Raw genomic sequence first — 134,345 nt, forward strand, 5'->3', positions numbered from 1 at the left:
ATTGCAACCTTTGTTCCCCCCAACAAACACAAGGTGAGGCACTTAACTGTTTTTTTTTAATACCGAAACCTCAACCACACACAGGAAAATCCATAAACATTGGAATGATGTCAAAACAACATTGTGAGGTTTGACGGTTTTAATTTTCCACTGCTCAAAGTAAAAATGGCTCCAGCAACATTTCCTGCACCCCCGGTGATTTTTATGACAAATACAACAGCAGCTTAATTATACATGCGACCACCGCCATAAAAGCAAAACCATTAACTACCATCTTGTTAACACAGAGGACCTGTCTTGAAAGTGCTAGAGTCGCGTTTTAAAATCGTTTCACTCAGCGCCTGTCTGTTGTGGCAGATTGGCACCATTTAGAGGAAATATAAAAAAAATGAGCGTGGCAGTGCATTCTAACCAGACGCCATGGGCATCTGGTTAGAATGAACACGATAGTGACCACTGAAGGGTAATTTTGATGACCTGCTCTTGATATACTGGCAGAAACGTGATGAAAGAAATACAAGTTAGTCGCATACCATCGAGACACTGACATATTCAAAGAGAAACAATTAGGACACAGATACTTTCCCCTGACTTTGAGTTCATTCACCAGCTGCATGGATGCAGGAATAAAGGTGACTGCTGGTGTCCCTGACCTACCCCAGTGTGTCCAAGGGGAAGGCTTTGGAGTTTCCAAATAATAGTGAACTTCCAACCTCTTCCTTTGGTTAAGTTTCAAAGGCTTCCTGGTTTTACGTTACTGGCCAAACACGCCCCAGCTGTACACAAAGTAGCCACTCTCAATGAGAGCCTATGGAGGCATAGGGAGATCAGACACCCCGTGACGTAACCAAACATCCCAGTTAAAAGCAAAGTGAACAGAGAGGGATTCCATTGATGTTGTTGCTTGCTTAAACAGGTCAGTGTTCACTCATGGCAAGTGTGATATTACAGAAAGTAACATCACACGTGTGAGCGATGTTTCAAGCCTCTACAAAGAGAATCCAAAGTTTGCCACTGTCATGGAGTAGAGCGGTCAGTTGAATATTTCATACTCAGTCCTTTAATCTAACTTATCCTTAAGATGTCCATATGGACTTCATAGAATGTGTCAATCTTATGAGTGACTGCATTTAAAACCCACAAAACACTGCCCTAAAGGCAATCCCATCAAGCAGCATTCACGCAGAGATGTATAGCCCTATGTTAAGCAAATGGGCAGAGAAATGGTGACCCACTGAATCCATTATTTCTCCTCCTACATCCATTGTCTTAAAGCCTGCCTTATGTTCCCGGAGTGCCTTTAAAGATATGTTAAGAGAAAAGAGCTCTCTGTCTTGGAATGAGCTAACTTAATTATCATAGCAACTGGCAGTGCTCCTTAACATGTCAATGGTACTTGGCCTGCATGCATAATTTTGCTGTGTTATTGTGGTGGCCTCTGCGTTTTTCACTGACAAAAAACCTAAACCACAGGCACGAGGGCCTATTGTCATGGGCGCATCCATCTGGATCAAGGCCATTAGAGGATATTTGCACTTCCTCTGTGGCTCCTGGCTCTTTTTGACATGCGGCAGAAGGAGCAGGCATCACCCACCAGTGCAGGGCCAATTGAGGTGCAGATTGACCAGAGGGACAGTGAAGAAGGGCAGCCAGCAGGGCAGCGCTCCTGTCAACTTCAGTGATGGACACCCACGTGGGGGCTGGTAGTTGGCCTGAGGTTTCTGAGGTCCTCTAGCAACTGATGGGACATGACGAGGCAGGCGCCCTGGTTTCATTCTTTTGTCCCTGGGGATATTGTAGGGTGTATCAGAGTGTCAGAGGCTCTTGGCTACAGCACACTTCTGGTGTCAACTGCCTGCGATATACAACTGCCCCTCGCCTGCCTACACATACACGATAGGAAAAAAGGTATTCCAGGGGCTAACACATACACGATAGGAAAAAAGGTATTCCAGGGGCTATCACGTACAGGTAAACAGTGCCTTAGACGAAAAGGAAAAAAAGGGATTTTCTCTATTTTTGTTCAACCTCAAAACATGAATTAAAGATGCTTGTATGGAGCCTACCGTATATGGTGTGAACAGAGCGCAAACATTCTGAACAGAAATGCATAAATGATGCCCTTTGAAGCAGTGGGAACATGCTGATAAGGCACACAGCTAAGCCTGATGTGGTTAACGCCACAGCGTTTACAGGGACCTTGACTGTTCCTTCATATGTGTACGTATATGCATGTGTGTGCTTGTTTGCACGGGTGAGTGAGAAGATTAATAGTAAAAGCGTCGATTTCTAAACGCATATGGGAAAACAGCTCTCACACACAAATCAAACAGAACCAATTCAGATCCAACACATAAACACCTTAGCTGTCAATCCATATCGCTCCATGTGTAACTTATATGCTTGTCGCGGCATACGCAGCCCCTCTGAGCTGTGTTGGAATGCTGACAGCACAGAGATATGAATCTTGATTTGATTAAGAGTCAGAGTTGAGGGTCTAAACGCTGGAGCCAATATCAGTTTGGGCGGGTGGGCAGGGAGACTGTTCCGAAGGAGGTGAGGTGGAGGGGAAGGGGCAGAGTGTGATGGCAAGGGTGGGGGGTGGGGGGGGGGGGGTTACCTGTGGCCCTAGCTCCAACTGGGAGTAATTTGGAACAGACTGCTCCCAACGTGTTCATTAGGTTGTGATTGGGCTGAGCGCAGGTGGGGAGGGCCTGCCCTCCCCGACGCTGAATAGTCCTGATTGTGCCCAGCATAAAACGCCATCTGTTTCAATGAGGGAATGAGGGAAAGAGAGAGAGAGACGGGCGCGAGGAAAGAGGAGGGAGTTACTGGTGAAAAGTCGTGTTTTATGATGTCTGGACAATTTTGTGTACTAACAAGGACGAGAAAGAAGAAAAAGCGTAATATACGGCAACATTTGCAACTCTCTTGCTTGTCTTGAATTTACGAGTGCAATAAAAAAACGCCATTCCTTTCGATGCAAAAAAAAAGTCTACGTCCATAAAGTAAATTAATGATTGTCGTATAAGCAAACTTTGTGTAAAAACACAAATAGTGACTTATTCTAGACAAGAGGTAAAATGGCGCACGTTTGCAGCTTAAATGGCAGGTTTCAGTCTAGCTGTGGCTTGCCACTGTGAGCAGACGGCTGAAGAGACAAGGGGATTTGAGATGGGGCAGCAGAGTTTATTTATGGGCCTTCTGCTTCAAAGCCGGGATGTTTTTGGGTAATCCTGTACTCATACCAAAAGCAGACGAACAAATGTTAATCTAGGTGTTTACATGGGCATTTACACTGACTATTTTGCTGTAGACGCAACATTGCCCAAAATCCACATTCATAAGTCTCATGTGGGTAAAAAAAATAGAAGACAAAATTATATTTTTACTCAGTCAGCCTCTCTCTTTTTTTTCCTCTGTAACTGCAAGGTCCTGGGAAGAAAAAGAAGAGAGCAGAAGAGAAGAAGGCCACTGTTTGCTGCTCGACTTTTGAAGGCGTCTTTATCGCGCTTGGCAGCGTGGTCCTGCGTGTCCAAGCCTCGTCGTGCTTTTCATCCTTTGTGCTGTCCAAGGTGTGTCCAATGCACTGGGGCTTTGTGTGTGGAGGGAGACGACACATCACATTCTGTCTTCTGTCCCGAGCTGGGGGATGGGGGGATTCAGGGGGTGGGGGGGGGGGGGGGGGGGGGGGGGACACAACAGAGGAGGGACAAAAAGCAAACTTATAGAGGGCCACGGCTCTTCAAAGCTGCGATGCACAAAGGCTTATAAAGCGTTGCTTCATGTAGAGTTGTGCCAGATGTAATTGCGGGGTTCCTAGAGATAGAGAATCACATGCAATGCTTAGCCCCGCCCCTGACACCATGAAAGGACTGTAAAGCTTCAACTGCAAAAGGGGGGTGAGCAGAAAACTTTGCTTCACTTTGATGCCCAGTAAACAAGTGAGTAAATAAGTTATCGTAAAGGTCCTGGTACAAAACCACCCTTGCCTCCTTGGAAAGGGTAATTTCATGCGCAGAGCTTGATGGATGCAGGAGGACTGGCTGTCCCCATTAGAAATCAGGGAGGGGGGAATCTGCACAGAGCGACAAGTGATCCCCCTCCCCTTTCTGTCTGCTCCGCCATCAGCTTCATGGTATATAGGCTCCCTCAAGTGTGAACACAGCTTTCTGCAGAAAATTATGTTGATTTATTGTTAATAAGCCCAGAGGTTGACAGAGTGAGCGCGGCGCATGGCAAGTATAGGTAGGATGGGGTTTTCCTGATCAACCTGACTAGTCCTCATCTGTTTCCTGTGGCCTCCTGCTGAGATGGTACGGGTGAGGAGCATGCATTGTTTAATATGTTCCAAGGCACAAACGCTGCCACTGTCAGGTACATTTGCGCAGCCTCCTCCCTGTGCAATGTGTGCGCGTGTGTGCGCAGGTGGGTATGTGCATGTGTGTGTTTGTCTTACTGACAGTGAATGGTAATGGGTGTGGAGGAAAGGGTGGTGCCATCACTTTAGGCCTGCAGATGGGGGCTCCCACAGGAGGGACACGCCCCGGTGTTTTTCCGAGACAGAGACGAAGGCAAACATGGCGGCAGATCCATCTTTGCATCTTAAAGGTTCAGCAGACACTTCTATAGCCAGAGAACAGTAAGTTCTTGTTGTCTCTTCATGTGTCGTGTCCAAAGGCCTCCTGCCGGGGCTGTGAAAACCACAGCGTCTGTATCCACAAGGTCAAGGCTTAGATGTCTTGCACAAAGATTTTCTTCAGCGGGCTTCATTTTTAATGTAACAGAGTAAACTAAATCACGTAGAGCTTCATCAAGGTGACATAGCCCGGGCACAATAATAGCATATAAATGCACTTCATCCTTGGAGGATGAGTTTACTCAGGGACCTGTGTTTGTTTTACAGACTTCTTTCTCTCTACTAAGGACTCTCTATCAGAACTCAAGTTTACTTTATGTCTTCATTGCAGTAAAAGGCCCGTGTTTGCTCTATGCTAGCAGAATTACAATGGCTGTTCATGGCAGAGTGAAACCTTGCCCGTGATTAGAGTGGAAATGAAGGATCTTGTGTATATCCAAGTGATATTAAATGGCACCTGGCAGAGCAGGGGCGCCAAAGCCTTAGCCGGTACGCCTTTGCATATCAATAAGTAGCCACTCCCATGAAATGGAATAATTCAACCACGCGTGTATTTGACTACAATAATTATTTTTGATGTCGGAGCCACAACTTGCATGCAAATCCAGCTTGGGTTATAATATGTGAAACAATCATCAAAAAAGAAAATTAATAACAAATGAAAGAGCGCACCGTAACATGTTGCCGCTCCTTTTTTGGGATGGCAGTGCAGCGAATAACAATTAATGTTACATGCAAATACAGAGAAACATATTGCAACAACGTGCACAATAGACGCAGCGATAGAGCCGCTTTAGAGTGGATAGACGCCGGGGTTAAAGTGCGCAGGACTCATTTGGTGATTCGCCACTGCAACGTGCGTCCAGATGAAACTTTTGGATCAGCTGTAAGCTGGCCAGTATTTCTCCACATGTACGCACCACTCTCAGGTCAGAGAACAAAGCACAAGGGGCAGCGAGCAAGTGTCAGGGGTCACGGTATCCCAAGGGGACCTTGAGTCTCATCCCAGAACCTCTAACATTTTTCAAAGCCCTCCTGCAGCCCAGGCCCTCATCAGTGAGTGCCCCCGATGGCCCCGTGCACATATGCACTACCCCAAACTCCTCTCTGGTGGGTGAAGGGGGAACCTGAGTGCATCACCTGGAGCCCCCCGTACGTGAGGAACAGACTCGGTCTGTCCAAAACCAGCCTGAGACCCGGTGGGGGGGGGCAGTAATGATGCTGAGGGGCCAGAAACACATACAGGGGGCAGATTTCATTTTCTCCATATTTCACAAAGGCTTTTCGCACATCTTGTAGGACTCAAAGCCCAGCTCGAGAGCTTTTCACCCCATGAGAGATAATTACTCATAACCCGCATTGGCCCTGTTAGCTTGGGTTCATATACACATTCACTCACATTTCAAATGTTCTATCACCTTAGTTTGACTCAAGCAGAGCCACAACAAACCATTTCAGTTGGTTTGGAGTTAGAGAGTGAGAGATTTAGATTTCAAACTTTTGACCATAGACAGAGACATAAAAATAAGTCAAACTTCAACCAACACTGCCCAGCGAAGGACAATCATTTCGAACAGGTGGGAATGATACTCGTACTAATCCTGCATTCATTTGATATGTCTGTGAAAGTGTGTGTTGGGCCTTGATGAAGTGGTTCAAACCGTTGATGCAGAAAATCTAAAGACCCCCCCCCATCCCATCCCCTTGTCTTCCCCATCAACCATCAATAAAATCTCTCCTCTTCACCAAGACAGTTACAACACTGGCCGAGCCCCACCTTACACGGGGAAAGAGACACCATGGCCCCACTGTGTCACATGTAAGAAGCTGAGAAGAATTTAGGTGCTCTATCTCTCAGCAGATTATACTTTATCCCAGATGAAGGGTTGAAAAAGAGCGAGCGTAGTTCAGTCAAACTAGCTAAACGGGTGAGAATTAAGATGTTGTAGCGTGGGATGAGGCAGTTATGCATACATAACATGTTGAGGCTGGGACCCCCTACTGGGGAGAGGCACGACAAAGCCTCTCAAACAGCAATACCTCTGGGACAGCTAATGATTAATTAGCTTGTGTCATTAAGTGAGGCAAATGTCACCCGAGCTTCCTGGGGAAGCTGTCACACCATGTGTAGGCTACTCACAAGTTTACCCCTCAGGTGTTGGTGAAGGATGGGGGGGGGTAGTGCACTGTTACTAGGCAAATCCTGACATCTAGTGGTCAAATATAAAACTGCATCAGTCTCCAGACGCCATAATAAAACCTAAATCTATACAGAAAACTATTTTTTCCTTTGTCTTGAGCAATTTATCTCCATATTATGGCGAAACGGTAGTTTGTCAACATATAACGTATGCCTAACATTTCTAACAATAGGCCATCAACAGAGAGGTTATCCAGATTCGGCTTTGGGATTACTCCCTGATCTCTGATCCCTGATCACTAAATTAGGTGAGGTGACCTCTGACCTTTGAGTGTCATTTACCTCATTGACCGTGGCACTGATGTCAAAATTAAAGAGCTGATGCTTCCTCACGCACAAGTTTCTGAAGAGGCGTGAGCTGGCACACAGGCGTGCTTGGCGACGCAGACATTTTTATAATTGCAAGACCTTGCATCACACAAACATTTTAGATATAGCTTGCCCGATATAACATTATAGTCTTTTTTTTTTTTTTTCTTCAAATGTAAAAGCAGACAATTCAAATTTTCTTACCCAGAATCCGAGGAGCAACTTTCCCGCACAGTTTGGAACTAATCCAGACAAGCGAGGCCGCCGAAATGGTGGTTAAGAATGAAGTTACTTACTTTAACGGCTAATTAAATTCTAGTTTCTCCATCAGTTACCACTCAATTTTCACTGAACACATTCTCAAACTTTCTCTCTCTCTCTCTCTCTCTCTCTCTCCATCTCAGGATCAGTTAGTCTAATGAAGGTCTGCATTAAAACCTGTTCTGCTACAAGACCAGACCAAGAAGAAGTGAGAAGGCCCCTCTCTTAACCAGGGAGTGGCAGCGCAACGTGGAGAGGCTCAACGCGCTCACAGACGCACACACATACACACCTCACGTCTGTGTTTATTCACGTCTGCAAGTGCACACGCACGCACGCACACACACACACACACACACACACACACACACACACACACACACAATCTGCCTCAACCTCACATAGACATACGCATACAAAAGCACACCTGTCAGGGTCTTTCCACTCTGTGAGCAAGAGCAAAGAAGTCTGGCCCTCCCTCTGTCTCTCTGTATGTGGTATCCCATGTCTGTTATATTAAAGCAAATCCATTCAGTTCCCACTTTCTCATCTGAAATAATGGCATGAGTAATTTTCACATTTAGGCAAGCGAGGACACATGCAGTCTCTCGCTCTCCCTCTCTCTCTCTCTGCTTAATGAATGGAATCGGATCTGGGCCCCTGTGGCTGCGGTTTAATCTGCCTTTGAAGATTTCTACAATTTCCCGATAAAGAAATAAACCCAAACCTTCTTACACCTTTGTATTCTTTTGCAAAATACGCCAGGAAATAAGACATCCACTCATACCTACCCCAACATTTACTCATACCTACAAGTGCATGGGATTTATGTGTTATTTACCTCGGCTAAAAGGGCCCCGAGACCTTGGCAGGAGACTCCCGATTGTGCCAGTTCACTAGTGTGTGACGTCCATTTGAACGGAATAGAATGATTGAATTAAAGTGCACTTTGGTCCGGAGTGCTCTCTCTTTGCCACTTTGCACCATAACATGTCTTGTCCTAAAATAATTAGATTGGGGCCTTGGGTGGTGGAGTGGCCGGATCCTCAATGGTCAAAAGAAGGAATGGCTTTGAATGGAAGCCTCCCATCTTAAAAAAACACTTTATTTCTTTACACTTGAGGTTTGTTGTCTTTTGTGACTATTATGCCCATTCACCATTTGCTTTCATGCAGCTGTGCCCCTCTTAAAAAAGTCTTTGTGCCGGCACCATGAATACAGGGAATGTGTCCATGGCAGGTAGCCCTTATTGCAAGTTAATCTCCTGAAAGAGCCTCATACAAGTACTTTTAAATTCTCCTCGAGCCACAGAGGGCTCATCATCAATCGAGCACTTCTCCCCTTTGTAGGACTGATGAGTGTGGTGCCCGGCCGGTGACAATGGCTGCCAAGTGTGGCAAATAATCACCTTCAGGGGAAAACACTAGTAATTACTTCTAAACTGTTTGGGCTTCGGAGACAACTGCTATTGTGCAATAAAATGAAAGGCTCCCTTTACAGAGCAGTGCTGTGATGGTTGCTCGCAATCTTTTTATCATCTGTTTACTGTCTGCATGTGTTTTGGTTTACGTTTGTCCCCATGCCTCACGCACTTCTACGCCCGTATTCCTCACCAGAGAGAGAATATACCGACATCCATTGCGCTTACAAAAAGTCACGTTGCATTGTATGAACTATAAGAGTCTCGTAATTTCAATTACACAATTAGAGTATGTTAATTGAGCACATTCCTGCATTCAAACCGTCATGTATTCATCCTCTATTGGGCTCTGAATAAGAGCGAAGGAAGAATGTGTCCACTTTAACAGCTCTAATCGCCTAAATGCTTACCTATCATAGCAAAGAATGTCATTGTACCACAGCATAACCAAATATGCTACTAATTTTGTTTCCACAACAACTATGGTAAAAGATTTGTCTTACCAGATCCCAAGCTGGTAGATCAAAATACATACTCCACTACACATTAGGAATTGTAATATTTACCTTATTTTCTAGAGTCAATTCACAGCATTAAGAAATATATATTAGTATGTGTGGGAACACAGTGATGGTAAACGCCAATATTATGTGACAATATAAGTAAAAGCTCTATGTCAATGTCAACTTTAATAAAAAGCTGTTGGCATTTTCTGTGTAACTGTGATTATTTTGTTTACCGATAATCAGAAATGTTCTGGATTTTCAATAAATACGGACAATAAACGGTATTTCAAAAACAACCCTGGTTTTAGGAATGTAGCTTTGATTTCCCTGTTGAAGGCAACACCACCTTCACTTACCTCAACTTCACCATTAGCTCATCTCGGCAGTGTGACACGGCCGTGTGGGGCCCGACTGGAAATCCACGCAGGACTTCTCATGCTGTCAGAAAAAAAAAGAATCAAACTTCAATCCAATTTTTTATCCAATTTTGTCCTACTACATTCAAGCAATCTTGTAAGGCAGGTCATTCTGTGGCCAAATTGGTAAAGTCAATTTTAAAACATGGTTTTCCAAAGGAAAAAATAAAGTGACTAGAAAAAAAATACCAAAACTTAACTGAAGCTGTGAAGGGCAGGTCGGTGTCCTGCTGTGTTTAAAAATTGAAAGAGTAACAACAAATGCATCTGAATATTGCATCTGAATCGGCCAAGAGAGAGAAGAGCTGTGTAATGATACCGTAAATTCAATGTACAGAATGCATGTGCATACGTGTATGAGGGATTTGCAGGAATATACATTTTATACAGTATATACATTCATATTTTTTTTAAATCATCAGGTCAATTAATGTTTGGGGTATCTTTGCTCTCATTTCTATTATCACATTTGTAATGTTGTGGCTTAGTCTAGCAGCAATGGCTGAACATCATGCATGCTAATAGAGAAACAGACAGAGTTAAGGCCCTTTCTCACCTGCAACAATGCTGGGTGTTGTTATCTGGGTACACGGTAGTGCTTTTCCTGACATAATGCATCATCCACTCAAGCTCAACTTGACTTTAACAAAACCCTTAAAGCTGCACGAGTCTCGTTTTGGCCACCAGAGGGCAGAAAACATAAAACCGAGCTGACAGATAGTAAACCTACAATCAACAACAGACTGTTAGTGTGGTAAGAACATTTAGCAAGTGTACTGTATTTCTAGAGGCAGTGTCCAATAGACAATTGCTTGCTAACACACCGGCCATACTCTTCTCTCTAGTGGCCAACAATTGAATAATGCAAACGATTACAATTAATAATAATAGCAATCCATAGCATCCAGGCAGCTAGCTACCATACAGCAGATAAGAAAGAAGAAGGAACATATATTGTTTCTCATGATCAGGTGATTTTTAGGGCACTGGCCAACATACAATTGTTTGCTTACCAATCAGTCACAACATTGTTTTGTGTCAACATGTGTCAGGGCTGTGTAACTATCAGCTTGTATGTGTTAGTTTCTCTGCTCCACAGTGGCCAAAAAATCATAAAATGCTTAGAATTCAAAATGGCTAACATGCTAGCAAACAATTTCCAGTACTTTCAAATGCAGCGGTCACAAACCAACGTTAGCATTAGTTTGGAGTCCCTTTCTGTCCACTTGACAAATGCAAGTTCAACATTTACTCACCTTTTAGCTCTGCTTTTGTCTCTGTCACCTCCACTGTCGAAAAATATCCGGCTCCTAAGCTTGCTAGATAGTAGCTGCTGTGTTTACCATGCACTGAGTAGTATTGTCTAGTGCTGGGCAGGAAGCTAGCTAGCTAAAAAAAAGCCTAAAAAGCCTTCTTTTTATTATACCAGCAGCAAAGGGGAGCTTTAACTGTTTTCAGTTACTACTGTAGGCTACACTGTACACTGAACCAAACAGCTGCACAGTGTTAGTGATGAAGGAAAGCGCAGGGTAAAGACCTAGATGTCTCTGCAGGAGAAGGTCATTTTTTGGCAGTGTGAGCATATAGGCCCCTTTTTCACAGCAGACATTTTGACATATCATAGCAAGGTAAACACGTTCTATTGAATGTGTCACAGCCATTCCAGTGAGCCAGCACACATAATACCAGGGGCGTGGCTCTCATAAATGAAACAGGTTCATTATGTCATAATCAAGTTAATTACACCTGTGTTTACCCAGCAACGGCATGATAAAAGGGTTTTCTATCTTTTCTGCTTCATAGTGACCAAAAATCAACAAATTCAAAATGCACACTTGCGAACGTGTGAAAAAATACAACACTATAGGCTGATCTACAATTGTGTCAATCCAATAGTCTCTTAACTTGAGACTTGATCTAACATAAAGACCTTAAATAAGTCCCAAATATGATGGCGATCACTTTTTAAAAGCTGAAGAGTATAGGACAGAATGTCCTCAAGGGAGCAGAGACGGCGATAAAGGTGTCAAATTATGGAGGATAAACAGCCAGAGATTTATTTTCAGATTATTTTTTTGAAGTTAGAAAAAGGAAACTATGTCAGCACTGCAAGGTTTGTGTTTGAATGAATATGGGTCTTAAATAAATCTATAATGTATAGTTTCTCCTTTTCTCCTCATTGCATCAATAGACTTTATTCATTTGACACAATTGTACATTTAAAGTCATGCCAGTAAAGCCCCTGTTAACTAAAAGGTAAACTAAATTGAAAATAGACACAGAGATAGAAAGAAAAAAAAAGAGAAAAAGTGGTGAGCTTGCCGTCCTTCTTGCCCATTGTGTGTTTGATTATTGGCCCATAGGTGTCAGTGAGTGACAGCGAATGAGAGAGAAGCCACATGACAGAGCTAGAGAAGGAGAGACGGGCACCTGGTGCCACATTGAACATTCATACTGTATTAACAGTCTAATAGTCCCATGAGGCAGCAGGCCTGTGGGTCTGCCTTTGAACCACAGTCCACTCAACAAAAGAACAGGGAAACATCGCCCCATCCCTTTGCAGTCACCAGCATTTCATTTGCAATCTAAATCTAAAACACAGGGTGCTCGAGACTCACATCAAAGGGCTTTTTGATAGCTCGGTTAGAGCAAAGGCTTGAAATAAAATGGCTAATTACGAGCGTTGATTAGTAGGCCACGTAAGATGCAGACTAATTGGATTGCACAATGTAGTATGTCGTACTGCTTCTGTTTTTTCTGCATCTTAATGAAGTCTTTTTACTAGAAAGGCTGAAATGTTGATGCAATTTTTTTTTTTTAATATTTCCAGCTATAAAAAGAGATGGCTTACGTACAAGCATTCACAGGAGAAAGGTGGTTATTTGATCGAGAATGAGCTATATCCACATATTCATGTACACTAAATGTGAAAGCTCATTTGTGTTAACAGAAATGTTGGAAGTTTCATGTGAATATATTTGAGCTTGGTGCAATGGGCCCCTATTTATCTATCAAGTCTTATATTTAGAACGAATCGAGGTCTAGTGTTCAGCTTCATCCTGTCAGAGGTTGTATAATGACGCCTGAAGGAGTTAACTGAATACATGCAGTAAATTCCCTTTTTAAAAATCAGTAAAGTTTTGGGCAAATATATAACTAGCTGTATGCCAAGTGTTTCTTAAAAGGTTGTGTATTTATGTACAGATCTGTTAGAGTGTAATAGCAAATATGGAGTTTAAGCTAAAACGTTGAGATTGGTACTGTAACACTGTAGGTCAGGTAAACCAGTGCATAACTAAAACAGGTATGTAATTCTATCATTTTCTGTCTGTACAAATCCTCGGGAGAAAAGACGGGAGCCCTGATCTGAGGTGGAGCAGAAAGAAAGAAGAAATCAGCGTGAAAATAGCTGATGAAGATCAAGTGATGTGACTGATAGCACCAGAGCAGCTACAACATGGACCTAGTGAGGACATTTTGGTCAAATGATGTTTCCACAGTCAAGAATGGATTCTGAAGCTCAGCATTTGAAGCCAAGGAATGGACATTTGAACATCTACAAGTCTTGGTAGTGAAGATACATCTGCCAGTGAAGATATGATATGATCAAAAGCTCCAGAGCAAGAAGTAATTGGACCTTGAGGTGAGATAGTTTTGCAACTAAATCTTAGTGCTGTGATATTACCAAAGCATCTAGTTTGTATTATAGTTTTGATTGTTCTTAGTGACATAAGTTAAGCTACAAAAAATATGTCACCACGTGACAAATGTACCAACAAGATGTTAAAATACTGATACAAACATAATATATTATAATTCCAAACCTTTCGTGCTTGGTGCTCTGCAGAGATGCATGCAATGGAGGTTGACTTTAGTCTTATTTTGTTCTCCCCTGACAGCCATCCAATTATGTGAAGATCACATAAACAGCCACTAATTGAATCACTTGTTGTTACTAAGGAGATCTGTGAGACTGGCTGAGATACTTGGCAAAATGGAAAATCAGGCTTTTTTTCTTGTGAACTGATTTCTATAATGATCCCTATAAATAGGACCGTGGTTACATGTTGCTGAAAGGAACAAATAGTAACCTGTTCAACCATCGTTTGATGGGTTTTTTTAAATTATAATTTATAAGATAATAAGAAAATGAAAGATTTAAGACAATGCAAAATGGTATAACGGTTGTATCTTGTGTATTAAAAAAAACGTGTCAGACAGCATCGTGAAACGCACTTGCACACTCACAACAAAAAAAGGGAAACAGCGGATGGGAGGGGGGGGGTCGGTGACAAACTCGAGGGGGAGCTTTCAGTGCAGGTGTTTTTTTTTTTCTCATGACACCTCGGAGACAAGACCCGACCGTAAGTAGCCTAAGACTGTTGAGGAGGAATCAAAGCTGATACAAAAAAATAATAAATACATGTTTGATCCGCACTGAAATCCGAAAGGAGCAGCGAAAGGAAAGATATGCTCGTCTGGATGAGAGACCCCCGCTGGGCGACGACACACGGAGCGTATGTCGGCTGAGCCGTGAAGGCGCGCTGCCATTGACTGGAGCCGAGGCGCAAATGGGAGCGAAACGATGAAAACCGAGCGCGGCGGAGTGAGCGTCCTCGCGCAAAGGCGTCGCATCACTGATCATTTCAAGGTATTATACACCATTTAAGGATTAGCAATCCGAGATATCTGCCGCTGTCTGGACAATCGTCGGTCGATGCCCACCGCTTGAACGGCGGCATTTATTTTGTCGCCAGACAAATTCAATTTTTTTCCCCTCTGCAGATGTGGGCTGCTAGAAGAATAGGGCCTGTTCGGTGGGTGAAGGGATTATTCACTGATCACGATGAGCAACACATCGGTGTTAATCATCCACAGCATTACAGGCTGAGCCTTATGGATGAGTCTGCTGGACTGTTTTCACGTGTAGGCTAATGGATGATATGGCATGTTTACGTGAGATGTGAGAATAAAGAGAGATGCATGTCGAATTTTGCACCTGAAAGCCACTGGAAACGGAGGAGCAGCTACATCGGCTTATTGTTGTTGCACCGTGGAAAAGCGAACAAAACCACAGCTGGTTTTTCCTCTCCTGACATTCTGCTGATCAAGATGGAACTAACCTGACTTCATGTCAACACGCTGCTGGATGTGAGGCCACACGTGCAGACAATGCCAAGCTCTCAGGCGCCCGATATGGGCACAAATTTCACTGATGCTCCCTGGGAGCCTGGTTTCACCGGCTCTAATCGACACTTGGTGTGGTCCTCCATGGTGAACAGCGTGGTTAAGATGGTGCTCATATCTATCATAGTGTGCGTGTCCTTGTTCGGGAATGTGGTGGTGCTGCTGGTGTTCCAGAGGAAGCCCCAGCTCCTTCACGTGGCCAACCGCTTTGTCCTCAACCTCCTCTTGGCAGACCTGCTCCAGACCATATTAGTCATGCCCTTTGCCATTGCAGCCACCGTGCCAGGCGTGTGGCCCCTGGATGCTCGACTGTGCCAGGCTCTGGTGGTACTCATGCACCTTTTTGCTTTCGCTGGGGTCAACACCATCATAGTTGTCTCTGTGGATCGCTACCTGGCCATCATCCACCCTCTGTCCTATCCCACCCGCATGACCCCTCACCTGGGCACTAACCTGATCATCTGCACCTGGGTGCTCAGTTTCCTGCAGAGCACACCTCCCCTCTACGGCTGGGGGGCCATTGACTTTGACCGGCGTCACAACGTGTGCTCAGTGGTGTGGTCCTCGAGCCTGTCCTACTCTGTCGTGGTGTCCACCTTCTCCTTCTGGCTGCCTGTGCTCATCATGCTCGGATGCTACTGGATGGTGTTCAGAGCGGCTCGGAGGCAAAACGCACTCGTGCACCCCATACAGACACGGTCCTACTCCCAGCCCTGGCCACAGGGACCGAGCAGTCCACAGCGCCAACCGCAGCCCCAACCGCAACCGCAGCCACAACCACAACCACAGCCCCAGCCCCAGCAGGCCAGTCCACCTGATGGCCCCTACTCAAACAGGGGATACCCTGTCCGGGTTAGGCACAGACGCTTCCACTACCACTGCAAGGCAGCTCGTGTAGTTTTCGTGATAATGGCCTCATATATCCTCAGCATGGGGCCTTACAGCATACTTAACACTATATCTATGAGTGCCAGAGCAGCTGTACCCCCATGGCTCTCCTCCCTTGCCCTGGTGCTCTTCTTTTTGCAGTGCTGCCTCCACCCGTACATTTATGGTTACATGCACCGCAGTGTGAGGAAGGAATTCCTCGCGCTGCTCTGCGGGCTGTTCTGCAAACAGGGCCGTCCCAGCCAGAGCTCTGGCGTGGAGAGCTGCTTCACAACCACAGAGGGACGTTTCGGTGCCCACTCTCACCTGCCCAGTCTGACTGCCCGAGTCTTCCCTCTGCGGACTTGGGAGGAGTGCACGACGTCCTCCTCGCCCACTTTTGAGAGGAAGTCAAGGGACAGCCGCAAAGAGACGACCTCCACCAGCGTCAGCTCTGAGAGGGAACTCACAGTCCACAGCAAACGAAGCACATAAACTGTCTCGAGGATCCATCGGATGGACCGTGTACATCACAGAGTGTGGTCACACATTAACTAATATGCCTCGTTGACAACAGGGTCATTCATTCTGAAGTTGCTGGCATTAGAAATAGTGGTATATCTAGTTGATCACCAACATTATGTTAATAACTGTTCCTGATGATTGAATAATAACTGGCTGTGTGACTATTACGTTATTTTCATTGAGTCAAATTTTGAGAAATACACTTTTTGGAGCCAGTTTAAAAGTGTCAGATAAGTCACAATGTAGGCAGCTGTTATTTTTGTATTTTATAGTTGCATTATGTTTTGTCTCTACAAATCGTTTTTAGTATTTTAAATGTGTGCAATTGTTGTGCCAGTTAATTTGACATAAACTGGGCATTTAGATTAATCTCAATTTTGTAAAAGATTCAACCTAATGTAAATGTTTTGTTTTTGTTTTTTCAACTAGACAAATGATCATGTTGGATCAAAGTGATTTGCCCTCATCATGGGCCATAGATGTCTCCGGTAAAGCATTGATCTGCAGTATCTGCACAACAACTATGTCTCCTATAAACTCTCTGTGTGATCCTGCCTGAGGGAACATGATGTACTGTCCTTGTGTTACCGCAAGTTTCGCCTGCAACTAATGAACTCAGGGTATATGCTCGTGGAACAGTGTGTAGTCTCGGTTTTTGAATCTTTGAAGAGCAAGCGAACATATGTGTGTTTACGTCCCGGTCGCGGTAACTGTTCTAGGTCTCTTTTGAGTAACTGAGTAGAATAGTGATTTGGTGCCACATTGTCTTAGCCTCTTAGTTTCCTTTAACTCTCAAGGTGGACATTCTGCATCTTACTGCAGTGTGCCACTGTCTATTTGTACTCAGTATTTGCTGTCTTTTCAGTGTCAGCCTTTCTTTGAGGAAGCTCAGTGTTTTCATTGAGAGAATACAGAGCATAGAGAGCAAGGTATGATAAAAAAAAAAAGTTAAAAAAAAAACACTACTCCAGTGGACTCCTTGCACCAGTTATTTAATGTAGGCTGCATGCAGCAAGATCTTATGTAACAGATTTCTCATATTCCACTGAACACATGTAGATTTGTAAAGTTACCTCCTGGTGCAGTATTTGTAATGGAAAAAAAAACCTGTGTGCTTAAAGAGGATGAGTACTTGTGTAAGTGGCAAACGCTTGCAATGACTCATCTCAGAGAGAAAGTTGTTGGGTAGATGATGTGTTTCCAAAGGATGTCATAGGTGCATTACAACATGTGCATTGTTTGAAAAGTGTGTCAAGTCCCAAGTTTGTCAAGTTTTTGTAGCATTTTGAGAAAGAGAAAAAAATAATTCGACGAACGAGCCAGGATGCTCATAAGGCTATGATAGTTTTCTGAGAAACCACTCACGACTTATCGGACCTGACTGGCTTTGATTTGAGCCTTAGTTGACTGAAAGGGTCACTGTAGAAATCCATACTACGGTATTATAAATGACAATCAAACTTGTATAATAAGTTTGTCTTAGTGTTGCTATGTAAAAGACGAAGGGGTACAGTACAATATGTAATTAAGTTTATTGTCAAATTAGAGAAAAGAATGTTTTTAAGTGCTTTAAAACAACATAATTTTGTGATTTCTATCGTGCTTTTGCATTATTTCTGGTTACCTTATCCGGCATCAAAAGTTGTCTGTTGTTTAATAAAGGTGAACTTATTGTAATATGTGTAAAGTGTCATGTTCAATTTGACATATCTGTTTTTCGTATGAAACACTTCCTTGAGACTAAGTTTACCACAGGTGTTCTCCCTCGCCCCCATCCTCCACTGCCTGGCTTTAGAAATCTAAATCACATGCTGGGAGCAAACCTGCAGGAAAAAGTACAGCAAACCTGTGCAGCACTTTTTAAAAACAGGCCAAAAATGAAATTAGGTTCAAACATACGCTTCTTAATTAGAGGTTTTGTGCATTTGTGGTACACGCAAAAGTTTTAAAATTCAGATCAAAAAAGAAATCTCAACATTCAGCTGGAAATGTTAAAAGGGCTGACGAGGCTCTAGTGAAGGTTCAGTTAGGAATTGACTATATTTTTGAACGCTCATAACTGTAGTTTATTATTCATACATCCTGCCATTCCCTCCTCTGGACTCCATGGGTGGATGAATCTTGCTGCTCGATTATAAACCTCCCGGTAGAGTCTAAGCACCAAAGACTTTCTGTCAAAACTTTATTATCACACATCATCTGTTATAATAAACAATTATCTTTTCTTCATTCACCTCTCTTCTGATTAAATGATATGCACTACGCTGAACCCCATAGCATTGTGTCCGTACACACAAAGTAAAGCGTGCGATTAATTGTGTGCAAAATGTTCACGCATGCATTCTAGTCGCTCAAAGAAAAACATGTGGCCTTCATTTTGGAATCGATTGCATTTATTTGTAAAAAAAAGGTTATCACCTTGAGTGATGACTCCCCACTGCTAGAAGCAAAAGGCAGCAGTGTTTTACGTAGTTACAAGTCACCAAACTGCTTATTAAAATCTAAAAGGGTACATCTGTACTTAATCAGTGAAATCATGAACTGCATTATGATAACTACGTGAGAATCTCTCCGGTGGCCAAACAAACCAGGCATGTCGTTGAGAGGTGGTCCTTCATGTGCAACATACTGTAGCTGTAGCATACGCTTCCATGATACAGATGTGCTTCTTAACCAAGTGTACCCTTTGATTCTATGCAAACTTAAATGTAGCCATCGAAACAAGAGAATGGACATGTATCATAGTAATATCAGTGTTTTATATATCATTTCTGAACTACATTACAGGCTGATATTTAAGGATGTATAGCCCCATCTTCACCTTACAAAAAAAAGAAACTCCTACAGATGACAATCTTTTAAGTTCATTCTCCCGCTCACTCTCTTTCTATACAGTATATGTACACACATTTTTATCATTACATTACAGGTAATGAAAAACAAAACATTTAGCCAAAAGGGAATAGAAAAGCAAAAATACAGAACATTTTACTTTCTTTAGAAAATTCAAATAATTTTTTTCCGCTGTTCTTGTTAAACCCCAAAAAAACAAACGCTCACTATGACAGATAGATAGATCATTGGAACCCACACTGATTTTCAAGGCGCCACTCAAAATATTACTGGTCAACAGTGAAGACAAAATTATATATATATTAAAAAAAAGAAAAGAAAACAATAGCAAACGGAAGTTTAAAGCACAAAAGAGGACGGGCTCTGCTCTTCGGGTCTTTTCTCTGATAAGTGATGGTTTCAGTTCAGGGCCATTCAGACCACTTTATCACCCAGCCAGCCCTGAGGAGGCCAGCACTGCGACAGGAAGGAGTCAGTCTTTCCCTCGGTCCTCTAGTCCACCTTGACCACACTGTAGATCTTATTTACAAACCAGAAGCAGGCGAAGAAGCCGATTGTACCTGAGAGGAAAAGAAAGGTTCGAGAAATGATTTGATGAACGCTATTACAACCGATACAAAAATAACACAGAAAACTTAAAAACACCCAAGACTAGCTGTCATTGAAATCTTTTCAAATATGACAAATATAAGAAAGCACAACATTAATAAAAGGCCACTAGGTCCTGAAATGTATGCACTTCAGGAGCACAGACACAACAACTAACCACAGTGTAAAATTGTAGACTCCATCTACGAAAAGCTTGAAAAAAAAACTTTTGACAGTTAAGACTGCAATCTCCCCAAGAACGCAACAAACACCAGCACTTCATTTTGTCAGCGAGAGAGCACATTCGCCCCCAATGTTCAGAAGCCAGATTGGTCAAAATCCTGGATCAACTCAAGTGGGTATAAAAGTCCTCTGTGACAGCTCAACAGAGGCCAAGCAGCCCAAACCCAAAATAAGTTGGGATCAAAGTTGGGATGAGTCGAAAAAGACAGACAAAAAAATACAAACGGGGAATGAGAGAGATTAGGATTATTTAGATCCAAACTGAAAGCAAGGAGGGAAAAGTGATAATCTTTTCCTTGAATCCTTGGATTATTTCTTAGTGGTAATCTTTTGACATCTCGTCCCCTTGCTACTTACAGCTCTGTCTTGAGATAGTGTCAAGCAGCACCGCAGTGACAAGCAGGGCTACAGGCTAACCGTTATCTGGCCTAGTGACAGTATAACACCAGAAGAATATGTCGTCATCATCTGACATCACGGAGAGCAGAATGTTTCTGGGCGTTGTAAAGTCTAGGCTGTTATCTCGGCCCGTTATCCTTTTTCTGCACCCGCCCCTACTCTCACTACTTGCGTGGTACATCCATCTGCACGACCTCGAGTCACACGGCTGGATTTTGAGTGCAAGCACAGAGAAATTCAGCAATGGTCAGGAATCCTGAAGTCTATAGAGCTCATTATCATCCATGGCAACGAGGAAAAGTGGTGCCTCTATCTTTTGATCTACAGAAAAAGGGAAGAAGCTCCCTGATACAACTAGGCTCTGGCCTGTCAAACAGCAAATCACAGACGGTAAGATTGACCCAAATAAGTCTGCAACACTGGATCTGACCAAGAGGGACTTCCAACACTCTGGTCTAATTTCCCACAGTCGCTCCGATTTTCATTAAACTAAAATGTTCAAATAGGATCCTTGCAAACGAATGCTCTTTAACTTCGTTTGACACGGAACGCTTGGCTTTAACTAAGTGACAAGAGAAGAAGTATTGCACAATAGTGTTTTACGTCATAGGAACAGGATGGAAGTCCTGAATCTTCACATTCCAGTTAAACTGTCACTGAGCAAACATTGACTATCACGCCTACAAACAATACACACCTTTGTGATGGCATACAAGTAAGGATTAGAGCTTACTCCCTGGTAAGGTTAACTAATATTTGCATACACGCTGCGCACACCAGTAAATTAAATTACTATACGATATCTAGGTATCATTGCAACGTGTCAAAAGAAGCAGGAAGTGGTTGTGGCTGCTTAAAGAGCTCACGACACGCATCTCAAAGCCCCACCTGTGAAGAGGAAGAAGATGAGGACCATAATCATGGTGTATCCAAAGTAGAGGATGGTGCTGGCAGCTCCAACTATTTGCAGCTTGGAGAAGAAGTAGTGCACAGCGTAGACGAACAGATAGACTGCTGTGAAGCCGCTGGTCAGGAAGGAACGCCACCACCAGTGGTAGTCCTGGACACACATGACAAAAGATGAGATGTCAGCTGAAATGACCCTGTTCAGACATGTTATTTACATAAAATGTAGTCTGGGCTGTGCGATGTAATAACTAACGACTAATATATTCAAAAGCAAGATCAAGAGGAAGATACTTTAGTTATTTTAGTTGCGTTACTTACAAGTAGGACGATAATATGACAAACGTGCGCTATTAACAGTGAATTTATTGTACTGCTAGAGTGTCATGAGGTCAGATATATCAAGTACCTCAGCACATAGGTGGAAGTAGCAGAGCAGAATTGTGGCCTCAGAGCATGTGATGAGTAGAATAATGAAAACCAGGAACAGGAACCCGAACATGTAGTACATCTGATGAGACCTAAAAGACAAAAGACCACGTGCGTCAACGAGCCAAACTTGCTGAAAGAGTGCGAGCTGTTGAAAACAGAAAATACCGGGCAATCAGGAAAGACATCATTCCTGTTTTCTTACCAAATGCTGTTGAGAATGAAGAACAGTTGGATGAAGATGCAGCCAAAGGGCAGGATGCCCCCCATTACTATACCAGGAATAGGCTTAGTAAAGAAGGACTGCTCAGGAATTTGGCGGGGGATTTGGTTTGTTCGCACCGGTTGCTCAATTGCCTGTACAGGAACACAAAAAAGATTACAAACTCTAAAGCGCACACACACACGCGCAGATTTCATCCGTAATCAATAAGTTCAAGCTACACAATTTGATCAACTAGGAGGCCTAACTCACAGATTTCTTGAATCCAAAGTAGGCACCAATGAAGGTCAGGGGCACAGAGATTCCAAACCACAGAGCCAAAATGGCCACCAGAGTGCCAAAGGGGATTGCAGCTGAGGAACCCTCCACCCACAGGATCAGGTTCATCAGAAAGAAGTCTGCAAACACGATACTAGGGAAGAGAGATGGCCGACCGACAATAACACAGAGAAACAGAACACATGTCAGAATGACAAAATAAGAGCATATACAACAGAAACAGAAACGAAGTACAAAAGATGAGACAACTTCACTGACCCTGGGCACAAGAGTGCTGTCAGCAAGACGTTTGTCTTCCACTTTTCACCTCCAAAAGCTGAGAGCAGAAACAGAGACGGATGAGGATATCGCCATGACAAATATCACACCGACGGCAGCAACTCGTGAAATTTTGCGACAGCGTTTTCCCTGGACTCTTACTTTTGTAAAGGCGAGCAGACACATAGCCAGCGGGCGTGCCCAGCAGAACCCAGAGGACCACCGCACATGTCATGAGCGCCCCTCTGTTCGCCGGGGACAGGAAACCCAGACAGGCCAGGACTACAGTGGGGAAACGGTCATCAGTGCACTCATTCAGACAGAACCATTGTAAATGAAGTACTGGAACTTCTTGGTTGATGATGTAGTTCAATATATTTCAGAGGCTCCAACAGATGGACCTTCAACCTTTGTTTTGAACTTCTTTGTTTGAAACATTTGGACTTGTTCTAAAACTCGCATACATACACGGGGTATGTTTTGGGAGATGGTGCAAAGTTAAAACTCAGCTGGTTGTCTTGAAAGTTCCACTTAATGTATTTAAATTCAGTTTCCACATGCACTCTGTATTAACAATGCATTCATTTTAACTAACCCGACTGAATATAACAACAATGCATCGTATTAGTGTAATATTGACTGTAACAATCAATAAATTGCTGTAACAGGTGTGTGTGTGTGTGAAAAGAATGCAACACTGGTGCCACTCCTTAATGTCCTTTATGTCGGTGAACACAAAAGGAAAAATGCAACGGACGACGAGCCATCAGGGTTCCCACGCTTGCCTTGAAAAAAAATTCCATGTTTTCCATGGTTTCCAGGTACCGTGGGAACCCTGGCCATTCATCAGAAGGAAACTCTAATCCTGTATGTGCAATTATTACCGGCGTTACATAACACAGCCTGATGTAAAACAGTCCTTACAGAGAGTGATGAAGGTCATGATGAAGATCTGGGTGCCCTGTCCGAGGAACACAGACAACAACATGCCTTTCCTGGGGGGGCGGAACACATCGCCGTGCACCTGCTTCCACCCGGACTCCTCCTGCGCGTCCTCCTGGGAAGGGAGGCAGAGAGCAATACAGCGGCGGTCACAACCAAGGGAGGACTCAACATTTACAAATGATACAAGTTTAAAGGCTAACCCACCACCAAGCAGTGATTACTACCTCACCTGTTAGCAAGAAAAAACAAGATGAAGACCGAAAACTTAGTTTACCAAAAGCTGTAAAATGTGGTGTGAAAAACTGCTCCGTCAATTCATGAGTATAAGACCCTTTCTCTTTACAGTTTCACATTAAAAAGTCTTCGCACCATATTTTACATTGTGTTCTAATGTGCCGGTTTACTTCAATCACACACCCAAACACCTCATTTAATAAAACACAAAAGGTTCTGTTGAAAACAGCTTTCGATAAGCTTACGTAGAGAATAGAGGATTTCTCCTTGGTCGTTGGAAGCTTTATCAAGTCTGCCTGTGAAATGTAACAAAATAATTTATAATTCTGGGTACCGTGCACCCAGTGTGATGGGCGGTATTTCACACTGCAGAATTACAGCCATGTAACTGTGATCAAGATGAGCAGTAAACACACACACACTTACTGCCAGGTGAAAACCTGAAAGCTCTGATATTTGTGAGTTAAGTGAGTCAGCTAACATCTAATAATGTCATTATCCACTGTGGAATAAGATGTACAATACAGGCATTAAGTGTCCCATTAAAGCCCACTAGCGTAGCCTCAATGATGTCTGCTCATTAGCTAGAAACAAGGCTGCACTGTTTTCACAGAACGTGTACCATCTACTTTGAATACTTCATTTGCATGGTGGCAACATATTGACAGAACAGGACAAGAACTAATGAAATTCAAATTGTACCCTTAAAAAAAACTAACCGCTGCATCTTCAAGAAATCGTCACTTGTATGCTAGTGCTTCATGTACACATCTGGAAGAGAGATTTCTGTTCTACAATGCCGTTACCTGGTCCACCTGGTTGTATCTGGCAATGTCCTTGTGCAGGGTTCTCAGCATGATCATGGCCACCATGCCAGACAGGAAGAGGACAATGACCAAGGAGTTCATGATGCTGGAAAAACACACAAAGACATACCATAGCATGAAGTAACAAGCAGCAGGAACCAGGATATTTTCTGTGGTGCACAATGTGAAGAATGTCTTCATACCTAAACCATTGGATGTTGGTGTGAGGCATGGAGACAAGGATGTAGTCCCACCTAGAGGCCCACTTGATGGAATTGTTTTCCTGTAAAAGGAAGTAAAATAGTTGCAAAAAACACATCACAGACAAAAATAGGCACATAGAAATAGTTATATATATATATACATATAACACCATATATAGTACAATTGGGCATGTAGTTTGGAGGCCTACCTCAAATGTGACAGAGTAGGTGTAAATTATCGACACATCACCATCAAACGCCCCAGGGACCTCCATTGGGCTGCCTCCTTCACAATTTGGATTTTTTCCATCTGCTTGTTTGATGCTGTTGTGCACAAAACACACAAAATCCCTCATGTTAAATTATTAACAAATCTAGTGCTGCTTTTGAACAGTGGGAGTTGGAATTTGGATGCAACATGTTGAGGTGGATTAGACATGAATCAAAATATCTTCACGTCATATTAAACCAATCGCAATTACCTCTTTGGCTCCAGAGTGGCAGCGACCAGCCGGGCCCCTCTCCACCCTTCTTCTGCTCCGCTGTGGTAAGTGATCTTGATGTCCACATGGTTGAAGACGTAAAATGTGTTCTTCTTGTTGAACTCGGACTGAGAATAAAAATATGTTATTCAATATCAAGTGCTCAAATTCCTCGAGGATAGATTTGTAAACAAACACCTGTATGTTGTTCAGTATCTTCTACACTGTAATTGTACTGTTCAAAACATTAAATACAGTTTGAGACAAAATGACAGTTAATTGTGAATAAAGGATTTATTTTTGTATTGTTTTAACACAATGAGCTAATATGCTCTATAAATACTCACTAAACTCAGCAAAATGATGTATATTATTTTGAAAACTAGAATTTTTAAATGATTACATTAAGTGATTAGTTGTGAAAGAGCAAAATCATATCATTATCTATATCTTTCAGGGACAACCCTTTACAAAATAAAGGATCCCGTCAGAAAGCAGAACAATTATCTCAAACTTACTAAATATGTTGAGTAGAGTACACACGTTCAAAGACAGAAATCACAACTCACATTGATAACACAAGCATCTTTAGCTCGGCCATCTACTGTAACGAGGCAGCCAATGGGGAAGCCTGGGTTGCAGTACTTCTGACCATCTTCCACATCATAGCACCATGTCACCGGCATGTTGTCAATGATCCTGGAAAAAAAGAATTGGTTTACCTAAACAATCTTCTTGATAAATAAAGCCTGTGCTTGCATGGGTTAGCTTTACCTGTTCCCCATCTTTAGAATAAACCCCCCCCTAATTTACGTAACTCATGTCAAGTAACAATGGAATGACGTTTACAAACCAGTGGTGCTGGTAGTTCAGCTGCATTCCCATCTTAAGAAAATCCAGTTTGGTTGCATCTTCCTTATTGTCTTTCTTGTAGGTTTTGGAGCAAACCGCCTGGCATTTCACATCTTGTTTGAAGTTCACCTGTAAAAAAGGCAAATGAGAGTCATGTTGCATTAATATAATACATGAAACAAAACTTATATGAAGACACCACGCAGGCTTAGATTTTCTGGTTATCACCCACCTTGTATGGTGAAGACTCAATTCGTTCACCAAACAGCACCTGTCCAAGGTTCTCAGAAGGCCTCTTCTCCTGGGCATCTTTGCAAAAGTCAAACCTTTAAGAATGTAATAGATGGTCACACACACACACACACACACACACACACACACACACACACACACACACACACACACACACACACACACACACACACACACACACACACAGAGAGAGAGAAGATGTCATTGAGCTGGAAAACATACATCGAAAAATGTCTCAAATGGCATCAAGGAGAAACGAACTGTTACTTACACATCGTACTCATAAGGCAGGACGGACTCCACAGAGTCCAAGCGATTTACAAACAGCTGAATCACTGTCTGTAAGGAAGGAAAAGCAGTTTGTCGCTCAGTGTATTTTTGGTAGTTGACAAACTGGTTTACACAGGCCCAAAGCTGACAGGTTGAGGTTGGCCATCGTCACTCCAAATTAGCCTTGGCAGGTAACGTAAGCAGAGCAGTGGCCAGTCATGACTATTATCTATCATAATTCGTTATTTCAATCAGTGCTAATATGCCAATAATCTCATGGTGGGCTGGTGCACAACCAACACCTCGCTAGTTTATGTAGTCCAGTGGCCACAACATCAATAAGTAACTAGTATTGTTAGATAACGTTATAACGTTTTTAGCTGTATATATTAGCCTATTTGCAAGGGCTCCCGGTGTCAGGTAATAGACTGGGCCTAAAGAGAGGTTTGGCTAGCTAGCAAGCTTAAGGAAGATAACACATTTCAATGAATATGCAAATTCCAGCTACAGAATAAAAATGCAATTACGGTACATTACAGACAAACGGTCGGTCTCGTGACTTCAACATACCTGGCAATCTTCGCCGCCTTTGCCGTCTTCACAAAAACTCACTGGGGCTAAACCCGGAAGATAAAACGCAGAGCACAAACAGAAATACGAGACTAGCGAGTAAACCAGCACAACACCAACGTGTATCCGCCTCTTCATTGTTATCACAGACGGGATTCTCCTTAGATTGTATATACTTATGTCCAAGGACGGTGCTTCCTTCTTCTAAGAAGAGGGGAGGTTTGCTAGCTGTACACTGTTAGCTAGCTCCGTCGTTCTCGGGACGCAGTAGCTCATATGTGCTCAAGCAGCATCGGTGACGTTCAACTCCATCAAGTTACGTGGAAGCCACAACAACAGCACCGGAAGTTCAACTATTTCACCTTCAAAATAAAAGTGTATAATAAGTAATCTGTTTAGTTTGTAGGATTTATACATTTTTAACAGATGTGGATACAACAAAAACATGTTTTTTATAGGATACGTTTTGTATGAATACGATTATAATCAAGTACATTCTCAGTTTAATTCAGGTACACCCGCAATAGTTTTATGTTGAAAGGAGAAAATCTAACTTCTTGTTTTGTTCTGAGCGACTTGCTTGACACCGTGGAAGTAGCACTGACGTTGCTTATTGATTCCTCCATAAAACATCCTTGTCTTCTTTATACGAACAGTAACGTCACTGTGCTATAAACTGAACATGAGCTAGAAAAAAGATTATCTACGGTTTTTTTTGTGTGAAAGATATATAGATAGTACTAGAGATAAGATGAAAGAAACATAACTACATTCCGATTACTGACTAATTTTAGAAACATTGTAACTGACTTGAAAAACCGGATGGGGTAAAGCTGCAAGCACCACTCAGCAGTTACATGACAATGTTGCTTAAATGTCAAGGCATCAATAATGATAATACAAAATAGATATAATAATGCAATATTCTATTAGAGGTAATTGAGAAAATGTTGTATTTTTGGTGCGTTATATATATTTAGTTGTTACTTTTTTAAACAAGTACAATTTTGAATTTTATGAATGCAGGACTTTTACGTATATTGTCTTGCAGTATTTCTACAACTTGTTTAAGTCCATTCAATATTGTACAATTCAATTAACTTAATATTTTCCGAGGAAGAAAGTCACAACTTTTTTCAAGTTTATACTGGTAAATACAGATGGATGACAAATTAAAGGGAAAGCGTGAGGGATGAAACATAACAGATGTCCCCAGTGCTGGATCATGGTCCTGTGAGGGCCCTGGGCACATGTCCTTTGATGCCCTTTTAGAACAAAATAAAGTATATCTATGGAGAATTGTGTACTCTTGTAGACAATTCAACACATTGGTTGTATAGATATGAATGCTGATGACGAAGCAACAAAGTCACACCCACAATGCATGGTTATCAAGACAGGGTCAGTGTTTCAAGACAGGTTGACATGGACATTTTAAAAACTTAGAAGTCTAGGGGCCTTCTCATTGTAAGCGGTGAGGGATCTTGGGGTCCTAGTGGTTTGATTACGCTAAAAGCACCCAGGGACCTAGTGGTCAACTTACACTGTGCCCACTGAGGGCCCTGGCGTTCAACTTTCTTTGGAAGCCTGATGATTGGAAGCCCCCCTTCATGGCTGAGGTTCTGGGGCACTGGCCCCACTGGCCCTTACAGTTCATAATCCAACCATGGATGACGATGCTTCCATACAGTGTCAGATACGTTGCCAAATTATCACCATGTCACACTAAATGTGTTTAATCCATTTGGAGGATCACATCCTGATGCCCAATTGCTAAAAAACTTCACGTTTACTAAACTGATTACAAAAACTCACAAAGTCCTCACAGTCGCCAGGTCCCCTCCATATAAGAAGGAAAATGCGGGTATGCTAGAATCTTATTTTCTTGGATAGGCTTATGTGGCTAAAGGGGGCTTAAGAATCTGCCGCAAGAAGGAATGTATAGCCTACATCCAGGTCAAGCTGAGAGAAGATTAAGGAATTGTTCTCTGAATAAGAGATATGATAGATCTAATAAAACCCTCTGATGATTTGTGTGAATGTGTCTCTTTAAAATAGTAACCCATACTGGCTACTTGTGGTCTGCAACAAACCAATGAGCATTGGTGCACACAGAGTTATAACTGGGTATATTCACATGGCATGTCCAAAAACTTAACGTTTCTTTCCATTATTTTGTGACATCACAACCAAAGTCAGTTTGGAATTTTGTTTAATATGTAATTCAGTAGAAGATCGTGTGGATTGGTCCATTCTACTATACTATAAATATGACTTAAACCACGAACTGTAAACACTTTAAACAGGATTCGCAGTTTTCAACTGTAGGTGGCAGCGTAACGTGTTGGGGCCTCTGGTCTACCGGAAATAGAAGAGAAGAAGAGGAAGGAAGGGCGAGGAACAAACGTTACGCACCGTAGCTTACACAAAGCCGCGAACAGTACAGTCTGGTAACAGCTGACTGCATACTTAATAGAAATCACATAGCACTGTTGCTTTTTATTTTAATTATTTTTTATAGTAGCGTGTTGGCATTGGAAAGCTCGAGTACCCCGTTAGCTAGAATACTTGCTAGCTAGCGTTAGCAAAGTAACTAGCCAAAACAGCTGGCACGTTTATCGCCATTTTGCGCAATCAACAGTCCAGGAGCAAGGTAATCCCCACATACATGTCTGGATACTTGAGGGGAAGTACAGCGTAGCAGGCTTGTGCTTGCAAATGCAACAAGTTCCAATGACAATATACTGTTTGTTCGGCAGGTGGTGTATCGCTCAGCATGGCAGAGGCAGACCGACCAGGGAAGCTCTTCATCGGTGGACTGAACACCGAGACCACAGAGAAGGCCCTGGAGCAGTATTTCAGCAAATATGGCAGGATTGTCGAAGGTGCGACCGAAGCTGCTGTTGACCAATTTATCTTCAATTTCGTACATTGGTTAACTCTTGATAAAATAGTCAATATCTGCAATTATCTATCAGTTTACATAATTCTTAAAATTGCGTAATGTTTGCTGATTCGCGCTTTTGATGCCAATCAAACGCGTGCAGCCTGGCTGTACTTGTAAAGGCATCAAGTGCCCGCCATTTCACATTTAAGGAGGGTTAACGTAAGACTTTATTTGTATTCATTTTGAATAAACAATCAATCACAAGTTCACTTTTTCCAGTCCCCACTTTCTCTTCACTTAACATGAAGCCTATTATATACTATAATAAGACAGTCTTTAAACCATGCACAAGCTCTCCTCTCACTCTGTATTTCCTCATTTCAGTTATCTTGATGAAAGACCGTGAAACAAACAAATCAAGAGGCTTTGCCTTCGTTACTTTTGAAAGTCCGTCTGATGCAAAGGATGCAGCGCGTGAGATGAATGGAAAGGTAAGTGCAATCTTAAAGCAGCCATAATAAAAAAAGAAAAAAGAATCCGTTTGAATTTGTGATTGTAATTTGAACTCTTCCACCAGTCTCTTGATGGCAAGCCGATCAAAGTGGAGCAAGCAACAAAGCCTCAGTTTGAGAGTGCTGGCAGACGAGGACCTCCACCAATGCACTCCCGCAGTCGTGGTCCACCCAGAGGCCCCCGTGGTTCCAGGGGAGGTCCTGGTGGGATGAGGGGCCCGCCGTCCAGAGGTAAATTCTTGAGTTTGTACAATTATAGAATGTGTTTATAGTTCAAAATTCTCACTGAATGTAGTGTTTTGTTCAACATCTTTGGAGCCTGTGTGTTAATATTTGCATTTCTTGTCTGTGAAAAGACTACTATGATAATTCAGGGAATGCAGACACCTTCTTTAAAGGGATGTCATCCAGGGGTCCCCCTCCGATGAAGAGAGGACCTCCAGTTCGTAACGGAGGTCCTCCTGCCAAGAGGTCCGCCCCATCTGGTCCCATGAGCAGAAGTAAGTGTGCTGGCTGTGTAGACTTCAACAGCTCCTCTGCAAGTACCCAAACACATTTGGTGATTAATGAGCGTGTTTTTTTTTGTGTTACTTTGTATGTTCCAGCCCCCATGTCAAGGGACAGGGACCCCTATGGTCCACCCCCTCCTCGCAGAGACTCCATGATGTCCAGGAGGGATGATTATCCATCACCAAGAGATGACCATTACAACTCCAAAGACAGGTGGGCTATTTATTCACCGTTAGTTACATTATACAGTGGGCTGACACTATCAACCAAGTTTTTGCTGAGCTGAAACAAAAGTATTTTGAATATTTGTTTCTGACATCTATAGTGTTTCGTTATACACCAACTGTTTTCAAAAAAAATATAAGTAATGAATTCAAATATGTGATCCAGATTCATATCTTAAATCACAATCTGTTACCCGTCTCTTACCTCATTTGAAAACTTAACAGTTTAGATCTTAGGCAAAAATAAAGCAGAGGATATCTACTATAATGTGGTTACAGTTTGTAATTATTTGTGCAATGTTTTACAGCTACTCGAGTTCCAGAGATTCAAGGGACTATGGAGCTCCCCAAAGAGATTATTCATACAGAGAATACTCCAATTCCAGTTCCCGAGATGACTATGGCTCAATGTCAAGAGGATACAGGTATGAGTTGATACAAAAAGTTAAAGACTGAGATTGGGTCTCACCTGGCCCTTTTAATAACGATTGTTCCCATTATGTAGTGACCGTGAGGGTTATAGCGGAGGCCGGGAACCCAGAAGCTATGTGGACCGTTCAAGTGGTGGCTCCTACAGAGATTCATATGATGGTTACGGTAAGATATGACTGCATTAGTGTAATGACGGACAGGTAACCACTGTGGCACAAAGAAAGAAGAGCTGCACGAATAACCAACCAATTCATACCATTGACTACCGCAGTCACAAGAGGCTGCAGTTTTTCTTCTCCCCAGAGGAAACAGCATTTCAAGCAGCCTCGTAAAGCTTTTCTCTTTCCCTTTGCCGCACCCCAAACCTGCAATCCAAATTGCACATTTTCATGCTATTAAGAATACATGGCCATTGGCATCTCAACTGAAAAACAAAATTCTATTCAAAAGCTGTTTCCACATATCCCAGTCCATGTTACCGCTGCATTTGGCAACCAAAAAAAAAATCAGTTTGTGGCAATATCATGCGGAATATTTAATGAGCCCCAGAGAGTTTGCAACCATAAGGAACCCCAAAAAGTCCTTGGAAACACCCGTTGACCACTGAGTATGTGTTGCCTAGCAAAGCACTCCCTCAAGGAGTAACGTTCAAAAAGTACATCAAGACAACTCTGAAAACCTCATCCTTACCTGCAATTCTAACACTTGGAGCTCTAAAAGGAAAAATGGCTTCTCAAATCAATGGCATGCTGAGATGGGTAACACCGCCCGTTTATTCCCTGTGCTTGGATATATTACTGCCCGTATCGACTAAACACCCATGTTAGACGTAAGCATCGATAACACGATGGGACATTTAAACATGTCGCCCATTTAATTTATTTGTCAGCGAATGAATTCTATTGGCCAAAGAAAAATGAGCACGTCACAGTGCAAGAAAGTGTATAAATTGAACCTTGCCAATTACCTGACCCATTGACCCTGCAGGTAACTCTCGCAGCGCCCCACCTTCACGGGGCCCCCCACCAGCCTATGGTGGGAGCAGTGGAAGCAGTCGTTACGATGACTATGGCAGCAGCTCCCGGGATGGCTATGGCAGTCGTGACAGTTACCCCAGCAGTCGGAGTGAGCCATACCCACCTAGCCGTGGTGAGCGAATGGGCAGGCAGGAAAGGGGCCCAGCTCCCCCTGTCGAGAGAGGCTACCCTCCTCGTGATTCGTTCAGCAGCTCAAGTCGTGGAGGGCCACGTGGTGGGCGCGGTGGCAATCGGCCTGATAGAGGGATGGCTCGCAGCAGATACTGAACTGGACTTGGAAATCACATTAAAGCAAACCGTAGTCTCCGTGCACAGTTACCAAAGTGTTGTGGAAGAAATCTGACAACCAGACAAACTAGCCATGTCTAAATCTGTGGAATATGAAGCTTAGCTTTGACCTGTATCCTGACTTTTCCAGTTTTTTATGTGTAAACGTTTTTTGTTTTTGTTTTTTTTTAGTATTTCTCTTGGTCGTGTAACCGTACAGTTACCAAGTGGGTGTTAGTTTTTTTGTACATTCAGTGCTATTGGAATCTGCAATGCCCCTTTCAGTCTGGCTTTCCTACTCTAATAAAGCTTTTAGTTGTACCTTGACCACTGCTCATCGATTTTCAAAGCGGGACCAAAGAACGTAACATGAATGTAAAGTTGCAACATGATCTCATTTGCAATGCTCTCTGCAAAGCATAGGTGAGTCTCTGCCCATGACAAATGTGCCGTCGACTGGACGCTACTGTTTTCAAGGGTTAGGCCAATGTTACTGTCAAAATGTTCCATGTAGTTTCCTTGGAAATGGATCCATCACCATAGAGCCATTTGATGGCATGCAACGACAAAGTCAAAGGCAACAACAACAACCAAATGCAGCTCGACTGGTAGTCAACAGCTGGTAAGCAAAGTAAACCTCTTTGTTTCTCATCTGTAAATGAGTTTCTCTTTGTCCTGTATTGCAATCTCCCCACAAAGGGTGGTACTCGAGACAACGTTTGCCTCAGAAGACAAAAAAAAACAACCCCGGAGGTCAACTGAATGTGCCGTTTTCATTGTAGTCGGTTTTCGCCTGCTAACATTGTCAAAAGTGCAGCAACAACCCAAGAAGTTTCGTCCTTTTTCAGCAATGAAAGTTTAACCGCCATTTTGCCCACTGTGCCCTCACAATGACCCTTTTTAACCAATCGTCAAACTCAGTAAAATGATTGGCTACAGTGCATTTTTTTTAATTATTAGTAAAGATGTCCCGAGTTTTATCTTGGGGGGGGAAATTCATTTTTTTTTTTTTTTTTTTTAAATTAAGAGCCATTTACTCGGTATCGAAACCTTTTCCACGAGCATGCCAATCGAAACAACGGAGACCTCTGGAAGAACACCATCGCCCTAACTGCCAAACTGGAAACAATCGCAGAAGCAAATTCGCAGTCTGACCAAGGACTAAAAAAAACAAACAATTTTCAGCTGTTTTATGAATACATGATTAAGAGAAGGGCAACGTGTTAATTGTATGTTCTCGTTGCAGGATGAACGACCCTCCAAGGCAACTGCCCTTGCAACTAACCAGAATTCTGTCCTCAAGATGTTTGGACCAATTAACCCTCAGTGCACCAGATGCCGGTACGTCTACCAGACTAAATGATTGAGTGGATTCATATCCCTGTGGAATAAAATTGTTGATGTAATCAGTTGTTTGTGATGTTTACTGTCTTTCAGGTGCGGGCACAGGTTTCCGTTGAGAGTGCCGGTGGAATCCTGTCTTCAAGTGGGAAGAACACAAGCCGAGGATTTGCTCAAATCAAAGTGTTCATGGTGTTTTCAATAAAGACTATAAAATAACCCTTTGTTTACTTTGGTTTTGTCTTATCATATAAGAACTTAATTAGCACAATTCTAACCCAAATTGGTTACTATAGTTTTTAAAATAGAGCTGATGTGTTTGTGGTACCTGCTTATGACAAACATTTTCTTTTTTTTTACCTGATTCTGAAGCTTTAATGGTGAGTCGACACCAGCTTCTTCTTTAATGAATATTTAAATATATTGAGGCCAACATGTTTCCTCCTGCAAATGTCACAATGCAACATACAGAAATAAGTTGACATGGCAAAAGTCACACAGCCTACTGTGTGAGAGAACTTTATAATGACCCAATAATGATCAATATTTTAACTATAGAAGATGCAGTGTTTCAAAGCTAGTGTAATGACTAGTGTCAGGCCCAATTATCAAATAACCAGTTATTCCTACATTTGTTTTTTGTGTTGCAAAATATGCAGATGCGGGTCAGATATCTCCCTGGTGGTGTTTCCTGATCATTGCTGCTCTGCAACTTGTAACATAATATTAGAGAAAGTGCCTTGTGCCAGCATGTGGTGCTTTGCAGAGGAAAACGTCTCCTGTCTATTGTTGAGGTGCCTATTTGCCGGTAGGGGTGATCATCAGTTTTGCGTGTAGAAACAGCGTCGTCCTTCCCCCCACCGCCTCTTTTTTTTTTTTTTTTTAAACTTCTAGCAGAAGTGCGGATGTGAGTTGCATATTGATACGGAACAGGCCGCCAGTTTTGTTTTTTTGTTGTGTGTGTGTTTTTTTTTAGCAATGCGTGCTTAGGCAATGCTCGTTTTGTGGAGCTATGAATCCAGAGGAGCAGACCGTAACGTGGTTGATATCACTAGGAGTGCTCAGCTCGCCTAAAAAGAATATAGCGGACCCGGAGGAGTTTTTGAAAACGTCGTTAAAGGATGGGGTCGTCTTGTGCAAGCTCGCGGAGCGGCTCATACCTGGCTTCACTCCCAAGGTGAGTTGTTGATTTAAGTCAATTTAAGTCAACAAACGCCAAACGATCGACGGCTCCTGGCGAAAGGAAGGGAGGGGTTTGATGAAAATGACACCGACATGAACTTCTCCCTGCAGCAGGCCTTTAGTTTTTTTTTGTAGCTCACAGTGCTCGAGCCCTTAAGTTTTAATAGCCGCCTGTGCGTTATGGTGTGGAGCCGTATGCATCGAGTGTAAAGCTGCATTTTGTTGAGTTGTGACTTGTGAGATTTTAAGATGTGGTTTCCTGTGAAGCGAGCAAAAATGTTCCGCATTCTTGACATGAGTGACTCGGTGTGAACACCCACCAAAACAGGACAAATTCGGTAGGGAGGAGCGCGTGAGACATTGGACAAGGACCCTATTGGAGAGCTCGCGCAGGGGGTTACACGGGATGCAGTTTTTTCGACAACTTTTTTTCGACATGTTACCCCACGTTAACAACATGCTTGGCTTCTTGAGAAGTTGATAATGACAAATAACAGTTGCAGAGACAGTTCGTCACTTCCTCCTGAACGGCTCTTACCGTCGCGACCTCCCCCTTTAGAAAAAAGAAAAGAAAACGGCATCAAGACGGCTGAACTAGAATAAAACCGGAAGTAGTAACTTCTCTCTTTTATAATTAACTACCCTGCCTAGCTTGTTGTGGTTGTCATACAGCCTGTACTTTACTTACACGCAGCGAAAAAGTCTTAATTTGTCCTCCATATTTCCTTCTCGGACGTCTCAACGCGACCGTTATTACAACTTTATTTTGAAAGTTTGAAAAGTGAGCGGATGTTTGGCTTAAATCCGGGTACTTTGACGATTCTGTGTTGTTAATGGTTATGTATGCGCGAATGAGACGTAGAAAGACTCCAGTTATTTAGTTAACTGCAGGTTTACCACACTCTGTTGTGCTGCAGCAATGTTACTTTTTTCGGTGTAACTGAAATGACAGCAACGTAGGCGTTACATACGTGCTTGTGTCAGACGTCTGTCTGTTGTTGCCTTCTAAGCCCTGGTTTGTGTTTATACATTTATTTCGTGTGTGTGTGCTCAGTATTGCCAGGAGCCGAGAGCTGAAGCCGACTGCATTACCAATATCAAGGAGTTTTTAAAAGGATGCTCGTCCTTGAAAGTGGAGGTAAGTACTTGTGTGTCTGTCTGGTTTCGTGTGCTTTGACATGGCCTGCTCTGCTCTCTCTTTCATTATCTCTTTACTTAACTCTCCTGAGCCCACTGCAGTCCACAGTCTACACTTGGACACGCATCTTGCTTGTGTTGTGATCTGCTTACCCTGCTGGCATCTGTTTTCCTCGCACGTCCATGCTGTCAGTCACTCCCACTCTGCAGACAGGAAGGGAACTGCTCAGACTAGTTGCTTTCAAAAGGCCAAAACTTACTTTTTAAACACTTTTTACATCCTTTTTAAATTAATTTTCTCTTTCATACTGACATTGATATTGTATTTTTTGATATTGTATTTTTTTTGCTGCAGGTTAAAACAATCCCCTGGCCGTACACTGCAGGGCTGTATTTTTAAATAAGAGGTTCAAATCATTCACAGATGTTGGGAGTTTTCCCTGTCTCTGTACCAGCCTGTTTCTGCCACACTGGACAGTAATTTCTCCTCCAGCTTCATAAATAGTCCTTTCTGGTCTTGAGTCACATCAGTTGGTTTCTTTAAACGGCTAATTGAGTCAGCAAGCTTCGCTCACTGCAAGTGGTTCAGTAGTCCTGCCCAGCTGGCTTGTTATGTCTGGGAGGTCCCCTTTGCTTTTATCCAGCAACCCTGCCGTAGCCCATAATTAGACCTTCTGCAGGCAGCCAGTAGCTCATGGTGCAGACGTTTTTTTTTCTGCCTCTGTCCAATGTTACAAGTCGAGGGATGTCTGTGGTGCTACAGCCGGCCCTACCCATCCTTATGGTCAGTGATGTGATCGTGGTTAGAGAACTTTTTCTCTCTTTTTCTCTCCATAGCAAATGGTGGCTGCTTGTCCCGTGACTGCACAAAGAGAGCAGTTATAGTGCTTTCACTTCTGCCCTGAGATGCAGAAAGAGGAAGCACCAATTACCGCTCAGTGCCACAGATTACTTTTTGCTGCGTTATAAACTGCGTGAGATGATTTATCTGTTGTGATTTTACACACTGCTACGGTCATTTAGAACATGACTCATTGAGACTACTGGCGCTGACAATGGTCAAGATGTCAATACTGGCCACATTCATTACTGAACAATATTGTGACGTAAGACCCACATTCTCCATTTTGTTTTATCAATGCAAACGGGTTTTTCCCAGTATTTCCGACTCTTGAAACCAGTGGCACAAAATCATTTTGCGTAACGTTATGTTGTCGCTTTTTTTTTTAAGTGATGAAAAGTAAGCCGAGTAAATCTAAGTAGTCACGTAGACCCTACGGCCGCTCCTATACCTCCAGATGTAATGGTCACACTTGCTTTAACTCTCAATGAGGTTCTACACAACCCATCACCACGGCTGTACTACTCAAACTCTATATTTAAGATGTTTTATTTAAAATGGGAAACCTTATCTGCTAGAGGAAAGAAGATAGCTGTCTGAGACAGTGAGCAAGCAGTGTGTGTGTGTGTGTGTGTGTGTGTGTGTGTGTGTGTGTGTGTGTGTGTGTGTAATTGCAAATGAGTCTGGTACTGTCTGTTTTATCACAAACCACTAAAAAATATAGGTCATGCTCAACATGTCACTTTTTATCAATCCCTGTGTGTTTCATTGTGTGTGTGTGTGTCTCTCTCTATTGTTTGTGTTGTCTCTGTGTCCACTTGGCAAGCTTTACGGCTCAGATCTGTGCTATCAGTAGAAGTGCGTCTCATTTTTTACTTGCTCTTCTTCCATATCTGATGGACTCCGGCTTGTATGAACAGATGTGTTTGGGGTTTTTGGTCTGATGCCATCTTCTCGGTTCCTTTTCCATCCAGGGGTTTGAACCAGAGTGGCTATACACTGGCGAGAATTTTGGCAAGGTGCTGACCACTTTGCTGGCGGTTAACTTTGCCACACAAGGTAAGAATTTTGCAGTTTCTCTCTCTGTCTCTCCAGTCCCTCATATTGGGGGATTCTTGATGAAAACGTGTCCTCTCTGAAAGTACACCATCAAATATAATTGAGTAGTAGCATTTGGTCTCACGTTACGGTATCCTGATGTGTGAAAATAACTCGTGACTTCATTGGAAGTCTGTATATTACTCTACCTCCTCTGTCACTTGACGCAAACATTCCAATAAACAAGCTTTGATAGTGAAAAACAGGACTATGATGGTTTCACAGACTTTGTCCATGCAGCCACTGCAAATCATGATTGTGTGTGTGTGTGTGTGTGTGTGTGTGTGTGTGTGTGTGTGTGTGTGTGTGTGTGTGTGTGTTACCCGTGGGCAGCTGGCATGGCAGTGTGTGTTTGTGTCATGCTGTGTGCCATATTTACTCATGTGCATCCATCAAGACACCCTGAATAATATCCTCTTTTGTTCGTTTTATGTTTTTGACATTTGGATTGAGCTCAGAATGAAGCAAAGTGCATTATGTAGTATATCACACACACACACACCCCACACACACACACACACACCCCCCCCCCCCCCCCCCCCCCCCACACACACACCCCACACACTTCTCAAGAGCGTTTCTTCAATAAGAACGCAGCTTAAAATGGTTTCGCAGTGCAGCACCCCCGTAGGCTAATTACTTTGCTTTTGCGAGTCCTCGTTTGGGGGGCACTGAAGGGGTTAAACCAGTCTCCCTGTAGTTTCCAGTTCACAGCGGCCAGAGAACCAGCAGCCTTAGAATTATTTAGTCAGCGTTTCTGGATCAATCGGCCGCCCCTGCGTGCCTCATGATTGATCATAATGTTGGATGCAGCACGATATCAGCGTTCTCTGTTTTATTGATTACTCTATAAATGTCAGAACGTTTTGAAAAGGTTGTCTTCCAGTTATTACATTTACAATGATGCACAACAGACAAAGGCACCAAATCCTTACTTTTTATATGCTAGTTTTTGCATATACGTGGCATGCTTTGCTTGATAAATTACCGAACTGATTCATTGCCGTATGTTTTTTTTTTGACTCACCAATTAATCGGCTAATTGTTTCAACACTACATGATGTTATCGTCCTTTGGGGATATGTCACGCTCGCTATGACTTTGTTAATGCGTGATCAATCTCTTGAGTGCACTTAAATGAAAAGGGGGGGGGGGGGGAGCGTGCCACGACGTGAGATGTGGACCAGAAGCCTCCGTCAGTACTCTGCCTCTGCTTGATATGCAAATCTTTTATAGGCTGGCTATGCCCAGCAGCTGTTCTCCCATCTTCAAAAGTGAACTTGATTGGAAGTGGATTAGTCACAAGTTAGTGGATATGATCAAACACAAGAGGCCTCTGTGTTTTTCATCAATTATCCAATCCTGGCTTTGCTCCTGACACTTCTGTTTGTTTAGGGTAAATGCTTTTGAACATAGCCTGCATACATAAATAGCTGTGGTAACCACAGAGCGTAGCCTGACAGATGGGCTTGTTTAGGCTCCTCTGTGGGTGTTGGGAGTGGCATGCGGGATCCACCATGAGCCCAACCTTCAGTACGTGCGGACCGCCCCTTCTGCCCTCGGTGTCGCTTTCATCATGTCAGTCAGCCCTCCCTGACGTCTCGGCATAAGGACAGCAGTGGGGGATCTCCAGCCCTTTTTCCATACATTGCATAGGTTCCACATGATCTGCTGATGAAACAAGATTACACAAAGTGTTACCGTAGCCCATTTTACTGCCCGTAAGCGAAAGTGCACAATAGCGTTTGTCAGTTTTATTGCTCCGATCTGAACTCCTTCTTGGATCTGAATAAGAGGTTATTAAGGCTAGTGGGGCGCTGTTATTTATTTTCTTTCTTCTGTGATTTGCACGAGGATTAGACGGTGGACCTGGCCGGCATCCAGTTGGCATTTGACGGGCAGTCTGTCCTCTGTGAATGTGTTTCTGCTTGTTAGCTCGTAAGAGGTTGCAGGGGCTACCATGTGTCACTTTTCAAGTGAGTACTAGCGACAAAAATTGATAGCTATGTCAGTGCACCTCAAGGACTGCACTTCCGCTGCAGGACAGCTGGCAGCCACTGACCATAAATCACCCCAACTCTGCTGCAGAGGCACAGTGATGACACTGTAGAGGGGAAAGAATGTCGGTGACATAAATTACATTTTTTTTCACTGAACTGCACTTAAGATAAGAGACAGGTTTGGAGGAAATTCTGTGAAATATGTGTCAAGTAACCAGAATGAATGTATTTGCTGAACCAACACGTAGACAGCATGAGCGATCACTTTGTATTATGATCAAAAGACTGGATGTAGCCATTCCTCCCACAGCTGCTTTATCTCATTGTGCCAGTTTTGGTTAAATCGGACGATTCTATCGGGGGGGGGGGGGGGGGGGGGGGGTGTGTGTGTGTGTGTGTGTGTGTGTGTGTGTGTGTGTGTGTGTGTGTGTGTGTGTGTGTGTGTGTGTGTGTGTGTGTGTGTTCATTCGTTCGTTCGTTCTATCCTGGGGCTGTGCAGAGCAATGGACCATACTCTCATGCATTATCATCAAGATGTCAGCACCCAAAGTATGTGCATCTGCCTCAACTGTGATGATGATGGTATGTGTGTGTGTTGTTCACCTGATGAGAACAAGGCCAGGGAGTCGAGGCTCAGACGTCATTGTAACCAAAGTAAAGTCTTTCCATATTTCCTCTCTGTGTGTCCATAGAATGTGCTGCTGAGAGGTCATGTTCGCAGTCCGGCGCTCACTCTCCTAGTCAGTCGACATCTTCACACACACTCTCCAAATCCAAAGGCTCTCTGCGTAGACAATCCAAATCAGTGGTACGGTACCTTCTGTATTTTCTGTTATCTACTTCACAGGCTTGTTCACCCCAATTTCACTTTCCACATATTGCACATTTTTACCCTGAATTAGTCATTTAGTTGTTGTTTACCTCAGATGAATACACATTCTCTTGCATAATGAAGAATAACTAGCACAAAACATTTTCCACAAAGCCACATTTAAAATCGAAATATGCAGGTTAAAGATTGTGTGAATACATTTTTATAATTACATATGTACAAACACACAGATGTTTTTTTGCTGATACACCCAATTTGGCCGTGTCTCCAACAGGAGATGTCTGAGAACGGCGGAGGCGGGCAGCCGATGGTGAAGGCTCGCTTCAACTTCAAGCACAACAATGAGGACGAGCTGTCATTCAATAAAGGTGACCTGATCCATGTGATGCGGCAGGAGGATGGCGGCTGGTGGGAGGGCTCACTCAACGGCAAGACGGGCTGGTTCCCCAGCAACTACGTCCGGGAGATCAAACCCTGCGGTGAGTTTGGTCACACAACCAGGATCGTGGATTCCTGAGTGTGATGGTAACACAAATGTTTAAAAGGGTAAAATGATGAAGTGTAGACATTTTGGATGGACATGGATGTAAACGGCATCTCAGGGTAGCAGAGGAAAACAACCGCAAGGCAGTCATTTTTTTTTTAAATTTTTGTCGAGATATTCAGTACGAAGGTTTTAAAAAAAATCTTTTTGATGATTATAATGAATTAGCTCTGAGCGGCGCTCTAATACTTTTTATTTATCTCCTCTACAGAGAAGCCATTGTCTCCTAAAGGCACTCAGCTGACCAAGAACTACTACAGTGTGGTGAGTCATATTCATGTCAAAATATTATTCATTTTGTCACTTCGCTTACACACAAAAAAGTGTTTTTATGTGGCTCTTAATAATACGTAAAGCAGGAATTCACACATTTGTAATGTATTTGTCATTCCTACATCTTCACTGTTTATCAGAGTTTGTCAAAATACTGGCAGCTCATACTGACTTTGTGACCGTGGGATCAGTGTGTCTGCTTTTCATTTTATTTCAGTTGTCTAGTTTTTAGTTTTGACACATTTTGTAAGTAACCTCACACTTTTCATACCGCGCTCTATCAGCAACATTTTCTCACATTTTAAGTGAACTAACGATAACAAGAGGACTGATGAAGTATTATGGACTAGTAAAAACAAAAACAATCCAGATAATTATTAACTAGTCTTACCCGGAACATTTTACTTTGAGCAAATATTGTGCATTCTTGAAATCTGCCAACTTGAACTGTTCTGCTGATTGTGCTGCTTCTGCAGGTGGTACAGGACATCTTGGAACATGAGCGGGAGTTTGTCAAAGAATTACAAACGGTGCTCACTTGTTATCTACGACCCCTGCAAGCCAGCGACAAGTAAGATCAGATCCAGTAATGGGCAAAATGCATCATCTAATCCAGAGGGCAATGTGTAATTCTATAGACAAAAAAAAATAACGTTTCAGAAATAAGTCAATATTTTTGAATTCACTGAAATTGCAATTGATGATAAAGCTCACTGTACTTTCATGTTTTAACTTTCTTTCATCATGCCTGATGCAGAACAGTCGCTATTGCCTCCGCTAAAGCTAAATATGTGTGTGTTCAGGCTGAGCAGTGCAGACAGCGCCACCCTCTGTGGAAACCTGGAGGAGATACTCACCTTCCAGCAGGGACTGTGTGTGTCTCTGGAGGACTGTACCAAGTAAGTCATGCTGGACCCGGACCTCCATGGAAACCTTTTGCTGTTTGGTCAGTTTTTTCTGTTTAATAAACTCATTTTAGTGGAGAGCAACGTTTGGACCACAGTGTACACTCTGCTGTGCTTGTATTGTACACAATCAAAAGCCTTCAGAAGACCATTCTAGTATTCATTTATGTTTTATAGTAGGTCATTTACTACACTGCACACATACTATACATTGCTTCCAAGTGCTCCGCAACGCGTACCGTACTTGATTACATTCTTGGAATCACTTTCTTCCTCCCAGACGTTCCCTCCTATTTATTTCTTTTACTTGCAAAGATTGAATTTTTTTTTTATAAAATAGTTAATCCATCATAGTCAACATGCAGCCCAATATATTTACTATGTTTGCAATCATTAATTCGATGCATTCATGCACTGGTTGGGGAAACTCTGACATCCAAGGCTTCTGGAGAGAAATGGCCGGTAGGAATGTGAAGTTGTTGAAATACTGTAAACTATATAATTTCAAGTCCTGGGAATCGCTATCAAATTCAGTTCAAGAAATCTTAATATATCACGATTTTGTGGTTAATCTGTTCATCCGATGAGAAATCAGTTGAATGTCAAAGACCAGATATTGCCCTGAAAGTTCTTGTATTCCACCTGAATAATGGCAGCTTTTCAGTTATTTGGAAATTATTCAGTATATCATCAATGCAAACTTATCTTCTCTCCATATCTCTCTTCTTTCTCTCATATCTCTCCTTTCACTCAACCGTTTTCTTCTGTCTTCGCAGAGTCCCAGAGGGCCAGCAGCGAGTGTCGGGCTGCTATTTAAACCTGATGTGTCAGATCAAGAATCTGTACCTGGCTTACTGTTCCAGCCATCCTTCAGCTGTTTGCATCCTCACTGACCACAGGTCAGTCATGCCGCAGCCGTTCACCACAACAAAGACAAGTCTGATTCTTAATCATGAGGATATTTTGAGAATTGGGATGAATAGTGCAAATGTAATAGCCCTGCTGTTCAGGCATTTGATTGACTTAAATGTGCCTCATGGTGGTAGACTCACTCAACTAATGAAGGTTACTACTATGTGGTAGTAAATCCTTCACCCTCTGCTATACACCAGCAGGGGTCACAAGATGAATTGAAGAGGTCATGAGATGATTTCTTGGGTAGAAAATAAGAGAAAAATAATATTCTGCTCGACAAATTTTGAGTCTTTTTTAAACTCTTCCTACTTAAAATGGATTCAAATAAAACGTTCTGAGAAGGACGAATCAATATTTCATTGAGTTGCTCAAAACTCGGACATGCAGCCTGTAATGTGTAAAGAGGGGATTAAGGGAACATAAACACAACCAACCTAAATGCCCTCATACTTTGCTTACTCACTTGTCTAATTCACAGACATTTTTTTCATATATTTCTGTTGACAGTGTTCATTGATAGTTCTTAGAACTTCCAACCACACGGTGTCAGGCTTTCCAATCCGTAAGTGACCAGGGAGCTTAACTCAGCCTGAGCAGTTACACCGAGTCCCCTGAGTGCTGAAGGTTTCCTTCAGCCCGGTTACTATTAAAGAGCGTCACTCTCACTGAGTGGGACCGGCTGTTATTAATCAGTTTCGCATCGGTCAGGGTCGCTGTGAAATAGCAAAACAAAGTTTAATTGATATAGAGTAATGTAGAAGTGGCTTGTCAAGATTCTACACAGTGAGCTGCAGGTTAGGTTGAATTACTCACAGGAAGCAGACTGTTGACAGGATACATTGTCATTGTGGTTATGTTGACAGGCAAGCGAGGCGCTTTTTCACAGTAAGCACATTTGCATTTCAGTTGCAGGAGCCTTTTTCTGTGACATTCACATTTACTCAATGTTACCAGTTTGTGTTGCTACAGGATACCCTGTGATAGACGTTTGAATGGTGTTACTTCCAAAGCACATTTCTTTAAGTTTGCAGTGAAGTGAGAGCATATAGCAAGAGGAAAAGTGCCAAAAAAAAACGATGACCTAATTTGTCTTTTTTAATGTGATTACCACCATTACAGTTATCTGTGGTCCATTCTTGCATGCACAACAGGTGTGATGGGCTGTGGGTTTTTGTCATTGTGTTAGTGGTTCTTACAGCAATGACAAATACATGGAAACCTTTTTAAAAAGTGGTTAGAAATCTTTTATTTCATGCGTTCGCTGTCACGAAATCTGAGTTCCGAGAGCTTTTCATAATGCAGCAAATCAGTATAGTATATAGTTTTGCCTTTTTTTAAAGGATTGTTTTTCAGTGTTCGGGTACAAATGATGTGTATTCGTGTCGCGTGTGTACGTAAGTGTATCTTTGTTTTGGATGCAAATAATGCTCATTCTATGGAAACAAATTCCCCCTGTGGGCACATTTAATATATATATATATTCCACTTAACCTACACAGATAGCATAATGTTATTCAATTTCTCTCTTTGGAAATTTGACGAGATGATAAAACCATTTCTGTGTGCAAAATGTATTTAATCCCAATACTACTGTGTGTTTACCATCTGGACTCGCAGATAGATTTTTCTGAAAATTATAAACTTTATATTGAAATAAATCTTCAAGTTAATGCAATGTTTTTTGGTAGCATTAATGATTTTATGGTACCAATAATTTCTTGTCATCATAAGTCTGCGTCTTTGAGTGGCCCTTGAGCCTTGACCTGTGATGTCAGGGGTGCTGCTCTGCACACTGTAGTTTATCCCCATAAAAGAATCTTAAAAACCTAAACTGAGCGTGAAAAGCGTTTGTTTTTGTGTGTTTAACAGTGAGGAACTAGACAAGTTCATGGAGAGCCAAGGAGCCAGTTCTCCAGGGATCCTGACCCTGACCACCAGTCTCAGTAAGCCCTTCATGAGGCTCGACAAATACCCCACGCTGTTGCAGGAGCTGGAGAGACATGTGGAGGTACAGGAAATAGGAATAAGCTTAGAATGTTTAACTATATACTGAAATTACATGTGCTTTAACATTTAAGGTTAGGCTGCTATGTTTGTTGATGTGTTGTTTTTCTTCCTCCACAGGAAGCCCACCCAGACTATGCTGACATTGTAAAGGCAACAGCAGCATTCAGGAGCCTAGTGGTAAGTCTGGAAACATCCAGGAGGTTCTGCATGCTTAAATTAGCCTCCAACTGTATTATCTTTGTTCACCTTCACCAGGAAATCGGCTTGTAGAGTACAGATCAAGTTAAACAAGCTGTAAGCCTCTCATGTCGATTCTCAATTATTGGGTTTCCTGTTTTTGTCCATTTATTGATTTATCTTCACAACAAAATTCAAGACACTGTTTTGTGTCAAAGGATAAAATGGGGCTTGAAGCTGGGGTAGGACGTTTAAAAAAAAAAAAAATGTTTTGGCATCATTGGTCGTAAATTCTAGAATTACGTTTCAAGTGGTCCGAGAGAAAATGGTTAACATGTTGCATTAACCCATAGACCGGCATGCATAAAGGGTCAGACATGTTCTCTGTGGTTAACCGCTGACATCCCTACTGCCGACCCCAGCTTTAAGTAAAGTTGCTTTTCAAATGTATGTTTGGTCTCTAATGTTAATCAACTGACCGTATCACTCAAATTAAATCAGTCTCACGTTTGGGTTATTTGTGAATATTTGTATAGTTTTTATGATGTCACCTTTGGTTGTCAGACGGGTAACAAATGACAAAACATAGCACTTTAGAGACAAGAGGGCGAGAGTGTGAAATAAATAATGTCCGTGTGTGCTGCATGTTGATGATCATGTTGTTCCTGCAGTGGGTGTGAACTGAAATGCCACCTTAGAAGAGTTGGATTAGAAACGCGTAACCGCACTGTACCTGAGTGAACATCGCTCTGAGACACAGTTTCCTCGGTATAGCTCGGGAGTTCCTAGTAAGAATAGATGAGGTGACTCACATGTCTCTTCAGCAGAGCTGCACAGGAAAGCGGGAAAAAAAAACTTCACCCGATACTGACTTGTAATTTACAAGTCTCGTTCGTCTTTGTGTTTTCAAGTGGTTTAGTAGGCAGGTGCTCATGAAATGCAAGTTACACCTCTGCAGCTCTCCGTGTTCAGAACTTCAATATTTTTTGCACAATGTGCAGTGGAAAGTGACATGACATTTTTCCTGTTTGAGGAGGGAGAGCCCCTGCCCAGCACCTGAAAACATGCTACTATATTTTGCAGGTTACTCCATATACTTATGACAAAGAGGTAAAAAAATGTACACAGTAAATATTGAAGTAAACGTTTCCATTTTCTAAAGCCATATCCATAGTGGGGAAAGAAATCCCTGCTGCTCATTACTCATTATTTCTAAAAGACAAGAAACCACCTTGTCTTGTACGAGTGTGTGTGTCACATACTTGACATTGTGTAAATTGGACTGGAATTCTTCAAATCAGCAAAACTATTTCCAGATCAGCTCTAAGTTCTTTCCAATTTTATCCAGAGTAGCCCTATATATGTTATTGTTCTAATGAACTATAAAATGTTTTTGCATCTTCATTGACTAAAGTGTGTGTGTGTGTGTGTGTGTGTGTGTGTGTGTGTGTGTGTGTGTGCGTGTGCGTGTGCGTGTGTGTGTGTGCTTAGACGCAGTGCCAGGAGCTGCGGAAGCGCAAGAACCTGGAGCTCCAGATCTTGTCAGAACCAGTGCGTGGCTGGGAGGGAGACAGCATGAAGGGCCTGGGTCACGTGGCCTACATGTCCCAGGTCCACGTAAAAAATGGGTCCAGTGAGGTGAGAGACGTGTCGGGTTTGACGAAATACAGGAAGAAAGCTGTAGATAACAATCAGCTGGGTTTAATTCAGGCAAAGAGAATAGAAGGAAGGGAAAGTGTTAAAGGATTTATTGCATTGCGAAGCCCAAAATTTGCTTTTGCATGCATAGAGAAGACTGTAAGACAGACTTCCATGAGCTTCTTTTGCCATCTCTAATAAACTTTGGAATACTGGAGTCATTTCTCGTCACATTAAAATGATCATATCCATTTCTCAATGATCCTACTGGGTACCTCTACTGCTCCCCGATAACATATCATTTACAGTTAGACATGCAGTTGTCTTATGTTCCTTCCTTTCATAAGTCCAAATTTAGATAAGGCCAATTCTTATTGGCTATTATTTTCACAGCCTAAATGCTTTATTTTAGATCTCTATATATCATACTTTGTCCTAGATTGAGAATGCGTGAGGTGTTGCAGGTAAGCAGACAGAGGAAGTGTGAATGGCACCTCGAGGTGAAGTGCTCTAGATTTGTTTGACTAATGCTAAGTCTCACTATTACGATTAACAGCCCTGATGCCCAGAAGTGTGTCATGATTTAAAACAAATGTGAATAATGTAACTTAGCCTAAATGTGTTCAAAACGACGGCCTCCTCTGTTGGTAATTCAGCATCCCCCTCATGTTTTGTAGCAGAAACCTACAGTATGTAGGCCATACGCATACTGAAAAACCAGCTCCTCTTTCTTGTGTGGTTTCTGTGCAGGGGTCGACTTTGAGTCGGTGGTTGGAAGAAAGCCCAAGATAGACATTTAGATTCACCCTCTTTTATGTTCTTATCTCTGCTAACCGCTTTCCAACCACCATACTAGTCACCATACCAACTGTCTTGGCAGCCCGTCTTATTTTCCATCTATATAACCATCGACCGCCTTGCCAAACCAGTTCCTACTTGTTAACGTGAGCTAAAGTATACCAGCGTCAGCTATAACGATGGTTTCATTTCTGTCTCTTTCTTGCAGGAAAAAGAAGAGCGCTATCTAATGCTTTTCCCTAACATGTTAGTCATGCTCTCTGCCAGTCCTCGGATGAGTGGCTTTATTTATCAGGTGAGCAACAAAGTGTACATCATGTCTCCTACATCAGTCCTTCATGAGTATTTATTTCCAATTTGTCTGAGTTTTCATTTTTGTGGGCACATAATGTCATTCATTTCAGGCTATAACAAGATATAGAAAACATGTCCTACTTATGATATGGTGGCATTTTATTTCCTCTCCCTTTGCTTGTCCCATTCAGGGAAAACTGCCACTGACAGGCACCACAGTAACAAGACAAGCAGAGGATGCAGACAATGGCCACTATGCCTTGGACATTACAGGTTTGCATCTGAAGTTCTGTAGAAAATTATGACTCATCTTCTTCAGTTTAGTCGAAGATACAGCAGCAATATAAGAAATGGAGGTCTCCACCAAAACATGTTGCTTTTCTTGCCTTACGCTGTTATCTCTTTGTTTGCGGCATCTTTGTGTACAGGTTGTCCATTTTGAGTTTTGATCGTGTGTGTTGCTAAATTGTTGGAGGACATGTGAAGTAGACTTGGACCTCTTAAAGACACCTGCATTTCACTTAATTGGCTGTTCTAGTTCTACTTTTGTCAGCTATGTGTGACTTTCACTGAAGGAAGCGTGCGTGTGCTTTTGTGTTCACGTGCTGCAGGAGGCAAGATCGATCGTTTTACAGTGTTCTGCAGTAGTGCCCAGGAGTTACAAGAATGGCTGGAGCACCTTCAGCCCTTTACCAAAGGAGGAAGCCCGACAGGAACCATCTCAAAGGTTAGTTCACACACACACACACACACACAGTAAACCGTCAAAACAATACCAAAACTGAACCCTGCAACATGCTGAAGTGTGAAAAACAGACTCATCTTTCATCGCACGTATGATTCCCACACACTCCCTTGTCTTCTTTCCTTTCATCGTCTCATGTAGCCTGTAGAGGGCAAACCACTGAGCATGGTTGGCACCCCCACTCACCTGTCCCACCTGGGCAGCCTCAGCGCCGTCAGTCGAGGCCCCCTGGAACCGCCAAAGATCAGCAAGCCCTGGTCTCTCAGCTGTCTGCGCCCCGCGCCTCCCCTCAAACCCTCTGCTGCACTGGGATACAAAGAGGTAGGAGGTTGTAGAGTTGCGCTAACGAGCCTACACAAGCTTGATGTGCATCTTTTATAAGCAGTGGTGCAGTACATTGTTAGTCAGAAACCACAAGAAGTCCTCCTCCACTTTAAGTCCCTCTCTGTGGCCCCCCTTTCTGTCTCTACTTTATTCAGACCTCCTCTATTCTGTTTTACACAATACTTTCCACCAAACACACAAATAACACAAGTGAGGTTGACACACACCTTTAATCGATGTATTGGACTGTGATTGACGCATATTCAGCAGTATTTAAATTGATATTCGTGCCGCAAACATCACTGCAACTACCTACAATCATAATCTATTGGCATGTTAGTCGCCTGTAATGTACTTTTGTACCGTAGTACCAAAGCTGCTTTCAGTATTTGTAGATAAATGTTGGATTTGTAACTTTTCTGCTGTGGCTGGACATTTTTATTGACCTTTTATTAACTCGTCCTTAGTGGCGTTTGACATGTTAACATAACTTAAACTATGTGGTCACACAGACTCTTAAAAACGTTGAAAAATCAGGAAAACCCTTCACATATGTAGAATAGTACTTTGCACAATGTGTGGGCCACCTAAATATAGTACATGACTGTTATTAATAATGCAGTAAATGGAATATATTTAACACGACTTCAAGTGTGTCTGAAACATGACAGAGTATGAGAAGTCTCACTGGCATTGAGTGTACCAGTGGTTAAAAGCTACTTGTCTTTGCGGGTGTTGGCGCTCTCACTCTCTAGTCCACGTGGGAGGCAGAAGCTTTTACGAAGTTACAAAGTCAGCTCTTTCAAACTTTCAGTTAGCATGGACAGTCTAGGGATGTGTTGAAGACAGTAAACATGCGACTGGGCACTTTTTTTTTTTTTTAAAGCTCTAATCTAAAAATGATTTCATCTCTGTACTTTGTAACACTAGATACACACATATACTACACACGCTGATTCTTGTCCACTGTGAGAACCAAGCAGACTTGTAGCTATTTGGCTCTTTTTACTCTGCCCTGCAAAGAATGCATGTATAGTCCTCTGAATGCATAACCTTCTTTCTGCCAAATTCTCCATATATCTCTCTTTTTTTTTTTTTTTTTTTTTACTTGAAGTAATCAACCTATTCTGCATAGACAAAGAATAGGTGAATGGCAGAGTGGGGTATACAAATGTTCACCATTAACTCTCTATCACACCCTTCTCTCGTCGTATTTTTTCATGCACATTTCCCCTTTTTCTCTCTTTCTCCATCCTGCCTTCTGTAGAGGATGTCTTATATCATGAAGGTAAGGTTAGATCACACTCTGTTTATATCTGTGTGTCTGGATAAGGATGTGGGTTAGGGGGTGGGGGTGGGATGCGTTTCTCATGGTGTGTGTGTGTGTGTGTGTGTGTGTGTGTGTGTGTGTGTGTGTGTGTGTGTGTGTGTGTGTGTGTGTGTGTGTGTGTGTGTGTGTGTGTGTGTGTGTGTGTGTGTGTGTGTGTGTGTTTGCCCCAGTGTTGCGCTGGCATGCCATTGCTCTGTTTGCTTCACTCCTCTCTCTCATTGTCATCTGTTGGTTTCCTGTTTTCTGTGGCCCTGCCTGTCTGCTCTGGTTTTTTTTCTCATTCCCTTTAGGGAGTCAAGTTAAAAACGACCTTTCTCATGCAACAGTAGTAGCCTACTAATTTCTACTTGGGGGTGCAACTTTTGGACATCATGACACAGAGTCATGTCATTCAGTCCAGAGTGTGTTACTTTGCACATGTGTCACATTGGAATAATCAGCAGCCCAAATATGCTGTCATGGGTGAGATCATGTCTCTTTTTAAAGGGGAACTACAACTCAATTAAGAATTCCAATATGCTATTTCCATGGCCTAGAAAGGTTCAATCAATATTTGTGAACATGAGCTAGTGTCCGTCATCTATAATATCTTTCCCAATAGACCATTTCACATTAAATCAACGTAAACATTTACAAATGTGTCCCAGTTTATTTCCCGTTGCAGTGCAACAAACTTAGATCCCTGGTTCTTTCTTTTACACTGTCACAAAGGTGATGTCTCATCAAGGTTAACGGTTTTAACACTCAATTGATATCAGACCTCTCTAAAGAGATATTGGTCGCTAACAAATTTTGTGAATTGACGAACAAAGTAGCAATTACTGGAATAAAGGCTGTAAAGGCCCAGATGTATCGAGACACATACACTTTGGCGATTAGCGCCACCGCCTGACAGTAATAAGGAAACATTATCCAGGGATCTGGCTAACGTTAGCCCTCCTGAATATTATTAGATGTCATTAACAGTTTGATGGTTGGTTAGTTATTGATAACAAAGAAGAGCATCAGCTCGGCAAAAAGTTGAGTTGCGTGACGTAGAGACCCTTTCTTCTTTTATATTTTCCTTACATGTGAATGACATCGGCCGACAGGAAATCAACATCGACCCAAGCAATGCAATTCCATTCAAATGGTCCATTGAGCAGTACCAGACTTAATACTTGATGACCTCACAGATTTGAATTTTAGCACTCTAGTCTTTGAAATTGTGAGAGTGTTCATGTTTACTAATAGTTGTGGACTGTCTTAGACCTTAGGAATAACATGTATGAATTTTGAAACTGGGCTTGGTTCCCCTTTAAGTGGATTGCATGTTTCAGACTGGAGCTATCTTTTCCATGCATACAAATGTGCAATTGTATTTGACATCACAATGACTCCTCTATGTCTGCTCGATGTAAAGGCAGTTGTTCAACTCGTTGGACAAAGCGGCGTAATAAGGCAATCATATGTCTTAAAGCGTCCTGTTCTTCTGCTCTCAAGTGGCCATAAATATCAATCTCCCGGCTTTAAAGTGACGCAAATATCACAGAACATGTGTGCACTGCACATAATGGACTATTGATGTACATCAAGCAGGTGGATGGAGCTAAATCTCGACACAAATTGCAGTGTGCCACTGAATTGCACATCACTCTACTTCACCTCTCCTCCCACTCGTGTATACAATGACAACACCAAACCAACGAGGAAAGAACCTCAGTAAACGTCAGGAAAATGTGTTTTGTGCCGTGCGCTTGCATTCACTCTCATCCACGAACCCCTTCAAATGTTGATTAGGTCAAAACTCAAGCAACACTTGAGTTTTCCCCTTCTCCATGCACCCTGGTCAAATTGCCTCAAACTCCCACTGTCCATTTTATAGTCATATGATTCCGTCAATTCTTCCTCCTGATTCTTATGAGGGACTTTTAGGAGTCTGTGGTAGAGTTCGTGAAAGTGGATTCTCACTAAATTACTAAAAGAGACAATTGCTTACATCTATTTTCCTGTTGCGTGTTTGACTAAGCCTCTCATTTCCAGCGAAGGGCAAATTACTTCATGTGAAGAAATAAAAGACTATGACCTTTAAGTGCCATAAGTTATCTCCACCCATCTGCATTGGCATGATCACCGTGACTAAACCGTTGATTATTCATCACACCTCAGCTTTTATTGTGCGCAGAAGAGGAAACAGACGGTGCGCTTGTTTTCAAACCCTTAGATCAACCCAGAAGCAAAAAAAAGGAAAATCTCTCATTCATAAAACCGCATCATTGTGGTTGGAAAGATTGTAGAAAATCATGCCATAACATCTCGGCTTCCTTTCCCATAGCTTTGTCAACACTGTGTCCCACAGGTAAAGCTTGAATATTTCAAGCTTTTCTCCTTCCCTGACAGTACCCAGTGGTGGGTAAAATATTCAGTGAAAAATGTGTTTCATTTTTCTTGACCCTACGTTAGGCAGGGTAGCTCAGATCACACGGCTGGGTTGGTCACAGTCATCACCACACGCTTGCTGCCTTGTTTGTCGATGGAATTTTGTTCTTTTGATGTTGTTTGTTCATAAGGGATGCGCGTCCCCGTAAGCTTGCATTCTGTTTGGTTTGGAACCTCCGCTTTACAGGTGTGTCATGCAGTGTGTGTGTGTGTGTGTGTTTAGAGAGAAATGTACTGAATTTGATGTTGGACTCTTCAGGACTCCAGCAAGAGCCCGCGGCCCATGAAGAAGTTCCTGCCAGGCAATAGGAAGAAAGAGCGGAAGCCCTCTGATGACGAAGTTCAAACGAGGAAAAGTAGGAGTTTTATCTTATTAAAGAACGATAGATGGCTTCATACTCGGGAGTGTCCACATGTAATGTCATTGTATGTCTACTGCACTAATGCGGTGTGTAATGCAAACACACAGGAATGCGTTTGTCACCATCTGCTGAAGTTTGTATTGATGATATTGATCATCTGTGGTCTTGACAGGCACGGTGGCGCTGGAGGAGGACGCTCAGATACTGAGGGTGATTGAAGCGTACTGCACAGGGGCCAGCCTGCATCAGGCCACCACAGGTGTGCGTTTATGTAAGGAAAATGTTTCTTTAATGCCTTCTTAGATTGCGCATCTTCAACAGCTGATGGAGCCATAAATCAAGCATCCTCGTTAATGTGTGTGTGTGTGTGTGTGTGTGTGTGTGCAGCGGTGCGGAAAGAGTGCGTCCCTCAGGTGCTTCTGCCAGAGGAAGAGAAGATCATTGTGGAGGAGATGAAGAGCAACGGGCAGACGGTTATTGAGGAAAAGTAAGCAAATTATTACTTGTGGCAAACTTTATAATGTTTTTCACTGTAAATAGATTCAGAAATGTGTTATTGGTCTGTTATTGGTTATATGAATCTACACACAGTATGATCTTTGGTTGAAAGGCAGTATAACCTTGATATCCAGGTTGTACATGATACATGAGCAGATGTTCTAAAGGGAAAAATAAATCCATATTGTCTAGCAATACTTACTTGTTTTTGTGTTTCTTTCAGGAGCCTGGTTGATGCTGTGTATGCTCTAAAAGATGAGGTTCATGACCTGAAAAAGGTAAGTGTGAACACCCGAGGCCAAAACATTGTTTTCCAATTTTTTACTATTTGGCCTCCTTAACATGCCTTTTTCCAGACTAGTTTAAATACAACATCCTAAGAACACATGTAGGTGTTTATTTCACTACACTTTGTCCAATTGCAACCGTAGATTTCTCTAATGTATGTAAATCAATAACATGGTTGTGCGTCCTACTTCTTAAGGGTGCAACTGTGTTTGTTGAGATTTTTGGGGGGCTACCAATGTGGTTAAATATACTAGAGACCGACCGATATTGGATTTCAATGAAACAAATCTGATGATAATGTCTCAGTTTTTTTTTTGGTCCAGTGGGAAAGGGGCTTAAGACAAGCTGTCATTGTCTGCATGTTTTACAGGAGAATAAGTGGATGAAGCAGTTTTTGGAGGAGGAGCAGAAGTCTCGCAAAGAGCTGGAGAGAGTCGTTCGAAAACTGGCCAAGCAGAAGAATGATTGTGCTTGGGAGGACTGCGGCCACTGAACACATCCACACAATCATCCTCATCCTCGTGGCTCTGTGTGTGTGGGTACATTTATGTAAGCGTGCTTGTGGAGGGTCAGGTGTGTGTGTGTGTGTGTGTGTGTGTCTGTGTGTATCTGTCTATGTAGCGTCTCCATATTTCAATCACACACAGCCGAGTGGAACTCCCTCGCTGACAACGATGCTTGGCGTCTCTACGTTTCAAGTGCTGGAGCTTGATTTGACATTCTTGATGAAATCTAATCTGTCTTCCTGATCCAGCCTCACTAGATGAGACCAGAAATGTGCTTCTCCACAAAAGCAGCTCAGCTAAACCCAGACTGGTGAAGTGGGATGTTTTTCGAACATACTGCCTCTAGGCGACTGGCACTGTGAACACTCCCCCCAACAAATGGACAATTTTGGACGAGGAAAAAAAACACAAGATCTCCGCTGCTTCTTTTGCTTCAGTTGGAAATAGAAAAAGGAGCACGAAGCCATCGAGTGCGATAGGTGTTCTCTTGCATGCACTTCCGTTATCAAGGGGACTGATTTTCTTTTCTTCACGTCATGAATGTTTTCGTCATTGTCATGTTTTTTTTAATTTGTCACAAGTGGGGAAATGGATTCATTGAGCTTTCATGAGTGTGAGCGATTGGCATTTTTGTACCATTCTAGACAATTCACATCGCAAGTTTTGTTGGCGTTTAAGCAATTCAAACAGGTTCGCTCATCATGCGACATTCAGTTTTTTCCAAAAGCAGCCCTTGACTGTTCATTAAAAACTGCATGAATGTACAGTGTTTCTACAGTATGAATTCTGCATCAGAAATGTGATAATCAAGATATTCAGATATATAGTCCAAAGCTATCAGGGATGCAGCTGCATAATACAATAGAAAAGGCTTAACTATGTATCATTTATATACAAGATAACGCAAATAATGACATGGATGTCACCCCTACTCTTCTTACTAAAATATATTCAAGTATGATTTTAGCATATTAATTACATAGCCGTGCTTCATTTTGAATTTTTAAAAGAATATTCATTATTTATTGTTCACCCAAGCATTTATTTGTGGTGTTAGCCTTATTGATATAATTGTGCTGCCTTTACTTCTGTCTGGAATTGTATTAAACTACATTGCTGTGTAAAGGCAGGCAAAAGAAACATCCTCATTTTGGCCAAGGGAAAATAGACATTTTTTCATCTCAAAAGAGAGAAAGAAAAAATGACTTTAATAATGAGTCTGACTTGAGGTTTTTGTTTGCAGCCTCTGTGGCCTCCTAGCAGGGTCCTGCAGAGCTGATAGACAGGAAATAAGCCGAGCGATGTATTTGTGGGTGTTGAGTCGAGCTCAAATGTTCAAGTGCCTCCCGAAGGGGTCGATAAACTTAAGAGGGTTTATGACCGGACTGGGACTAAATGCATGATTTATATAGAAAGTGTCACAGGTGGTTTGTTGTAATATTTCAATAAGAATAGCTCAAGCTTAATGGGTATATTATCGGGTCTGAAAAACATCCGGGGCTTTGCCTGCTATTTAAGATGCAGCCTCTTTACAAAGACCCGCTGCGGTACATTTCCTCATGAGGTTGAGTGTGGCCACTGTCGACACTGTTAGCTACTCTTGCAGCACTGCGGAGCAGCTGTGGATGTAATTGAAATGCAATAAGTGACTGCTTTATTGGCTGACCTCTGGGTTAGTCCCAGCATGGAAGGCCAGATTTGGAGAAATTGCAATATTAAGAAAAGAATGAACCCAATTTATTAACCAAAAAGGGCATCACCATGTGGTCAAGCCACCACACTGTTAGGCTTTTCATCATTTGCCATTTGCCTTGATTTAATCACGGCTCTTGGTATTGATGATTGTTTAAAGATCACTGTCCAGGTCCCGATTTTCATCACACATGACCCAAAATATTCCAACAATGTAGTCGTGCACAATCACTGTTGGGAAGTGCTGTTTTCGACATGCACCTCTTTCCAGGGATGTCGGAGCACTGTGTAGGGTACAAGGCAGCACTGGTACTTCTGCAGCAGAGATAGTGTCTTGCTCAAGGGCACATCAGCTTGGAGAAATGATGATCTTTAATTGTTATTTCTAGTGGGATGCACAGTTGGCAGCCTGAATCTCTTCAGCGTTTCAGAAGCTCTGCTTCCTGTACAAATGCGTGTCTCTGTCACATAACATGTTCCCTGTTGAGATTAACATTATTGCTGTTCCTGTATCCTAAATTGTTTTCATTACGTACCACATACTTTAGTTTTCAACTCCAAATATCCTCAGCGAGCACTTACTGGTTAGAGGTTGAGCTCCGGTTTCATCTTGTTTATCTCCAGACCACTGTGTGTATTGTTTTTGGCAGGTTGTTCTATGCAATTGTTCTTGTTGCAAGTATTGTAATGCTTTTTTTTTCTAGACACTCTGTACTTTGTGTTTGGTATGGTCATCATTTTAATAAAAGTTTAATATAATATTTTTTTTGACGTTAATTTCACGAAGGGAGAAATGGAAAACTCCAAAGGTTTCGAACACATATCGCCACACACAGTATGTGCTGCATGTTCCCTCGTTCACACTGGAAAATCCACCCAGACAGGCTTTTCCATGCGGCATTCGGCGCAGAATTTGTGGGTTGTTCAGATTTCGGTAGCAAGCAACCCTTCACAGGATGGAAGCAGTGACTAGAATAGATGACTTCCTGTGAGAGTGCGGCGCCTCTGCATCTGTACACACCTCCATAGAGATTCACACTTTCCATTCTGCTTGACAGTAACATGCGAGACGCTCTGCCAAATTTTGTGATGTCTGAGGTGCTAACTCTCTGGTAGAACCTGTGCATTACTCACCAAGTACTTTCGACACCTTGCATTAGTAAGCAGACAGGTAGGCTTAGGTGTATCCAGTGACTAAATAAAAAACTAGGTCAAGATCCATACCGTACATGTGCATTTTAACAGGACAGTTACAGTTCATGCTGCAATCTGCATTTAATCTGTATCGCCACATGACAAAGAACCGAAATGAAACTTGTGGGGTTACTCATAGACCACATGGAAATGGATGGGAACCCATGGCTGCCTGGAAAGAAGCAAAAATACATCACAAAAGTGGAAAGTCTGCAGCGTGCTTTGAAAAATGTTCAGCAGTAAAATACTGTGGATGTGATTTTTATAATCAAGGAGTTAAATACGACGTGAATTTGCTTCCCAGATGATCTTTCTTGTACCACTGAAAACAACATTCAGTTTGATGCACACGTGTCTTTACATACCACAAAATGATATTCGGTATCGAGTCTATTTCCCACCTCTGCAGAGGTAACCTAGATCTTCAGTGGTCTTGTTTCTTGTGGCTTAGCTTCATGAGAAAATGGGCCTTGGCTATGTTTCTCGTGTCCTAGAAATTGAAAACCAGTGGTACAGAATGAAAATGCGTAATGTTTTGCGCTTTATGTGGTTAAACTTCTGAGTAGCCCATGTAGCATCATTTTGGGAATGTCAGAAGAATATTGTGAGTCTGTTTTGTGTTAATACTATCGATGATTGTGGGTATTTTAATTTCTACAAGGCACCCAATCACCTCTAGTATTTCTAATTCATCAAACAATGCTAATTTGTTTTCAGCACTAAACTTTTTTTAGTTTACAGAAAATATCTGCACATCTTTCCTTTTCACCATTTAAAATCGTATGCATTGCCTCATACTGGGTCATGCTCATAACACCAAATATGTGGTGCTTTAGTCTGGATGTTAATGGTTAATGTATGTGTCGTCTTTACTTTACGTCTAACTAACTCCTGAATGCAAGACAAAGAAAAGAGAAGAAATCTTTTAGATTAAATATCAAAGTTTCATTTCACAACCATGCAAGCTCATTTACACCAATAAATACAGAACAACCATTCACAACTGCCACAAAAATATCACAAAATCACACAATTATATCTGATTTAATAAATTATGTTTCAGGAATGTGGTCTTTGTCTCCACGATAAAAAAAAGATCAGAATCCATTAGTTTGATTGTTGATCCAGTCTATTTAACAGCGTTCTCAGCAGACTTAAATCCAAGTACATCCACTTAATGAGTTCCCACTGTTCAGATTATGTCCATGCATGTGCTCACATAGTCCTACAGTTTGTACATCCCAAAAGTTGTGGCTCCGTCCTCGTAGTTCACCGCTAAAGGGTCTTGTACCCAGACACCGAGCTGGTTTCCTTTCTCCAGTGTGATCACCTCTCCCTGCGTGGCCGTGCACAGGTGAGGGATCGATGCAGACCCGCTGCCGCTGTCCAGGTTGCAGTAGGCCTGCATCACAACCTTCTCCTCCACTTCTTTATCATTCTTCCTCAGCTTCACCCTGCTGACCAGAGGGAGCTTAGGGTGGCCTTTGGAGAAGGTCACCCTGGAGTAGACGTAGTAATCGCCAGGTTCCCGGATAGTCAACCAACTCTTGCGGTAGTAGTCGATGTACCTAAGAACTGAGTGGTTGAAGTCCCACTGGAGATAACCCACTGGAGAGACAAGGAAACAGAGGTTTAAGTAATATTATTGAGAATTTTAACTGCCCGATTTTTGATTATTTTTGATTGCGTTTTTAAAAAAATCCGAAATTTGTTATTTTCAAAATTTCTTACATGCAGATTTCCCATCAGCTACCATGCGTGCCAAGGCTTTGTGGGAAGTTTCCTGCTTTTCTGATGAGCGATAACCAACTGGAGAAGAGAACAAACATCCGGTCAGAGACATTGAGTTTGCATTTTTTGTATGCAACTTAATAAAATGACTTTTCAGGAAGAAATAATGAATTTAACATACTTTTTCCTTCCTCTCCCTTTCCTAAGGGAGGCTGAAATGAAAGCTGAGAAAATGAAGATAGTAGAATGTCAGGAACAGCTCAACAATATGCTGAATGTACATTTTATAATACGTATTATGTATGTATAATATTCATAGTTTAATATCACAATATCTTTCTTCACAAAATGCTCATCTTGTAACAACACCTTGAGCTGTGAATTTCACACTTGTTTGTTCAAGAGCATTTCCTGTGATTCAAACACAGTGTCATTGGCCTGACTGTTATATTTCGACTTGACAAACCCAGTGCGGTGTGGTATGAAGTTGCTTCATGTTTCAGAATTAAACTGAATTAATTTTGCACAAAGAAATGTAATGATCTGTTTGAGTTTTATTTATTTTTTAGCTTAAATTTGAAGTTAAACAGTAGACAATAATACAAATAACAATTTTGTTCTTCTTTTCTTGAAAGGCATTTATATATTAGGCAAAGTAAAACTTTAAAACTTGTAATGGCTTGGACGATTACTGTATAATTACGATAATAATACAAGCGGCAGTGCCATCAACTATACATCTACACTGTACTATAGTTAAAAGAAAAAAAAATAGATTTTACCATTTTGTCATTGTGGTACAGATAGATGAATCCTCCGATGGACAGAAACAGATGCAGCAACACTACACAAACTATAAACCGGACTAGAGACTTGCTGTGGCCTTTTGAAGGAAATGGACCCGGGATGAGGACCGGGTGGGACCCGCTGAGGCGCGGAGGCACCGGCGGTGGAGCCATGCTGGTCTGGTAGGTGTTGATCATGGTGGAGACGAGTGGTGAAACCTAAAGAGCCCTGGCGTCCGTGACAGCCCATGCACTTCTGAGCCACTGTTCTCTCAGGCAACTGAGTTTTTCTCTCGCTACTTCCTGGAAGCTCTGAGATCTAGATCCGTGACCTCTGAGGGGTTCATGTACAAATGTGTGCGTGTTGCCTGACATACCTCTTTGCATGCCATGATGCCTTGTATTACTCAGTATGTCTATGTCAATGTGGCAATACTCAAATTCCCAAGACGTTTAGTATTTAATTCGTTTTTAAAGTAGAACATTACACAGAGTACACCCAAAGGTCAATGTATTAAGTGTTAAATGGTTATTTTACACAGTTTTGATGCTCTGGGTATTTTCTGAGACCGCACCGCAGTAGCAGCAAATAGATATGATTTACAGAGTAATAACAAAAGCAGGAAATAAGACACAACACAATGTTAATAAAACATCAATAAAACCGCTCAGTGACCACTAAAGAAAAGCTGGCTGTATGTGCACAAATGTTCACAATGTTGGTTTGATTATTTCAGTTATTTACATCACAAGTTATTCAAGTGGAACGCCTTTTAAATAGGACGCAATGAACCAAAGTCCAGATTAGTAAAGCCTGCTCCAGTTCAATTCAACTAGAACATGTTTATTTCGGTACACAAGGTCTTCAATCTTTGATAACAGCTGCAGTATATGTGAACTCTGCTTGGTTGTGGTGGAACATTTGTCTGAAATGAGACCCACTAATGTTTTTCATTGTACCCACAGAGCCTGTTAAGGCTAATGTGAAATGTTTTTACTGTGGTGTATTCACACAGTATACAGGGCGCTGCATAAGTGCAAGGTGTCACTTTGCAGATGCAACTTTGTCGTTGTTGCCATATGCTGGCTTTGCCTGTATGAGGTTACAGAATAAGTTGTTACTCATCAGGTACGTGCTGCTTTAAATATCCAGAGCCTGAGAGCCTAAGAAAATCAGGTCACCATAGCTTTGATACTTTAACAAGTATCAAAGGGTTGTTTTGACCAAGTCTTAGTGTTATATTTTTAAATAACTGTTGGGTTATTTCTCTAAATTCAAATAGTGTCTGGTTTTATCCACTCTGACTCTGTTTAAACTAATACGTCACTAGTTGTTACTGATTGTTAACGTGTGTTATTGAAGTTTTGACTGTTGAGCTATATGCAAATCGTTTTTCACAACTAACAACAAGTTTGTAACAGTTTTAGGGTCAAACTTGAGCTTTTCATATCTAATACTGTACCGATAAATAATACTAAGACTTGGTCAAAATCACCCTTTGATACTGGACAAAATCAATCCATATTGCATCGGTGCTACGGTGACTAAAGCGGGTAACATTTTTAGTGCGGTCTTTTACTGCATTCATTTGATACATATGATACATTCTTACTTGAAATAATAACTCAAAATCAATGCTCAAGAGCAACTCACACACATGCAGTCCAGCAAAGCGCCGTACATTCTTGTATTTTCAGAGCATTCATTCAAAATATGTAGATTGGCACTTGCATATATGGATGGTCATCACATGACCAAATTAAATATGCATTTTAGCAGAGGCTGAACTCTATGGCACTGAGTTTACATTCAAATGTTACAGAGTTGAGAGTGACGTTCATCTTCACACGTAAAATCAATATCAGGGTGTCAAGAATGGTGTGTCCTTTGGTTGCACTTTGGACAACAAGAAAAAACGAAAACATTTCTTTTAAACGTTCACAGTCTGTCAGATGAAAAAGATGAAAAGCTTTTAAGGAGTGTAGTGGACAACGAGAGTGTGGCGGTCATTGTGCCGGCTGCTGAGGATCTGACGCTGTGAAGAGCGGAGGGAGGCTTCTCTGTGGACGAGGAAGGAGCCAGAGAACTGTGTCCTCGGAGTCGGGTGCTGCTCTCCTTGAACAGACTGGGGTTCAGAGCTGCACTTCATGAAGGCCACAAAGCATCTGTAAAACTGCGTACAAGTACAAACGATTAAGGCGATATCCAGTAAGCTTGAATTTGGTAATTTTCAGGAAAAATATATAAAGATTCTTTTGATTTTTAGACAAAATAACACATTTAGCCATTGTTAAATAGCACTGAAAAAACAGATAGTAGTGACAAGCAGAACCTAACAACACAAAGATATTTCCAACAACGGAGAAGAGACACTGAGAGTGAAAATAATAACTGAGACTGAGCTGTATCCTCAATGTCACAGAGGCATGGGTGCCATTGAGTTTTCCTCTGTGGATGAAACCACTCTATGTTCCTCCCCGCTTTATATTTAGATAAGGCTGAGCCATCGTATGAACTTCAACCACCAGATCTTCCACACCGTGCTTCAATCTGGTAACAAAAGCCATGGAGACAATACATTCTGCGTCATCATTCCCCCCCCCCACCCTGCCCTCACCTGGTTGTTGAAGAACATGTAGATGACGGGGTTGATGACAGTGCTGAACTTGGCCAGGACAGCGGGAACCACGCTGGCCATGGGAGTGACCAGCCCGGACCGACCGAACGTGGCCATCAGTGCCATGATGCCGTAGGGCATCCAGCACAGCATGTAGCACGACACCATGGACAACACCATCGTCAAAATGTGCTGCTCTCTGCGCTGAGCGGCCAACATATTGATCTTACCCACCTGGAAAGCGGAGGAGAGGAAAAGGTTGCACAGGTTAAACCTGTCTTGACAATAATGTTACCCAATGTTGAGTTAAATGGGAGAGGGAGAGGTAGATAAGATGAGGTTTTTAATGCCTCTCACGCGTTCATTTCTGTGTTTTTTTATTTTTGATCAATCATTTCTTTATGTTACGCCATCCGGTGGTTGTATTAAAAAAGACACTATTGACAATACTGCATGATTAAATGTTGTTGGACAGCAGCGTGGCCACTATACGCCCTGTTCCATTACATCTGTCCTGCTGGTTTCACCTGATGTAAAATGAGCTCATATATCATTATCCAAGCAGTTAAAGCAGCATATCCTCTGCGGTGATTGTCACCTCCTCAGTATTGATTTCATGCCTCTGTGGTCACAGTCTGGTTTAATTAGCACTGTGATGCTCATCGCGGAGCTTGGTGAAGAAATGAGCGTGTCGGGGCAGGTGAAGGAAATGACTGTCAAATGACTGCACACTCAATTACACTTCGCCTGGTGTGGTATTAGGTCACAGCCTTCGTTGCTCTCGCTCCTCGGTCCCCTGTCATGTGATACGTACTCTGACAACGTTCAATTAGCAGTGATTTCTGCATGGCTTAACTTTTGTTTGGAATATCACCCACATAATACATCTGAGAAGCATCACTTAATACAAAGCCTGTTCACATTTCGTCTCACCACAAAGACTAGAATATGGCCGAAAAAACTCAAGGAGTGCTACGGAATTGAGCTCCAATAAATGAATTGGAAATAAATGTTTTGTTCTTTTGTTTTGGAATAAAATTATATTTATTTGTCCAATTTCAATTCAAGAAGTCAAAATTGTGGAACGGTAAATCTCAAAAAAGTGTGTGTGCGCTTTATAAACAGCATCATGAAATGAATATAAATGTGATGCTGTCATGTGGAGAAAAAAAAGATCCGAGCTGATATAAATGTCATCTCTCCTTCTGATGTGTCACTTTAAACCACCTTTGAGAAGCCAGCAGAGGCTCGGTTTCTAAGAAAAGCCTAAGTCGGGGCTCCAGTCGCAGGGAGACTGGTGACTAGCTGAACCTCTATTCACCGGTACAGTAATCAAGTCTGCAAAGCTCTCTGGCTCCCTCAGGTGCTTAGAGAAAAAATGGAGGTGCTTATATAATAGCAGGTATCCAATAGTAACGGGTTGCTGCCACAATCTAAAAATACCTTCTAGGTGATTCATTGATAGGAGTAGTAGTTGCAAAGTGCAGGAAGGGGTCCAAAGCCAACTGGGTGCCCTTAATTGTCAATTATTTGTGTGAGTGGGAGGTTTATGTAAGCCCCACCATGGTGGGGATGAGTCACTGAAACTGACGTGGTTTGTTGCCCTCAAGAACACAGCCAGCCGAGAACAAACTTGATGTTCTCTACTTGCCCTCATTCCTTCTCCTGTAGGACACATTGGTAAGATAGTACAGAGCTGTAGCTTCTGGGAGTATCTGGCTTGATATATATATTTCTGTCCCTCGTATTTTTGTGGTTATTTGTCTGGTTTTGTCAGTTAATTTGTGAATTGAAATAATTATCCTTATTAAGAGTGCAACAGGTTAGTCTTAACTCACTCACCCTCCTGATTGTCACCAGGATTCGGCCGTAAGAGTAGACCATGAGCAAAAAGGGCAGCAGCAGGCAGAAGATGAAGAGACACAGCACATACGAGACGCTGGCGGGTGAACGGAGGTGCCACTGGACGGAGCACGAGGTACCGGGGCCCTCTGGTCCGTAGCTGCTCCAACCCAGTAAGGGCGGCAAGGTCCAGAGGAGAGAGTAGAGCCAGGAGCCTCCGACAAAGAGCCGGGCCTTCCTGAAGTCTGACTTGTCGACCTGCGAGGAACGCAGCACGGCGGTGTAGCGCTCATAGGAGAGAACAGACAAGGACACCAGGGACACAATACCTGAGAGATCAAGAGATGGAGAGGGAGAGAATGCAATTCATAAGTCATTCATCCTTACAAGGACCACCTCTCATTTAGCTCTGGATGGAGAACAGCTATGATGTTCTTGGGCCCTTGGTTTTATTGAATTAAAAAAGAAAATAATGGAGTGAAGAAATCTTTACTTTTTTTAATGTGAAAGTAGATGTTTTTTGTCAAAAACGAAAGAAGGCTTTGTAATGTGATTCCTGATGTGAACATGTGGGTCATTGTTATATATTCAGATGGGAAAGTGATTTAATTCAAGATCATGACACGAGATCCTCATGGCAATATCTACAGTGTATGTGATATATCATGCAAACAGATAACGCTGACTAATAGGACCTTACTGAAGACCAGCTCTGTGCTGGGCTGCACCTCACCTGTATGTGCGGGGAAACAAAAGAAATATGTGTGTGTCTTTCTTCTTCAGTAACGTTTAAAGGCCAAGAAACTACACACAATCACATCAAGTCATCAAGCTGACATGTCTTCTCCTTTTCAGCCGGCGGGGCTCAACGGATGACAATGTCGCTCTGTCGATCAGTCCACCACTTTGGTCCTGATGGAAATATCTCAGCAACCATTTGATGGATTGCCGTGACATTTTGTACAAACATTCATGGTTCCCACACACTGAATTTTGATGATGCTGGTGACTTTTCCTGTTGCGCCATCATGAGGTTTAAATCTGGTTTTAAGATAAAAGTCTCAACAACTATACTTGATTGTTTGCCATGACATTAAGCAGAATCAGAATCACCTTTGTTGTCCATGTATACGTGCACATAGAAGGAATTTGTTTTTTCAATGTACTTACACAGACATAGAAATAACGGCGAGGAACAACGACAGCAAAGCTGGACAAATAAAGGTAAACATAGACAGGACTGCTCTGTACACATGTATAACACATTTATATTTATATATAAATAGTATAGTAATACATCTAAAAAGCACCAATGATCAACAATGAAATAAGAATTCAAACCTCTCGATACAAGTCAAGTGAGTTCGGTAAAGTCAAGTCCTGTAAGCTGTAAACTACACAAATAGTGCAAATAAATAAGTACATACATTCATGTTCCTCCCAGGAGGACTTTTAATAACTTTCATGTAGCGCCATCATCAGGTTAAATGTCAGTTTGCCCAATACTTCAATTTATGGCCAAGCAGTTGCATCAGCCTTTAACTTGACTGAACCCCTCATAAAACCTCCTACATTTAAACACAAGTTGGTGGAAATTGGAAACAAGAGTAAACAGATGTAAAGTTGTGCAGGTTATCCGCACTCGTCGCACTCACCAAAGAGGGAGTTGGCGAACCCGTACCACTTGCAGCCGTGCTCTCCAATGAGCCATCTCCCGTGCAGACTCGCGGCGAAACTGAAGGGCGTGCCGAAAACGCACACGAGGATGTCGCTCAGACTGATGTTCAACAGGATGACATTGATGGGCGTCCAGAGGGAGCGAAACTTTGCGAAGATCAGAAGTGCGAGGAAGTTGTTGAGGATTCCCGCCACTAAAATGAAGCCGAGGCATACTGCCACCACCGTGTGGCCGGTCCGGCTCAGCCCGCCGGGGCTGTGGCACGCCGGGGAGTCCCGCAGAGTGGCCACGGTGCCGACGCTTGAGCTGGAGAGAGAGCTGTCTGCGGTGCTGAAGTTGCAACCGCGTACGTGGACGACCATCGCGGTGAGAGGAGAGCAGAGGGCTGAAGAGAAGCCCTGATGAGTGTGCCCTGTGCGCTCTTTATACCGGCACCCCTATAATGTATGCCAATACCCCCACCCCTTCTCTCTGCCACGCTCAAACACTCACTGTGTTTTCTTTCTTTCTCAGAGTCTCTCCAGTTATTCTAAGGACTCCTTCTGATCACAATGGCCTGTGCAAATAAGAGTAAATCCCCCAAATGTATTGCTTTCCAGCAGCAAATGCAGCGCCTTTCAAGTCTTGTGCGGAGCTCATTCTGAGACCTGAATCCCATTCGCATACCGACCTCCTTTGGCTTTTAGGATTTTCCATTGAAGATACAGGCCAGATTAAGTGATTGTCCAAAATGAAGTTATCATTTTCCAGTCTGGAGAGAATTAGTCAGGGCGTTCTGCTCCAGAAATGCAAACTTGGGTTGCATGATTTCGCTGAGCTGTGCGTTTTATATTCATTGCTGCTTTCTGTGCCAGACTGTTCCTGCTGTGCAGCTACAGTTCAATTGAGCACACAAAGTAAGACACCAACAAAGACAGTTTCACACCTGTTCAGCATTTTCTTTTTTGCACAGCATCTTTTAGGGTAAACCAACTTCCACAACAGCTTTAAAGGAGCATCCCTGTGTTTGTGTGTGTTTTATCAGACAGAGCAAATCAGCAGGAAAGGTTAAACGTGGGAGGACAAAGTAATAATAAAAAGATTGTAAGGACTGAATAATTTCAGACAAATACCAATATAATATGAAAAGACAGCGTTATGGTTCAGCTACTGAGATTATATCACTGAGATGCTGTGTCAAGCATGAATTGACTGCGTTGGCTCTGAAAGGCCTCAGAATGATGTCGGTGTAACGGGATTCTGCAGGAAGTCCTGTTTCCAGGACCGTTAATTGGAGTGTCTTAATAATCACAGTGTGTTAAATACCATCTTTAATGCGTTTCCATTGCTGTCAAAGGACAAATTATCATATGAATAGTTACTTTGCTGAAACTCCAGGGTCATTTGTACTATCATGTACAAGCAGCTTATTGTTCCACATTCATTTCATGTTACATGGTTTCTGAATGATAGAGGCATGAATAGGCTATGAAATATCAAGTGAATCGTTTTAGAATTGTAAGTAATCCAACCTAACTCTAGCTTTTTAATAAAGCTACCACACAAACCTCAACGTAACACCACAACATTACTCTACACAATCTATCCTGCCCCAAAGCATGTGTTCAAATGCATTACTGCTAAAGCAAGCAGCAGGTCAGAAACTAAACTTAGAAAAGGCACAATATGTAGCAAAATGATATCTGTGTAGACATCCAATGCACACACTGTATGCTCTGTGCATATTTTTTTGCAAACAAATGTGTTATGTGATGACAGTTGAGATGTTTTCCTGCTCTGGCATTGTTTCATTTCAAACACAGACGTTGGTTAATGACGTGGCTTGATTATGAGATGTTTGGCCCCCAGAACACAACATGAAAGGCCTCGTATTCCACCAATGCCTGAACCTGGCTTTGGGTCCACGACCCCTACGGGAACAGTGCCCAGTAGACCCATTTGGTAACCCCTAAATGATTAATCCAGTACCAGACGGGAGGAAACTAATATTAGCACGCCATCATCAATAATCCACCCTCATTATGTGGAGATGGCAACTCCTCCATCTGTAGCCAGGGTGTCTGCAGTAACATATAGATGCTGTCATCATGTACCTCTGACTTACTATGAAAGAACATTTCAGACTCATCGACTTGACATATGATGATTAATCTCAGTGTCACTTTAGTTATAAAGGACATAAGGCACCAGAAACGGTTCTAGTCTTAGTGTCTAAATGATCCGAGGTGAAAACAAAGCTTAGTATTTTATTGACTCTGTTCTTAATCTTTCAATAAATGCTACACATGATGCATTTATGTGTCGTATATGTGATTGTCATGTCTCTTGAGTTCTATAAAAAAATGACCAGTGTTCTACTTGATTAGCCTTCAGATGATGACGTACTTTCAATCTAAACTTCCTCTCGTCTGAAGTTGAGATCAACCTTAACGATCTTGTTAACGTCCAAAGTTCGCACCTTTCAAAAAGTGTCATCAAAGTGTAGAACTTTAATTACCCTCCTCACCAAGCTTCAAGGGAAACTTGTGTTGACAGAGCCAAACGCAAGGCGCGAACATGCTCCAACAATGACAACAGACCTCTTAAGATCGACTAAAACACCACCCACTGCACTCTCCACATTTATAATGTGCACCATCACCGTCTTGATGCACTAAATGGAATAGGTCATGTGGATGTGTGAAAAGGTAGTGGAACAAAGAGCTGTGGAAATTAGGGATGGCGGTGGGGATGATGAAGGAAGCATCTTGTACTCTATTGAGTTACACTTCCTGTTGGCACAATTGTCCTTTTGTTAGTTCACTAATTGCTCCATAGACGTCATACAGCAGCAGACCTCCATTCAGCGTCTTTGTGGGGAAAAAGTGCTCATTATTGAATACTTCTATCATACAAGAAGTCATTTTTATTCCACAACACCATTTTTCCCAAAGATCATTTTATTTCATATTGCCATTCTTAATCATCAAGTCTCTGTCGGTCAATCAAGACAAACAGTGTATGTATTTCTTCACATGATTATTTCTTTCATAATGTCTCATTTATTTATTCAATATTGAACACCTTGGTTTCCACAATATCAATAACTACAGGTAAATATACATTATATGCAGTGGTGGAAGACAACAATATCATTTACGAAGTAAAAGTAGCAATACCACACTATAAATACACTCCATAACAAGAAAAAGTCCTGCGTATACAATCTACTTCAGTAGAAGTTCAGATGTATTGGCAACAAAATGTACTATTAAAAGTCAAAGTAATCATTATACAGAATGGTGCCGGCATTAAACCAATATATGTTTGAATCATTATTGGTACATTCATATTTAAGTGGTAGCCTACCTCAATGTTGTAGTAGCTTATTGTAACTAGTCGGCCTAATTATAGCTGTCAGATAAATGTGGTGAAGTAAAAAGTACAGTATTTCCCTCTAAAATGTAAACGTATAAAGTAAATGGAAATATTCAAGTAGAAATGTACTTAAGTTCTGTAGGCCTACTTGAGTAAATGTACATAGATACTTTCCACCACTGATCATATGTCTTTTATGTAATTGTATCAAAAAATATTGTACAAAACATCATTAAGTGTCAGTATTGTTCATTTTGTGTCTGATGCTCATTACTTGTCAAAGTAATGTTTTTGATACTCTTTTGTTTTACTTCAAACGTATTTCACATTTTGAATATGTTAAGTGAACACATCTGTCTTCAACACAGATGTGTTTGAGATGTTTTTTTTGCTCTTCCCAGATATTTATTTAAGTTTCTATATGATAAACAAGTCATTAACATCACTATCTTTGTCTTTGTTGTTTGTTTGAATATATGAAATATTCTCATAGCAACTCAAACTGTAGATATTAACATCAATATCTACACACTCACAAATGTTCATAGTTTAACTTACTGTAATACTGGTCTATTTACTGGTGTAGGCCCACTGAGAGAAGTGCCTGATAAAGGCAGAAGAAAAGGCCCTTCGTCCAACTGGAGCAACAACGTATAAGTGATTTATGATCTACGAGAGGAGTGACAGAGTTGAAGAACAGGTTTGTCGAAGAGTGTTCCCTTTCAGAAAGGTCGCTCCACTTGCTACATGCTGATGTACTGAGGTCATTTCAGCAAAGGAATGGAAGCGCTGCAGTGTTTATTTTGCGTGTATTCTCAGATAACACTCAGTGAGGCCTGTTTGACGAGAAATAATCTGACAGTTGAACAGAAAGCCAGGTGGCTTTGCAGATCCACCAGTATGTGGTGCGGTTGAAGCCGTCCACCGTCTCGCTTCAATACCAGTACAAGTCCTTCTTGTCCAGACGTCGTCCTGACAGAGAGGAGACAATGTCAGTGATTACTTAGCAGCGTTAATGGATGTTCATGAACAAGTTTGTCTTAAAACATGCTGAGTAATAATAAGCTGTATTACATATATTTGTATCCTTTTCACACAGGAGCATTTCTCAGAATAAGATTCACAAATTCACAAGTGGTTACCAGCAAACGAGTGAGGAAGTCAGGAACAGGTCATTAACAAATACGTAACAAAAGGTTCCTAAATAACTCAAAATAGGACCGAGTAATTACAGGTAGTCTCTTGTCTAATTAGCTAACTAGGCTTATTTGTTAAACTGCACATAATCACTTTCTATTTATGTGTCACTTTAAGTTAAATGGTAATGCATCATCATTGTAGCAAATGGGTGACTTTTTATGTGCTCTGATTTTTTTTGGGACTTTTTTTTTCTTTCTGAAGTGATTTTTAAGAAATCTGTTGTTGGGTAAGTGACGCCTCTAATTTACTTAAGAGACCTCAAAAATAGAAACATGCACATACATAACAGGGAAGTAATGGCTAAGACGGTTCCCAACTGAGACATCTCACAGTTTCCTGTTTCTGTGTCACGTGAGTTTCACTACTGCATTATGCAAATATTTCCCAATCAGCTTTCATCCATCAACAGGACGTTCACAAAGCCGGAGCAGCATCCTGTGAGGAGCTACTGGCAACTACTAACTAACTGCTCTAATGGTTTTGTGTAACAAATCATCTGCCGGGTCGGGTTACCAGTTTGGTGCTCTTTGTTGATAATTTGATGTCTAAGTCGAGATGACCTGGATGACATCACAAGGGGTTATTTCTCTCAGACTTTAGAAAGCTCCTTCAGGGCCACAACAGACACAACTACAAGTGTTTAAACAGCTCGTGTAGTGCTGCCCATGACAAATAACCCCCTTTAAACAGGACTATGTCATCGAGAAGGCACATTAACAAATATCAAGAAGTTCATCATTAGATTGTTGGAAGACAGTTTTAAAGATGTTAATTGCAGCAGAAGGCCTACCAGGTTCAAAGCCCGCAGTGGGGTCCATGGAGTCTCTAAATCCTTGAGGGACCGTCCAGCTGGGATGCAGTTCTGGCTTGGAGCTGGAGGCCATGCTGGGTCCTATCTCAACCCGATCATTATGCAGGAGGTTGAGCAGAGATGTGGCGTATTGCTGTCCGGTAAGACTCAACCCATTGGAGGACAGGGGGTAGGCGATGGACTGCAACCCGGGGCCCTCTGCTGCCCTGGCAGTAAACGAGTGCCATGAGCCTTCTGCAGGGCTGAAGTTCAGGAGACGCTCAGGGGGAGGGACCTGTGACTCTGGGTAACAGTCAACAGCACTGCCCTGACAGGGGCTGGATTCCTCTACGGGGGAAAAATAAATCATCCACTTAGTGAGGATGAATGTGTCCTGTCTGTAGTCAGGTAGGTCATACACTGTTGATTTTGCGTGCTTACCCATTTTAATAGTTTTACGTATTTTCTTCATCTTTGCTGCGGGTGCCTTGGCCTTGCAGACTTTGCTGAGGGCACGGGTGAAGTGAGCATCCACCATGCTGTTGATGTCCCCATGGAAGTAAGTCAGAATGACACAACGAGAATGCTCCTCCACCTTCACAGCCATGGGACTGTCATTTCTGTCCTCCATGGGTCAGCTGTGACTGAGACAGAACAGGTTGTTAACATTTGCATACAACAAAAGTTTTGATGTTTCTGTTGTATTTCTTTAGAGTCACACAAAAGACAGCCTAATCCATTCAAGGATTATGTACCAGTCCACATTTGTACTTGGTCTTTCTTTGCATATAGTGATTCAAAAGTTGTATTTATTGCATCCCTGAAAACACAATAGCCCTTTTCTCTTGGATGCTAATTATTGTAAGCATTTTAATCTCAATTTGCCCTGATTGACTCACAGCATATATCCTTGAAGTGAATATTTTCTCATAAAATGTACAGTCATTTTCACACAAACTGTGTAAAGTACACCTTTCATTTTGGTACATTTTACTTCTCTGTATTAACATATTTTACAATGCATGGAAATCACACGATGGTGCACAGTACGTTCACTCCAGCACCAGACGATCAATTCTGAGCAACATGTCAAGATCTGGAAGAGTTCACTTTGTTATTTGCAAAAACAAAAGTGGGCATTGTGGTGGGACATTTAAAAATACCAGAGAGGTAATATGTTGTGTGAGTTGAAATGCATAATGAATGTGCCCTACTTTTGGGAAAACATTAAGTCAGCCACTGTAACTGAAAACTATGTGACGTGTAAATAATCAGATTACATACGTGATAGAAAATAAACTGAACTGAACTGCTGTTTGTGAATCAAGAACCAAAGCATATTGTCAGTTATATTAGAAGTAACTTGCTTCTCTTACCTGACCTGATGATCGAGCAAAGATGACCAGGGAGTGCGTCCTTGCATTGACTGGTTGAATCAAAGCTAAAGTTTGCACCTAAATGGGCAGCAGACGAAATTGTTGGAAAAAAGCCTCACCTGGCTTGAGTTTGAACATCAGAGTAATCTATTGGATTCGAAGAACCAACATTAACGTTCCTCCTAGACGAAATATTCTGCTCACTGAGCCTCCAAAGTAACATGATGTGTTAGACTGGGAGGGCGTGTGATGCGTCCCGAACACAGCCAGCAATGACCAGAATGTCATCCTGCGAGTTCCTCCAGTACCTGACTGAAACCTTATTAAAACATTCCTCAGGCTCACCTTCAAAGAGCAAACAGTTTAACACCGCTGAAGTGAAATGGCAGTCAGAGAGGCTTGATTTCAAATACTATTTTAAAAAATCTGGATATTACATAATAACGTTAAACCTCAGTAACATCTTACCTGGTAGAAAATACAAAATAGTATTAGTTTTAAATAGACCTCCATATCTGAAGGACTTTATGGGTTCTGTGGTTGACTTGTAGTTCTCTGTATTCCCAATGCAATAATTCAGTGTTGGACCCTATTTACTACAATATGCTTTTTTTATACTTACTGTGATAATAACAGATCAAACTGTGTTGCATTTTGTCTGTTAAACCTAACCCTGTAGTATAATGAGATAAGCAGTGTGGTGTGACGGTAGACGGGATGCAAAGCCGATAAAACAGCGATTTTATCGAGAATGCGCAGTCCAAATCAATGACTTATACGATGGTCCCTGCTTCTTTATTCATACTCTTTGGATAGACGTCACATTAAAGGGAAGGACAATATTGTTTCTGACGCGTTGTCCAGGGCCCCATGTCAGTAATTGTTGTTGCATATTTCCTTTCAACCTTGTTCTCTGGCTCTCTCTTAACAATTGCTTCAAGGTACCAGTAGCTGGGATGGGATATGAGGCCTTAGTTGAAGGAACGGTGAGCAACTGTTGAGGTGACTGTGTTCGAGGATAGTATGTAATAGTATATATGCTTTAAAATAAGCAGGTTTTTTTGTGATGTCGAGATGTGGGCATGGTTGATGTCCAGGTTCCTGTGGGGACCCTGTGTATCTTTCAGCGTCCCTGGGTCCTGGATCAAGAAGGTTGGAGGCAGCTGGCCACAGCCTTCGTCTATCAGACCCGCCCCATCCTGAGGGAGAGCGGGCTTCTTCCCCCCTGACACACCTGCTGCGCTGCACGGAATGTCTGGCAGCAGTATTGCTAGAATTGAACTGGCGGCACGTTTTTGCCTGCCGGCATTCACTGTGAGAATGCTCATTTTTGTTGCAAATTGAAATGTCCTGGCCTTTGTGGAATAAAGGACTTTGTTTGCCTGAGTTTTCATGATCATTTGGTTTTACAGCCAGACCATAACAGTGGTCTGTGATACATAAACTAGTTGTTTGCTCATGGTGTAGATGTTCTATGTTAGCAAATTATGATCTTGTTACAGTTGCAGCATTATTTCATACACTATTTCAATAGGATAAGTCAGTCCACAAATTAAAAATGTGCTTAATGTCTTACTTTAGTTTACAGTCGAGAACAATCAGTGGAGCTCTTGACGGGTTGAAATCTGCACAGAGAAAAAGCAATCTTCAGACGCCCACAAAACGTACATTCATATTTGACTATCATTGATATGAAGTATACCTTTAAAACATGTCTTCAGAGGAAACATCATAAGCAGGGAAACTTTAAAGGTGAAAAGAAGAAGCTGACTGGTCTTACATATGACAAAAAAACAGTCATGAGTATAATTTATTATGTATTAATAGTTACTGTTTACAGATACTGCCTTTGCCATTACATTCACGTTACATTTACACGGACAACTCTTATAACTGCTTCCTATGCAACATTTACTTTAGCGTACATATTACTTTACTATTACAAGTTTTACAAACACTGAATATTTGTTTCTGTGATTCAACTGTAGAGTGAAAGTAGTGCTGTAAACCTTGAAGGTAAACTCTAGATTAAATATGCACTTTTCAGAGCACACGTCATTACTGGACTTTGAACTGACATTTCATTTCATTATAATTTTCATGGCTGATCATGGTGCAGGAGTGTCCACGGACCGTGTGTATCCCACTGATCCTTTCCCTAACTAACCCATAACAGACACGAAGCTGTTCTATTTTCTGCTGTGAGTGTTAGTGCATGTTGGAGGGTCGAGATGTACAGAATGGCACACACAGAGGCCCGCTCACGCCCCCTGGTGGTGGTTTGGTGTTGATCCGGTGGAGGAGTCGGAGACCTTTCTGATGGTGGAAGTGTCGTCAGAAGCGACTGAGTCAGAGTTAATGAGATGATTCTTATTGCAGCGACCGCCCATTGTCACAGAGCGGCTCCCGTCTGAACACACAGGGGACGAGAAGGAAAAGGTTTTTCATCAACCATCTTGAAAATAGCACGCCCTTAACCATCTGGCCGTTGTTCTGCAATAAGTCCTAAGTCCACACACAATATGTAGCCTACCTGAGTAATCACTGAGTCTGAAACGTCCGCAGCACAAGTGGATTCTCCACTGTTTCCTCACGTTTTCTTTCATCAAACAGTGGAAGAAAAAGACAAAGAATCCTGTAAAAAATAATAAGAGCAGACATATGAGACAATTGTGAAATAATACAACATGATACAGACATAGTAGTATTTTTGTTTTTTTATTTCTCTTAGCACTTTTGTTTTATTTCATATAGTTTCATTTTATCTTTAACTGTATTCTTAAAAGTGCTCTTCTGTTCACATGTATGTAACGTCTCAAAAAATAAACATCAAAGCAAAATTACGAAATCATTTTAAAACCAAGAAGATTGTGAATTTCCCCACTGCGGGACTAATAAAGGATTATCTTATCTTATCTTATTTTAAGATCAATTGCAAAGTGCATGGGGTAAATGCAAAATAAAACACATGCTGAGTTTAGGCGGGAAAAGAAATCTGAATAACAGGTGTTGAAAAATGACTCGCTCCTCTGTAGCTAATAATACTTAACACCAGCTACAGCTCATATTTTACCCTGCAAGGAGTTGAAGATGCAGAACAGGTACATCAAGACCACTTTGCCTGGCCCAAATGAAAAAAAGCCCATCGACCAGGTCAGGCCTAACAGGACCGTGAGACTGGCCACCGCCCTCAAGTCATGCAAAGAGCTGCGGCTGTTTGTTGACCGCTTATTGGAACTCATCTGTCTGATCTGGATCAGAACCACGATGAATACAAAGGTGTTGCACAACACGATCAGAAGGACAAATGCCACCACGGTTACGTAGAAGAAGACGTCATTCTGCAGCCAGCAGCTGGAGGGAGGGAGAGGGATAATCATCATGTCATTTACTTCAGGATAAATGTCATCAATGACATTGCTTTCGGTGTGTTCGACACTGCAGAGATTGGGATTCATTGCTTGTTTGTTGTTGTTGTTTTGTGCAGTTTTCTGATCCTCAACAATTAATTCATAATCTCATCAACGTTCATCAGGCTCCCATCTCACAGTTTTCCTCACACAATTTAGACATGATGCTCCCATGACTCACACGGATTCACCCCGGCTGCAACGACAGACCAGCGCTTGTCACTTACAATTGGTCAGTGGACTGAAGCATCACTGCAGACTCTTCAGGCACAGCGCTGCCGTAGGCGTCTTTATCTATGGCCAGCACCAAGCTGACTATGACCAGAGGAATACCTGTAAGAACACATACAATCCTAATTATTAAATTATAAATAGCTGACATTACCAAACCATAGTGTTTAACTCCTTAGTAAGGCTTTTATTTTTTGATTATTATTTTTTGATTAATTGAGTCTTGTTGTCAAGTCGAGGATATATTTCAACATATAAGGCGAATACAGTTTGTAATAATAAATGAGCGATGAATACATATTTAATTGGGTGTAAATGGAACTAATTCATTCAAGGACATCCCTATTTTAGGTAAATTTCCAGGACACGTCTTGGAAATTATATATAAAATTACAGATTTGCAAAATAAAGTGTTACCAACTAAACCCCCAGCTGCTTGACCCAAACAAATCCAAACCCACTCCTGGACCCTATCAGCCAATCAAAGCCAACTGGACCTTTCCAACTACAGTGAGCAACACTTTGAGTTCTGTCTTACCCCATCCCACAGCACAGAACTTCAGGATGTAGGAGGGAACGTAGATGTTGAAGACCTTGACCAGTGCGAAGTACATATGCACGGCCTCCAGGCCCATCCAGGTGAAAGAAGCCAGCAGGAAGTAGTGCAGCGTTGCAGCAGTGGCAATGCACAGACTGTAGTTGGAGAAGGATGAGAGCCAGGAGTCCAGAAGGAAGAGCATGCACAACCCCAGCAGGGCAGCTGACAGGTTGATGAGAATCTTAGATGGGTAGTCGCGACGCAGCTTCCTAATGTGTACGAGAGTGACAGACACCGGGAACAACTCAGATCTCACCGTGATCTTAGGCATGTGCAAATAGGAAACAAATTGATGTTAACACAATCTGCTATGAAGCAGCATTGCAGTTATTGCAGCAAAGATGGTCTTTATAATATAAACCTTGATGCAACGTGATTACTGTGTTGGTGTCCCTCAGGGTGACTCACTCAAAAGCAAGGTAGGTGAGAAGAGTGATGCCCAGAAAGATGGAGGATATACCACAACCAAGATATGAGATCACTGTCAGAATCTGGCTGTCAGCGTCACTGATGGGTGTTCTGGATACATCCTGAAACACAATGCACCAACTGTATGTTTACATGTTGTTTGCTTATATTTAAAGTCCCCTAGTGGTAGCACCAACACAGACACAGTGGGAAGCAGATGTTCCAGCTCTTAAAACTCATCCCTTTATATTTATTTGAATGACATAATTAAAATTCACACATTGTGGTGTTAACATCAGCTTCCTGCATCATTGGCAGAAATATATGTCAGCAGTCCGCTACTGGCCAGATTGCACACAGTATGTTGTGGGAGTGGTTTGTTCCCTGGTTTGATTTATAAAAAGCAGACCAGTGACTCACCAGCAGCACAGCGAAATGTGTGAGGTGATCACAGAGACAGCTGGTCCGATTGGCAGAAATACTCCGGGTTTCACAACCTCTGCTGTTCCAACCGCCCCGCCCACCTGACACACACACACACACACACACACACACACACACACACACACACACACACACACACACATTTGATCACAGCAGCTTATCAGCAGACACACAGCTTCCTGCGTTAACGACTCTTTATTGATGTCACTGGTTCCTCAAAAGTTTCATGTGGCTGAATTACTGAAAATCATCTAAATCCAACTGTAAACATATAAAGTTCGATAAATAATTACCGTTTTTCAGGAAATCCCAAAACACACACTGAACCTTGTCTTCTGGCTGTAAAATACAGACAACATGGAGGTGACGGAGGTTTTAAGGTGAAATAGGAGCTCTTCTTCTCACTGATAAACTGAATTCATTCTCACTTGTTTGGGAGTTCGATGGCGGAGGGTCACCACCACTCGATCCTTCAGGTTGTTGATACGGCTGTTATTGACGCTGGCCGATACTACAAAGGAATTCAATGTACAGCTGCTCTGTGTTGCATTGGTTGTGTGCGGGTCCTTTTAAAAAAAATAAAATGGTTGTTACACAAGAGGCAGGACAAGGATAAGCTCAGTGGTCAATCAAATGTGCTACAGTGAGAGAGAGCAGATTTGTCATACTATGTTGATTGTTTTAATCTTTAAATAGTGAGACAATTGAATTAGTTTAGTGCCACTTTTATTTTATTGTTGTTTCTTGAAGGAATAGTTTGACATTTATGCTTTTGTCGTTAAATGAGATGAATGACACCACTTTAAAGTTTGTACAGTAAATATGAAGCTACAGCCATCAGCCGGCTTAGCTTAGCTTAGCACAAAGACTGGAACCAGGGGGAAACAGCTAGCCAAGTTCAGTTCAAAATCTTCTACAGCTCACAGATAAAGACACACCACAAATGGCTAGCCGTTTCCACCTGTTACCAGCATTAATGCTAAGCTAACCATAACCACGGGTGTGGTGTCAATCTCTCGTTTAATTCTGCGCGACAGCAAATAAGCGTATTTCCCAAAATGTCATAACTGTGAGCATTATGTGGTCTGCAGGAAATATTTCAATATTTTTTCAGCATCTGAAAATAAAAGAAGAAGAAGAAAAAAAGGAAAAACAACAACAACCAAATAAAAGGAAAACAACTAGATTGCAAATAGTAACAAGAGAAGATTTAATACCTGAAAAAGGTCATCCGTTCCATAGAACTGAAACTGGACACGAGTTGTATTTCTTTCTCCAGAAGGGAAGAAGTTGTGGAGTTCAGAGGGCAAAGAGATAGTTGCATTCGTGTCAGGGAGCAGTCCACTCACAAAGCTGTGGTTGAAAAAAATCTGTGGAAAAACAAGGTATTTCTAATCACCCGTCAACCTCAACACGCCGTGTCAGACTTCCAACTCTTTGTCTTTTTATTAAGACTGTTTCCAGGACATTAGTGTCACAAAAATCAGGTGGAACCATTTCCAGCGTCTTACCTCTGGATTCAGATTAGAAGAATCATAGGACACACCAAAGGTAAGGCCACTGAATTCGTTTTGATCTACGTTGACCATGGACAGGGCCAACGACGGGGCTGATACACTGATAGATCCATCTTGGAAATCCATATTGTTCCCCAGTCTGTCTGTCAGGTTAAGGAGACTTTCCCAAAGACAAAAGAAAAACCAGATTGATTAACAAGAAAGTAAGATTAGAAAATATAAGATTTAGAAGGAATATGTATTTCTGTAAAATCTCAACTTACATGCTAGCCAGTGGAGCGACGTAAGTTTTGGAAAGCAGGATGTCTGCAACAATATTGACGATATCGGCACCAATCGCAGGTTTGATGCTGCTGATGTGAACCACTTCACTGAGCTTCTCCACGACCGTATCCAGCTCGGAGGACGAGAGCTCTGCACTGTCACCTAACTGAACATCTACAAGGTCCTGAATCATTTCCACAACCTCAGCCGCGTTACCTAGAAATCAGTAATGTCATTCATGTTTTTTGCTGTGTTTTCGGGCAGGTTATTCTGCTTTATTTAGATGAAAGGATAAAGAATAAACAAGAGGGGAAATGTTTTGTTCCCAAGTATCTTTTAAAATCATATCATGTAAACTAACCAGCCTGTGTGTGTGTGACTGATCCTCTTACCAGTGGTGACAGTGATATTGTCAAGGTCTGATATGATCACAAGCGGTTTGCAGTTTTTCATATTGGGTTTAGTCCAGCTGGTCGTGTCAGTGTCAATGTCTAACTTACTGAAGAGAATCAGAGGAGACAGAAACAACAGAGGCAGAAGACATCAGATATTATTTCTGGTAAATTTCTGATTGTTTTAATTAAACTTCACTGTCAGTCAAAAGGGTTATAAAAAAATTATTAAAAGCACATGTCCACCGCTGATGATTGTGTTTTAGTCTTAAAAGCGTCAACGGTTTCACTCAGAGACCATAAAACTGATTACCCGTATTGTCCCTCGAGTAATATTTATATTAAATGTGTCAGAGATAATGTCAGAAGATTGAAGCCCTTCATTACACTAATAATTCCCTTCTAGGAAATTGTTTTCTTGTCTCGCTGAGCTGTCTCTATGGAAACAGTCTGTTGCAACAACGATGAAAAGGATTTACAAGTAAATAGAGAACTATACAAAAATAAAATCCCACAAGATCAATATTGGCTCAGATAACTCTGGTGTGAATAAACCCGTGAACATTATTACTTGTTGCCTCTATTGTAAATCACTATGTGCTTTATTATTGTGTAAAAAGACGTTTATAATACTCCACTGTACAATGTCAGCCAATAATATATTAAATAATGATGTACGGCATGATGATTGTTTAAGATTAGTCTTTTGGCAGATTTTTGGCATGTGCTTAGTTGGAGATATTGTCTTGATTTCATTGTCTCTGGTCAAATATGAAATCCTGGATGAATGGTCTTACCAGAGCCTGAAGCCTCTCTTTAATTTTGGCTTTTTGCATCCTATCGTTTGGTTGACTTGTGGAAACACTTCAGGCCAAATGTATTGTCCGTAGATTGTTGAAGTAGTTTCTTCCAAACAGTTTGCTGGCACTGAAAAATAATATATACATAATGTTAAATCGTATTTCATAACTAAACACATCTTTGCTTGTGTTAGGAAATCCAGCTTTTATAATAATAATACAACTTTATTTATAACGCGCTTCTCAGTAAAAAAGTGCCTTACATATAATTAAAACATTTCAGGACTTCAGGCAAATGAAAGCAGTCAAATAAACAAAGACCTGGAGCATAAATTATTAAAAGGCCTTTTAAGTTTTGGGAGCTGATTTAACAGATTTCACTGATTCTTCAGCCTCACACCTTCAGGCAAGCTTACCTATGTGTTTGATCGCCAAATCCATAGTTTGAATAGTAATGGAGTCATCTTTATACCCTGATATCAAGGCAGCATTAATTAAAGTGAGAATTTCTGCCACGCTGTTTTTGTTGTATTCTTGAACATGGAAGGTGCAGTAATATCTGCAGACGAAACAAATACGATTAGTGGCAAAAAAAAAACAGTAAGCTTTTTGCACCATTATTCCTCTCTTTTTTGGTCACCTACTGTTTTGGTTGGCCGTGGAAAATCTGACAAAAGGAAACCAGAGAGATGTTGCAATGTAAATATCAGTAGCTGCAGTGGTAATACATATTATTCAAAGGATTAAACTATAAAATGATGCCATTTATACCATTTTTGGCTTGTCTTTTTCTCTATGCTATTAAAATGAAGTGCACACTCACCATCAGTCCATTGTGCTGCTCCATGTTCCTATGAATATTAGAGATAATGAATATGTCAACTCTTTTATACCACACATATTAAGCACTCACTAACTAAATAAATTCAATGGGTCCCACCTGCCAACGTTCTCCTTTATGATGAGATTCAGCACAATCATGCTGCCATTCTCCAGCTGTTCTTTCACCTTTTGCCAAAAGAGAATACTTCAATGTCCACAAAATTCCTTTTAGACAGCTTTTCAAGTTGAGTTATGCAAGTCTCTTACCCATTTCTTAATACTATCCTCTGGTTTTGTCGGGCTGCCGTGCATACTTAAAGTCAAATTAACTCTGAAGAATGTGTCTGGTTTGACTGCAGGAGAGAAAAGACAGCAGATAACACAGCAGTGCATCTCTAAAGTGCTAAACATTATAGAGAAGCACACACGTGTTGTTCTTTCTAAGAAGCATTTGTCTTTTGTCCTGCCCCCACTACTGTTTATTCTCTACACCAATGACTGTACTGTACAGGTAGCAAGTAAATAAAGTATTAAAGTACCAATATACCTGAAAAGAGGCTTTGATGTGCACAATCAGGCAGTATGCAACAAGGTCTGTACATTCTGCTGAGGTTGAATATTGACAGAGATCCATCAAAGCAAAACCAGACAATCGTGTCTTAAAGGACTTTGTCTGGGATTCATGTTCCATAAATAAGTTGCAAACAGTTAAAGTGTTTCTCCATCTCACCTGCAATAAGCACTCTTAATTCTAATACAACAATAAATGGTTGCCCGCAGGGCTTAGCACTTTACTTTCTCAACATTCTTATTGTTTCCTGCTTTTATCACATAATTGTTCTCTCTTTTACGTACATGATCAGCACTTTTAAAGTTTTCAAATGTCTTTGTCGTGTTTTTATTGTATACCCTTCATGCTTTTATGTTTTAACGCTGCCGGCAAAAATACATTCTCTCTTATAAGGTAGTAAAGATCTGAACTGAAGAAGAAACAAGAATGAAGAAGACGAGACAAACACGATTCGTCTGAGTTGTTTAGAGAACTGACCGGCAGTCTCGTTGTGATCTAGAGGATCTCCTGTCGTTGACGTGTTAGAGGGTCGAGCTGGCAGACTTTGAGTTGGAGCTGTTTCTGTGAAGGAAACATGACAGCATAAAGAGATTGTCTTGCACCTGTATAAAAAAAAACCCCGAAATGACTGCTATCACACCATGATTCCATGTTGCTGCAAACCAGCAGTAATATTCATGGGCATTGTTTTATTCTTGCATGCTTACCTGGTGTAGGTGTACCAGAGCTGACGGTTGGCAGTGGTACTGACACTGCAGGGAGTAACTCTTAAAGAGACAAAATAAATCATTAATTAAAAAAGCTTAAAGAGGGAACATTAAAAAGAAGAACTCAAATTAAAAGTAACATGAAGTCTGACGGAAATCAAATTATGGAAATGTGAAGTTTTATAATGAAACACAGAAATGATGTCTCTGGTTTTAATGTATCTCTGCAGGTGTGCAATATTTCTTTTATTAGTGTGTATCTATGCAGCATCCTTTTAATTCAGTCACTTAACAATCACAGTGAAAGTGCATGGTACATTTAATCACTTTAATGGATTTGTTAATATTCACGCATCAAGTGAACGTTTCCAGTTTAACAAAAATAAGAAACGTAACATACGTCATACAATTATTAACGTAAATATTCTTCCGGCAGAAACGGTCAACTTCATGTGACATGAACATACATCCTTTTTCAAGATAATGGTCGTATAATCCGGGTTTGGTTAATGTTTGACTGACGCAGTATATACGAGAGGACTATAGAGAACTGTACGAACCCACAGGGAGTATGCTGATGCTGTTAGGGTCTGCTGTCAGGTTGAAGAAGTCGTAAGAGAAGGTCGAACTCAGCAACGCGGCAATGTTTGCCTGAACCACTTCTACATTGGCAGCAGGATCCACGTTGACGTAGACTTCAGAGCTGAAACTTGGGATTTATCACATCGACAAGGTTTAAATCTGCACATTTGGAGAATCTTTCATGCACATCGTGCCATGCGGCCCTCATATATAGTGTATTATAAAGATTTTCATGTCTTGAGTTTATCTCACCACTTGTCACAGGCGGAGTTTGACAACGCTGTTGATCGCTGAAAAACAAAGTTTTCACGTCTTTATTAAAAGGTTGTACCATTGTACTTACTTACACACAACTGATTGTCTTTCATAAAATGACAGCCACGTTTCCTCTGAACTCAGCTCAATGCTCACATACGTCATTCATTTCCTCGGAAAATGACATTGTCTCAATAAAGAAAAAAGCCTGTTCTCTAATCAGCGTGTCTTTGAGGATATTGCTGTTTCCTTCTGTGGAAAATGAAACGGAGGACTTAACTGTGGTGTACCTGAGATTGTTGTGTAGGTAGAGCAGCAAAATTATTAACCACATGGCAGGTACGGCTGTATTGGAACACAGATAACAGAAATTACAGACAGGAATGTTGTCCAAGATTGCCGCTATGATCACGGTTTATATTTAGACTTACCAATACACACACACACGCACACGCACACACACACACACACACACACAGATATGCTGTCTTATTAATGAGAAACCAGCTGGCAGTGGTGAAAAGTTATTCAACACATTTACAGGTATAAGGACTGTACTTTCAAATTTGAGCTGAATCTTTATAATGCAGTATTGCTACTTTGATGATCTGAATACTTCCTCCACCGCTGCCAGCTGAGGGGAGTGTTTTGCTAATAAAAGTTGCATTACCTTGGGGATGACAAAAGGATGTTGTGGACTGAAATGTTGTGAGGGAAGATGCTCTCCAACTGATAAGAGATGAGAGCGAAGATGAGTTAAATCAAATCTGACTTGTTTGTTTAAAGTCATTAGTCAAATGTTCTTCATACCCAGTTTCTTGTGACTTCCTGCAGTGAGATGAAACAATTTCCAGGCTGCGTAGAGTGAACCATGAACCACATGTTGATTTTATAGAGTGACCATGCTAGAAAATAAAAACAAAAGGGCTGCTTTAAAATATGAAATATTTCAAATGGAAACTTTTAAACCTGTCAACAGGTTAATGAACCAGTAACTGTTCAACTGCTGTGTGGTTTACCTTGTGTTTGACCTTAAACTGTAGTTACTGAACAGCAAAGTGTATTGTACTGCCCACTCTTTCAACTCTCACCTGCAGTAGATTAACTTGCAGTGAGAATAGGTGAGGGAGCCCTGGGACTAATTCACTCTTTAAAATCTACACACCTCAAACTGCATGACCATGAAAAGCAAACAAAAAGGTCAGAGGTCATACTATATTTACCACATTGTAGGTCATTGTCAGGCTCGGGTTGACAGTTGTGTTGCCACTGACGCAGGTCCCACCTCACCACGTCTCCATCCGCACAGCTCTGCCCCCTCAGCTCCTCAGCGCTCCATTCTCTGGCCCACATCCTGAACAGACCGATCTCACCGAGCAGATCCTTCCCAGTCTGCTGCTGCACCTCCCCAATGGTGTTTATATAATGAGACACCCCCAGAGTGAGGGAGCCGTTTGGGGCCAGTCGCTGGGGTAGGATGGGGTTCACAGAGGTCTCGTACTTACTGGTTCCATTGATGTAGATCCGCAGCCTGCGAGCTCGGCCAGACCAGGTGAAACACACAGAGTGCCATTCATGCAATTTCAAATCTCTTTCCAAGCTGTGTTTTTCTCCAAACAGCCAGACGGACAGATTTGTACCTGAGCCCCCGAGTCCCAGCTGTGTGTCTCCTCCCCCTGGTGCTTTGTAGTCAAAGCCTGTCCACGCTGGTGTGGTGTGGGTGCGTTGTAAAAGCATGCATGCACTCAGCTCCTCGAGGGCTGGTAACACAGCTTCTGGTTGTAGCTGCCACAGACACGGACGACCCTTGAACGACAGCTTCTTACCCCACAGGCTGGTGCTGGCAGAGGAAGCTGCAAAGACACGTAGGTGGGAAAGACACAGGTATATAAAGAATACCATGAGGATGTATATCCCCACCCGAAAAGAAGGAGCCTGACAAAGCATATTGTACGCCATCAAAGCAATCCATTATTCTCAATCGTTCCACAATGAAAAAAAAACGTCAACAATAAAAACACAAGACAATTGAAGGCATTGTAAGTGGTGCTACCATACACACTCTTTGTATTAACAGCTATTACTCGATGTGCGATCTTGTCAAGTGCTTTAAAATCGTTTAATTGGTCTGAATCTTACTTGAGGCCAGAAGCTGCGTACACAGACAGATTAGAGTCAAGAGACAAGACAGGCTTCTGACGGAGTTCATGACAGCAAACAAGAAACCTTTCGTCGGTCAAATGGTCAAATCTGCTGAAAGGTGACAACAAGATTAAAACAACAGTTTTAATTTGCATTCACCTTGAAGTAATACAACAATTAGCATCGTATCGCCATGCGGCTGAAAACATAACTGAGACTTACCGTGGTCATCTCCTTCAAATCTGACGTTTGAGCTGTTTAGTGAGAAATTAAACAACCAATGTCAGCTCATGAGAAGCTGGCTGAGCCACGAGTCTGCTGGCAAGCGTCACTTCATTTCTCTATAAGAAGACCTCCACACCCGCTCCCTAGTTCCCTGAGTTACTCATTAATCGCCACCAATAAACATAACTAACAAGCACGATAAGCTTACAATCACGACGTTATTCGACCTTTGCAAATGTGAATTTGAAAACCCTCCCGTTAACGCACTCAAGTCATTTTTGTTCAGTGTGAATGCTCCTAGTTTTAGGTTTCAGAGAGTCCAGTGGCTCAGTGAGGGTTGGTAGTAATTATCATAACAAGGCTTAAAGCAGGACGTTGAGAAATACTTCACACACACCCTTGTTTGTGTAGATGTTGATGACACGGATGTACCATAACTGTCTCATTATCAAAATGGCTTGTCTCATTTCATAACGCACCTTTAAATCTGGGGTCGCTGTGTAAGATTCTGAGAACTGATTCTTATTGTCGGTAATGTTCACGGCGGCGAAAAGCTAAAGATGACATGATTTGGCATGTAAACAGAAAACATCATCTGCAAAGGTTGCGTCTGCAAATGCTGGATATGAAAAGATAATCTTTTTAGGTTCAATTTGTTCGTGGTTATGACTGAGTCAACATGTGTGTGTGTGTGTGTTTGCTATATGTCAGGTCAGCAAACAGTCAAAGTAATAGTCTTCCTCTAATCTTGTGCTTTACAATTATCTTCAATTGATAACTGCTCAAAGAAATCTAATTGGCTTTTCTGTGTGACATATGATGGCCATCATGACTGCCTTGCTCTCATCTGTACAGACCGGAAAGTAAAGAAAGTCCAGAGTTCAGCTTTCCTTTAAGTCCAAACAAGTCAAACAACTGATGTATGTCAATATCTCCTCTTTCTTTACTCCCATAATATCCTGTCAGGGGCGTGAAATGTAACGATATGTTTTTCTTGTCGGTTTTATGGCTCCGTGCTACCACAATGTGGTCAAACAGTATATTGCAACTGAATGATTGTGTCTGTTTGGGAACTCTTTTATGATTCTTGGGTCTCACCTTATTTCAGCCTGCAAACACACACACACATACACACACACACACACACACGCACACACACACACACACACAAAGTCTCTTTATGGGAAACACATTTGTACACAACAAGGGTCTCATTCATACATTCTTATTTCCTTCCCTCCTCCTCGGCTCTCTGTCTGAGAGGCCAGGTCCAGAACTAGCGGGTTCCCCAGAGGAAATACGAGAAGACCAGGTGTGACGTGAGGTGGTGGGGGACCTGAAAGGCTCGCATTCATTGGTTGATCGTCTGGTTGGGAACCTCTCCTGCGTCATCAGTGATGTAGAGTGAGGGGCATTCCCAACGATTTTTTTCCCACCACTACACCTCTGCTGAATGTGGAGCAGCTGCAAATTAGTCAATAGTCCCTGAGAGGTGCACTGCTTATCGAACTATATGGAGCAGTACGTTTTCTTTGCTTTTCTCTAGTAGCCTCTGAGAATGAGAATGTTTTTGGTATCAGCTATCTTTTATATGTGTTATTTTGCATCTATTTTTTAGTGTTACGGTGTCCGTGTAGGAGGGCAGAGGGGTAACATCCTCCTTAGAGAAGGACCATGAACAGTTTTCCAATGGAGGCTTGTCTCTCTGCTTCTCTGCTCATGGTAAGTCTGACCTTCAAGCAATTTCCTTTTACAGATTTTTTAAACTTTGACTCTCTAGTCCCAGATTAACATCATATATATATATATATATATATATACTGTATATACTGTATATATATACTATATAAACACCACCAAAGAAGCTAGTTTTCATAAAAACAAGTACTTTTAATTTCATATTTTGCTGGTAATGTTTCTCTCTTTTTACTTCAGTAACCTTACTTTGAATGAAGAACTTTATTTTGTAGTATTACCACTTCTACTTTGGTAAACGCTCTGAATATTTCTACCACTGCTGATATTTTAAAGGTGTGTTTCCTCAGGTTTGGTGCGTGCGGGTGCACTCCGAGCCCAGCTGCGACCAGACAGAGTTCTTACACACTAACGCCACCTGTGTTTCATGCCCTGTATGTGGGCCAGGAGAACAGCTCTCAGAGGTAACGCACATTACACATTACAATGACGGCACACCATCTTTTCTCCCCTTTCTCTCCCCTTCTTTTACCAGCCATGCTACTTGACTCCAAGTCTATAACGCACATCATTCTCAGGACTGTGGTTTTGGAGATGGCGGTGAAGGCGTCTGCATTCTGTGTGGAGAAGGGACGTTCAGCGCAGATACAGGGGTTGCTCCCTGCATGCGATGCATCCAGTGCAATCTGCTGAACCGCCTGAAGAAGACAGCGTGCTCACCCACCAGAGATGCCCAGTGTGGTCGGTGCCTCCCAGGGTGAGTTACACCTGCAGCACCAGCCTAAACACCAGTACACCTGATCAGTGCTAGCATTGTTTTTTGTGTATGAATGTGGTTGTGTGCGCAGGTATTATGAACTCAGGAGCATGACTGGGGAAGTGGAGCTGCCCTGTGTGCCTTGTTACAGACGTGACACAGTCCATAAAGAGTGTTTGCTGTTGACAGCTCACGGCTCTAAAGGAGGTAAAAACTAGAGATAAACCATAAAGACTGAATGATAATGTTAATACGCTTGTGTATTGACAGACCTTGAAAGTTATAAGTCAAAGAAAGTTATAACTGTTGTTCTCTGACAGACAGCGGGGTCACTGCACCCAGGGGGAATCTCAAAGAACCTAAAGAGAAGCGTGAGTAACCCTTCCGATTTTCTCAAACTACTTTTTCATTTGGACTCTTTTGACTTGTGTGATATTTCCTGTTTAATCAAGGAGTAAAAGAAGAAACGTTTTCGATGGTCCTGATTGGTTCAGCAACAGCTTCCTCAACTTTCCTCATTGCCCTGCTGCTTTGGGCCGTCCTTCTGGCTGCTGAGAGATTCAGTGAGTCAGACACTTGATGTTTGACATCTCTTCCTCCTTCGTTTGCTTGACTACTTTTTGATCACACACACACTTGTTGCAATATTCAGAGCAGGTTCCCGAGTACTGTCCTGGGCCTGAAGGACTGTCGTCTGTGGATGACCTTCAGTACACACCTTTGTACGGCGCCACGGAGAGAGCAGCCGAACAATCAGAAGCCCCTTCAGAGACCCTTATTCCTGCTCAAGATCCGCCAAGGTGCTTTGCTAAACACACACTGCCTCATCACTCATTCAATTGACCTCTTTCAGTCTCAATGAGATTATTTGTATTAATTTCATCCCTGCAGGGGCCCAAACTTGACAGGGAGCCATGACAATGAGGTGCATCCTACTTCTATTGTGATTAATGTCACCACCAACATTAAGCCCTCCGGTCAGAAAGAGGAGAACATCACGTGGGAGGAAAAGCAAAGACGCTGCTCTTCCATGGAGGAGGTACAGTGGTTTAACTTATTAAGAGTCAAGGTGCCATTTAGGCACAACTATGTGAGAGGGTTGTTTCGATGCACTCAAGAGTATCTTCACATTCCTGAAGCTTTAACTAGAAAATACTTTGCATTTTACTTGTAAATCATTTCATTTATTGTCATTGTTACATTTTTCGTTTAATTCGAACTGCTTCAGTACTAATACCCATTATGTTGAATGTATTTTGCTTTTATATAAATGACAATTGTCCTCTTTTCTATGTCAATATCAGATGGAGCAGAAACTTCAGACAATATGGGAAGTAGCTCAAGGTATGGTTGCTTTTCTTCAGTTAAAGTGAGTAATAAATAACAACGATAGTAATATAATAACAATAATGATGATGATCCGTCCAGGTCAGAGTATCGAGATGCTCGACTATGACTCAGTCCAGGACTTGTCCCTGCTGCTGGACTCTGCTGACAACAGGAACGTGTTGAGGAGACTGGGGCGGTCTTTAGGTATCCCGCCTCAGGTCAACGCTCATCTCCAAGGCTTCCAGGACCTCTTTCAGTACCTGCGCACCTCCACCTACACACTGCTGCCCCAGCTGGCCCAGGCTGCTGCACTCCTGCCTAATCCTCAAGTTGTTGCTACGATACACAGAGCTGTGGTGAACGAGTGACCACTTAAGGCCCCAAGGAGCTGTTGCTATGACTTCAGCCGTTTTTTAATACATTTTTAAGTGGAAATACTGCTAAAGAAAGGACCACCTAAAGAACGGACATTTATTTCACCTAGTATGCCATTGTTGTTCTTAATTTGCATAGATAACTACTTCCATCTGAATAAAATCCTTGTTTCTAATACATGTTACATGAGTTATGAGGTTGAATGGTGAGAAGAAGTCATTATTTGGGCCTTCGGAGTTACAGGCTATATAACACAATATCTAGGCCATTGTAACTGAACCCTATGCGGTGTTGCTTCCTGTTTACCATGTAAAATAGATGAGAGGCCCTCTGGCTAAAGCATGTGAGACAGACCAGGACAGAGGATACAGTGTTCACGACAAGAGAAAGAACATAGAGCCCTGAGAAAATATGTTTTTCTCTCATTGGGAGAATCATTTGCCAGCTGTATTATTCCTCGATCTCTAGCTCTGCAGATTCTTCAGTACACTCAATCTGGTAAGGTTTACATTTTTTTCCCATCACGATTTTTCTCAAAAAGCAAATGATGAACACGTTTTCAGTAAAGTTTACTTTCTTGTCTGAGACCTGTTTGCTTTCACTCTGAAAACTCTGTGAATCTCGTGAGGCTTATGAAAAAACATTTGATGTGCTGAAAATACTTTATTTGTTTGATTGAATCGTTTTGTATCATACGTCGTTTATGAATTGAGTGCTGGTGTGGTCATTATCTCTTGTGGATAAATTAAATTAAATTAATCAGCATGCATCAACGCCCAGATGAACGCTAGAGGCCGCTATATAGCAAACGTGGCCTGTAGTTTACTAGCAACCGCTTAGATCGTCTATTAGAAAGAAAATCCACTACTAGTCACAAATAATGGTAAACCGTGCAGTTTGCAAGACGTTTTGCCTTTGGTAAGGATTTTTAAAAGGTTTCTAAATATAATTGATCTGCAGCTGAAAAATATCTGAAATCTATGGAAGCCCATTTCCACCAGCAAAACATAAATACAAATTTTACTAAATTTAATTTAATTTAGAAAAAACAAAATACAAGAAGAAGAAAAAAAAAGAAGAGAAATTATGAGATAGAAAGTCGAAATTATAAAAAATACTTTAACACACTAGTCATAGAAGCAGCTCTTTGGCTTAGGTTACCCTACATTTGACATATAAATTGATTGTGAGTGCATTGAGGACTACTTTAAACGTGGCTTTACAACACATTAAATACTTCACTTTATGGGATTGTACTGAGCAAAAGCACCCTTGAATGGATTTTCAGCAAGAAGCAGCTCTGGCGTAGGAAGAACAAAATGACTTTCTATCTCATAATTTCTCTTTGTTTTTGTAAATGAAAAATAAAAAATAATAATAATTTTATTTTTTGTAGTGATTTTTTTTTTTTTTTGTAGTGATTTTTATTTTATTTATTTATTTTTTGTAGTGATTTAAATTATTTTTTTTGTAGTGATCTATATATATATATATATATTGTTTTTGTCGTGATTTAAATTTTTATTTTTTGCCTCGAGAAATCCATAGAAAAACTTTCCATTCACACAGCAGCATTTTGAAAGCTTTGTTGGTTCGTCCGCGTTCTGTCGGTTTCCGGGTAAGAGTCAGAGTGAGACCTCTTCACCTCTCACCACCATCTTTGATGTCCACGTCCCCGTGAGGTCCGAGTCCGGCTGCGAGGTGTTACGCGCTTTAGAAAAAAAACACAGAGAAGGAAAACTTCATAGAAATGGCGGAGGGTGCTACGACTCTCAAAGGCTTGCGAGCCCAAATGGGTAAGAAACATCTTGTCAGTCGTTGGTTATTTTTTCACCCAGTTGTGTCTTAATATGCAGTCATCACTTTTTAACGTTTACCGGCAACTGCCGCCTCTAAACCGGGTGATTTGAACGCTTCGTAACGCGGAGAGCTTGTCTGGGCTAGTAACGTTAGCTCGCTGTCCCGGTTTACATGCTGACAATGGATGCGGAAAAAATATGCAACTTCTCCCCGAGCAGATAGCATACGTTATCTCGACACGTTACGTAGAAAGAGCTTTCGACTTAAGGTACTTGTGGCTAACGTTAGCTGAAGTTGTAGCGTGATGTTTGGCAGCCTGAGAGCCGGTTGACATGTCACGACTTTACCGTTTGGGTTGGCCTTAACGCGCCAAGCTCACTTTAGCTTTACTTGTGCAGAATTTAATAATCACGTTGCCTTTCAAAGTGCTGTTGTGTGAATATATTAGACTGGATTGACGAACGTCTAACTGCACGGTAGACTAAGCTAACTGCGCTGTAAGTGGCATTCATTCAGTCAGTCAGTAGCTTAGATAACGTTGCTCATCACTTGGGGATTATTGTCAAAAGTGATCATCTGCTATCCCGATCAGGAAGAGTTCAGGAAGCGCCTTTCAGTGCACGAGTTCAAACCGACAGACAGCTCTTAGTCCAGCCACACACCAGCAGGGTGCACAGTACTTCCTGCCCCTAAACACTCCTCTTATCTTCTATAAAAGTGGTCGTTTCTCCTCTACATCCTATTGGACAGTTATGCTTATTTGTTGACATATGGCACAACCCCCTCCTCTCTCCAGGGAGGGGGGGAACTACAACAATGTCTGACCTGAATCTGAGATAAAGCTGGAGTGGCAGACACACGGCTCTGATAAGAGAATGAGGCTGCATAGTTGCATCTTGATGAAGTGATAAAGGAGTTTTGGTTGGTCCAGTAGCTCAATGTCACGTGGGACTATATGTGCCATCTGCAGCAGCAAAGTCTGTATCAATGCTTCTCATCCACGCCTCAGCTGGCCCCCTCCAGACGTCGACATGGATGTTTACTGTGTCTGCATCTGTGGGCATGAATGCACAGTTTGTTATGACTCGAGCTGCAGTTGAGCTGATGGTTTTTTTTTTAGTGTTTCAGGGTAAGAGGGAGTTCTCTGCATACCCAGTGTGGGTGTAGGCATGTTTTACTCCAATAACTGGACCGTATTTAGTCCGTATTCTTCCCTTAACTTTTCCATTCAGTCTTCTCAACCTGGAATTTACATCCACCCAATTCTGCGGTTTTATGAAAATATCCACAACATCTCGAGTGATGTGAAAATGTAGGACTCCTGGATGTCAGTTCGCTCGGCCTTCAGCCGAAGCAGAGGCCTCACAATGATAATAAAATAATGTAAGGAATCTGGTTCACGTGCACGATCGTTTCCACAAGAATGTGAGCAAGGATAAAATGTTCCCTGCTATTACAGAGAGAGATCACACTACTGCAAGGTTACCCTGATCCTGGCTCAGCACACGCTGCTGCTGCTGCTGCTGCTGCATTAAAAGCACGAGAAGTATTTCTGAACTGGTCGAATTTAACCAAACGAGGAAATGGACCGGCCCTCAATTCCAGCGTGTGCTGTAGCTTCTTGGATCCACTTAGCATTGCTCCACTAATGTCCCACGTCTGTATAGCTTCAACCTTTTTTAACAGGACGTGTTACAGTATAAGTGTACACACACACACACACACACACACACACACACACACACACACACACACACACACACACACACACACACACACACACACACACACACAGGAATATTTGAATTGCAAAACATGTTCATTTGTATAGACTGAGGTCAGACCATCGTCAGAATAGTCTGGTCGAGGCATCAGTTGATGCCAACTTAGTCTAGAGATTTAGGGATAAATTCTCAATGGAAAAACAGTTACAATTTGTCCAATTATTGAAAGTTGATTGCTCTTGTTGATGCTGGCAGACTGTAAACAACTACACGACACTGGAACACACTAACGATAAGTTTAATTAAATAATTACAGGTGTAATAGACGAATAAAGTCTAATTACATTCTGCTTTTTGTCGTGTAACTAGTAAGTCCAGAGTACTTGTAATTAATTGATAACTTTTGTAGTGTAGTGTCTGCAGTTTTCATAAAGAGAGTTGAGCATATACTTTGTTTTCAACAGATATTACTTAATACAACTAACGCAATACTATAAAGACTGTAAGCACTCTGTTTTAGCCCCCAAAGAGCCCAGCAATAACGGGATTGATCGTAATAATAATGCATTTGGATATGATCAGATCTCCACAAGAGAATAGGGTCCACCTGGAAGAAGAGACTCCTGAGGAAACTGTGATGTGTCATCGTTATCCTAGCAGCACTGCAAATAGCCAAGGCTTAACTTTGCATGAACAGGTCCCGAGTAATCCCATAGAAGATCTGGTGTGTGTCTGTGTGTGTGTGTGCACATGTGTGAGCGTGCATCAGCAGTGTTATCTGCAGCGAGGACCAGAAGTCTTGAGCCGGCAATGGGAAGCTCGGTGTGATATAAATGGCCAAGAAGGTTGATGTTTTAATTGAAAAACACAAGACGGGTTCACTGATTCTTTGACAATATTAACAAAGTAAAAGTTGTTTGTTTTAAGATGTTTTGGTCAGTGAATCAACCCGTTGTGTTTGGATGGAGTTAAAGATCCCGATGTGCTTTTAGTCCGCGGTGGCTTACGGTTGTCCACCCTTCATTAAGCGCCGCAGACGCTTCCTGTGCTTCAAGCTACTTAATTGTACCAAGAAGCTGAGATCATTAACGGCTGCAGTTGAAGGGAGGGACAAAAAAAAAAAAGAGTCCTAACCCACTCTTGCTTTCCCACAACATCGTGTAGGATGCGTGTCATTTAGAGAACTAGCATTTGATCAGCGTTAGCATTCGACTAGAGTGTTATGATGTAATGCAGGTTGGCCTGTTTCCTGTTAAGTGTTTTCTTGGCCTCCAGAGCAGAGTCATCACCAGCCCCCCCCCCTCTGGTTGTCTTTACTGCTCCCATTACAATCAGCAGCTGGACCACATCCATATTTATATGTATATGTGCTGCACTCTGAATGCTTTTCCTTTGTTCTTTTGAGTTGTTTCTACTCCCTGATACTACTGGATGATGCTGTAATCTGAGTCCAGACACTGGTGGTGGTGGCTGATGAAATGATGAAGCTGATTAATCTGCGACTGGGCGGTGATGTGGAGGTGGAGGGGCGCGTGTAAAAAGCCACATATATGTAGTAAAGGCATAGAGACAATCATATTTAATAAGACACAGCAGCAAGATGATATGCTAACAATGTAGGCGTGTCACTGTGCTATTAGATAGAAGAGACCTGCTGATAAGAACAGCTGATATCATGATTGACAGACCCAAACAATGACGGCAAGGAAATTACAAGAGCGCGTGCGTGAGAGAAGTGAATAGCAGAAATACTACCGGCCTAAGCATTCAAAAGAGTAGTCTACGCTAGAGCTTCATATGTCACGATATTACCAAGCAGCCGGATTACAGACCACAGACTGAAATACGTCACATTAAACAACATAACACATCATATTTTAGATGATTGAGTAGAAATGTTGCGGTACGCCCACTGCAGACTGGATCTTCAACAAGCTACCTGAACAGCTGATTATCCAGCTCTGATGATGCCGTTGATCAACCCGTGGTATAGTCTAGAGGCCCCGTTAATAACGTTCAGCTGAAGCTATCAGTGCAGCGGCAATGATTTATGTTAATGTGTGCAAATCTCCATAGGGATGAGTTGATGACTCAGCTCTTGTCCTCTTATCGTCTCTTTTTCATTTCTATGAGCACACCTGGCTCTCTCATTTAAGCTCTTTAATCAAAGCATGAATGTGTGAGTCTGACTTGCTCTTTATATTGAACAGGGAGTTCAGTGAGTAGGTACGTCCACTGCGGTTTGTGGCACCCAGAAGTTCAATCCAATCTTCCGAGCATCAATGTAACAGAAAGCCTTATATAACTGGATGTTGTGTTAAGTTTTAGCTCGACATTTGTTACCTACTCAGCCGCTTTGCTTTCCTGTCTGCTTTTACTTCCCTTTAAAGACCAGAGAATGCAGAATGAAGTCCTGTCATGCGCTGCATTATTTTATTTAGTGCAAGTGGAGACGTTCTGAGCGGCCCCTTCGCAGATATTATCTTAAATCAGCATCATCAAGTCATTCACACGGTGTTACTGTTACTATACTTTGTATTTTACAGCCCACACTCAGTAATTGTTGCTTGTAAGGTGACACATTAACCGTTAAAGCGTTCCGATGTGTTCTCTCTGTTTAGCTATGAATCATCTCACTTCAGACTCCCTGCCTACCTTCATACAGGCCTAAGCACGATTGAGAAGCTCGTCATCCATCCTGAGCTTCCTTTGTCTTTAGTGGAGATACATGTGCGGTTTCTTTGTGTTTTTGATTCATTCGTGCTCTAGATTTCGAGTATAGATCGGCTCCTTTAGCCCGCAGTGGCCCGCCTGTTTCCCTCTCTGTTCTCTAAAGGAGAATGGTTGTGTTGTCAGAAGGTAAAAGCATTTTCACCAGCGTCCCAGGAATTCACATGGAAACCTCTACTGTCTGTACAGTAGGATGCACTGTTTACATTCACCATAGAATACTGAATAAAGGGTTTGCTTTGAGGTATTGTATGATTCATACCACATATACAATCCACTGGCACAGCACCGGTGACTAACTGGAGTAATTAGTTACTCTTTTGTGTTTAAACTGGTGTTAAATCACAGCAGGTTTTTCTTCAGTGGGGTTGAAATAGGGAGTCTTATATCTAAAGTGAAGTGACAGGTACTCGTCTACATTAGCAGCACACTTCGACCCTCATAAGCTACTGCTTGACTTGAGAGCATCAATGCTGCTGCAGAATACAAATACTCAGTGTGTGACTAATACAACTACTTCAGGATGATTATCTATGAGAGTAGGGCTGGGCAATAACTCAATAGGATCATTAATCATCGTCAATCATGGTACGCGATTAGTCTGCTTCCTTTAGATTGATAATAACAAGCGCATGCTACACTACTACGCAAAATCTGCATAAAATGTGAATTGATAAGAATTCAGCTTATGGGAACACCTCAGTGTATTTAAATCAAAGTGTCGTCTTAATCACATTACTAGTATTTTTGGGGTTATTTCATATAGACCTTTTATTAATTGAATTACCAGAAAACATGCTTTATCGTGATATACAGTATGTAAGTAATTACCCACATTAAGACCGCCCCGCTCTGTGTGTGAGTTATGTAATCAGTCCAGATGCCCGGCCATGTTTGTCAGTTCTCCATGTCTGCACTGATAGATCTTCCTTTGGTTGAATGGTGCAAACAAAGCATATTCAATCGTGAACAAATGTTATCTCTCCTTCATTTGTCGGTGTCCCGTTCACGTAAGAACGGCCCTTTGTCCTCCTCTGGTTTCCAGAGAGTAAAGGTAGACGAGCGTAGAGTCAATTTCCATACTGATAAGACTCGCACGGCGTGATCGGTGCCTGTGGCGGGCACAGCGTGGATGTTTTCCACACGCTAAGACAACACGGTAAAAGGTGTTTCCTGCTTTGATGGCGTTCATCGCATAACCATTTCGGTTCACTGTGGCTGCTTCTTTTGAGTCTAATGTCTGTAAGGCTGCACTTCTACAGCTGCTTTATCACGAGAAGCCTTCTGTGATTCGCTGGTGTAGTGTTTGATGTGAAGCAGCAGCAGCAGCAGCAGCAGCATGTTGATGTCTTTTTTTAATTAGTGGTGGTGAGGTGACAATATTACACACGCATATGGTCATGACTCAGCACATCATGCCACACGCAGTTTCTTATCTGGTCTCCCCTCTTACAGATGAGGGAGAAGAAGAATTGTTGATTTCAATATATTTGGTCAACAATGGATTTCCTTTGTCCACGCATTTTCACTTTATCACCTCACAACATTTGGTGCTAGTGGTGTAAAGCAGTGTTTCAGAATATCTATAAATCACGAGAAGAACAACCATTTTTTCCGCCATTTCCACATCATTTTAAATTCTCTGCCATTTGGAAGAGGTATACGTTTGATGAATCGCAACTTTGATTAATGCACGCGTTGTTGAGAGCGTATAATACACACGTTATAGAGTTAACAGGCTCTTGTTTTCCACCTCATCAGTAAAACAAACAGGATGTACGCTCGCCTTTCATATTCAATTCAATGTTATAAATATGCTACAATTATCAGAACAATGTGAACATTCAGGCTCCTTCATGTGGTCCATAATGCAGATATACATGTTAAAGGAAAGAGTATGGAAGAAAGAATTTCATGGCGACCCTTATAAAATGTCCTACGACCCACCTGTGGGTCCAAACCCAATTTTTGGAATGACTTATGTGACGTACATGTGATTTATAGTACCATAAATATCCCAACATTTTTTATAGGATATAGGAGACAGAGTGAGCCTCTCAGAACACAGTTGTTCATCAGTAATGTGAACGTCCCATGACCGATCGTTTTGCCGCTTTGTCAGCACTTCTGCGATGCTGAATACACATCGACACAGAAGGAAATAGAGCAGAGAAAAGGCTCGATCATGTCCTCACTGTTTCCTTCCTTTCTGCCCCTGTATCTCCTAACCACGACTTTCCCATAAAACTGTAGTTTTTACTGAAGAAAGTGCTTCAACCCTGTGGTAGTCCCGGTGGGAGAGTTGATGTAACCCCTGCAACAACATGTAAGCTGTTGCATGCAGCACACTGACATCTTCTCTCTGCGCTGCTTAGAAATCACAACCCCGAATTAGAAAGAAAATCAGTTTGCCGCAAGCACAGGATGACTTGAAATGTGTCCCGTGTTGATTTTTTCAATGTTTTATGGAGTAGTTTTGTCGAATGGTGTCCACTCGCGGGCATAACGTTTACCGGGAAGCTCACAAGGGTTCGATTCCAGACACGTCTCTCGCAGCAGCCCATCCCTGTGAGCTGGTCACAGAAACCCGTGTATGGTCGGCTACAGGGTCGACCATGAGGGATGGGTTGTGCCAGATGGCTGAATAGCCGGATTGTTCTGTAGCTTCAAATGTGTCGGATCGCTCTTGAACTAGCATTCCTATGGAAAACAAAGCACAGAGAAGAAACAGCTGATTTTAAACTGTATTGGTTTAGATCACCCAGAGCTATTCTGTTTCCTAGACATTATCTGATAAACCTGCTTCATCAGTCGTGACATGATGTGAGTCTAGTTGTGTGTAAACTGTGTGTGTGTGTGTGTGTGTGTGTGTGTCTGTGTTTTCCGACATACAGCTGCAGCTGCACAAGCACAAGCCGAGGAGCGGCGCAGCCTGTCAGGGAACAGCCCCGGACCTACAACCAACGCACCAGCTAAACCTCCGGGGAGTAGGCCAGGTAAACGACACCACACCTTGACACAGAAACAGACTGGTTCCCACTGATACCGCCCTGTCGCCGCTGCATTGTCTTCAGTAATCTGAACCGCTAGATGCAAGACAATCCACTTCCACCACCCTGTCAGTATAGCTTACTGCAGGTAATCTTATTACTGTAACCATTGACAAAGCTCTTTAATGACGGTCACATGTCATGCTCTTGTAACACTATCCTGCATTGTAATCCCCCCCCCCCCTTTTTGTTCTCCGAATAAGCATTGCTTTATATGTTATATCTTTTAACCACACATACACATGTACACATGTGTTGCAGTCATTGACGGTGCTGCTCTTAGAATAGACGACCGGCTGCGAGTGGCAAAAGAGAGGCGGGAGGAGGCAGAGAGACAACAGGGTAAGGGGCGTGGTCCCAGTTTCCTCTGTGTGAAGTTATTGTAGCCCGAGCTTAAGAAAACATGCTAAGAAGTTACTTTTGTTGTTTGTTTGTTTTTCCCCTGCACCCGCAGTTTTGAAAGACTCTCAGGTCATGGAGCGGGAGCGCAAGGCCAAGATGCAAGTGGAGCGTCAGGTGGAGGAGCGTCAGAAAAAGGTTGATGAACAGCGAAGGAAGGAGGAGCAGAAGCGACTGGCTGTGGAGGAGAAGAGGAAACAGAAACAGGAAGAGGAAAAGGTAACAGAGGGAGTCTGAAGAGCCTCAGAGCTGTTGGTTGATTGATTTGACTCTCTTGACTTAACACATTGAATTAACATAGAAACACAGGTTTATGTGTTGCTCTGCTTTAAATGACTTCTCTCTGCGCCTGCTTCTGTAACGCTGCAGGAGCACTACGAGGCGATGATGCGGCGGACGTTAGAGCGTAGTCAGCGAGTGGAGCAGAGGCAGAAAAGATGGTCCTGGGGAGGACTGGCCACAGACTCAGACGGGCGGACAGGTAGAGGCCACTTCTTCACCTTTTTCCAAAACGAGACATGAAAGTGGTCCAGCCACAATGCACATGAAAGCAATGTGAAGCTATTTCTGCCTGATGACACTCAAGCCGGCATTGATACGCATTCAGGTGGAAGCGCAGTTCCATCTGTTTTTGTTATTCACAGATATAGTGGTGATAACTAGCTGCTATAAGCTTGGGAGCTCTGCGTGAGAGAACTTCGGCTGCTTTAAGTCATTTTTAGGAGCAGCCATAAGAGCTCAGCCTTGTTATCAGTCAAGCATTTATACATCGCATATCATTTTATTAAGATCTTCTAGTTAATAGCTCAAACTCTGAACCACCAAGAAATAAAAAGGCCCCCTTTTCAGACTGTAAAAGTAGAGAGCTTTCAACAATCTTTTTCTCAACAATCTTAATTTAGTTAAAGTCAAAATATAATATATAATCAGATAACAGTACTGTCGGATCATGTTAGCTGTCCGCAGTTATGCAAACCCTGTTTTGTCGCGCAGTAAAGTCAACTCATTAAATCCAATTCATTTACTGAGATCTGAAGCTATAATGTAAACGTCAATTGTTACTATTCTGTCTCACTCTCACAACACTACAGGCATCACTTGACCCCCTTCGTACAATCACTCCCACTATTTGACACTCAAGCAATTAACCACAAATACATAAATTATAGGTTGTTTATATTGTCGAAGCACCAACTGATTGTCGTGATTCTTTGGTGCGTCGACTTTAAATACTCGGGTCAGCATACTTATTGCTGTGGGGACTGGGTGTCAGCCAGGCTCTCTTCTCCCTCGTTGTATGAAGGATGTTTCTCAGCATCTTGTCTTCTATCGCTCCTCTCTGGGAGCTCTCTTTTCCCCACAGGAGACTCTGATGCCAGCTCTTCGTCTCCAGTTACTATAGTTGTCTCCCCTGCCTCGCCAGAAAAGCCACCGAGGAGTCGACAAGGTTTTGTTTGTTGATCATTTGCTCACCAATGTAGCACCACAGCATGGACTGGCACTGGCACTCTAGATAGCTCGGTCACCTTCTACGCTTCCCACCAGCTCCCCCCCCCCCCCACCCCCACCACCACCCTGCAGTCTAACTGGAAGCTTCTCACTAACAGTGTTCGTATGGGGCCGTTGTTCTTAACGTGCCTTGTGCTGGGTGACTAGCTGCAAGTGTAGCTTTAGGTTGTTCACTCACTCACACTGTCGAGCACTTCCGGGTCACATGGGCGATTCTGCATGGAGGGCCGATTGACTGGCACATGAAATAAACTAATATCACCGTTGGATTCTCATGTTATGTTGGTGAGGCTCTCCTCTCTGGCGTGGTCAAAAAATGAGCATCTGTTGTTTACTAACCACCGTGCCTGCCTCTAAAATAACATCAACTTTGTTATGGTTTGTTGAAAATGAACATTGTCATTTTAAACATGATATTTAACAGCAAATTCATGTTGCATATCATTTGTATTTGCTAAGAGTGCGTCACTAAACTGCTTTAGTAGCTCTTGGGTTAACGGGGAAACTATATCAGTGTGTTTTGTGTGTATGTATTTTATTTTAGGTGTATTAATGAAGCAGCATATCACCCGTTGCACATTAGGGGTATTAGGATCTTGCAGAGCCTTGTACTCCCTTGTGTGCACCCAAATGCCCTCCTCCATTGGCCAACCTCCAGTGTAAACCCCTCCTCCCTTGTCTGTCTCTCCTCCTCCCTCTTAGTGGACAAGCGCTCCACGTCCACCATGAACCTGAAACAGCCGTCCGAGGCTGGCATCAGCAAACGCCTATCCTCCTCCTCTGCCACCCTTATCAAATCTCCCGACAAACGTAAGTCTCCTCTCTTCCCTCCCGCCTCACCCCCTCCCCCCTTCCTCCCTTCCTCATAGGCTCCTTCTCCCCCTCCCTTCCTCCTACCCTCCTTGCATTTCTGTGCTGTTTCTTAACCGACGTAGTCTATTATCAGTCAGGTAATGATGAATAATGTCCTGAGATCTACCAGGTGACCAACTAGATTATCTGGAACAAACCTACTTTTCTCTCTTGTAACTCTTAATCCTGGAGTGAACTCTGACCTCTGTGCTCTCCACATCCAGGGCTTTAAACGCAGACTCACTGGAGCGCTGACAGACTGGTAAAAAGCTAATTCTGAAGTAGCATGGCCTCTCAATCCATTCCCCACGCACCTCTATGAAGCACTGGATTACATTTTTCAGAATCATAAGAGGTCCCGAGGACCACATAGTGATTCGTTTATACATTTGCTCATAGTGGAATAGAAGCTTCTCACAATATTATAAGCATTTTGATTCACAGGACGTATGAAATACTAATCAACACAATCGGTTGATTCATATTCCTCCACAGCTTCTATGGGTTGCCAGTGCCATTTCCTTCTTTCTGATATTGTTGATTGCTCTATTCCTCTCAACATGTTTAATCTTCATGCTTTTCCTTTCCTAGGCCTATGAATATATTCTAAAAAAAAAGAGACTTTGTGCCATTCACCAGAGAGAGCGCCTTGTAAATTCATCATGAGGTGTTTCATCGTTGTCTCCCAGGTGTTAAGCCGAGGAGTTCGTCTTGTAATCGGTTGCCTATCAATGCTGCTCAGGCCAGTAAGGAAGACGTCAAAAAGCTTCAGGTGGAACAGACAGGTGCCAAAGATCCCCTCTCCATCCCACACTATGCTTTCATAATACAGATGGGGTACTGTGCACAGTTTAGCAAAAAACATATAGCAATTTTTCTTTGTATATGCTAATAGTTTACCTGGATTATTATCAGATCGGTCAGTTGCAACTCTCCTCTGTGTGCTTAGTCTGTTACACGTCACATCAGCTGCTGTCTGCCCCGGCCTGGTGACTCACATAAGGCCAAATGAAGTGCACATGACTTGTAAACTGTCTTTGGGGATTCCTTGTTGACTCCTTTCCAGTGCCTGCTCGGCTGTAACTCCCCTTTCATGTCCGTAGGCCGTTCTGTCAAGAAGAGAAGTTCCTCCCACTCACGAGTAAGTGAGGGCAGAGCACAGACCCCGGCCAAGCCCGATAAGGCGACAACGGAAGATCAAGGTGGCTAGCATGAACAATCGGCAATCTGTGTTGTCGTGCCTCTATCTGCATCACTCAGGCCTCCACTTTTGATAACAAGCATGCTGCTATGACGTTAGCTGCTATGGCGTTAGCTGCTCGCTCATTCTGAATTGGCTTTTAAAACCTCATCAACTCTGACGGCGACTAAGAGGTTTCGTGGATAACGCTTGAGCTCATTTCAGTGCCATCGGCTATATGGGTTTATAAACCGGCCAACTCTTCTTTCTATGTGTTCCTTCCTTCCGTCTACGTTCCCTTCTAATTAAGTCTCACTCACTCTGACTTACCCCCGGGCAGCTGCTAAGCCTCTCTAAAGTGTTGTACGTCTGTGATTTACTGGGGACATTGTGCTCCTTCCATGTATGCCTTAACCTTTCTGCTGTCTTAACCCACCAGATCCTGCACTGTGCTGTGTTTCTCACTGACAGCTTGTCTTGTTTTAACCATTTTTTAACATTTTTTATATTGTTTTCTTTTCAAATGATAACCCAGGAATGGTTTTGTTGTGCGCCGTGTCTGCACTAACACAGTGTATTGTATTGTTGTCACAAAGTGTTGATTGTTTTCTCTTTCCAAGATGACGTCGTAGCTTGATTAAGTCACTAGGCTCGTGCTTCGGCGTGGTGTGTGGCAGTGCCATCCCACCACAGCACCCCCGGAGCACCGACACCCCTCCCTGCAGTCTGTGTATCGCCGTTAACCAACGACGCTTTTGTTTGTCCTGTAGCGATGTCGGCATTCGTTCGGAAGATCGGCTGTAAAAATGTTCCTGTTCTGTGTACATGTTTCTTCTGTAGACAATAATACAACACACCTACCATCATTCAAACTGACTTAATACGTCCCATCAGCTAAAATACCTTAAATAATAGAACACAACTATAACCTTAACTCAGACGAACACCCCAGATTCCTAATACCTGGGTGCAGAGCAGCGAGCCATGCCCCAAGGGTGAGCACTCAGCAGCCAACAAACAAGTCTGTCTGCAACAGATGTCTTCTCAGTAACCGCTCCAAAGGGAAGTGTGTGACTCTGTACTCTCCTGTTGAAGAGCTAGCATTTACAGAAACACTTGAACTCTCCTTCTGGTGTGATTTCTACTTTGTAGCTGAGGTAGCAACAACGGACGAAATGGGGAATTGTTCATTCTTTCATTTCATGGAAGCAAGAGAGTTTCACCATAAGTGCTTTCATGATATCATGACCATTGCAGTCAGCCTCCTCGTTTTTTCATCAACTCGCCACCTTCTTCATGTTAACCATAGAAGAGTTTGCGCAGCAGAAGCTGAAGAACTATTGCCCGGTCACAGTCACTTTTAGTTTTGTTTCACTTCTCATCTTCCTACCCAATCGTACTCCTCTGCCGTCTTTGACGTTCACTAATGGATTGTTTTTCCCATCAGCACACCTCCCTCTACCTCCCGGGACCATTGATTTGACCTCATTGTCTCCTTTGACCACTGTTCTAACTGATCTTCAGTTACCAGACAATCAGTATTTGGTCTGTCTCAGCACTTTTCCATGGCATCCTTTCCTTACTGTCTCCTACCGACGATCCTCACTTTATTGAACATCACTGAAAGTTAACAGATCACAGACAGTTGGAGCCCATGTAAGATTACTGAGACACGACCTTTGCTTGTTTATGTTGATTCTCTCCTGTTGGTTAAATCACATGGTGACCTTTCTGAACTTCATTGACCCCCCCCCCCCCCCTTTTCTGTTTTGCCTTCACCCCCCATTCTCATCCACTCTTTCCTTCTTGGCCTCTTTTGTTCTCTGTTTTTTTTTTTTCGGGTGACTTTTCGGCCGTGTAGCTCGCAGGCCACCGGCTGGCACTGTGGACGGAGGGGTTCTTAGTCGCCTGCTCAGCCCCACCCAGGCCTCACTAGCTAGGAGCAAGAGCGCCGCCGCCCTGTCAGCTGAAGGAACAAACGCTCCAGGTAACCTCTGAAACCCCGACAAAGAGGAAGGATGGCTAGACACAGAACCCGGTCCTCCCCACCCCCCCCCCCCCCCCTCCCCTCGTTTTATCAGTAGAAGTCAACCCAACGAAACAGTCCTCTCAACGTTAATAGTGGCCTCTCGGCGGTGGTGGTGGTGGAATTACCAGTGTTTAAAAGCGGCCATTGTAACGATCAGCTGTTTTATGTTATGTATGTACAGTCATTATTTGCAGCAAAGTACACTCATGTGAGAGAGCATAGTTACTCAGTAAATATTGACACATGTACATACACACACACACACACGGCTCACGTGCATTCTTACACAATTGGCTGTTGTGTGCTGAGCTGAGCCGGGCCGAGCAGGGCAGACTTGGCTGGGAGCGTTTCTCTGCGTTTGAGGAGCCTCAGGGACCATGCTGGGAGATTTGCTCTAAGCTGCTTACCTGTTGGTTCTCGTTACGTCAGAATGAGACCGTTGTGCCATTGCATGTGTTCTGGTAGTGAGACCAGAGTGCTGGGGGACTCCATTACTGGCATATCCGTGGGATGTATTGTCTCGATGTCGCACTATTCAAACTCAGGATGTCCCCATTCTGGCATTAGATTTTGGGCTAGGTGAGGCGTTACGTCTCATGCTTTGCATGCTTTACATTTTTAGGTGAACTGTGTCAGCGGTATGTTACGTTGGTTGGGATCTACAGTTTCTAAGGCAGAGATAAATAGTCCCGAGACTCAGCAAGGTCGAAAGAAGGATACTGTAAAGGCTCTAGCTGTATTCCCCGTGTTGGTTTTAGGCTGTGGTGTGTTTATTGACCGGCCATTACAAACCCATTAGCGGCTATAGATCTTCTGCTAAGTATGGCCCCAGTAGAAACACGACACATCTGCAGCAGCAGCAGCAGCAGCGGTAGCTCATGGCAGGATACGTTTCACAGTCAACATAGCTGGTCAGTGGTCCGAATGAATAACAAAAACCCATTTGTGAGCAGGCAGTGGCAGGGAGAGTTCCTCAGGTCTCAGGATTATCATGGCTAATCCCTCAATCTGACACAGCAAGATCACAGCCAGTGGACAACAGTCTTTACTATCCGTACTGCCTACAGGCTACACTACACAGCAGCTCAGCATCAACAGTTTGGATCCGGTGGTCCTGATTACAATATGAGATTTGTTTGTGTGTGGAAATCTTAAAATATTTTAAAGCAAATGCTTATGCCAGAGGCAATTTTGTCCTGAAACAACAGCAAATGTTGCATTCAACGTCTAATCTAGAGTCTGGAGAATTTATAATGTCAGGAAGGACCGAAAGATTGCAAATGACCGATACTGAACACAACAAACGACACGATGAACATTCTTTGTGCGTTTAGTGTACTAATACATCTGTGTGATATGTGTTTGCAGTGTCAGTGTTTGTGGTAGGTTTTGTGTAGTGTGTGCTGTGGTTCTTGATGTTCGGGTGTGTTCATGTTGTGTAGCTTTGGTGTCTGGGTTTGTTTGTGAGATTGTTGCTCTCTGCTCCTCTTGTCTTCTGTAATCTCCAGCTCAATCAAAGCTTCAGAAATCAAGCTGTTGCCTGCCTAAAATGCTATTTCTAACAACTCGCCTTTTTTTTTGTGCTCTTGTCCCCTTACAAATCACTCTCCTTCATTTCTTTCACCCATCATCTATCGGCCATCCCTTCCTCTCTTTTTCCCTCCACTGTCTTCATTCTTCTTTTCTTTGCTGCTTTGCTGCCCACCTCGGCCGCTTGTCCCGCCTCCCGTTGGTTATGCTCCCATGGCCGTGCGATGACTGTGTCCTTTACCAGAGTGTCACCTGTGTCCTCGCTCAGCTTCTGCCACTCCCCTGGTCCCACCGCGGGGGCCTGTGCGCAGCCGCAGCATCGACCGACAGAAGAGCGGCATGACCACGTCCGTGTCGGCCGACGGAGCCCTCGACCCCTCAATGGTGAGAACACCTTTTGAGTTAACGTTACACCACCGGCCAGAATCTGACATTTACAAGAAGACGTGTGTAATGCTGTTGATGATCTTAAGTGAAAGCTTGGTGAACGTCATTCCTGTGCCCTTCTCCTTAAGCTGTGTTTTTATATCCTTATTAATAAGTATGTATTATATGTGAGTATATACTTATACAGCAATGCATGTGGTAGCTGACAGACTGATATTAACCCCGGTTTTAACATGACATTCGAGATTACACAGTAAAATGTATAATGTCGTGCTGTGTTTGTAAAACCATGTGTTTTTTTTGGCAATAGTTTGGTTTTATTTCCATGGGAAAGTATTTGAATTTGACTCGGAAAATATGGATCGACTATAAAAACATTTTAATAGTGGACGCATGATTTGACGGCACACAGAGACGTCTTAACTAGTGAGAACAAGTTCAGCGTTTTCCTGCATTTAAATGGCGGCTCAGAGGAATAAGCAGATGCAACCAAAGACCCAGACGGACAGATTTATGCGCACATCCGGTTATTTGACTGTCAAAGTACTTCTGCAGGATGCTAACCATAGGGAAATGTTGCTCCTCCAGCTGTTCTCTGACCTTTGCTGTTCACTCATAATATGAACTTGTTGATACATCGCCAACATGCTAACACTCATAAGTGATGTCTCAGATGTTCTCACTTGGTGGCCCGTAGTGCCTCTCTGTCTGTCTCTCTCTCTCTCTCTCTCTCTGCCTGTCCTCTGTGACTGAAGGCCTTCATTGTCGTAGCATGAGACAAAGTGGTCAACAATGGCCTGATTATAGACCGATCAGACCCACCCTGACCCTGGGGCCTAATGTCATCAAAAAGGTCTCACCATGTCATTGTCCTCTCTCCTCCACTCGCACAGATTTCTTTGTAGATAATTGAAATTCACAGCTTATCACTCGAGACACTTTGAACATTACTAGCAGTAATGTTACTGCTGTGAGTGTGACCTCTCCTTCGTACAAAGACACTGTATTGCTCCAATGCTATATTTACATAAATAGGAAACAAATGTCTTGTCCCTGTTGTGAAACTGTACACCAATTGCCTGTTCACTGACCTGCTTCTCCTTTCCGTCCCTCCCAAGAGAATGGTTGTGTGACCGAAGCTAATGCGGTTTATTATAAGAGCAGTTTTATGAATGCATAAATACATTACATCTCATGTTTGCATGCTTGGCGTTCAGTACTAAATGTGTGGTGTGGGATGGTACTGTATATTTGAGTGTCACATGGTTGACCTAGCTGTACCCAATGTCGTCATGTTTACACAGCCAAACATGGCACATGATTAGCATTGAAGATAGATGAAGTAAAACCTCACCCACGGCTCCTTCACAGCACTGTTTGATGTGCCGGTGAAACTAAAAGAAGCAGACTTAAACAGGAGTTAAATTATCAATTTTCATTTGAGTTACAGTTACTGTGACTGACCCTTTTTTTTAAAATGTCGGTACAACTTGATTTACAACCATTTATGATGCGATGATATTTAAATTAAGGGTGTTTGTAAGGAGTTGTTAGCAGGATCCTTGCTCGGTGATGGTCATAACTGACTTCCTCACGTCTGTCCCTTCTCTACGGGACGACAGAAGGACAAGCAGTTTACGTCACCTGGAGGGCAAAGTCCCTCCTCTCCATCTTCCACCCTGGGACGCAACCGTTCACCCTCCCCCGCCCCCAACCCAGCCCCGAAGAGGACGCCCTCCCCAGCCCCCAACCCAGCCCCGAAGAGGACGCCCTCCCCAGCCCCCAACCCAGCCCCGAAGAGGACGCCCTCCCCAACAGTACCCAAGTAAGACTGCAAGTCTTGTCCGACACAGCTTTAGTGATATTTGACTTCAAGTGTTTTTGAGAGTTTGAATGCAGCCTTTCAGTTTTGCTTTAATTTTAAAACACACATGGACACAACTCACACTTTTGTTCCGACAGGCAAAGTCCCAGGCAACGGCCACCCTCACCGGGTGCAATGAAACAACGCCCCCCATCCCCCCAGCCTACGCCGGCCAAACCTCCACCTATCCAGAAACCAGCTCTCACTCCAACAGGGCCCCCCACCTTGCGAAAGAGGGACTCCAAGTCCAAGGATCTGTGTCCTGTCCAGGCTGTGTCTCCACAGTCCTCTGATTCCAACAAGACCAAAGAGAAAGATGGTGAGCAATGATAGTCCACAGTGCACATGTTTTACCGTACCTCATTCAAATCTATCTGACACTGTAGAAGGTCTTTCATGATGGTAAAAATGTGAAACAGGCCCATATAAAGGCTGACGGATTTTAATAAGTCAGTTCCAATATTTGCCAAGGCTGATTGTTGTTCCGGCAACAAGGATGTTTGCACTAGATCATCGGGACATGGCGTCTGTTTCATGGAGGGAAGTGACCCAGCTAGACATCAATTTCACCGTATCTATATAAATATTAGTGATGCAGATCCAAACCTATTTACACTCCCTAAAGAGCTCAAAGGAATATCTTAGTTGACATGTTACTGAAGCACATCTTGATCCACAGAACCACCTTTGAACATTGGGTGTTCATTGTTATATATACTGAACTAAGGGAGTGCAAAAAAGGAATAGGAGGAAAAAATCATAATGTTATACATAAGAATATTGCTTTTTGAAATAGTCTTTTTTGTAATTTTAGCTAACTTAGCCACTTAATTGAAACCAGAAACAAATGATCTGTCCTTATTCCCTTTTGACCTCTCGCTCTCACAGCAGCACATTGACTTGACACATGTGTGCGCGCCTGTGTGTGCATGTGTGTGAGTGTGTGTGCGCATGTGTGTGTGTGAGTGTGTGTGCGCGCCAGCTTAGGTTGCAATAAATCTCAGTGGAGCAGGAGACGTATTAAGTTCCATCTGGAGTCACATCCTGTTACAGACCCGGGGTTGTTGCTGCTGCCACCTCCTGGAGAGAAGCATGATCTGCAAGATAAAATAGCTTAGTAATGCTTTATTACTATATGTAACTGTGCATTAGAAATATGTAAAAAATAAAATGTAGGTGGCACAGTTTAGGTGTACACATCTATATTTAGGAGTGTATGTAAAGGTAAATGCATAATAATATAATATTTAAGATGATCAAATGAAATGAGTCACTTTTTATAGCTCTAATAATAAGAGAATGTTGGTTTTTGATTTATCAACCAAATGAATGTCTGACTGTGATACAACATATTTTCATGTGTGGCAGTCCTGCTCATCAAGATGCAACATTTACTAATACACTCCGAGGTATTAACGGGATAATTGCTGAACTGTGACTGTATTCCCACGGTGTTCTTTCAAAGAGCACAGAGATGATCATGTGAAAGGCTTGTTATTCTGCCCCGTGTCCTCCTCCTATCACGACTAACTTCCTCCAGTCTGGCTTCCTCTCAGTCATCCGTCACACTGCGTCCTATGGTGGGCCACATGCTGTGGCCTCGGGTCAGCACTACATTGAGAAATGGGTGAAAGGGCGACATAAAGTGCTGAACAGGTTTTCGATATTTGTCTTCCCACCCGTCAGACCCTAAAGCCTCGACGGGCACCAACACGGCCGCCGAGGCAGCCAAGATCCTGGCGGAGAACCGCCGACTGATGCGAGAGCAGAAAGAGAGAGAGGAGGTGCTCAGGGTACAGAGGGAGGAAGAGGAGAAGTAAGATTATTTAAAATTGTTCAGCGAATCTTAAAAACACAATCTTTTTCCGTTCTGTCGTCGTATTGTATGCCTTCAAGCCATTCACGGCGGTTTCTTTACTATCCCAGGGTGAGAAAGGAGGAAGAGATGCGTTTAGCGGAGGAGGCTCGACTGAAGCGCCTGGAGGAGGAGGAGAAGCTCGCAGAGGAGAAGAAAATCAAAGACGAGGAAGATGCTCTCCTAGCGGAGGAGGAGCGGGTGAAAATGGCAGAAGAGGAGGCGGTGAAGCAGGCCGAGCTCCAGAAGGAACGGGAGGAGGCCGAGGTCAAGGCCTTGGAGGAGGCAGAGAGGGTCCGTGTGGAGAGAGAGCGCATCATGCAGCAGAACCAGCATGAACGCATGGAGAGGAAGAAGGTACGGATAGACCGCTGAAGCTTCTTTTTAAATGGCGAACTAATATTTTAAGTGATTTATTCAATGACCGTATAAACACTTTTAGTGTTCCCTCATTGTGTAGATCTCAATTAGACATTATCTAAAACAAAGATGCGCTTTTTTTCCATTTCAGAGAATTGAAGAAATAATGAAAAGAACAAGAAAAGGGGACCAAAGTGACATGAAGGTGAGCTCACATTCATTCGGCCTCGTCGTCGACACGGAGTGTGTGTGTATTTGTGTTAACGGGTTGTTTGTGTCTCCTGCGTAGGGCGATGGAGGAGATGACGATAAACAGGAGGGAGAGGAGGTAGAGGAGGGAGAGGAAGGAGAGGAGGGAGAGGAAGGAGAGGAAGGAGAGGACTGTGAAACCCAGAGTAAGTGTTCCCGTCCTCTAGCCCTCACACAGACGGCAGGTTTAGAAGAGTCATGCATCACCGCATTTGTGAATGAATGTGCTGCTTTGTCACGGAGAGTAAAGGTGTATCGTCCCCTATTTGTCTTTGTTTGCATACACTTTACATACATGGGTCTACTAAATTCTCAGCGTGACTTGTCTGCTTCAATTCTGTTTCCTCCGTAGGCCAGGATGACATCGGCGAGGAGGACGACGACAAAGACGAGTGTGGTCTGTCCGCTGGTGAGCCGGAGGCACAAAGAGAGGAGCCCCTGGGCAGCGTCAACGGAAAACCAGAGACGGACGACAAGGAGAATAACAACGGCGTCAGCACAGCTGAGACTCAGGCAGGAAGGTATGACGAGAGAAACCATAACGACGTATGAAAGATTGGGCCTGGAGCTGAGACGGACTAACACATTGTTAGCTTTTTCTTTTTTTTAGAGGAATCTCTTATTCACCTTCCAAATCACTTACCTAACCATTCACCTCTTTCCTTCCTCTCCTCTCCTCTCCTCTCCTCTCTCCAGTCCAGTCCCTAAGAGCCGCCTTGTCGAGGGCTCGGAGTTCCTGAATGAGCAGGACTCCTCCGCCAAGGTGGACTTGGTTTCGGGTCTCAATGGGAAATCCAACCAGTGGAGCTTTGAGGAACTCATCGACATCAACGTCCACTCTAAGGCTCTGCCCCTCATCAAGGCGGAGGACTGTAACCAGGTCTTGATCAACTGTGACGGGAGCTCAGACGGGACCAGGGTAGCCTTCGAGGACAAGGGAACCCCCGTCAACACCCTGCATTCCTCTAGTCAACCCATAGAAGCCCTTTCAGGTGAGGCGACACTTACACTTCTTCACCTATTTGGAGCGCACACTTTCTGTAATAATCTTCTTAAAGACCGTAACTCATTTCTCCTGTGTTTCTGTAGAGATTTGATGCTGCAGCCGTTGCTGAGAAGCCTCTTACTGTTGCACTCGTAAAGTTCCTGTCTAGCTGAGCTCCTTTAGAAGATGTCCTGTATCAGTCCCCAACAGCTTCCTCCTCTTCCTCCTCCTCCTCCTCCTCCTCCTGAAGGAGGAGCACAAGGTGAAGCGGAAAGACCACCCCAAGTGCTACATTTGCACCCCACATTATGAGGAAACGTATATATAAATATAAATTATATATATATATAAAAAAAGTTATGCTTCAGGGAAATTCCATATATTCCGTCAACATGCTTGCTTCAGGTCTCTTTCCTCTTCCTCTTGTGTTCATTTTTGTTTTTCCGTTTTGTGTCCAAAATTTAATGATGTTTTTTAAGAGTTTTGTCTTCGTCAGGGGGTGCATTTGTTGTAATTTATTAATTTTGGCTTCTTTGTTATTGTAATTATTGTTATATGTTTAGTCTTTTTGTTTTTGTTTTCTCTTATATGAGAATATTCCAGGACACGTGCACATATGTCTGTGTGAATCGAATAGCGCGAGTTAAAGGAAGGAACGTTGATACATTGTGTTCTGTCTGGGGTTTGGTGAGGAGAGCGTCCCAAGTTTCGCACGTGATTCATCTAAATTTACTTGACCGGCTGCTTTGAGCAGCATCCAGCAATATGGCCTTAGCATTTTGTCCCCTAACGTCTAATTTAAAGTGTGCATAATAAGCTGAATTGTGCTGAAGCTCATACACGCACAGTTTAGCAATCCTCTGTCGTGTGCTTACGCTCGGGAGTGGATTCTGTATTCGTACGTCACTTCAGACCCATTCTTCCGTCCCCCCCGGCTTCTCTCACCGTGTGTTTGCGTCTTTGGCCACTAGAGGGCATCGGAAACACAACTCCCAACTGTTACATTTGAAGCTGAAGAGTGTTGAGAGTCCTTCACAACACTAGTGAATTCACATGTTCGGTGAAGTCTCTGCAGTTTGTTCATGTAGGGCTCGTTTAAGTTTTACATATGTATATAGAATTTATGTTTACTAACATCTGAGTTCAGTTTTAGTCTCCACTGACTGCATCTGCACCACACAACTGTTTGAACAACCATAACTGCATCTTAAGGTGGTAAACTAAACATGTTCAATTATCTGGTTTTATTTTAAGCTTTACCAACACATCCACGCGCACTTTTCCATCCATCGTTCTGTCCGTGCGGCTCTTTCATCAGTTACATTTATTTACCATTAACTTTCCGTCTTAAAAACATTCTCAGCTCACTACCTGCTACATCTGACTAAATGCATTTCAATTCTTTTTTTTATAATATAAAATTTGGCTGTTTTGTTTATATATGAAAATACATTTCTACATATATTTAAGTGTCATTGTATTGTGTATATAATCAGTATTAGGCAAAAGAAGCCATGTTTAGGATGGAGTGGCGGCCCGGATGTGGATAATTGAAGTCTCTGTGCGTGACCGTGCTACACTGTGTTAGCGTTTGGTTCGACTCGTGCCCCGTGACGGGGTTGTCAGGTTACGTTTGGGCAGCCTGGAAAAAAATTAACATAAAGCTCTCTTCCACATGAGCTCTGCAAGAAAAATGGGCCACTAAACGTTTCTCAACGCGTGTGCGTGTGCGTGTGCGTGTGCGTGTGCGTGTGCGTGTGCGTGTGCGTGTGTGTGTGTGTATTTGTATGTATGTTTGAGCGCTTTCAACCCCATATACCGTCGCCCTGATTCTGAATATTGCCTCACAGAAACTAAACAAGTTGACATTCTGATGGCCAGTTGTTCCAGCCCTCAGCAACAAGTCTGAGCCATGAACAAAGTCATGGCTGTGCCTCTTAACAACGCTTTTAATGTCATCAAAACCGGTTTTATATGGTGTCAAAGGGTTTGTGGGGATGTTGTTGGTGGGGATACTTATGGTTGGCATATCAGATCGGGTTTTATCTACTCTTTGTAGGATGAGGCAGGGCGCATGCATCAAACTAAACACGACAGGTCCGACTGGTTTTCTGTCTCTTCAGGATTTTTCATGAACTGTATTTGAATCTTGAATACCCGATGCTTGAACAGTCCGAGCGCGAGGTTTAGGGACCTTTTTATTTTTGCCTTGTTCTCTGCTGTCTAACTAAAATCTCTTTGTACATAACTGTCTTGGAGCTTTAGATCTTAGCTTTGATTAATAAGCTCAAAGAATGTAACAGACTCCATACACCGTCCTTCATTATTTACCATGTCTCTCAGAGCTGCCCGCCTTTTTGGCTTTCCTCCATTATTCATTTAGAAAACACGATCCTCTTTGCACTGTCACAAATGACTCGCTATGTTTAAAGAATGGTTTCTGAGGAGTCATTTTACTGTAGAGAATCGTAGGAGAGTTGCGTGGTATTCTGGAAGAAAAGAAGTAATTTGTTCCTTACCAGATGTTTTAGAAGTCCCCGTTAGTATCCCAAACTTGCCTACATCCAAATTCCCCCCCCAAACCCTTCCTACTCATCTTTCCACTCGAGTAGCACCTGCTGGGGGGCTGTTGTAGCTGCTGCTTGAACAGATACTGTATCTCTTCCAGATCCTGCTGTATCTTCGAGGGCTCGAGTACAGAGCTGACTGCTTTAAGTCCTCAACTTTGTCTTTAACAATAGGATAGAACGGTGCCTTAGAATGATATTTAGTATTTTTATTGTATCACAGTTAACTAAGAAAGCTTTTCCTTACCTCGGCCTCGACAATCAAGTCTATCCAACCAGGGCGACTAAGTGAACATGAATATTTTTCTGGAGGATTTACAGACCTAACAATGCCCTGTCCACGATTAAAATTTGTACTGTAAATATATCTTAAGTGTACTGAGATGATACAAACTGTTAATACAAATAAAGTCTTGCAAAGATGCTCCTTTTCCATGTTTTCTTGCTGTAGAGAAATAAGAGACTTCCTCATTTTATTCCTTTTACATTTAACTTAGCTCACGAAGTCTCGAGTGCAGTTCAAACATACAGTATATGTAACAGATTAACAATGACAGTTAGTATGTATGAGCAGCAATGTGCATGTAAAGAGAATATTATTCTGATAGATTCCAGTAAGGCAATGAAAAGACTTGTCTCAGGAAGCTACACAGCATTAGCCTAGACTAGTGGTGCACATAACAATCCCACCAAAGGACATGTTGCCATGTTCGTATCAAATATTGACAAAAGAGAAAGTCTATATAGTTTGTCATGAAAATCTGTTGTACACTGTCATGATACATTTCATAAAGTCATGGTATAGTATGAAGAAAAACGTCATTAAAACGGTCACAGTATGTCATGAACATTTTCATTTAAAAAGCCATAGGTTAGTATGTATTCAAAATGTTATTGAAAAGTCAGTTTAATTTCTCATAAAAATAATTTTAAAAAGTAATTTTATAGTTTGTCACAAAAAAGTGCAGTATGACAGTTAAAGTTATAGTATAGTACCTCGAAAAACAAAGTCAAAGTATAGCATGTTGATAACAGTAATAGTATAGTATGTCGGAAAAAATCCTATTGCATGTCATAAAAAGTCATAAAAAGTATGGTTTACATTTTGTACTTGTCATTCACAAGTGCCTTCATCATTTCGGGTGTTAAATGTAAAAAGAAGTTATTTTGATTTATAACGAAAAGCATCATTAAAAAAAGTAATATTCTAGTATGTCGAAAAAAAGGCATGTCAAAATGTTTTATAAAAAGGTCATAGTAGGCTAGAGCATGTCGAAAAATGTCAAAGTATAGTATTTACAAAAAAGTAATGGTATAGTATGTTAAAGGAGATTGGGGCCCAACCCCAATCTCCACACTGATTATTTGATGCGCGTTCCCGCAAAGTCCTTGAGGGGTTTAGGGCTGTCCCACTATCAAATCATTGAGCGTTTGAGGGCTTTCTGAAAGACATTTTGAGCCTTTCATGAACACTTTTCATACGTCTGCATGTCTGCAGACTTTGCCTCAGGGAATTACCCACAATTCATAGCAATGTGACGTTAAACACGGGGTTACTACTGGAAGCCGGAGACGTAAGAAAAGTAAAGAAAGTAAGTAAACAAAGGACGGCAAATGGGTGTTCAGCCTGATATATTACATTTACACAAACACATTAGGGATTAAAGATGGTACATAAAAACGCATTAAGCAGAGGAATGCAAGCATAGACTGTTTTATATAGATTTATTCATCGAACATATTTAATTTTGTTATTAAAGCTGTTTTGACAAAAACAAGTGAATAGATTATTTGAAATTTTCTTTCATCTTGTGAGGAAAGAGCCTGGAAGACGTTCAAATCAGGGAGTAAAAAATATAAAATAAATACCCAAGATTGTACATAGCATGATTTTGTGTTACTTACCTCTTCTTTCGTTCTTCTCTTCCTGCCTTCATGTGTAGACCCACCACTGTGATTGTCTGCCCCGCCCCTGGTTGAATCCACCTGTGTCCAATTACCTCCCTAGTGTATTTAAACCGTGTGTTCCCCGGTCTCTGTGCCAGTTCGTCTTCATCCTCTGTGCCAAACATTCCAGAGATTTTCCCAGTGTTGTGTTCCTGGTTTTGTCGACTATGTTTTTGCCTGATTTGTTTGCCTGTTCTGACTGACTTCCCGTGTACTGAACCTCTGCTGCTTAGTGAAGTATGTTTTACCTTCACCTTATCCTGTTGTCTGGGTTGTGCATTCGAGTCCTTTTTCTCCTGTGCTTCCACGAGGCAGAACAGTATGTTGAGGAAAATCACAAAAAAGCCATGGTGTAGTATGTCGCAAAAAGACATAAAAGGTCATAGTTAAGCATGTCGATTAGAATCTCAGAAAAAGTAATGAAAAAGCAATAAAGTATGTCAAAAATAGTCCATAAAGATATACTATAGTATGTCTAAAAAAGTCATTAAAAGTAATTGTGTTGTATCTAAAAGAATGTAATTAATGTCATAATATAGTCATAAAACGTCACAGCATAGTATGTCAGTGAAAATACAATAAAATAGTCATAAGAGTAAAAAAAAGTCAAATGTATTGTATGTCGTAAAAACGTCATGGTATCAGATGTCATTAAAAAGCCACAGTATGTTATAACAATGTAATAAAACAGTATACTATATAGTCTAGTTTGGTTTGTCAAGAAAAGTTGTAATAATAGTATGCCGATCTCAAAGTATCTCAAAAGTCATAAGTCAGAGTATAGTTTTTTGATTAATTTCATGATATATTATGAAGAAAAAACAATAAAACAGTCATTGTTAAAAAATCGTAAAAGTCATAGTATTGTTTCTCAAAAGGTCAAAAATAAAGTCATAAAACTGTAATAAAAGTCATAGTATAATAGTATAATATAATTGTAATAGTAGGCTGTTAAAAAGTTTAAAAAATGTCATTGTATATTATGGTATAAAATGTCATAGTATATGTCTAAAAATCTAATAAAACTCAAATTATAGTATATCATAAATACAGAAATAAGAGACTTTACACCTCTTCCTTCTTTTATTCTTGTTTTTGTGTTCACCCACAAAGCCTTGAATACATGAGCAGTTTATATGTTGGCATCAATCTCAAAGATCTAATTTAAAATCACTCTAAGCATTTTTGTAAGTTGTTATAATCAATTCAAACACGAATGCAACAGATTACTAATGAAAGCTGGTATGCATGAGGAGCAGTATGCATGTAAAAAGCACATTATTCTCTGATAGATTCCAGTACGGCACTGAAAAGGCTTTTGTCTCATAACACTGCACAGGATTCTGGATTAGATTGGACTAATGTTACACATCACAATCCCTCTAAAGAAATGATGTTGCCATATTAGTATCCAACACCGAAACAAGTTGCAATAACGTATATGAAGATAAATGACTCAAACTAGTGCATATTTAGTTGAAACAAACTATATTCGGTCAACCTTAAAAAGAGAAGCTTCACCAAAATTGACAGTTTTTACTTTTTTTTATCCAATTTCACACATTTTCTGTAATTTTGAGGCCTCAATTTCCCTCACCGATGAAATATGTTCTTTTGCAAGTGAACCATCTAAAGGTCTGTTTTGGTGTAATTCCACTTTAAACAGAATCCTCTGCACAGCTAATTTGCAGTTCACAGCTTTTTAGCACAGTCAGGGCAGTAGATATGCTCTTCTTTGATGACGAAGCGCTTGTTGGCCAGCGAGAGGCAGCACTTCTTGCAGGTGAAGCAATACTCATGCCAGGAGAATCCTTCGTAGTTCACCACATTGGTGCCGTGGCCGAACCCTGCAGAGACAGAGACAGAAGGACATCTGTCAGTCAGCAGCGCAAGACAGGCGATGATGCTCCCAGAGTACAGAAGCATAATACTGACCTCATCTTTAAAACAGTCCTCTCATCTGACCCAACACTGAGCCCAAACGGGCCTTCAATTCTGACAAAATGTAGTTCTCATCAGAATTTTAAGTTTTAAATTGATATTGACATATCTAATTTAAAGTCACTTTTAAATGTTTAGTATTATGGCTGGCTGAAAAAGTTAAGTTGGGTTTCAGATGTACTTTTGCCTCAGTTCAGATTTGATCAACCAGAGTTTAAAATAAAAGATAGAGTGAGAAAAAAAATGAATTAAGGTAATTATTAATTATTAATGTTAAAATGTGTTTATCATGAAAAAGTCATAGAAATTCAAAGTGTAGAATGTTATATACATATAAATTAAATAGTCACTGTATAGTATGTCAAGAAAAAATGTATAAAAATATCATACTCATAGTATGTCATGAAAATGTAATTAAAAGGTCATAGTATAGTTTTTAACAAAGAAGGTACCTAAAAAGTAATAGTGTATAATAGTAATAATTATATAAGTGTATAAAAGGAATATTATAGTATGTCATGGAGAATTTAAAAGTCCTAGTATAGTATGTCATTAAAAAAATGATATAATATCAACAAAGGTCTTAGTATAGTTTACATTTGTTCAAGCCACAGCATAGTATATCATTACAAAGTCATAAAAAAGGTCATAGTATAGTATGTCATTTTACATTTTAAGAAGTAATTGTATAATATGTCAGGAAAACATAACATCTACTCTTCCTGCTGTGGCATCTGTGGTAGTTGCAACTCCAAAAACATGTTTTATTGCCAAAATTCATCATGGTGTCCGAGTCATCCGTCAGTGGATCATACAATCAAGAACATGTGTTGATGCTGACTCTGACCTGTGATTGGGTTATTGCATCCATTGCACTTCTTGGCCACATCGGTCTTGAAGCAGTCCACGCAGTAAACATTGTTCTCGTGGGAAGTGAAGCGAGCTCCAGCAAGAGTTTTACGGCAGGTGTGACACACGAAACACTCGGAGTGCCAGGGATGGCCCTCGTAGCTGATCCCTCCGGTGGTAATGGGCTTCGAGGGACAAAAGAACAATCTGGTCATGATCTCTAACACTACAAGGCTGTTATTTAATTCATTCTGCTTAAAACTGTCTGCACCCCAGTTTTATTGCGTCATTGCCTGTACCTGCTTGCAGTGGAAGCACTTCTTGGCAAACTTCTTTTCATGGCAGGGAGCACAATAGATGTCATCCCCCTTGGCCAGGAAGCTCTGCGTGTGGATCGGCTGATTGCATTCAAAACATTTGAAGCATTCCTCGTGCCACAACTTGTGTTTGTACTCCACATTTTTGGCTCCTAAAACCCAAACAAATTGTGCATTTTCAATTGAGCTCCACCCACTTCAGACCAGTAAGAAATACAAATACAGAAATGTCTCAAGTAAAGCTAATCTCACTTTGCTCACGTAGAACACTCGTAGTGGGAGATCAATGGCGAAAAGTGCAATAGCAAACCCACCTGGCACGACCACCTTGTAGCAGCCCTGGCACCGGCTGCCGTCCTCCCGGGCGCCACACTTGCCACACATTATCTTGCCGTCATCCCGGGCGTTGAACGCCTCGCTGGCCAGTGGCGTGGAGCACTTGGCACAGCGGAAACAGTCCTCATGCCAGTGGCGGTTCTTGTGGTGCAGCTCCTGAAACATAGAGAGGAAGCTCGGGGTTGAGCAGGAGTCCCCCTCACTGAGTCGTCATGCAGACCTCATTAAAGTGGAGTTTGTTTACTAATCATGTGGATTTAGGCTCGGGGCCAGAATACAGAACAGGAACGAGCCCATGTGGCAGGCGTCAAAGTGGAGATGAAAGCAAACTGGTACGTGGCGGGCCATGAAGGAGTGAGGAGAGTTAGATGGTGGAAATGTGATATAAAGTATTTGAGCCTCATGAGTAGTAATGACACCACTGCAGGATGAGACACAGGCTGTATAACACTTTGAACATTGAGCAGATACACATAGATTCATCCTTTTGTAATAACACATTTTTAGGTCAGTTGTTTATTTGGCATCCCATTGCTGTCCAATGAAAACTATCTATCTCCAAATTTGGCTATTACATTTTAAATTTTTTTTTATCTAAACTGAATTAACAATTGTTCATTTATGGATTAAGCATGATCTGAAAACTAAAAACAGGGCTGATTTAGTTATCTTGTGAAAACTAGTGTCCCAAAGTACATTTGCTATCTGCTATCTTCAGAAGACGCATCTTTGGGTATTTTCACAAAAAACAATAATCAAAAAGTGACTTGTGAAAACAACTAAACTGACTGCTGAGAAACTACAAAGACATGAAATTATTACTAAATCATGAGATAAATAACATGAGGTTTTAATGTATTTAAATGTAGTTTACTGTATAATAGTTTGGTTTCCAAGTGTAGTTTACTAGCTACCATATAAAGCATGAAATTAAAGTACACTTCATGTATCTACACATCAAATACTGTTTGTTGCATTTTTGAATATCCGTTATTTATATCCTTTACTCATTCATTGTTTTTCTTCCGCTCGCACAATCTCAGACACACTGTGTTTCACCTTGGAGTCGGCGCCGATGGGGCGTTTGCAATCTGCACAGGTGTTGGCGCAGAGCTTATTGAAGCACTTGGTGCACACATGCTTCTCGTCCTTCTTCACATACTTCTTCCCGTGCAGGTTGTCCCGGCAGTAGTAGCAGTCGAAGCGATCAGTCATGGTGGAGGTGAGATAACTCTTGTGACCTGCGGAAACAAAAACAAGAGACTGTCAAGACTCACACAGCTTCTGGATGTTGCCAGATGGGGACACTGTTGCCTCTTCTATCATCCTCAACTCCCTGAACAATGCAAGTCAATGAATACATTTATTCATATTGCAACCACAACACCATTTAGTTGATTAAAAGTGCTCAGAGACAACAGAACAAAAGGAAGACGGAACAAAAAGCTATTAAAATAAGCACTCAATGATTATAATTTTAACCGCTGTGTCTTAAAATGCAACGAACAAATCTGTGCGCGTATCGGACAAAGTACATTTGTACGTGTTTTCCTGTTGATGTCAGTAAGACACAGTGATATGCAGCTCTAACAGCAGCATTCCAAACTGATGAGAGAAGTGGAGTTAAAGAAAAGCAGCCCACAGATGTCTGCTTGTTGTCTGCGTGCTTTTTTGGCCTGCAGACTTTTTTACCAAGCTCTCCCTGGAAAGCTTATGTCATATATTTTAGACTGTCTGGCTCATCCCCCCCCCCCCCTCAAAGACCTCCCTCTTTGAGTTGGCCCACACTCTCTCTTTTGTCTGCATTTTGTCTGGGTCATTTTATGGGCTGTCAGTGTCAACACAAAGCTGTTGCTACTTCATTCATCAACATTCCTGCGTTCCCATCACAGGCGGCGTCCACATGGGAGCAGCCGGAGAAGCTTCCTGGAACAACTGTGCGTATAGGGTGGAGTGAGTGGAAGCGTTATCTACATCACTTTAAAGCGTCACACACACACACACACACACACACACACACACACACACACACACACACACACACACACACACACACACACACACACACACACACAGGATGTCAGGGAGGGCAGCTGGGCGTGTGAACTTTATTAGCAAAAGTGATTCATATATCATTTTTAAATCTGGTAAGCACAAATGGAGGAAACAATGGGTGGAATGTCATTTTTGTCCAAGTAACCATAGGAACAAGGACAATATTTATGATAGGGGACTTCAGCTATTTCAGTGGGATGTGTGGTAAACAGCCGTGTGAAAGGGATGAGCCTCCTGGAGCGTGGTATGTGCCCCTGGTGTGTGTGTGTGTAGATGGATGGATGGTGTAGATGGTGGAGGAGTTTCTATCTGCAGCTGTGCTCCGGGGATAAATACTGGACTGAGCCCTCACACGCCCCCCCAACTCCGCCTACACTCACCTCGTAGCATTTGATGGAACTACAGCAGCCAAGTCCAACACTGTCAAATCACACACACACACACACACAATGATCCGCTCTCATTTCTGAGCCTGGCCAGCCCAGAGATCTATTTTCGACATGCACTCTCTATTTAAAGCAGATTGACCTTCCAGAGGGGACAAATGGAGAGGGATGCAGGGAGATGACTACGGGGACTATGCAGCTATTGTGGCTCCACTTGAGTCACGTCCAGTAACTTTAATCTTTTGTTACAGACAGAGTGACAGCTGCCCCCTGTCCAACAGGCACGGTATGTGCAGACCCTGAGCTGTGGATTGTACCACTGTGGTCCCTTTGGGGAGCAAACAAAGGTCAACATGAGACCAGATTGGTGGGTGAGTCAGAGCCGTGTGAGATGATCAAAGACAGAGTGATCCAGACAGTATATCGGCCAAATCAGCTGCTACACTGTCAAAGCTTTCTGTTCTCTCTTGAAAGTAGGTTTCCTGCTAAATCAGGTCATTTTAACATAATCACATCTTGCTATCACGCTGCTTTGGAGAAGAAGAAAAACATTGAGATACAGCAAAACAAGAAAGAATAGAGTGCATTGCAAACCCTGGAACACCCTGTTCTTTTTTTTCTCCAACATGCATCAGAAAAATAAAACATGGAAGAGAGCTCCAAATATAAGACCCCAGATTTATATTACAAGATGACTCAGTTCATTTATTTTGTAGCCGTTCAATTTGATATATTACAAATCAACGAAACATCAAAAAAAGCTCCAAAAAAAGCTGAGAGGACCTTTGAGCCTAGATTATATTGTTACATATTGTTATACATGTCATTGTGACTTCCTGTATTGTATAACACATATATACCAAATCTGAATCCTTGTCCAGTGAAAAACATATATCTTCAAAGTTGTTAAAATAGATAAACTGAAGGATTAAATGTTCCTTTATTCGTAGAGAAAATTCCATTTCTCAAGCTAAATATTTGAACATTCATCGTCACAAAGCTCAATAAAAAGTTGAGCTCATCTGTTCAAAGACGATCCTTCCCGAAGTTTGAATAGAAACATGCCAATAGCAGTCAGGTTTTACACGCTGCACCCGATTACTCGTGACATATTCAATAACTTATTAATTTCAGCATCTTTATTGCCACACGTTGTTTCTTTTATTTTACCTGAGTGTCTGAAGGCCATGTTTGCTTCCAGTCAGGAGGGAAAAAAGAAGTAGAAAAGATTACGGGGACAGGAGGAGACGGTAGCATCCACAGAGGGTCAAGACCAGAGACCACACGCCTCGTTAGGTTATGGGGGGCTGTATATACCCCTCTGTGACCCGACCCCACGTCCAAATCCAACCCTAACCCTAACCCTCCACTCCTTTTTAGGGTATGCATTAGAGAATAGACCGGATGAGAGAGAGTATGAGGAGATGGATTAGGTGATACAGATTGGAATCCACTGCTGTAACATCAGAAGGTAAAAAAAAAAAAGGTTTTGAATGGTGGCCATGAGGGACAACAGATGCTCCCACTGCCCCGACATGACATGTTTTGTTAGAGCGTTCGGGACATGTACAGATGACAAGATGGATCACTTAACATCATAACTTAGAGGGATGACTTACATGAGGAGCAAGTTGATATTATTGACTGAGCTGTGGAGAGACAAAGTGTTGTAGAAGTATCTCTTCATGTCTCTCTGTGTGTGTGTGTGTGTGTACATTATACAGTATGTCAGATTTTCGGAAAGACAATGTGCTGTGCTCAAAACTAAATGCAAAGTGAGCCAGAGCAGAATATTTTAGAATGGGAGAATTCTTTCTAAGTTAAGATTTTTTTTTTTTTTTACTGTCTGTGATGAATTTTTCTCTCTGTTATTTTTTCGTGATTCTTATTCCAAAGATAGTGAATATTTCTTTCAAAGCTGCAGGAAACACCCGGTGCATTCCTGATAGAAGAGCAAACACACTTCAGGAACACTCTCCTCTCTCAAAAATCAATGTTCTCACTGAGAAAATATTTCCTCATCCATCCGTACTTTATCTACTCAGACAACAACCATGGCTGATGTTAAGGGTATGATTACGTTTTATCACATAACGTTAGAAATTCCAAGGTCAATGTTTTATACTGCTGCTGAATAAGAATTATAATGGGGACCAGCTTCTTTGAAACTTTGAAATCCTACGTAATGCATGGAATTAAACCGGCAGTAATGGATTTTCTGTCACAACGCTGACATTTAATCACCTTTTAAGTTGATATGGTGAATTTGAAAACCAAAACAAAGAGCTGAAAGAAGCTAAAACGAGCGCGGAAGAACTGCAGAGTCACAAGAAGACTCTTTGTGGGTTCCTAGTCATTTCAGCCTTCCCTCCATTGTTGTTATAAAAAAAATACCAATAATAGCTGCTTTAAATTCAGTTAAAAAATCATTATTCTATTACTGCCAACTATCATTCATGATCAAACCCATTATGACCATCATCATCTATTCTGCTGTGGAGCAAATGCTCCACAGATGGCACTTTACTCTGATTGGTTTGGGCCTTTAGAGTCAAACGAGCTTAAATACAGAAATATAGGATCATAATGGGAATGAGAGGAGGCTGAAAGTCAGACAAGAGATAAAGTTGTTAGACTCAGAACTCAGTTATGAAACATTCAAAGAAAGGACTCATCTCTTAACTATATTAAATAAGCTTCTTCATATGTCAAACAAATCAATGCAGTCAGCCTGTGTGTGTCTTTGTGCTTGGTTGTATAAAGGGCATCTGGCTGTAATTAAGGATTTTATTTGGTCCATTACCAAGAAGCAGAACATTGCGTTTGTCATTTTCGAATCGGTCACCCAATTACCCTCAACCCACAAAGACTAATTAATGAGCAGGACGGCGCCACGACTCCTGGCCTTCATAAACCTCCCCCGTGGTCACTCTGTTACATCAGGAAATCTGTTCCTGCTCCTCTCTCTCGGTTACGCTCCCGTTAACATTTAGATTGTTCTCGTTTGAAAATAGTTTAATCTCGAACTAGACACTTTGTCTGTTTTGTCCTTCCATTTCACATCTCTCAGCCTTGCGTTGAATGGATGTGGCTTTTGACAGTCGGAGGTGGGGCAGAATACTCAAATGGAATAATGATCATGGTGAACAGAAACATGATGAAGAGGATAATTAAGGGGCGAAAATGTGTGTACATCACAGCACTATATATCATTGGGCGGCAGCATTCAGCAAATAAATAAAACAGTGCACAGAATAAAGTATTTAAGACGTTTTAGAAACTACCATAATGTATCATACTGTTTAAAATGTAATGTCATTCGATTTAGCAAAGTGCCGCTGGAACCAAAGGAAGCAAAAGTAGTATATTTGAACAAAGGGTGGTTGAAAGTTCTTACATGTGGAGGGTGAAAACATTGTGTTCACAGTATGTATTATAGGTTTACGATATTTTTCAGAAAACTAAGAAAAATGCTATTATATTCTCTGTACATAAGCGTCGATGCTCAATTGGCAGGTATGTTATTTGTATGTAACATGAAAATGAAAATATATATTTTGGATTTTTTTTCTGAGGGAATGAGAGGTGACATGTTACTGTACACAAACAGGCAGAATAAATATCATGAATATGGAATATCAAATATGGGCAATTTTTCACTGTCGTAATTTGTTTTCTCAAATATCGAGCAAAACAAAATTCTTCTGTCTTGGTCAGGCTCTTTCATGCTGCATTCAACTGCTACATATTCACAGTCTCTTCTGGTGTTAACTCTCAGGGAGTGCTGTCCTGATAGACAATACAGCTGGAATGCAGTGTCCACCTCCCCACCTGCCACCTCCAAAGCTGAGCTTTTCATAGAGCAAAAATAACTGCTGGAACAATAAATAAAACTATAAATATATTCTTTCCTAATAAGAGAATGATGGTCGTAGCTGGTGATGTGTCTAATTGACAGATTTACGGTTGTAAAATGGTCCTTGCCACTAATAGAAACAGACTGTACACTCTCACAAACATGCAGTGCATTACGTGAATATTTTGGTAGGTGTTGCCTCTTGGCTAAAAGCCCAACACGTCTAAGTGGTATAGCTTTGGGGCTTGTCGGCACAAAGAAACAGGAAATCTGGCCTGTACTTCCTGAACAAATGAGTGCAAATCGCTCAGTGGGACTGGAACAAGCAACCCGCACTCACTTCACTGTTACCAACAGCAACAAAAGTCATGACCGCGTGTCTGAGAGCTCATCTCTCAACATGACCTCTTGCCCTGGACATCCATTTTTCTCAGTCACCCTTCAAATCTGGTTAGTGGGCAGACAGAGCAGTGACAGACTCAGACAGACACACACACACACACACACACACACACACACACACACACACACACACACACACACACACACACACACACACACACACACACACACACACAGCAACAAGACAACAGGACAGACACAGAGCTGTATTACAACACACGGACATAAGGTCAGTGAGTGACTGAAGAAACCACTGTGTGGCTGCAAGACCCAGACACATTGAGGTCAAATATGTGTGGACAAAAGGCCACAAGGGGAGCGCTATTAACACAGTAACACTCCTGGTCAACAGATATTGCTCTGAGTGTTGCAAACACACACACACACGCACACACACACTTTCAGATAAAGCAGTCACTGTAAGCCAGCGAGCACTTCAGTGCTCATTGGTCTCACATGACTCGGGCCTCTAAACACAGAGAAAGTCAGTCCCTCTGGCTGATGAGCAATATTTTGTGTTCTTGACTTTAAATGTATTATGCCAAGAAGGATGCACATAAAACCTCAAAAGGCCCATTGTGTGTGCACATTGCATGTGACATTCTTGCGTCACTCAAGTTACGTTTTCAGCTTGTATACATTAAAATGGTCAAAACTCGATTCTTTTGATCCTCGCACTAACAGCCATTAGCAGCGGAGGTTAACCACATTTACTCAATCTCTGTAATTAACTTTAATTAAGGGCACTTTTACTCAAGTGTATTATTTAAACGTCCACATTCTAGAGGTATGTGTTGTGCTCTATAACAGTGATCTAACAGCTACAATTACTAAGATTAAGATACATTTCTAGAATATCTACAACAATCACATGATCAACCTCTAAAACTGATTCATTATGGACCTCAGCCTAACAGTATATAAAGTAGTTTAAATCTGCATTAACTCCACAAACTACAACAGTGGAATACTGCTTACACATGAATTCATTTGTAATAATACTCTAAAGTAAATGCAGCAGTTTTGCATAAATAGTACTTTTACTTTTCATACTTTAGAGTACATTTAGTATTATTTGTTGTACATTTACATAGGTAAAATTGTGAATGCAATGATTACATTACAGAGTAAACTTGTCCTTTGTTATTGCTACTTTTACTCAAGAAAAGGATCCGAGTACTTCTCCCACTTCTCCTCTTTTAAAAGTCTTACAGGAGGCATCCAACCCTCTCCGTCTCTTTCATTCCTCCGTATTGTGGCTCTCGATCTTTCATCATTTCTTTCTCTTTTATTCACAGAGCAATCATGTGCAATTCATGAGCTTTTCTCTGCGCTGAAGAGGGGGGAAAAGGAGAGGACAGCACTTTGTGACGAGCAGTTTGACATTCACAAGAGAGAGCATTGACTCCACTCAGCTCGTTGAGTCAAACAGGCAGCATTGCCTATTTAGGAGTAGTGCGCTGGGCTGGTGAGAGCGCTGTTTCATGTGTTTCATCAGCTCGGTCATCTAGACTTAGACACATTACTCACTCACTCTCTCTCTCTCTCTCTCTCTCCCCCTCTCTTTCTCTCTTCTGTCTGTCTGCAAGAATAAAAGAAGTGATGAAACTGTCCCCTCAACAAAAGCATGTTTCTGCCTGAACAAACTGCAGGCACCAAAGCTCTCCGATGCCTTAGTGTGGCAAATGTCCCGCTGCTGGCCTGATGAATACTGACATAGAAGACTGATATAAATCATACACTACATACCCGGCTTTATCAATGCATCATGTGTACAGTATCCAACTGCACTGTTGGATTCGTAGCCTTCACTATTGTTGTGCTGATTTTTACATGAAATATTAAAAAATAAAAACATTTCCAAGAATAATCGGATTTGTCTTAAAGTGATTTTTTAAATTGCTGTTTAAAAAAGCCCAAAAGAAAGCGTCTTTTCAAGTTGAAAGTGGATTCATTTATTACTCAGTCTACAAAGTTTTATGGCTTTTGGAGGATGGTGAAGTCATACTGGAGCCACAAGGAGGTCCAGTGTGCCAGAGAAAGGACCGTAATCTCCAGGTCTCTTTAATGACATCATGCATTTGGTTTGGCAGCCGCCCAAACCAGAGAGGGAGGCGACGGATAAGCAGATGTATGTTTTAACAGTTTCATGGCGCCTTTGGGCTCTGCTGTTCATTATGCCAGCAGTACGATAATATCACAACACACCATTTGATCTACAAGATAAGCTGCTGCTTCTGTTTGTGCTGGAGTAGGAAATCATCACATTGTACGGGTTACGATCAGACATCACAGCTTGTATAATGGGAGAAGTGATGGAAGAGAGATCATAGATACGTCAAAGTATATCAAATTCAAAACGTATATTATTATTGGACCAAATATCATTGCTGCAATAACATGTAAGCATTACTTGAATGTTGTAGCTTCATGGGTTAGATGCTTTATATACTTTTAGGTGGTTTTGGTTGTAACCATGCATCTCATGTTTTATAAAATAATCATAGTTTTGTTTGGAGAATCTTAATATAAAAAGTAACTAACAATCTAAATATGTTAATAGAGTAAAAGTACAATATATTCCCTGTGAAATGCAGTGAAGTAGAAGTATAACCTCAAATGAAAATACACGATAAGAAAAATCCCATTACTGTTGGTTAGTACTACAACGTATTTATTTTAAAAGGAAATCCGTGTCAAAATAACCCACTGACACAGGCGCAAAAGCGCCAAAAAGTTAATTTTCTCCAACAAATATGAATAGTAATATGTAGGGTAGAAATGTAGAGAGAGGCAGACAACGCGCATCACCTGTTGCGCAGCGCAACGTGCACGACTACAAGAAATGTGCCGCACATTTCAGTATTCTCCAGTCGGGACCCTCTGTGAGTAACTGAAGATGTAACCGACTCTAAATCCGTCGGAAACCTCCATCCCATAAGTTAAAAGCAGCAATAACGCATCACACATAACTCTACCTGTAGATGGACCACCTTGAGATAAACGTCTTCTGTCTCCCGGTTTAAAGTGACCCGAGCAGCTGCCTGACACCGAGAGTGAAACACAGCTCTGTGGATGCGGACTCACCTTTCCAACGCGAACAGATGAGACGTCTTTCACTCGAGCACCAGCAGCACGTGTGTCCGGTGGCTTTTTGTCGAGAGGTACAATCTGCGGAGGCAACGCAGCTTTAAAAGACAGAGGGAGGAGAGAGAAGACGAAAAAAAAACCCCCTTTAGGACATGAGCCAAACCTCTGTGGGCTCTCATAAACAATGACCTCAACCAGGAATTCGCAAGCTCTCTTAGTAAAGTTCTTATTGGCCTCTGCACTCGAGGCTAAACGGGATCAAGAAGAAAATAAAGTCATAACTTTTCTGCATCAACGAGCCCTGAGACTCAACAGTATGTGGCTTCTCTGAGGCAGGCTAAGAGCTCTGCATGTATGCATCACCTTTATAATATGTTAACATGCCTGCTGTTTACAGAAGAGGACCTGACTTGTTAAGTTGACAGACTTTGTCCTTCTGTGTTGGCCTCACTCGTCTCCTTCTTTGGTAATGAATAGAGGAATTGCATCCAGATGACTCATTCTAAACCCCAAAGTAAGTACATGCAGCCTGTAAACGTAACCCTCAGCGTTAATCCGTTACAATATACAAATGGATGACGAAATGCCCAAAAGGTGTTCCTCTTATTAAACGCAGATGCCGGCTTTTGTATCAACTGTGTCATCGAGACTAAACAGCTCTTTGAGCTGCGTGAAAGAGTGTCCAAACACAGAGACGCCAACCAGAGTGAGGATGTGCACGTGTTCGTACAGTCAGGATGAAGATGTGAAGAGAGGTAAGGTCATGACTGTGAATATGGCTTCTTATGAATAACATAATGTAACAATAAAAATGTCTTCTTCTTCTACTCACAAAAAAAAGCTTTAAAGCGATAAATAATTACTGTACATGACTTGTTGTATAATATATATGTAAGCAACAACCCATTAAGACTGTTGTGACCTTAGATCAATGTTGACGAGAGCCACATGTTTGGTCTGTGCAGGTCCTTTTGTCATGAACATCTGGCTGGAGAGGTTTCACTGTGCGAGAGTAAAGGCAGGTTATCATTTTATAAAAGGTGCATTTCACCAAAAAAAATAAGAATCCAGTATTTAAATTACCGTCATCTGCTGTAGTAGAACAGTGCATTGGTTCTTGTAACAAGTGAGACTTTTTGCTTGATTTAAAATCATTATACAACTGAATTTTTCATCAACAACATCAACAATTGTGTGGAAATCAGGTTTCAAGCTGAGAGACCTCTATTATCTACGCAAGCTGAAGCTAAGTGGCCCTTTAAAAGTACTATTTCCTCCCCGGACTGGAACTCCACCATACAGACATTCTTGAGCAGACTGGAGGGAGTTGTGTCCATATTAGGAAGATGTTACCTGATATCTGGCACAAACCGTGGCTGGGAGACTAAAACGCCATCAGTATTGGCAGTGCGGGACGTGGCTTTCATAATAACACCACTTTGCCCACTTATCCTGGATGGATGGATCAATTCATAATGATTTGTAAGCTTGGCAAGTCTTTGATCAAATTGGGAGAATACGATGTAGCTATTAGAGCAAGGTGCATATTTAACACGGTGCCCTAGAGTTAAATGTGAATTAATTCAATAAATATTAGTGTGTGTGACGTGAGAGCTAAATCACTAGCTCTCACGTCACACACACTAGAGGAGATTTGACAAGTGCAGGGTGAAAACATGAACCCTATAATAAGGAATAATTCATGTACTTCGATCGTAATTCACATCTAGACTGGAAGTGATTCACAACCTTTTAAGCAGACTGTGAAATGAAACCGTGTCTACCTCTGAACCATCGTAACAACTTGCACATGTCGACAAGTTCAATCCAAAAAGGGTTTCTTTCTTCTGGGATTGTTTCTATTGAACTTCTAGAGGCCTGATGAGATAAAACAATTCAGTGTTACAGAAGAATAAAATACCGCCTTAAAGTGGTACACCTCCGCCAACCAGTCATGCTGCAGTTTACATCAAAGTCTGTCCAAAATGTCCTCACTGTTTCATTTTAATCTGTTAGACATTTGTGTAAAATTGTCATAATTAGGAAATAAATGATTGAATCAGGCCAAAGAGGTGTTTTGTGAGGTCCTTTGACCCATCCACCTAAATCTAACCAGTTCATCCTTGAATCCAAGTGGACGTTTGTGCCAAACTTGAAGAAAATCCCTCCAGGTGTTCCTGAGATATGACGTTTATGAGAATGGACCGGACGCAACGGCCGTCACCGGCAAAGAGCCATAAAAAGAGACGAATCTGGAAAATAAAGATTGTTTTTAGAGAGAAATACCGTTTGTCTTGTCCTTCAGTGTTTATGTTGTAACCTTTCGGTGGAGCCGTACCTCCATTGTTGGAAACCACTTCACCGTCTCTCTGAAATTGACTTCATCCCGCTGATATATGTGACCATCTTTAAAAAAACAACTCTCAGGCTTGGGCTAGCTGCCACAATTCAAGGCTGTGAAGATTATAAACCTCTTCTTAGCATAATGTGAAAATACACAGATTTAAGCAACTCAAGTAAAATCACTTCTGGCGCTAATCTTCTTTGGTGTTTCTCGAGGATGATGGGATGATCTCTGGAGCTCCACAGCTGCATTCTTACACGACTATGACATCCAATAAAAAAAAGATGAGGAAAATGAGGAGGCCATCAGAGCGAGGGCTTTAATCAAAAGCACAGGCTTCTGTTTATTAACCGTTGCACGCACATGAACAGGTGAGAGTATATTTACACAGATGTAAACAGTCAGTACTTGCAACAGGGGAAGAGAGAGCGAGAACACAACGTCTCCCACACGCACGCAGACACACACACACACGCACACACACACACTCGCACAGAGTTTGCAGTATAAAGAGAGAGTGA

The 134,345-nt window shown here is 42.0% G+C and overlaps 11 protein-coding genes across 21 annotated transcripts; 5 read left to right on the forward strand and 6 right to left on the reverse strand.

The window, feature by feature from the left end:
- Positions 1-14,923: 14,923 nt before the first annotated feature.
- gpr101 (G protein-coupled receptor 101) lies at positions 14,924-16,300 on the forward strand (the record flags this gene model as incomplete). Its single annotated transcript, XM_079167484.1, has 1 exon — positions 14,924-16,300. The coding sequence occupies one exon, from the start codon at positions 14,924-14,926 to the stop codon at positions 16,298-16,300; it is 1,377 nt and encodes a 458-aa protein (XP_079023610.1).
- A 2,769-nt stretch (positions 16,301-19,069) lies between these two features.
- On the reverse strand, positions 19,070-27,409 carry tm9sf5 (transmembrane 9 superfamily protein member 5). 2 transcript variants are annotated; one of them, XM_079167364.1, is made up of 18 exons: positions 27,123-27,409; positions 26,554-26,621; positions 26,263-26,356; positions 26,032-26,159; positions 25,748-25,877; positions 25,179-25,306; positions 24,906-25,020; positions 24,697-24,776; positions 24,494-24,599; positions 23,933-23,983; positions 23,433-23,565; positions 22,671-22,790; positions 22,509-22,566; positions 22,224-22,383; positions 21,954-22,105; positions 21,729-21,840; positions 21,302-21,473; positions 19,070-19,743 (listed from the first exon to the last, which is right to left on the reverse strand). In XM_079167364.1, the coding sequence occupies exons 1-18, from the start codon at positions 27,258-27,260 to the stop codon at positions 19,676-19,678; spliced, it is 2,013 nt and encodes a 670-aa protein (XP_079023490.1). In that variant the 5' UTR covers positions 27,261-27,409; the 3' UTR covers positions 19,070-19,675. The 2 variants fall into 2 exon arrangements, with proteins under 2 accessions (XP_079023490.1, XP_079023491.1); XM_079167365.1 differs by lacking the exon at positions 23,933-23,983.
- Positions 27,410-29,509: 2,100 nt separating this feature from the next.
- rbmx (RNA binding motif protein X-linked) lies at positions 29,510-33,318 on the forward strand. The gene is made up of 9 exons (XM_079167905.1): positions 29,510-29,775; positions 29,882-30,007; positions 30,394-30,500; positions 30,587-30,752; positions 30,878-31,021; positions 31,127-31,244; positions 31,564-31,680; positions 31,761-31,852; positions 32,675-33,318. Exons 2-9 carry the CDS (start codon positions 29,899-29,901, stop codon positions 32,989-32,991), a joined length of 1,170 nt encoding a protein of 389 aa, XP_079024031.1. The 5' UTR covers positions 29,510-29,775; positions 29,882-29,898; the 3' UTR covers positions 32,992-33,318.
- Positions 33,319-35,226: 1,908 nt separating this feature from the next.
- Positions 35,227-57,889, forward strand: arhgef6 (Rac/Cdc42 guanine nucleotide exchange factor (GEF) 6). Of its 3 annotated transcripts, none has more exons than XM_079167345.1 (22): positions 35,227-35,509; positions 36,569-36,652; positions 38,467-38,551; positions 41,283-41,398; positions 41,697-41,901; positions 42,178-42,230; positions 42,716-42,810; positions 43,043-43,138; positions 43,921-44,043; positions 45,929-46,067; positions 46,184-46,243; positions 47,735-47,881; positions 48,888-48,974; positions 49,165-49,246; positions 49,585-49,700; positions 49,860-50,039; positions 51,310-51,330; positions 54,050-54,146; positions 54,325-54,423; positions 54,540-54,639; positions 54,874-54,928; positions 55,309-57,889. In XM_079167345.1, the coding sequence occupies exons 1-22, from the start codon at positions 35,345-35,347 to the stop codon at positions 55,429-55,431; spliced, it is 2,328 nt and encodes a 775-aa protein (XP_079023471.1). In that variant the 5' UTR covers positions 35,227-35,344; the 3' UTR covers positions 55,432-57,889. The 3 variants fall into 3 exon arrangements, with proteins under 3 accessions (XP_079023471.1, XP_079023472.1, XP_079023473.1); XM_079167346.1 differs by having other exon boundaries at positions 54,325-54,411; XM_079167347.1 differs by lacking the exon at positions 51,310-51,330 and having other exon boundaries at positions 54,325-54,411.
- A 1,377-nt stretch (positions 57,890-59,266) lies between these two features.
- On the reverse strand, positions 59,267-61,044 carry cd40lg (CD40 ligand; the record flags this gene model as incomplete). Its single annotated transcript, XM_079167348.1, has 4 exons — positions 59,267-59,938; positions 60,062-60,139; positions 60,243-60,285; positions 60,844-61,044. The coding sequence occupies 4 exons, from the start codon at positions 61,042-61,044 to the stop codon at positions 59,556-59,558; spliced, it is 705 nt and encodes a 234-aa protein (XP_079023474.1). The 3' UTR covers positions 59,267-59,555.
- Positions 61,045-62,819: 1,775 nt separating this feature from the next.
- tmtops3a (teleost multiple tissue opsin 3a) lies at positions 62,820-67,346 on the reverse strand (the record flags this gene model as incomplete). The annotated part of the gene is made up of 4 exons (XM_079167542.1): positions 62,820-63,020; positions 63,465-63,698; positions 65,307-65,635; positions 66,962-67,346. 4 exons carry the CDS (start codon positions 67,344-67,346, stop codon positions 62,820-62,822), a joined length of 1,149 nt encoding a protein of 382 aa, XP_079023668.1.
- Positions 67,347-69,916: 2,570 nt separating this feature from the next.
- Positions 69,917-73,960, reverse strand: vgll1 (vestigial like family member 1). Of its 3 annotated transcripts, none has more exons than XM_079167351.1 (4): positions 73,827-73,960; positions 72,773-72,975; positions 72,332-72,679; positions 69,917-71,313 (listed from the first exon to the last, which is right to left on the reverse strand). In XM_079167351.1, the coding sequence occupies exons 2-4, from the start codon at positions 72,960-72,962 to the stop codon at positions 71,276-71,278; spliced, it is 576 nt and encodes a 191-aa protein (XP_079023477.1). In that variant the 5' UTR covers positions 72,963-72,975; positions 73,827-73,960; the 3' UTR covers positions 69,917-71,275. The 3 variants fall into 3 exon arrangements, with proteins under 3 accessions (XP_079023477.1, XP_079023476.1, XP_079023475.1); XM_079167350.1 differs by having other exon boundaries at positions 72,773-72,969; positions 73,708-73,944; XM_079167349.1 differs by having other exon boundaries at positions 73,708-73,942.
- A 1,523-nt stretch (positions 73,961-75,483) lies between these two features.
- Positions 75,484-86,917, reverse strand: adgrg4a (adhesion G protein-coupled receptor G4a; the record flags this gene model as incomplete). The annotated part of the gene is made up of 28 exons (XM_079167543.1): positions 75,484-76,117; positions 76,241-76,342; positions 76,781-77,061; positions 77,345-77,450; positions 77,887-78,155; positions 78,355-78,476; positions 78,775-78,878; positions 79,092-79,137; positions 79,227-79,364; positions 80,016-80,168; positions 80,310-80,475; positions 80,579-80,795; positions 80,972-81,078; positions 81,769-81,898; positions 82,188-82,330; positions 82,416-82,438; positions 82,595-82,622; positions 82,712-82,779; positions 82,861-82,946; positions 83,642-83,725; positions 83,872-83,931; positions 84,432-84,580; positions 84,706-84,743; positions 84,999-85,053; positions 85,379-85,437; positions 85,519-85,613; positions 85,932-86,561; positions 86,848-86,917. The coding sequence occupies 28 exons, from the start codon at positions 86,915-86,917 to the stop codon at positions 75,969-75,971; spliced, it is 3,678 nt and encodes a 1,225-aa protein (XP_079023669.1). The 3' UTR covers positions 75,484-75,968.
- A 1,832-nt stretch (positions 86,918-88,749) lies between these two features.
- Positions 88,750-91,224, forward strand: LOC306702051 (uncharacterized protein; the record flags this gene model as incomplete). Its single annotated transcript, XM_079167544.1, has 10 exons — positions 88,750-88,797; positions 89,121-89,234; positions 89,349-89,527; positions 89,619-89,734; positions 89,848-89,898; positions 89,980-90,090; positions 90,213-90,327; positions 90,419-90,566; positions 90,832-90,871; positions 90,956-91,224. 10 exons carry the CDS (start codon positions 88,750-88,752, stop codon positions 91,222-91,224), a joined length of 1,191 nt encoding a protein of 396 aa, XP_079023670.1.
- A 1,743-nt stretch (positions 91,225-92,967) lies between these two features.
- On the forward strand, positions 92,968-116,693 carry map7d3 (MAP7 domain containing 3). 5 transcript variants are annotated; one of them, XM_079167722.1, is made up of 20 exons: positions 92,968-93,027; positions 100,380-100,481; positions 100,797-100,877; positions 100,990-101,153; positions 101,304-101,415; positions 102,298-102,381; positions 103,146-103,253; positions 103,985-104,080; positions 104,399-104,497; positions 106,337-106,462; positions 108,303-108,418; positions 110,044-110,246; positions 110,384-110,604; positions 111,972-112,101; positions 112,212-112,497; positions 112,652-112,705; positions 112,790-112,895; positions 113,102-113,270; positions 113,446-113,741; positions 113,839-116,693. In XM_079167722.1, exons 1-20 carry the CDS (start codon positions 92,982-92,984, stop codon positions 113,844-113,846), a joined length of 2,607 nt encoding a protein of 868 aa, XP_079023848.1. In that variant the 5' UTR covers positions 92,968-92,981; the 3' UTR covers positions 113,847-116,693. The 5 variants fall into 5 exon arrangements, with proteins under 5 accessions (XP_079023848.1, XP_079023849.1, XP_079023851.1 ...); XM_079167723.1 differs by having other exon boundaries at positions 110,047-110,246; XM_079167725.1 differs by lacking the exon at positions 106,337-106,462 and having other exon boundaries at positions 108,279-108,418.
- A 2,625-nt stretch (positions 116,694-119,318) lies between these two features.
- Positions 119,319-131,544, reverse strand: fhl1a (four and a half LIM domains 1a). Of its 2 annotated transcripts, none has more exons than XM_079167914.1 (6): positions 131,478-131,544; positions 122,751-122,932; positions 121,670-121,847; positions 121,338-121,507; positions 121,037-121,223; positions 119,319-120,095 (listed from the first exon to the last, which is right to left on the reverse strand). In XM_079167914.1, the coding sequence occupies exons 2-6, from the start codon at positions 122,904-122,906 to the stop codon at positions 119,941-119,943; spliced, it is 846 nt and encodes a 281-aa protein (XP_079024040.1). In that variant the 5' UTR covers positions 122,907-122,932; positions 131,478-131,544; the 3' UTR covers positions 119,319-119,940. The 2 variants fall into 2 exon arrangements, with proteins under 2 accessions (XP_079024040.1, XP_079024039.1); XM_079167913.1 differs by lacking the exon at positions 131,478-131,544 and adding an exon at positions 125,303-125,441.
- Between the last annotated feature and the right edge of the window lie 2,801 nt (positions 131,545-134,345).

This window comes from Pholis gunnellus (assembly GCF_910591455.1).
Source record: "Pholis gunnellus genome assembly, chromosome: 10".
NCBI lineage: Eukaryota > Metazoa > Chordata > Actinopteri > Perciformes > Pholidae > Pholis > Pholis gunnellus.

Bases quoted from the DNA above. Each gene is read 5' to 3' on its own strand.
- map7d3 (XM_079167722.1), top strand. From the start codon at position 92,982: ATGGCGGAGGGTGCTACGACTCTCAAAGGCTTGCGAGCCCAAATGG. The intron at 106,463-108,302 runs GTAACCTCTGAA...GTCCTCGCTCAG, and splicing joins TGAAGGAACAAACGCTCCAG to CTTCTGCCACTCCCCTGGTC. The intron at 112,706-112,789 runs GTGAGCTCACAT...TCTCCTGCGTAG, and splicing joins GGGACCAAAGTGACATGAAG to GGCGATGGAGGAGATGACGA.
- arhgef6 (XM_079167345.1), top strand. From the start codon at position 35,345: ATGAATCCAGAGGAGCAGACCGTAACGTGGTTGATATCACTAGGAGTG. The intron at 54,147-54,324 runs GTAGGAGTTTTA...TGGTCTTGACAG, and splicing joins CGAAGTTCAAACGAGGAAAA to GCACGGTGGCGCTGGAGGAG. The intron at 54,640-54,873 runs GTAAGCAAATTA...TGTTTCTTTCAG, and splicing joins CAGACGGTTATTGAGGAAAA to GAGCCTGGTTGATGCTGTGT.
- vgll1 (XM_079167351.1), bottom strand. From the start codon at position 72,962: ATGGAGGACAGAAATGACAGTCCCATGGCTGTGAAGGTGGAGGAGCAT. The intron at 72,680-72,772 runs GTAAGCACGCAA...TTTCCCCCGTAG, and splicing joins ACGTAAAACTATTAAAATGG to AGGAATCCAGCCCCTGTCAG. The intron at 71,314-72,331 runs GTAGGCCTTCTG...CCTCTCTGTCAG, and splicing joins CACTGCGGGCTTTGAACCTG to GACGACGTCTGGACAAGAAG.
- tm9sf5 (XM_079167364.1), bottom strand. From the start codon at position 27,260: ATGAAGAGGCGGATACACGTTGGTGTTGTGCTGGTTTACTCGCTAGTC. The intron at 22,567-22,670 runs GTAAGAGTCCAG...TTCTGCTCTCAG, and splicing joins GTCTGCTCGCCTTTACAAAA to CTTTTGGAGGTGAAAAGTGG. The intron at 22,384-22,508 runs GTCAGTGAAGTT...TCTCTTCCCTAG, and splicing joins ACAGCACTCTTGTGCCCAGG to TATCGTGTTTGCAGACTTCT.
- fhl1a (XM_079167913.1), bottom strand. The intron at 121,848-122,750 runs GTGAAACACAGT...TCTATGTTTCAG, and splicing joins CCATCGGCGCCGACTCCAAG to GAGCTGCACCACAAGAACCG. The intron at 121,508-121,669 runs GTGGGTTTGCTA...TTTGGGTTTTAG, and splicing joins CTACAAGGTGGTCGTGCCAG to GAGCCAAAAATGTGGAGTAC.
- rbmx (XM_079167905.1), top strand. From the start codon at position 29,899: ATGGCAGAGGCAGACCGACCAGGGAAGCTCTTCATCGGTGGACTGAAC. The intron at 30,753-30,877 runs GTAAATTCTTGA...GTCTGTGAAAAG, and splicing joins GAGGGGCCCGCCGTCCAGAG to ACTACTATGATAATTCAGGG. The intron at 31,681-31,760 runs GTATGAGTTGAT...CCCATTATGTAG, and splicing joins TCAATGTCAAGAGGATACAG to TGACCGTGAGGGTTATAGCG.